Source organism: Drosophila virilis, chromosome 4 (assembly GCF_030788295.1).
Source record: "Drosophila virilis strain 15010-1051.87 chromosome 4, Dvir_AGI_RSII-ME, whole genome shotgun sequence".
Lineage (NCBI taxonomy): Eukaryota > Metazoa > Arthropoda > Insecta > Diptera > Drosophilidae > Drosophila > Drosophila virilis.
In genome coordinates, this window is record NC_091546.1 from 22169737 (window position 1) to 22272485 (window position 102749).

The 102749-nt window shown below is 38.6% G+C and overlaps 31 protein-coding genes across 48 annotated transcripts; 16 read left to right on the forward strand and 15 right to left on the reverse strand.

Annotated features, from left to right (window-relative positions):
- Nucleotides 1-8499: 8499 nt before the first annotated feature.
- LOC6628081 (P protein) lies at nt 8500-10638 on the reverse strand. Its single transcript, XM_002051129.1, has one exon. The coding sequence runs from the start codon at nt 10636-10638 to the stop codon at nt 8500-8502; it is 2139 nt and encodes a 712-aa protein (XP_002051165.1).
- An 894-nt stretch (nt 10639-11532) lies between these two features.
- On the reverse strand, nt 11533-14642 carry LOC26531809 (P protein). The gene is made up of 2 exons (XM_015173502.3): nt 11954-14642; nt 11533-11890 (listed from the first exon to the last, which is right to left on the reverse strand). The coding sequence occupies exon 1, from the start codon at nt 14432-14434 to the stop codon at nt 12269-12271; it is 2166 nt and encodes a 721-aa protein (XP_015028988.1). The 5' UTR covers nt 14435-14642; the 3' UTR covers nt 11533-11890; nt 11954-12268.
- Nucleotides 14643-19652: 5010 nt separating this feature from the next.
- On the reverse strand, nt 19653-22111 carry LOC6628080 (uncharacterized). 2 transcript variants are annotated; one of them, XM_032437952.2, is made up of 7 exons: nt 21732-21890; nt 21400-21436; nt 21109-21344; nt 20919-21055; nt 20583-20860; nt 20007-20512; nt 19653-19931 (listed from the first exon to the last, which is right to left on the reverse strand). In XM_032437952.2, the coding sequence occupies exons 1-7, from the start codon at nt 21759-21761 to the stop codon at nt 19827-19829; spliced, it is 1329 nt and encodes a 442-aa protein (XP_032293843.1). In that variant the 5' UTR covers nt 21762-21890; the 3' UTR covers nt 19653-19826. The 2 variants fall into 2 exon arrangements, with proteins under 2 accessions (XP_032293843.1, XP_015028128.1); XM_015172642.3 differs by lacking the exon at nt 21732-21890 and adding an exon at nt 21928-22111 and having other exon boundaries at nt 19654-19931.
- A 224-nt stretch (nt 22112-22335) lies between these two features.
- ClpP (Caseinolytic protease proteolytic subunit) lies at nt 22336-23522 on the forward strand. The gene is made up of 3 exons (XM_015172590.3): nt 22336-22354; nt 22466-22597; nt 22672-23522. Exons 2-3 carry the CDS (start codon nt 22556-22558, stop codon nt 23392-23394), a joined length of 765 nt encoding a protein of 254 aa, XP_015028076.1. The 5' UTR covers nt 22336-22354; nt 22466-22555; the 3' UTR covers nt 23395-23522.
- On the reverse strand, nt 23500-28166 carry Cand1 (Cullin-associated and neddylation-dissociated 1). Its single transcript, XM_002051126.4, has 8 exons — nt 27941-28166; nt 27486-27869; nt 27129-27418; nt 26902-27064; nt 25459-26817; nt 24179-25397; nt 23973-24119; nt 23500-23893 (listed from the first exon to the last, which is right to left on the reverse strand). Exons 1-8 carry the CDS (start codon nt 27983-27985, stop codon nt 23766-23768), a joined length of 3735 nt encoding a protein of 1244 aa, XP_002051162.1. The 5' UTR covers nt 27986-28166; the 3' UTR covers nt 23500-23765.
- A 151-nt stretch (nt 28167-28317) lies between these two features.
- On the reverse strand, nt 28318-30097 carry Sps2 (Selenophosphate synthetase 2). Its single transcript, XM_002051123.4, has 4 exons — nt 29854-30097; nt 29243-29618; nt 28985-29178; nt 28318-28928 (listed from the first exon to the last, which is right to left on the reverse strand). The coding sequence occupies exons 1-4, from the start codon at nt 30014-30016 to the stop codon at nt 28546-28548; spliced, it is 1116 nt and encodes a 371-aa protein (XP_002051159.3). The 5' UTR covers nt 30017-30097; the 3' UTR covers nt 28318-28545.
- A 262-nt stretch (nt 30098-30359) lies between these two features.
- On the forward strand, nt 30360-33104 carry Frmd5 (FERM domain containing). The gene is made up of 8 exons (XM_002051125.4): nt 30360-30757; nt 31071-31175; nt 31234-31276; nt 31339-31512; nt 31574-31953; nt 32017-32105; nt 32166-32383; nt 32446-33104. Exons 1-8 carry the CDS (start codon nt 30668-30670, stop codon nt 33102-33104), a joined length of 1758 nt encoding a protein of 585 aa, XP_002051161.1. The 5' UTR covers nt 30360-30667.
- On the reverse strand, nt 32885-38874 carry Ir31a (Ionotropic receptor 31a). Its single transcript, XM_015173434.3, has 6 exons — nt 38727-38874; nt 38169-38659; nt 37230-38099; nt 36886-37172; nt 36689-36828; nt 32885-36628 (listed from the first exon to the last, which is right to left on the reverse strand). Exons 1-6 carry the CDS (start codon nt 38872-38874, stop codon nt 36555-36557), a joined length of 2010 nt encoding a protein of 669 aa, XP_015028920.1. The 3' UTR covers nt 32885-36554.
- Nucleotides 33506-36250, forward strand: lft (Limb expression 1 family member lowfat). 2 transcript variants are annotated; one of them, XM_015172592.3, is made up of 5 exons: nt 33506-33675; nt 34410-34622; nt 34693-34856; nt 34917-35107; nt 35170-36250. In XM_015172592.3, the coding sequence occupies exons 2-5, from the start codon at nt 34550-34552 to the stop codon at nt 35546-35548; spliced, it is 807 nt and encodes a 268-aa protein (XP_015028078.1). In that variant the 5' UTR covers nt 33506-33675; nt 34410-34549; the 3' UTR covers nt 35549-36250. The 2 variants fall into 2 exon arrangements, with proteins under 2 accessions (XP_015028078.1, XP_070065573.1); XM_070209472.1 differs by lacking the exon at nt 33506-33675 and adding an exon at nt 33774-33933.
- A 4-nt stretch (nt 38875-38878) lies between the features above and the next one.
- Nucleotides 38879-40842, reverse strand: LOC6628047 (probable trafficking protein particle complex subunit 13 homolog). The gene is made up of 5 exons (XM_002051122.4): nt 40732-40842; nt 40285-40672; nt 39911-40223; nt 39723-39851; nt 38879-39659 (listed from the first exon to the last, which is right to left on the reverse strand). The coding sequence occupies exons 1-5, from the start codon at nt 40772-40774 to the stop codon at nt 39216-39218; spliced, it is 1317 nt and encodes a 438-aa protein (XP_002051158.1). The 5' UTR covers nt 40775-40842; the 3' UTR covers nt 38879-39215.
- A 101-nt stretch (nt 40843-40943) lies between these two features.
- RfC3 (replication factor C subunit RfC3) lies at nt 40944-42360 on the reverse strand. Its single transcript, XM_002051121.4, has 5 exons — nt 42179-42360; nt 41665-42115; nt 41380-41594; nt 41241-41318; nt 40944-41180 (listed from the first exon to the last, which is right to left on the reverse strand). Exons 1-5 carry the CDS (start codon nt 42279-42281, stop codon nt 41029-41031), a joined length of 999 nt encoding a protein of 332 aa, XP_002051157.1. The 5' UTR covers nt 42282-42360; the 3' UTR covers nt 40944-41028.
- A 228-nt stretch (nt 42361-42588) lies between these two features.
- On the reverse strand, nt 42589-44233 carry STUB1 (STIP1 homology and U-box containing protein 1). Its single transcript, XM_002051120.4, has 6 exons — nt 43893-44233; nt 43636-43834; nt 43437-43578; nt 43255-43360; nt 42998-43054; nt 42589-42934 (listed from the first exon to the last, which is right to left on the reverse strand). The coding sequence occupies exons 1-6, from the start codon at nt 44013-44015 to the stop codon at nt 42692-42694; spliced, it is 870 nt and encodes a 289-aa protein (XP_002051156.1). The 5' UTR covers nt 44016-44233; the 3' UTR covers nt 42589-42691.
- Nucleotides 44234-44785: 552 nt separating this feature from the next.
- TfIIB (transcription factor IIB) lies at nt 44786-46242 on the forward strand. Its single transcript, XM_002051119.4, has 4 exons — nt 44786-44939; nt 45002-45413; nt 45469-45703; nt 45768-46242. Exons 1-4 carry the CDS (start codon nt 44923-44925, stop codon nt 46049-46051), a joined length of 948 nt encoding a protein of 315 aa, XP_002051155.1. The 5' UTR covers nt 44786-44922; the 3' UTR covers nt 46052-46242.
- Nucleotides 46243-46329: 87 nt separating this feature from the next.
- On the reverse strand, nt 46330-49255 carry TBC1D16 (TBC1 domain family member 16). Its single transcript, XM_002051118.4, has 2 exons — nt 47291-49255; nt 46330-47212 (listed from the first exon to the last, which is right to left on the reverse strand). The coding sequence occupies exons 1-2, from the start codon at nt 48824-48826 to the stop codon at nt 46589-46591; spliced, it is 2160 nt and encodes a 719-aa protein (XP_002051154.1). The 5' UTR covers nt 48827-49255; the 3' UTR covers nt 46330-46588.
- A 152-nt stretch (nt 49256-49407) lies between these two features.
- Wdfy2 (WD repeat and FYVE domain containing 2) lies at nt 49408-53098 on the forward strand. Its single transcript, XM_002051117.4, has 7 exons — nt 49408-49766; nt 49832-50179; nt 50281-50393; nt 50469-50595; nt 50658-50854; nt 50911-52964; nt 53026-53098. Exons 1-6 carry the CDS (start codon nt 49606-49608, stop codon nt 51189-51191), a joined length of 1227 nt encoding a protein of 408 aa, XP_002051153.1. The 5' UTR covers nt 49408-49605; the 3' UTR covers nt 51192-52964; nt 53026-53098.
- Nucleotides 51731-52677, reverse strand: SmB (small ribonucleoprotein particle protein SmB). Its single transcript, XM_002051116.4, has 2 exons — nt 52534-52677; nt 51731-52377 (listed from the first exon to the last, which is right to left on the reverse strand). The coding sequence occupies exons 1-2, from the start codon at nt 52534-52536 to the stop codon at nt 51784-51786; spliced, it is 597 nt and encodes a 198-aa protein (XP_002051152.1). The 5' UTR covers nt 52537-52677; the 3' UTR covers nt 51731-51783.
- Nucleotides 53099-53119: 21 nt separating the features above from the next.
- KdelR (ER lumen protein-retaining receptor) lies at nt 53120-54618 on the forward strand. The gene has a single exon (XM_070209473.1). It carries the CDS (start codon nt 53120-53122, stop codon nt 53756-53758), a length of 639 nt encoding a protein of 212 aa, XP_070065574.1. The 3' UTR covers nt 53759-54618.
- A 144-nt stretch (nt 54619-54762) lies between these two features.
- Nucleotides 54763-58635, forward strand: LOC6628090 (methionine aminopeptidase 1D, mitochondrial). 4 transcript variants are annotated; one of them, XM_015172595.3, is made up of 4 exons: nt 54763-55152; nt 55224-55367; nt 57570-58243; nt 58315-58635. In XM_015172595.3, the coding sequence occupies exons 1-4, from the start codon at nt 54845-54847 to the stop codon at nt 58509-58511; spliced, it is 1323 nt and encodes a 440-aa protein (XP_015028081.1). In that variant the 5' UTR covers nt 54763-54844; the 3' UTR covers nt 58512-58635. The 4 variants fall into 4 exon arrangements, with proteins under 4 accessions (XP_015028081.1, XP_002051150.1, XP_015028080.1 ...); XM_002051114.4 differs by lacking the exons at nt 57570-58243; nt 58315-58635 and adding an exon at nt 55420-55694 and having other exon boundaries at nt 54765-55152; XM_015172594.3 differs by lacking the exons at nt 54763-55152; nt 55224-55367 and adding an exon at nt 57100-57229.
- Sirt6 (sirtuin 6) lies at nt 55632-57016 on the reverse strand. Its single transcript, XM_002051113.4, has 5 exons — nt 56884-57016; nt 56691-56818; nt 56208-56630; nt 56026-56149; nt 55632-55969 (listed from the first exon to the last, which is right to left on the reverse strand). The coding sequence occupies exons 1-5, from the start codon at nt 56947-56949 to the stop codon at nt 55688-55690; spliced, it is 1023 nt and encodes a 340-aa protein (XP_002051149.1). The 5' UTR covers nt 56950-57016; the 3' UTR covers nt 55632-55687.
- Bug22 (cilia- and flagella-associated protein 20) lies at nt 58522-59592 on the reverse strand. The gene is made up of 2 exons (XM_002051111.4): nt 59121-59592; nt 58522-59052 (listed from the first exon to the last, which is right to left on the reverse strand). The coding sequence occupies exons 1-2, from the start codon at nt 59394-59396 to the stop codon at nt 58729-58731; spliced, it is 600 nt and encodes a 199-aa protein (XP_002051147.1). The 5' UTR covers nt 59397-59592; the 3' UTR covers nt 58522-58728.
- Nucleotides 59593-60079: 487 nt separating this feature from the next.
- Nucleotides 60080-61207, reverse strand: holn1 (CD2 antigen cytoplasmic tail-binding protein 2 homolog holn1). The gene is made up of 3 exons (XM_002051110.4): nt 61071-61207; nt 60814-61006; nt 60080-60750 (listed from the first exon to the last, which is right to left on the reverse strand). Exons 1-3 carry the CDS (start codon nt 61172-61174, stop codon nt 60109-60111), a joined length of 939 nt encoding a protein of 312 aa, XP_002051146.1. The 5' UTR covers nt 61175-61207; the 3' UTR covers nt 60080-60108.
- Nucleotides 61208-61270: 63 nt separating this feature from the next.
- LOC6627820 (U6 snRNA-associated Sm-like protein LSm4) lies at nt 61271-62154 on the forward strand. The gene is made up of 4 exons (XM_002051109.4): nt 61271-61405; nt 61471-61512; nt 61582-61680; nt 61785-62154. Exons 1-4 carry the CDS (start codon nt 61403-61405, stop codon nt 62103-62105), a joined length of 465 nt encoding a protein of 154 aa, XP_002051145.2. The 5' UTR covers nt 61271-61402; the 3' UTR covers nt 62106-62154.
- Nucleotides 62155-62391: 237 nt separating this feature from the next.
- LOC116651415 (uncharacterized) lies at nt 62392-64099 on the forward strand. 2 transcript variants are annotated; one of them, XM_032437719.2, is made up of 5 exons: nt 62392-62566; nt 62623-62840; nt 62968-63135; nt 63197-63529; nt 63601-64099. In XM_032437719.2, exons 1-5 carry the CDS (start codon nt 62461-62463, stop codon nt 63664-63666), a joined length of 891 nt encoding a protein of 296 aa, XP_032293610.1. In that variant the 5' UTR covers nt 62392-62460; the 3' UTR covers nt 63667-64099. The 2 variants fall into 2 exon arrangements, with proteins under 2 accessions (XP_032293610.1, XP_032293611.1); XM_032437720.2 differs by lacking the exon at nt 62392-62566 and having other exon boundaries at nt 62699-62840; nt 62987-63135.
- A 236-nt stretch (nt 64100-64335) lies between these two features.
- Nucleotides 64336-66371, forward strand: LOC6627819 (uncharacterized). 2 transcript variants are annotated; one of them, XM_002051108.4, is made up of 5 exons: nt 64336-64511; nt 64568-64785; nt 64913-65080; nt 65142-65474; nt 65546-66371. In XM_002051108.4, exons 1-5 carry the CDS (start codon nt 64406-64408, stop codon nt 65609-65611), a joined length of 891 nt encoding a protein of 296 aa, XP_002051144.2. In that variant the 5' UTR covers nt 64336-64405; the 3' UTR covers nt 65612-66371. The 2 variants fall into 2 exon arrangements, with proteins under 2 accessions (XP_002051144.2, XP_015028083.1); XM_015172597.3 differs by lacking the exon at nt 64336-64511 and having other exon boundaries at nt 64644-64785; nt 64932-65080.
- A 49-nt stretch (nt 66372-66420) lies between these two features.
- LOC26530482 (A disintegrin and metalloproteinase with thrombospondin motifs 18) lies at nt 66421-70213 on the forward strand. The gene is made up of 5 exons (XM_032437717.2): nt 66421-66704; nt 66788-67157; nt 68461-68659; nt 68720-68862; nt 68925-70213. The coding sequence occupies exons 1-5, from the start codon at nt 66421-66423 to the stop codon at nt 69480-69482; spliced, it is 1554 nt and encodes a 517-aa protein (XP_032293608.1). The 3' UTR covers nt 69483-70213.
- LOC6627818 (thrombospondin type-1 domain-containing protein 4) lies at nt 68934-87704 on the forward strand. Of its 5 annotated transcripts, none has more exons than XM_002051107.4 (11): nt 68934-69042; nt 76852-76924; nt 76993-77062; nt 77188-77675; nt 81152-81333; nt 81439-81602; nt 85110-85311; nt 85710-85891; nt 85956-86963; nt 87025-87175; nt 87237-87704. In XM_002051107.4, the coding sequence occupies exons 2-11, from the start codon at nt 76899-76901 to the stop codon at nt 87380-87382; spliced, it is 2619 nt and encodes an 872-aa protein (XP_002051143.2). In that variant the 5' UTR covers nt 68934-69042; nt 76852-76898; the 3' UTR covers nt 87383-87704. The 5 variants fall into 5 exon arrangements, with proteins under 5 accessions (XP_002051143.2, XP_070065563.1, XP_070065564.1 ...); XM_070209462.1 differs by lacking the exon at nt 68934-69042 and adding an exon at nt 71555-71894; XM_070209463.1 differs by lacking the exon at nt 68934-69042 and adding an exon at nt 71555-71812.
- LOC26531069 (uncharacterized) lies at nt 79938-80948 on the forward strand. The gene is made up of 2 exons (XM_015173401.3): nt 79938-80098; nt 80160-80948. Exons 1-2 carry the CDS (start codon nt 80048-80050, stop codon nt 80838-80840), a joined length of 732 nt encoding a protein of 243 aa, XP_015028887.1. The 5' UTR covers nt 79938-80047; the 3' UTR covers nt 80841-80948.
- A 60-nt stretch (nt 87705-87764) lies between the features above and the next one.
- LOC26530562 (uncharacterized) lies at nt 87765-88672 on the forward strand. Its single transcript, XM_015173342.3, has 2 exons — nt 87765-88491; nt 88552-88672. The coding sequence occupies exons 1-2, from the start codon at nt 87987-87989 to the stop codon at nt 88560-88562; spliced, it is 516 nt and encodes a 171-aa protein (XP_015028828.2). The 5' UTR covers nt 87765-87986; the 3' UTR covers nt 88563-88672.
- Nucleotides 88555-91816, forward strand: ppk10 (pickpocket 10). 3 transcript variants are annotated; one of them, XM_070209470.1, is made up of 10 exons: nt 88555-88683; nt 89266-89415; nt 89470-89517; nt 89579-90032; nt 90096-90214; nt 90271-90425; nt 90496-90558; nt 90627-90733; nt 90806-90920; nt 90990-91816. In XM_070209470.1, exons 2-10 carry the CDS (start codon nt 89399-89401, stop codon nt 91103-91105), a joined length of 1194 nt encoding a protein of 397 aa, XP_070065571.1. In that variant the 5' UTR covers nt 88555-88683; nt 89266-89398; the 3' UTR covers nt 91106-91816. The 3 variants fall into 3 exon arrangements, with proteins under 3 accessions (XP_070065571.1, XP_070065572.1, XP_002051142.3); XM_002051106.4 differs by lacking the exon at nt 88555-88683 and adding an exon at nt 88793-89006; XM_070209471.1 differs by lacking the exons at nt 90806-90920; nt 90990-91816 and having other exon boundaries at nt 90496-90729.
- Nucleotides 91817-91932: 116 nt separating this feature from the next.
- On the forward strand, nt 91933-96905 carry LManII (Lysosomal alpha-mannosidase II). Of its 2 annotated transcripts, none has more exons than XM_002051105.4 (10): nt 91933-92248; nt 92756-93126; nt 93188-93393; nt 93453-93589; nt 93963-94096; nt 94200-94831; nt 94886-95106; nt 95163-95574; nt 95639-96081; nt 96233-96905. In XM_002051105.4, exons 1-10 carry the CDS (start codon nt 92123-92125, stop codon nt 96794-96796), a joined length of 3246 nt encoding a protein of 1081 aa, XP_002051141.2. In that variant the 5' UTR covers nt 91933-92122; the 3' UTR covers nt 96797-96905. The 2 variants fall into 2 exon arrangements, with proteins under 2 accessions (XP_002051141.2, XP_015028086.1); XM_015172600.3 differs by lacking the exon at nt 93963-94096 and adding an exon at nt 93699-93832 and having other exon boundaries at nt 91934-92248.
- Nucleotides 96891-101892, reverse strand: LOC6627815 (pseudouridylate synthase RPUSD2). 4 transcript variants are annotated; one of them, XM_002051104.4, is made up of 10 exons: nt 101781-101892; nt 101330-101665; nt 99136-99310; nt 98860-99082; nt 98716-98803; nt 98434-98654; nt 97660-97850; nt 97334-97596; nt 97121-97276; nt 96891-97056 (listed from the first exon to the last, which is right to left on the reverse strand). In XM_002051104.4, exons 1-10 carry the CDS (start codon nt 101817-101819, stop codon nt 96964-96966), a joined length of 1785 nt encoding a protein of 594 aa, XP_002051140.2. In that variant the 5' UTR covers nt 101820-101892; the 3' UTR covers nt 96891-96963. The 4 variants fall into 4 exon arrangements, with proteins under 4 accessions (XP_002051140.2, XP_015028127.1, XP_032293827.1 ...); XM_015172641.3 differs by having other exon boundaries at nt 101806-101880; XM_032437936.2 differs by having other exon boundaries at nt 101330-101885.
- Nucleotides 101893-102749: the final 857 nt, after the last annotated feature.

Below are 102749 nucleotides of genomic sequence, written 5' to 3' on the forward strand. Positions count from 1 at the left end.
TGTGAGTGCTGGTAGAGTATTTTGTGCAGTGTATGCGCGCTAAAGAACGAGAGTGCGCGAGCATACGAGAGAGAGAGAGATTGAGAGAGCGAAAGTTAAAGGCAGTGAGAGCAAGTGCTGGCTTCTTGTTTTTGCCTCTGTTTTTGCTTTATCAAACTTTTATTTTGACAAACACAAAAAGCACGCGGACCGCCTGACACAGAGCCAAAATAACAGGGGCAGGGGCGAAAATGCGGATGAGTTGGCAGGCGCGTTAAGTGGGTGCGTGGCGATGCATATGTGTGTGTGTGTGTTTGTGTGTTACGTGTTTTACTTTATGTGTGTGTGTGTGTGTGTTGTTGTGTTTGTTTATTTGTTTGTTTTGTTACATTATTTTTGGGCTGTTGAAGAACGCTAAGCGCGAATGCCAGGCAACTGCAAAGACAAAAGCCGAGAAATTCAAAAATCAGACGCTGCAAACTTGTTGAAGAAATATTTGTGCAGGCGCACGTATGTGTGTGTGTGTGTGTGCTTTGAGTGTGTGCATATGTGTGCCTAGGTGTATAAATAACTCTCAGTTGCGCTTTAAACCTCCGGCAGTTGCTTCGACTAGCAAAAGGGGGAAATAAAGCCATTCAGGGGCTGGTTAAGTTAAGGGGGCCACTCAGTATGTATGCACAAGTAGCTCATAGATTTACATATATACACACACACACACATACAGGCACACACACATGGACACATGTATAAGCATATATTGCAAAGCGCAACATGTTGATTTAACACGTGTTCCCGTTGCACGTGTGAGCTTACATGTGTGTGCGTGTGTGTGTGAGTGTGCGTGTGTGTACGTGTGTGCTGTAATTACTGCATGTCGGGGGAAAATGTAATTAATTAACTCTATGCTAATTGCAATTTGATTGCAAAAGGCAGCAAAGGGAAGAATATTTCCAGTTAAATGCTAGACTCATTTCCTAGTGGCAAAAGTACTTTTCCTTGCATCGCAAGTAAGCAGTGCTTTTAAAATGAAAATATATATTTTTATTTAAAAGTGATAAAGGAAAGTTAGTAAAGAAAAAATGCGGACGCCTTTATCCGCAATCGATATATATATATATATATATATATCGAGCAGAGCCCGCCCAATCTATTGAGACTTGACCTAAATTAAATTAGCTAGCTTCATTTAATAAAAAAAGAAGAAAATGATTGATCATTAATTCATATGAGTTTAGTTATTTTAGTTAGTTTAGTTTCGTTTTTTTTTTTTTTAGATAACTCACAAATAAAAAAAATTGTATGCACAATTCTAACCTTTGCAAGAAGTTCCTCTGGCACTTTTATGATAAAGTACACCAATTCCGCCTCTCCTACAAATAAATTCTGCAGCAAAAATGAATATCTGTGTCAAGTTTAAGGATTATATTTGAGTAACATATTGAAACAGGAAATCGGCTGTGGCATATACATATATCAAGCATATACATATATATTAAATATATTTGCATACATATTATTAATTTTATATAATATATATAGATTTCATTTGTGGTGTCGCAGATGTTGCCTTCATCAGGTTCTATGCTAAAATTACAATATCCTTTCCAAGTGCATGAAAAAAAAAACATTTGCAAACACTCTGAAAGTATGTTGTATCTGAGAAGTTGGAGCCAAAGGAGTTCTAGGAGATTTGGCCACATGTTGTGGCGCCTAACACATGCCACCAGCCTCCAGTCTCCTTGGGGGGCATCGTTTCCGCATTGACCGCCGTTGCGTGCCCAAGTGGCCTCAAAGCAAGATTTTCGCAGCACGCCACGTGTAATCTCCCCCGCCCCTAACCAACTCCATGCGTGGCACAGCGTAATGCGGCTTTCTTTTCACACACAATACGTTTGCAGCGCTTTAGCTGTGTTTTTAGTTTTGCATTGTGTGTTTTCTTACGCCTTGCTTTTCTTTATTTTCCTTTGTTTTTCTTAATTTTTTTTTTCTGATTGTGTGCTCGCATTCGTTTTCGTTGAGCTTTAGGGCTTTTGGGGTTTTTCTTCTGTTGGCTTTGATTGCTTTAAGTTTTGCTTTCGGATGATTGCCAGCGCAGAAGGCGTACCCAGATTCAGATTCTGCTGTGATAGCTCTTTGAACTGAATGATATCCATAGGGCTATCAGGCAGCTGGCCGGGCTAACGAGATTCAGGATCAATGCTTTAATGCTTTTTGGGCCGACATTAAGTTAGTTTTACATGCTCTGCAAGCCAACCTCAAATACGCATGCCTTTAATGATTGATTCAATATATTCCAAATTTTAATATAAAATATTCCATTGTAGCGTTTATTTCAAATCAAATTTATCATATTTATTATAGAATGTAACACACAACGCAAAGCTTTTTATGGGCCACCCAACACCGTAAACACAATTCAAAATTTATGATAAAATTGCGGCTGAAAGCACAAAATCAAATCAAATCAATTTGATTGCCACCGCAATTGAATGCCGTTTGCCAATCTATTTAAGCCAAATATTATATTTGCTTAAATTCATTATACAACTTTTAAAGCGAGGCACAAGGCTTTGTGCTTACAATAACTTTGATTATTCTATTAAATAGACCTGTCTAACAATTGGCGAAAAAAAATTAATGTCTCGCGCTGGTTCGAACCTTGCATCACTTTTTAAGATATATCAACTGAATGAGAAGTATTTGTATTACCAGTCTGAACTCAAGTTCAAATTCATTCATTTAGTTATTTCATCCCAAATATCCTTTGAATTTTTACTTTCTTACTATTATATTCGATTGAAACTTTATATAGAGTACTTCACAAATCGCTAGCCATAAATATTGAGCTAATTTTCAAAATTAATGGCGAGTGGACAATCAACATTTTATGCGCATTCCCAAAACTGACAACTGTTCGAATTAAGAGTTCAACAACTTCCATGTGTAAACTCACATGACTTTTGGCCAGTCGCATTTTATGGCCAAACAAGGGAGAATCGTAATAATAATATTCGTTCAGTCAATTAGCCAGCAGCCAAATTGGCAACGCGCAATTTATGCGCATACAATCAGCAGTCACTGTGCTCGACGTGACATTTATGCCACGGTTCTAATTTATGCAGCGCATTTCAAAATATTTCTAACATATCCACAAACACTTTCCATTCGTTCTTAATTTGTACACACTAAGAGAAAAATCCAAGAATTTTACTTACATCGAAGTTAATTAAGTTGAATGGAAAATTCGTTTTTAACAAACATTTCCTAAAAACCAAAAATTCCTAATAACTTCTTATGTGTACCTCAAGTATGAAATCAAGGATAATTCATACATCAATAGAATATTTTCCAATGGGGGAGAAGTACTTGATATCTGAAAAGGAAAACGTTGTGTTATTCGCTTGAAAAAACAGCTAATTTGAATGCTTGGCACAGCCTGGCCTTTTGTTTTCAGTTGCCGCTTTTCTATTTTCACTTTTCCATTTCCAACTTGACTTTCTGATTTCAATTGCAAATGAACTTTTCTGCATATTGTTTTCCAATCTACTTCTTGTCTGGCTAAAGACGCCTCTGGATGCGCTCTACGATTTTTGCTCTGTGTTTGTTTGTTTGCCTATGCACTGCAAGCCAGCGCACACACACACACGCACACACACACACACACACATACTCACACACACATACTCATACACACACTCATACACACACATCAACACCACATGTCAGCTACAAAAATAAACCCAAATGCAGCTATCGAGTGGCAACTGCTAAGCGGCTTCCCTGCCATTTGCCGTCCTCCTCCACGTCCTCACACCCCGCACACCATGACCTCTCCAGTTATTTCTAATTAAAGCGTAATTCTGTAACATAGTGTGGTACGAGCTGCTTACACCACGGTCCACTCAATTAGGTGCAGTACTTAAGCTTCAGCTTGACATTCACCAGATGTTGACAATAAAAAGACAAACTTAAAGAGCTTAGAATATTAAAAAGGTTTCCCTAACGCATGCTCGAAAGTTCTTACAATATATATTCTCTAAGCTATCACTGTGCCGTAAGTATACTCATGCTGAATATGCTTTAATTAAGGTAAGCTAGCGCAAGCCTATAACTGATGCACATCAAGCCTCAACCGGAGGCTCAAAGACTGACAAATTGCTCTAAATTTATGCTCATAATAGAACGCAGCATGCGGTGCTTATTTATGTGCGTATGTGTGTGTGTGTGTGTGTGCAGTTGCCACATCTGCCAGAAGCTGAGTTGCAACAATAGAACAAACAAGCCAGAGACAAACCGATGCGACATGCTCCCATATTTACATAGAGAATTGTCCAAAAGCCAACAAACGTGGCCAAGTCACGTTTATCGTCCACAGACGGCACAGCTCTTGAATCAGCTGCTCGATGTGTGGCCCCAGGCGGAAATTGAAAATCAAAATTAAGTTCTACTGCCTTTAAAGGGAATATGTAAATTAAGCACAAAAGCGCAAAAGTTTTGACAACTTTTCTTTGGAATTATTGATGAAAAGCCTTGCTGGGCTTTTCACTTTTCCAGCGCACCATTTTTGCCTTTTTAATATTTCTTATCAGTTATAGTTTCTTAAAGTGATGCCTAATGATAGCAATTTATTCACACTGCAGCTTGCAAAATAACTAGACTAAAAAAATTATATAAAAAGGAGAGCGAGTAAGAACATCTTCAACAGACCTTGATAGACATTTCCCACTGGCAAATATGTGAAAAGAATAAAGCTCGTAAATGCAGAGTTGAATGCAAATATCTCGCAAAAAAAAGAAGAAGGCCTTAGAAGGACCTACTTTTATAATGCTTATATGTTGGGAGCATAGCAAAACATATAAATGCCGAGATTGATCCAGAAATCAAAGTTTCAAGACGATATTTTTACAACTTCCCATTAAAACAGACAGTCGGACAAATATACTTTATGAGGTCGGAAATATCATTACAAAACTTATAAGACTATCTACAAGGGTATACATTTTGGAAAAGCTTACGCATTTTTCTAAAATTTTAGCTAAAATGGCGTATTAGTATATTTTTCAGATTCTGACATTAGGCCTTCAATATTTTTAAATGTCTCACTAAAACTTAAGATCCTTAGTTTCTATAATAACCTCATCAAATATGTTCCACTTTATTTCACATAAGCAAGACAACAAAATTAATTGTCAATAAAAAACTGTTTTCTAGAAATTTGGCAAAAAGTCATTAAAATTACGTTCGATCTACAAACTCTGGTCTCATGCAAGTAGAAATCGATGCTCACAAACAAAAATTCAAGGCATTGCAATTATGTTAGCAATTTGTGCTTGCAGTCATGACAAATACTAATTAGAAATGTGCATAAATTTGGAATTATAATCGTTATAAATGTGCTTAATTATATATGGATAGATAAATAGCTACTCCCAGCACAGTTGAGTCCTCAGATGTGTGCGGATATTCATTTAATTTTATATGCATCTGTGTGCTCTAAAGTCGGGCATTTCATTTTGCTGTGTCGGACTTTTGGAAACTTAGTAAATCATTTTCTAGCTATTTACCAAAAGTCCATTTGAGTTGCAGCTTGCAATTCGGACCTGTCAAACTTGCGGCTCTGAAACACACATACACACATATGTATTTTATTTATCTTTCTGCAAGTTTTAATTATATTTTCGGTGCATATAACACATACGGCCCGTTGTGCAAGGCACAATTTATGGCAATTTATACAATTTATTGCAATTTATGCATTTTGCTCAGCCATTTCTTTTCGAAAATTCAATTAAATTTATGTTACGGCCATTCATCAACGAGTCAGTTGGGTATCTTAATAAAAAGGTATGCATATTAAACAAATATCAAATGCCAACACTTTTAATTCGTTTGCTTTTGCTTTATTATTTTAGTTTATTTTTACGAGCTGGTGCACAATCGGTTGAATCAAGTTAGTTTAAAAGTCATTTGCAATTACGCAAACTTTTAACTATTTTCAAAAGCCCACAAATAATCCTCGTTTGGCCACAAACGAAGCATTGGGACCGCCTGTTGGTTCGGCCCAACTCCGTTTGCCTTTTTAATACCCTGTACATCGTGAAAGGCATCTCCGACCGTTAGTAAAAATCAAAAAGTACACCAAATGCAGAAAAACTAAATTTTTAACTTTCGATAACCTTAACATTTTTTCCGGAATAATTATCTAATTTTAGCCCAAGCTTCTCAAGCATTTCTTAGAAATTATAGATTCTAGAGATACAAGACTTCAATAACTCCCTCGCTACCCTCATCTATTTTGATGTATAAAGCGTATTAAATACCATATAAATCTGACCATAAACAGTGAAGATATTTAGCTCAAGTCAAGAGTTGAACACATATTGTTTGTGACATATTTTTATATTAACACAACTCGTAGTTGCCCACAGGGTATCTCGTAGTCTGTCACTCTCGGGTAAAGTACATTTACTTGTGTTTTTTTTACAATTTGTTGCTAATTCTTTATTTTTGTTACGGCAGTTACGAAAAAAAAAGTTCTAACAAATATTTTCGGCATCGGTTTTGCCGCATTCCATTGCGAAACTGCGGGGGCTCCGACGCGTCGCCTGTCAGTTGCCGACATAGGAAATTTGTGTGATTTATATCACAATTTACTCGCATTTGTTACTGGCGTTCAGTGGGCCCCATCCCATTGAATGCCTGCGTGCTCTTGTTATTGAATTAGATGCGGTGGAGGACCTACCTTACCTTAGTGCGAGTCCTAGTCCCAGTCTGTCGATGATAAATCAACGGGCTAACAAATTCTTAGCCTGCTTTTGCTTTGTTCTTACAAAACAACAACAACAACAACAACAAAATGGCACACGTGTCTTTGGGGGTAACAAAACTTAAGCCTTTTGTTTTTTTGGAATGGTACGCTGGTTTCAGTTATTTTTCTTTTCTCGAGAACCACTCGGTTTCATAAATTGCCATCTCTTTTGTTTTCAAACGTTTCGCTTGAGTTATTTTTAATTTCATGGGTGCAATTTCTCAGTGTCAGTTGTTTGAGAGCCTGTCACTGGCAGCAAAAGGGAAGAGTACCAAACAGAGAGAAAGAGAGCGAGAGAGAGAGAGAGAGAGAGAGAGTAATGATAGCTGGAGGTCGGAGAATATGGCACTCATTAGCTGCCCATTTTCCTTTGTTTTGTTCATAAATATTTCATTATAAAGCCTGCCCAAAAATCATGCCAAATGCTTGCTGTTTGCGTTAAATTGAATTAGAGCCGCGTCAGTAATTAAGTAAGCCTCTTGTCATACCCTTTCCCAGCTTAAATGGCATTGCACAAGCGCTATAAATTATGACTGACTGAGAGATTGATGACAAATGGCATAAGAGCTAATAGAAGTGATCTTTAACAGAAGTTATCTTTTGCGAGGAAAAGGGAACACATTCCACCCGAAAGCTTGGAAAATCAATTGGTTGTCCAAATGAAATGTGCGAAAATGTGCGAATTTTATCACTTACTCTGTCCGGGCATGTCTGAATTTATATATATCACTGAGCTGTTCAATCCAGACAACAGTATAGATAGAAACACAATAGATTTACCCCTAAGAAGTTATGGCTTAAGAAACATCAATCATCGCAACGACACATACAAATTTAAGTTAACCCCGACCACTTCAATAAGAGAAACAAAAATTTGAAATAAAATTTTCCACTGTTTATGGAAAGTTGCAAATTTTTGGAATCTTGAGTGGGCACAAAAAGATTTATGGCCAAGTAAGCAGGCTCGAAAGACATGTGAGCGCTGCAATTTACGGCTAAAAAACAACAAACGAAAGGCAAACAAATATAGTTTCTCGGTCGCATTTGGCTGACTGATTGTTTAAATGAGACGGCGTGCACTCAAACAAAATACAACAACAACAACAACAACAAATGTTTATTGATTTTATAGATGTGCACTTTGGGAGCTTATGTCCTTTTTGTGCCGCCGCCCATTGACATGCGTTTGATTGATTGGCCCACACTGGCCAAGGAGCAAGGACCAAGCACCAAGATGCTTGGTCTGGGACAGCAGCACTTACATAACTAACAAAACTTTAGGGTATCTGGAGAACAGTTTAGTTCGGTTTATTGCCCGCATATTTTGCACATTTTATGTGGCCCAAATGGATTTTACTTAGATAAATTGCGTGTAATTACCGTTGAAATGGAAAAAGAGGTACGTTCGAATAGTTTGGCAATTTTAAAAGCATGTGGACTTGCGACAAGTTGAAAGGGACCAGTTAAAAAATGCCCTGTGCAAACATAAAGAGAAGTTTAATTTCATAATAGCCAAAATATGGAATACGAACTATCTGTGCGTGCAATATGTGTGCGAAATGCCAAAGATCTTTTTGTTCCTATTAGTTATTGGCATATTTCTATTTCTTGGCAATATGATGTCTAATGAAGTTTAAAAAGGTCATTGAGAACAGTTTAATAAAATTTTATTTGACTATTAGACTGACAGATATACAATTTAGGTTAGTTGACTAATTATAGGATGGTGGATCATGCCAAGTGCAGAGACAGTGGGCAATCAGAAGGTAAATGGTGGCCGTCAACACCGTTGCCATCATTATGGGAAATCCGATGAGAAAGAAACCTTTAAAGGTTATTTGATAGCCATACTGATGGGCAATGCCGGCAGTTACAACGTTCGCGGAAGCGCCAATTAGTGTTCCATTGCCACCAAAACAAGCGCCAAATAAAAGGGACCAAACCAATGGTGGAAATGATAGACCAAGATCGTGATTGTTCGCCAGCTTGATAACCAGCTTAAGCATCATGGTTGTTATGGGTATGTTGTCCACAAAGGCGGATGTGAGGGCGCTCACCCAGATGATTAGCAGAATGCTCACCGCCAGCTGATGACTCTTGCCAACACTCATAATAATGCCGACAGTCAGTTCTCCCACCCAATCGATCACGCCCAGCTCAACTATTGACTCCATTAGCACAAAGAGTGCAGCAAAGAAGATTAGAGTGCCCCACTCGACACCCTCCAGCACAGCATCAATGTCCGGCTTATTGGCCAGGATCAGCAGAAGTATCGCCGCCAACATCGCAATCCAGCACAGTGTGGCACCTGCGAATACTGGCAGAGATTGCATAAAGAACATCAGAATGGCAAAGGTAAACGCAATGGTGCACTTGATTAGCAGAGGCTTATTCTTAATTTTGCAATTTGCCTTCATATCTGATAGTGTTTTCTGAAAGTCAACTTTCTCTGATTGGATATCCTGATTTTTTAAACGTTCCAGCAGCGCTTCAATACGCTTGGCCACATTTTTGGACATTTGGGTATCGGCGTTACCTAACCTATTTGCCTGTTTCTGAAGCTTATCTAAGGATGCACGCATCTCTGATGATAAATTACTGGTAAAGAGCTTTTCTCGTACCAAAAAATACAGAAGAAGGAATCCAAGTATCATGGACAGAATGACACCGGGAAACATGTGCAGTATAAAATTACCAAAATCCATGCCATGTGTCTGCGCATACGGATCGGTGGCAACAACCACATTGGGTGGATCCCCGACTGGGGTCAGTGTGCCACCAATATTGGCGAAGATCGCAATGCTAATTAGCACCACAGTGGTGCTCAATGCCAACGATTCACATAGACGTATCGTAACTGGCACCATTAACAATACCATCGTCACATTGTCCAGAAATGCGGAAAGAAAGCCCGTGAACATGCACAAATAGAATAGGAGCATCCAAACGTTACCCTTTGACATCTGATACGCATAGACGGACAAAAAATCAAAAACGCCCGTCTCGGCGAGCATGGAAACCATTATCATCATGGCAAAGAGTAGCATTAGGGTCTCCATATCGATCCACGAAATTATCGTACTCAGTTCCGGCTTAGCATCCAGCATGCTGAGCACTCCAATGGCAGCTGTTGCCACCAAGAGGGCAGCCAGTGTCCGATCCGTAATATCCCAAATAATAAGCACATAGAGGAAAATCAATAGCAATATTCCACACACGACGCCCACATTCGCATTCATCGGATTCGAGTTAATGGTCAGATATAATGCCATTGGGTCCTTATAAAGATTCAATAATGATACCTGAAGATTGCTGGAGTCGCTTCTCATCTGCGCGCTGCGTCCAAATAAATTGAATTGCCTGATATTGGAGCACCCCTCCAAGGTGAAATACTTCTTAACTTTGCCGACTCTTGGGCTGGGGGGATCGAACAGATAGACTTGCCACTCATCTGATTTCCAAGCGGACTTGTTTGCCGATTGATCAAACCTCTCCACTGTCACAATTATGCGGGGCTGAGTATCGGTTGCGATTTTTGGATTATTTGTGCAAGCCTCATCGACGGGACCTGATAATGTTATTGTGATTTGATCGCCATTCGGTTTTTCTCGTAGCCTTGACAGTTGCGCCTTTTGTGACTGTAGGGGCACAATCATATCATGTGGCTCGTGCGGTGTTGTCGTGATCATGAATATTGTAAAGTATAGCCAGAGGATTACAAATACTGTTATCTTGACAAACGTGCCCACACGCCTTAGAATGTAACGCCGATGAAGCTGCTCATCGTTGAGCTCTGTGTAATCATCTGTGTAGGAACGGCGGCCCGCCGTAACATGGCCCAAAGCAGCCATACGAAGCAAATATTAAGCTAAGAGAATATAAAAAAAAAGACAACTAAATATATCAGGCACCCAACCCAACCCAACTGGACCCCCACAGCCGCCTTTGGTTGGATTTTTACAGATATTTTTTAAGGATTTCCGAAAAAGAGGATAAATTTAACAACGACGAAAAAATAACATTTTATATTTTAATAGGAAGACCTTTTTAACACCCTCGAAGACATCTAGCATACATCTAAATTTTGACAGTTTATGAAAGTATGTTAGAAGCATAGTAATGCTGGGATATTATTAAGAAAAGATGTATGTAATTCTGACTGAAATTTCTATGCCAGATAGTTTATGATAAAGTGATCATCTGCATAGTTTTGTCCAGATGTCTGCAGAAGTGAGAGACAAGTCGTATTGATACAAACAAAAAAGAACATGGCCTAAGGTATTAATTATGTTTAGCGTCGAACTAGCAACCAACAGGTCACTCTATTCAATTTTAACTGGGCAATGCCGAGTAATATTTTTCAATACCGTTGTGTGTATACAAATTTATTTGCTAATATTATTATTTGTCGTATTAATGCTGTTATTTTTTATTATAACAATGAAAATAAAAATAATAATATAATAATAATAAAATTATTAGTGTTAATAACATCATTATTATTATTATTATTATTATTATTATTATTATTATTATTATTATTATTATTATTATTATTATTGTTATTATTATTATTATTATTATTATTATTATTATTATTATTATTATTATTATTATTATTATTATTATTATTATTATTATTATTATTATTATTATTATTATTATTATTATTATTATTATTATTATTATAATTATTATTATTATTATTATTATTATTATTATTATTAATATTAATATTATTATATTATTCCTAGATTGCTAAAACTATTCTATTTGTTCCCCCATTTGCTCTATGCTTCATAACAATTCACTTCATCGGAAAGCAAACTTTTCAGCCGCTGTGTTGCAAATCGAAACTGTGTCAACTTCATGTGTCATGCACAGCGAATTTTGTATGACAGACTTAGACATGACATCAACTAGGGCATAGCATCTCATGACCAGTGCCCATGTCAAAGTTATTCCAGCCACAAGTCAATTGGCCCTTGATGCCACTGCACTGGACAGGAGACAGGCAGTGGAAACCTGGCCCAACCGACACGTGTCGGACGCAAATGTTGTCTGCCACAGGATGGGGGAGGATGGGGCGTTGGATGTTGCAGTCTAAATGATGGAATTGGTGTTCAATTACTGCACAGTTCCGCGTATTTAAGTAATTTAACGCACCGGTGCTCCAGCAACATTTCTTGCCATTGGTAAACATCCAATTATTATTTATCAGCGAGTTTTTCGGGGCAGTTCCGTTTTCATCTTTAGACTTTTTCTCTTTGCTCTGCCACGCTTGCAACTTTCTGCGGCAATTTGATTTTGTCATTAAAAAGTTTTCAGCGATATAATAAAGTTTGTCAGCTAAGAGCCAAACCAAGAATGGGGCATCGAAAGTTTTTGCCAACCAGCCAGACAGCGGAACAGTGCGAGCGGCTGGCTCGTCATCTTTTCATTATATAATTCTTTTGAATGAACGTTTCGCTCAACTTCAGTTCAGTGCCATTTGCAAAGTCCGTGTGCGATGATCAGATAAAGTGAAGATACAATATCAGTTAGAATCATAATAGGAAAACCATATTTAAAGAACTCCAAAAAGGTAATTTTGTAGCCATACTGATTGGCAATGCCAGCTGCCACCACGTTGGAGGAGGCGGCAATCAGTGTGCCATTTCCGCCATAGCATACACCATACGAGAGCGCCCATATCAAGGGTAGCAAGGGCACTTTCAGGTCATCGTTGAGGGACAGCTTTATCACCAGCTTGAGCATCATGGTGACAATGGGTATATTATCGACAAAGGCTGAAAATATGGCGCTGATCCATAGCACAAGTAAAATGGCCGTGATGAGACGATGCTTCTCATCGACGCTCACAATAATCGCAATTGTGCGATCGCCCACCCAGTCGATGAGGCCCAGCTCTGCGCATGCTTCGATAAAGACAAATAGTGAGGCAAAAAACAGCAGAGTCGACCACTCGATGCTCTCCAGAACAGAAAAAATATTTCGCTTATTGGCCAAAATGAGTAGCAGCAGAGCCGACAAGAAAGCGGTCCAGGATAGCGTTGCACCGGCCAAAAATGGCAGCGAGTGCAGCATGAAGAGTAGCACGGCAAAGGTCAGGGCAATGCAGCATTTGATGAGCAGCGGTTTATCTTCCACTTTATATCGGGCCTGCATCTCGGCCAGTGTCTCGATAAAATTCGTTGTTGGCTGTGGACCAAACTGTGGGGCAGTCGCTTTGCGTCTATAACGTTCCTTTAGCTCTTCGATGCGTTCGAGTATCTCGCGACGCAGGTTCGCCTCGCTGGGTGTCTCCCGCAATACGGCCGCAGTTTTTGCCAGATTATTGATGGATTCGCGCATTTGATCGGCGCCGCCTTCTTGTAATCCTTTGCGCAAAACAAAATATATGTAGGCCCAAGCAGTGGCCAGGCTCAAAACAACGCCTGGCAGCATGTGCACAACGAAGGCGCAAAAGTCTGTGCCAGCGTCAAGAACATACCGATTCGATGCAATTATCACATTCGGCGGATCGCCAACGGGCGTGAGAGCACCGCCAATATTCGAGAATATGGCCACAATGACGAGCACAGTTGTGGTACGCAGGTCCATGCTTTCGCACAAACGTATCACAATGGGCACCATCAGCATCAGAATGGTGACATTGTCCAGAATGGCGGACATCACAACGGTCAGCATACAGAGCAGGAACAACAGCAGCCACGGCTGGCCCTTCGATAGACGATAGGCCCAGACAGATATATAGCCAAATATGCCGGTCTCCGCAATAACTGCCACCAAAATCATCATGCCAAACAGCAGCATCAGTGTGTCCATATCTATCCACGAAATGATCACATCCATTGTGGGTCGTTCACCCAGCACGCAAAGTACTCCGATGGCGGTCGTTGCCACAAACAGTGCGGCAAATGTACGATCCATAATATCCCAAATGATGAGCACATAGAGGAAGACAAGAAGCGCAGCGGCTGATAAGATGCCAACATTCTTGTTCAGCGGTTCGGTGTCAACGGTCAAAGCGACTGCAGTTGGCTCAGTGTTCTGATTCAAAAGTATCACCTGTAGTTGGACATCGGAAGCAGCACGCGTATGTACTGTACGCAGCTGTACTCCACGCATCTTGAAGTTCAGCATTTTGCCTTGCTTGTGCTCAAGTTCAAAGTACCTTTTTACCAATTCCATGGGCTTTGTGGCGCTATCGCACAAATAGACTTTCCATTCCTTTGAGCTCCATTCAGTTGTGTTCGACTTCGTATTAAAGGTTCGTACACTAACTAATATATATTTTTGTGATTCTGGTGCCATTTTGGGATTATTTGTGATATCCGCCTCGATGTTGCCTCTCACATAAACGCATATCTCATTACCTTCCGGTTCCTCATTGACCACCATAATATACGGTTTTTGGGACTCAACGTGTATCAGCTTACTGATATGTTCATTCGGTGGCGTGAGTAACATAAATACGGTAAAGAACAACCAAAATCCAATAAATGTCGCTAGCTTAAGAACTAGGTACACATAATGCAGAATTTTACGACGACGCAGTTGCTCTGGAGTTACATTACTTTCATCTTCGTTATGCAAATAGAATGAACGCCGTGCCTTGGCTGCATGAGGATTGTGGGTACTCATTTGAATTGAATGCCTTATTACCGCCAATCTAAATGATCGGGCCAGTAATTTATGATTCTACCTGGCGCCCAGCCTACCCCGCCATTGGATGCCTAACGGTATTCTTTCACGTGTGCAAGAGTTCTTAAAAAGCTGCGTTTCGTGTTCCCATATATATTCAAAAAAAAAAACAATTGTGTATTTTTTCATAATGTGTGTACGTCAAGTTTTTAAACCGAAATGGTTCGATTTAATTTTGAAATATACATATAATTGCATCTGTTGCTCAAATTGAACCTTTAATCAATAAAAAAAAAATTCAGCCCAACCTTAACCTAAAAGGGGCGCATACACCAAACCCTAAGGCAAGACGCTGGTTCGAACCGACAAGATTTTTGGATTACCTGGTTATTCGATTCTATAAATTTAATTTAATAAACTAAAACTGGCCAAATCTAGCCAAATTAATTGCCAGAAAAACCCTTAAGCTTAATCAGCTTTACAAACCGCATTAATTCGCACCTTGACCGAGTATTCGATTTCCTAGATTCTGGTTATCCAAACTAATATTGCCCCGCCGTTAAGTCTTTGGTATAATTGAATGTATGGTTTTTCTATCCGTCTTTCTGTCAACGCACGTAACTTAATTACATGTAGCTGGCGTTGGTTTATAATTGAATCATCGTGCGATAAGGACGAAACACAGTATGAGTTGTATTTCTATATACACGTACACATTCATATGTGTATGTTGCACCGTCAGGCATCCGCTGGCTCCGTTATGAATTACATTTCAATGTGCTTCAACGTGTTCATCATTTATTAAACCGGCTGTGCTCATGTTGAATGCTGAAATGCCAATAAAGTGAGCAGCAGGAGCAGGTCCTTGGCGAATTCCCCGCCTGCTGCTGCTGCTGCTGCTGCACAGGAAGCTCAAATGCTGTTGAGAGCGTTGCGCAGCGTCGATTGAAATTTCCGTTTGTCACATTTGCCTAAATGGAAATTTATGCAGCTGGCTCGCTTTTGATTCCCAGCCAGAACTGTCAGGTTAGCTGCCCGTTGTTCATCTGCCTGACTGTCTGGGTAGTTAATGCTTTATTCACGCTCGAATGCCTAATGAAAGAGTCATTACACTCATTCATTCGTTCATTCATTCGCGTTGTTCGTTGATTCATTCATGAGAACATGTGCATGGTTTTTTTCTCCTTGCCTTTAGACTTGCTTAATTAATTGATTTTCGCTGAGGCAAATGCCAACTCTGGATGCATTAATCATACGCCCTGTTAACCCACACCGCAACACAATTGAATACATGCTGTCCTCTCAAATGTTATCAACCGCATGTTAACTCTATTCGACTCTCTACATTCCGGTTGTAAGAGAGAGAAAGAAAAAGGCACAGGTTAAGAGAAGGCGACAGTAAGAGAGAGAGAGAGAGAGATAGAGAGCGAGATAAGAGAAAGTGGAAGTAAAAGTTCTTAAAAGAAAGAGATGGAACTTATAGAAAGAGCGAGATGGAGAGAGCGAGAGATAGAGAAAGAGAGAGAAAGAGACAGAAGGGGAAAGAGAGAGAGAGGGATAGAAAGAGAGACAGAGAGAGAGAGAGAGAGAGAGAGAGAGAGAGGGATAGAGAGATAGAGATAGAGAGAGGAAAAGAGAGGGAGAGAAAGAGAGTAAGGGAGAAAAATTCAGAAAAAGATGAGAGAGAGGGAGCCTTAAATAGAGAGAACGACTGAGCAACAGAGAGACAGAAGGGAAGGAGAGCGAGAGAGAAAATCAATTTATATGAGAAAGGTAGTAGCAAGTGGGAGCAGAAACTCAAAAGAATGTAAAAAAGTTAGAGATTAAAAGAAACACAAGAAATGAGAGAGCATTAGACACAACGAGAAATTGTAAGAGAGATCAGGTTCAAAAAGACGGATAGACTGGGAAGCGGAAAAGAGAAAGAAAGAGTAGAGATTGTCAAAGGGGTTACGAGAGAAAAGAAAATCGATCTTAAGATATTGAACGACAACTGACGAACATGAACGTTTCATAAATGTTATACTTATAATTCAAAAATAATAGCTACCTTGCTCCTCGATTCTCAAAAATTCATGTAAGGCCTACTCATTTTAATATAATTTCACATTTTTTTTTTTGGTAATGTGTTTAAAAGTGGCTTTCAATAGAAAGTATAATGTGAATTATAAATATGTAATAAACTAAAATTTTTTTATTTATAATCGTCCAATCAACTATTTAAGCTAACCGACCGTCCTCCTCTGTGTTTCTCAAATATTCAAGTGGGGTCTACTCAATTTGTGCGTTTTGTAGCTTCCATTCATAATGTAATTAATGTCGTCAAACTTATGAGATGGCCGCTATACATGTAAGCTATAATTTATTTAGGACCTGGAAACATATTACTTCGGTTCTTGCCAACAAGCAAATTTTGCATATAAAATATGCCTGATTTATGTACATGCCGCCGAGTAACATGCAATATTTGTATATAAGGGCATTTATAATAAGTATATTCTATTAAGTATGCCATACTACGCATATACATAATTTATACAATGTCAAGTTGCGCTTATTGAATATGCTGAATACAATGTAGAGACTGCTGCCAACAGGACTTTGCGTGAATCAATTAACGTAGCTTTTTGGCCATGGCTTTGGCTCCGACACTTGCAGCTTAGTGGTTTGCCATTTCTGGCCAGAAACGGCACTCTTTGACATCTTGACAGTTTTATTGTTGGCCATTTACTGCCACTTATTGTTTTACCAAAGCCCGACCTATGTGTCGGTTATCTGCTCTGTAGATAAAGCTTAATAGCGCATTAAATAAATAAATAATCATTTTCAATGATTAGTGCGCTACACAAATTGCAATAAATTGGCAGCAACAATAAATTAAAATACAAAAATTGTACCATTATGGGAGATATTTAAAATTTATATTTATTTTTTTGTTATTTGACTTATTTTTATTTATACACGAACAAGGAAGTTCTCATTAAAGTACCAACGATTGAATACCCTTGCAAATGTTTAAATTTTGTCCTTATTCCTCTGAAGTTTCTTAAGTTTCCTTAAGATATATCGAAAAACTAAACACATTTCAGACAAATGCTCAGTTTGAGATTGTTTTAAGGGCAGCAGCTTTAAATAGACCAAGAATAATGCTGCCAGACTTAGCTGCCAAATAGATCTAGGTCCAAATCATGAACAAAGACCCAAACATTATGGAAATCTGATATGGAAATCGTGATTTGAGGGTGGGAAATGTTGTGCGTTTACAATAATGTATGTATGTATGTGTGTGTAAATGTGTGTGTATATGTGTGTGGGTGTGTGCTTGTATGTATGTGCGTATATATGCATGTATGTATGCATGTATGAATGCATGTAAATTGTCTTCTATATCAGTAGCAGACCAATTTGTCTTGTTGCGCGGCAAATTGATATAAGAAAACATTTTTATTAAAGCTGCCCTCCTCCTCGATTCTCAAAAATTTAAGTAAGGCTTGCCGGCTTCACCTATGAATTAGGCGCAGGCGGTTTCAACGCTGGAATGTGAGGAGCCGGAGGAGCATGGCGGCGGAGGAGCACCAAGGGGGCGGAGCTGGAGGCGTATGTTTGTAGGTATGAATGTAGGTATGTATGTAGGTATGTATGTAGGTATGTAGGTTTGTAGGTATGTATGAATGTATGTATGAATGTATGTATGTATGTATGTATGTATGTATGTATGTATGTATGTATGTATGTATGTATGTATGTATGTATGTATGTGTGTATGTATGTATGTATGTATGTATGTATGTATGTATGTATGTGTGTATGTATGTATGTATGTATGTGTGTATGTATGTATGTATGTATGTATGTATGTATGTATGTATGTGTGTGTGTGTGTGTGTATGTATGTATGTATGTATGTATGTATGTACATATATTAGTATTAATATCTGTACATATGTATTTGTGTGTATGCTCGCATTTCCACATGAATTTTGACTAAGAATAATGCTGCCAGGCCTTGCCCGTGGCAAGTTTAAAATTTGAAAATGAGTTTAAGGCCGATCGGATGTTAAACAAAAAAGTTTCATCCAAACGTTTTTTGTAATTTTCCCACACATACAAACTCACGAATCAAAGATCTTAGTTTGCACAGTGAATCGAACGACAAGTAAGTTTTATTATGGTTGCAGCCCTGCTAAAAATGTTAACATATAGTAATATCAATAACACGCTTACTTGTTGTTACGCCATTGTACTTTATATCCTTCATAATTTCACTTTTACACTCTCTCTCTCTCTCGCTGTCACCCGTTTTCCGTATGTGAATGCAGCTAAAATGCGCGCCAATTTGTTGTTGGTAAAAAAGCTTTGCAACGAAAATTTAATGCATTTTAAATTTTACCAAATGCACGAAAAACGTTTGAATTACTGATATAAAACACATTACAAACAAAACAAAAAACACATACACAGCTGCTATTTAATTATCATTCACAAAACATATAACACTTTTATACACACTCACGAGAATACGACCACTAACCAAACAACAAAATACTAAGCCAGCCTTTGCACTAATACAATAACAAAGCGTTTCCGCTCTCTAGCTCGCAATCAAAAGCAATGCCAAAAGCTATGCCGCGGCAATAGTAAAGCAAAGAAATCATTTTCCTATCTCTCTCTCTCTCTCCCTCTCTCTCTGTATGTGAATGCAGCTTAAGTGCGCGCCAATTTATTGCTGGTGAAAAAACTCTGCACCAAAAATTACATGCATATGTATTAACTTTTACCAAATGCACGGAAAATGGTTGAATTACTGATTTAAACACATTAACAAACAAAACATAAAAAGCACACACAAACGAACAAGCTAGAGGCGATTAACAGCCGCTAGCTAATTATGATTCGCAAAAAATAAAACAATCTTAGAAACACTCACGAGAATTCGACCGATCAACAAGCCAGATGCGCACAAACTGAATTTGCATACACATACATACACAGAGCGCGCGCCTTCGCTAAGCCAGCGTTTGCACTAATACAATAACAAAGCTGCGCTCACACAATACTCGCTTCTTGAACTCGCAAATAACGGAATAAAAAGCCCTCCCATCCAGCAACAATAGCTCTTACGGCTTGGGCGGGGCGTCAGTCAGTCAGAGATATCGAATATTGTTTGAGGTTTGATTATAGCCAATATATAACAAATTGAATTCTTTTGGTTTAGGATTATTAGAAAAAATCTAATATTTATTTAATTACTTTTGCATTGAGTATAAATATATACGCTCTTAATAATATAATGTTAAATAAATGTAAGGTACATGATAAATGCATATGATATAAATATCTCTATGACTAATTCTAAATGCAGCAGTATTTTCTAAATTGAAGCTTGTGATGTTTATTGAACCATCGCTCGGCCAGAATAACCTGTGTTGAACCCGGAGGTGAACTGATGTCTTCTTTGTTTTTTGTCGGTTTGCAAGCGTAATGCTATCATACAGCTCTGTGGAGAGATGCGAGAGGAGGGGGAATTATTATAAAGTTATCTAACAACTATGCCATTTCTAATTGCACTTACAATCGAGCAGCAGAACGTGATCATTAATACAAAAAACGAGCTAATGAGCAGGGCGCCACGGCACTGTTGCGTCAGATCGATTAGGAAGCCAACCTTTTTATCAACCTGTCCAGGCATTATAACGGTGTACTCGATGTTCTCTTTAAATCGCTTGAACTCAGAGACAGAAGATGTGTTATTCCCAGTGGCTGCTGGTCGTTGCATCATTGGAGTTGTGGTTGTAGATTCTATTTGTCGCCGCCTCCGACCATGACCCGAGGGCTCGTACAAATCCACACAGAAATCAGGTGTACAATCAGACATATCTATGCAGGCCTTGATCTGGGAGTGTATCCACAGTGTGGCCTTCTCCTTCATTGAGCTGAGCAGAAATGCCTCGAAGTCGAGGAAAACCTCATTGGGCCTGTCCCGATACTTGGCCGGCTGATGTGGTATTATGGTAGCCAATTCCCGATTACGACAGCCATTGTGTACCAAAGACACAGCGCCAGTTGCCAGTGGATTTTCTAAGCAGCAAAGTAATATTGTGCATTATAATACTTATGTTACATAAAGCTAATGTACTTCAGCATTTACCTGGATCTGGCGAGACAGTTACCTCCATCAGCTTGACATACTTCCAAACCGACTGGCTGATGCGTGCGCGCAATTGGAGCTTGGTGCCCAGAGGAACCGCCTGGTCCACTGTCTGATCATTGTCGGCCAGAAGTGGAGATGGATCATTCGATGAGCTAACTGGATTATTGGTGCCGCTGACACGTGCTATGGGTGGCGCCTCCTTGTAAAGTGCCACCTCGTATTCCAATCTGTTCGGCATCTCCTCAACTATGCCCGAGACACGAGCTCCATGGGGACTGCAAGGAAATATTATTTTAGTCGTGCTATAACTTTAACCTACATTGTTACACTGACAATGAACCAGCGAATCCCGCAGCCTTATTTTCTATAACTGTTGGCTCCGGCGGCTTGCACATGATGATTAACTCCTGATCCGACTGCATAACCACGCCGGGGAATTGTGGGAACCAAATGCGCACATGAACAAATCCCTAAGAAATCATAAATAAACGTCAATATTATTTTTATGAAGAGAACTACATACATTTCTTTTAAGTACGCCACAACGCGTAAAATCGTTTATTCTCAGATTATATGTCCGTTCATCCATGTCGCTGATGTCCTTCGAGATTAGGCAATGTGGATTTAGATCCTTGAGTCCACTTCGATCATCTGCAAACATGGGCACGCCCTTAAAACCAACTGGTCTTTTGAGTGTTGCAGTGATCAGATCTTCGGCCTCCGACCCGGTCGTAGAAAATGTGCATTGCACATCGGCGACTGATAAATTAGGAATTAAATAGATGCTTTGATTTTATGTGTTATTTGTTCTTACCTTCATAATCTTGCGCAATACAAAAACAGGGAAGAACCTATTAAATAAAAGTGTTGGAATGGTTATTCAAGCAGGTAAATACGTTAATGTCGGCTGTATCTGACTCCTGAATTCTCTGTTGAAAGCGAACGTGAATATATTTATATATATTCATCCGACTTTTAAGGCGGTGTTTCTAATGATTTTGAGGTTTCTTCTCTAAGTTTTTAAACCCAATAAGAGACATGCAACATTGTATATACCCTCTTTTCACTTTGTAAACAGAGTATAAAATTAGATCCGAAATACGTTATTGGGCATTGAATTATTTATGCACATTCGTATGTACTTACGAATAAAATATATATTTTGATGCAATGCATTGTTGATATATAGCTGATTGCCAAATATTATTGCATTTATTAAAGTGTGCAATACACGAAAACTGGACACAAGCGAATATTCAAAGCCCGCTTCAAAGCACTTCCAATCGGTTTGAAAGCAAATTGCAGAATGAAACTGGAGTAGACGATGGGTAGATGCAATTACCTTGATCTTGGCTGCGTGAATTCTAGTTCAATACAATTGCAAACATTTACGTTGATATGCATGTGTGTAACTCCACATGCAGCAGCAATAAAAAACTTCAAGTAAATGTGGCGCGCTTCTGCCAACCTCATATGTGAGTGTGCATATTGCACACAGTGCTGGCAAAAATATTAGCACCGCCTTAAAACATTGTCAGCGCTAAAGGTCTGCTAGAAAACGAATTACACATAAAAGCAATTCTATATAATCATATTATTGTAATACGTAAACGTGCACAAAATCATTTATTTATTTTATCTTTAATTATTTAGCCGATTTCTATAATCGATATTAACAACTGTCAACTGCTATCGCTGTAATATCGATAGTAGCTATCGATAGCGATAGTAGTGAAATTATTTGTATTGTTATAGGTCGCATCACATACGTATGTCATTTTGTTTCGTTTTTTTTTTCCTTCTGCTTACGAAAGACTTTCAACCTAGCAGACCGTATTGTTTGGAAATTGTTTGTTTAAGCTATGATTTTTACTGCCTAGGGAGCGACACATCTCGGCCTCATAAAAACAGCTGTTTTGCGGACATTTTGCGATTCAGTTTGATAAGAACAACCAACACCAGCGGCCATCATGTTGAAGAACGCCGGCAGTCGATTGTTTCGTGGTTTGCACGTAAGTCTAATGGTCTACAGAGCCAATGACAGCTGATATATATGTATATAATTTTTGTGGACTCGGCATTTTAGGCGGCATGCAGCACACAGGCGCCCCATGTGAGGGGCATTAATTTAATACCCATGGTAGTAGAGCAAACGGGACGTGGAGAACGCGCCTATGATATATTCTCTCGCCTTTTGAAAGAGCGAATCATTTGCCTAATGGGCAACATCACGGACGACATCAGTTCCACGGTGGTTGCTCAGCTATTGTTCCTGCAGTCGGAAAACGTAAATAAGCCCATCCATTTGTATATCAATTCGCCCGGTGGCGTGGTAACGGCTGGCCTTGCTATCTATGATACGATGCAATATGTTAAGCCACCAATAGCGACGTGGTGCGTTGGCCAAGCTTGCTCGATGGGCTCGCTACTGTTGGCAGCGGGAGCACCCGGTATGCGTTACTCGTTACCAAATGCTCGTATTATGATACACCAACCATCGGGAGGTGCCCAGGGTCAGGCCACAGATATACTAATACACGCGGAGGAGATCATCAAGATAAAGCGTCAACTTACCAATATATATGTTAAGCATGCAAAAAATAACTATGATGAGATGTGCGCACGTATGGAACGTGACCATTTCATGACCCCGGAAGAGGCCAAGACCCTAGGCATAATTGATCATGTGCTTGAGCATCCACCAGAAACAGTTGCAGACAATGGACCAACATCCGATGGCGGCCCAGCAACAGGCAAGCTCATCTCGTCTGATGCAACAGAAAAGAAGAGATCCAAACAGTCAAGCTAATTCATTGCATTTGTACGATTAGCGAGATATCTGGCTTTAAAATTATAAATTGTAAAATAGGAAGGATACACACAATTACCATAATTCAAATTTTTTAAATACAAATTCAGTTTTCATGAAAAACTTTATTTAAATGCTAATTAATTTCACACTGCGTCCATGCCAAACACATCTGCTGCCCTGTGCCATCGTGCCATATATTCGGATTTGTTTGGATGTTTGGCATGTGAGCAGTATTACAAATCGATTTTATTGCTTAGTTAAAAAAACTAATGGCTGTATCAGATAGACGATACGTTTGTGTTCACACATTCTTATTACATTATTATTAATAAAATTAAAATTCATAGAACAGCGCTATTTAACACAACTTAAGTCTGGTCCATGGCAACATCTGAATTGCCGGTAATGGAATCCTTCTGCACATAATCATAAATTTTACACAGTTCCGGTGTTTCTTTAATTGACTTTAAAAAGTCTAGTAACTGCTGATTTTTATCTACAAGCAACATAATTTAATTTTAGTCATATATATATATATATGAGTAAAACGTAAACACATTTTATTAGAGACTCACTTGCTTTGGGTATTTGCGAGAGAGCAGATACGGCTCGCAGGGCAGAACGTTTAAGTTCGTCTTGTTTCTCGTACTCCTGCTTAACCGAGTTGGCCTTTACCTTGTGGGTGCATGTGTCGCGTAGTTGTTGAACGAATTGATCCAGTCCTATTTATAGAAATCATATTAGAAAAATAATGATGGACAAAATGGTATTTAACACATACGCAGTAAAACCTTATCGGGACACAATACAGCCAGACGTGCTGTCATTAGGTACGTCAGCATTTTAATGTCATAATGATCACATAGGCCAGCCTGAACGTGATCCATAAACTGCATAACGTCTACACGGTCCAGACCCTGCTCAAGTAGTGTATACATGCATTCGAATGCCGCTTTTCGTATATCAAGTCCATCATCGACCGTGTGTTTAAATGGTCCCATTTCAACTTCACGTATAAGCTCACTTTTCACTTTTGTCTCGGAATATAGCCACGGTAAAAGTGTGGGCAGCAAGTCGCGCACCAAACTAGGTTTATTGTGCACAGCCGAATTAAATGCGACCAGAGCAACGCGACGCACCTGCGGCTCCGGATCACGCAGCGCGAATAAAAATTCACCGATGCTTTGCTTCAGCAGCAAATCAATGGGCTGCGGCTGATCGGAGATGGTAAATTTAACGGAGGACACAACAACGGTCCGCATCGTCGCGCTTTCAGAGCGCAGGGCTTGCTGCAATTGCGGCAACAGTTCTTCCGGATTGACGAGCACCAGTTTGCCCAGGCATTCCGCCACCACGTTGCGTGAACCTTCTTCCGAGCACTCGCAGTGCTTAAACAGTTGGGCCCATATCGAAGGCACCGATGGCAACAGCTGTGCCAGACCATTGGGCGTGACCGATAGCGATGAAATAACTTCCTTCAGTGAATGGAGCAGCAAATATTCTCGCTTGGGCTGTGCCTCAATTTCCTTCAAAATGAGCGGCAAATATGTCTGCAAACTCCCCACTGAGACAGCGCCGAGGGCATGCGAGGCCGCTGCCTTCACATCCTCGGACGTGGCACCAAAGCATTCAATGATTGTCTGCGGAAGCACTTGAATAGAGCTTAGATCAAAATGTCTGCCTATTTCGCCAATGGTTAGCAAGCAGAAGATTATCTGCGTATCCTTTTTGCCACGATTCTGCAGCTCGGCCATCAGATGAGCGGCTAATTCGGTCGCCACCTGTGGACACTGCTGGGTCAAAGCCGCAATGCATTTGGCCGACGAATGATATGCTTGCTTGTGCAGCTGCAGCTGTTCGTTTGGATTCCTTGCTGCCGGATCGCTGCCTTTCAAAACTGGCTCCATTAGCTTCGACACCAGAGAGTCATAGGTTAAGCCGGGCAGTTGCGCCTGTACCAGCGCCTGAAATAGGTCCAAAGTGCATTGCAAAGCGGTACCCTGAAAAAAAAATCACTTTTATTTAAATATCAATTAAAATCGAAATTAATTTTGGGCCCACCTGCAACAACGGCGACCGAACCAAAATTAACACAGATGGCAAAAACTTCTCATGTATGCCAACCAATGCCTGGGGCTGACGACGAGCTGTTGTACTTAGTAGGGTCAGCGAGTATTGAGCCACATGAAGATCGGAGTCAGAAATAAGTCCAGGTATTTCGATAATAGCCGACTGCAAGACACTTGGCTCAAAGTTCGAGGAATAGTTGATGACAATCTTATTGATCAGATCCAAAGAATGCAGCTTCAAAGCACGATGATTTTTGCGCAAGAATGTGCCCAGAGTTGGTAGAACGTCATGCAATATGGGCGAGAGGTCAATGCGTAAAGGTGATGCTGCAATCATGGTCAGTGCTTTAACGCTACTTAGGCGCGTGACTTCGTTTTTCAAGCGTTCCATAAAGATGGGCAGACAAACGTCCAGTTCACTCTTGAGCAGATCACCCATATTGGCAATGATTTGGCCCATGCAGGCAATGGCGCGTTCCTTCACCTCCTGATCGACATCGGTGACCTTTAGTTTCTGCAAGGTGCACGCATAAACCTGACCGACAAACGGCGTCACATCGAAGTCTGATTTGACAGCATTAACGCCCAACGGACGCACCACCTTGACGAGTTGCTGCAGCACCAACAATGCCTCGGTGGCAATCTTGTAAAACGGATCAAACACCGATGTCACCACCAGCGGCACCAAAAGCGGTATATGCGGATGGAAAACATGTGGCTGATGACCCTGAAGCAATGAGCAAAGAAAGCCGAGTGACTCAATTTTCATGTTGCTCGTCGAACTCTTGTCGTTCAGCGAATAGCTTATGCCGGGCACAATGCTTTCCAAATGTGGGCCCAGGGCGCCTGGTAGAGAGTTCAGAAGTTCGCGTAACAAAAGGAAACAGTCCTGACGCGTCTTCATCGATTTTTCACGCATCAGCGGCTGTATGGCTTTAATAATCTGCGGCAGCTGTTCAATTAGCAAAAGGGTTGGCCCAGATATTTGATCCATGGAGTCGGGATCGTGTGCAATATCATCTGCCGGACGTGTATTCTTCAGCAGTGCAACATATGCATGGAAAATGTCAGATTTAACATTCTCTTCGCGCTCCTTAAAGCGTGCTATTAATGCTGGACTCAGCGTACGATAGAATTCTTCAATTAATTCCTGACGAGTGGCAATTAACACCTCCAGGCATTTGGCAGCAGCACGTCGAACTTTCCAGCTCATATCGTCGTCATCACTATACTCTTCGCTGTCCACATATTCATCCTCCTCGGTGTCCATGGCAACGCCTGTATCGCCATCATCGGCCTCATAATTGTAGTTCGGATCATAAGTTACGTACTTGAGGCATAGTTCGAGTATCTAATTAGTATAACAATTGTTGGTTAAGGATTAAGATTAAGATTAACAACAAGTTGGTAGCCAACAGTAATAGCATATACATACCATAGGAATGTGTGGATGGATAGCGTCTGGGCAACGCAACACAAATGCCTCGCAGGCCTGCAGGCAGAATTCGCGCAGCTCATCATCATCACGCTGGCTATATTGTTTGAGCAGCAGCATTGAGCGATCAATGTGATTGCAGAGCCGATGTCCAGCTTGACGACTAGTTAAACAGAAAATAGAAATATTGAAGACAATGCGCCAATATCTATGCATAATTCAAGTACCAGATAGAAGCTAAGCATTGAATATAGGTACGCACAGCACCAGGATTCTGCGGATTTTCGAGTCCCTCGAGCAGGTGGTCAACGACGCCATTATAGGCATTGCTATTCGCCTGTATCAGAAGTACAGAGAGCGCTACAATCGTACGCTTGCGTACAGCCTGGCGAGGCGATGCCAACTGCGGCATCAGAGCTTTCAATATAGTGCTATGGAATGGGACCAGAAACTCGCCAAAGCGCGACAGCAGATCCGACAGTATGTCCAGTGATTCCAATTTAACCGAAACGTCCTCCTACAAATATTAATTCAATATCACTTTAAGATCGCTCATTTTAGGTGTTAGTCTCTTTGGCTTGCACCTTTTCAATGGCAATGCTTAGTTTGCCAGTTATACGCTGGCAGACATTGGGCGCCAACGAGTTGGAAGATTGGGGCAGCTCGGCAATTACGGTCTTGAGGCCGATGCTTGAGATGTCACGCAGCTGCTCGACATTGGACATCATGTTGCCACATAGCGAGTCCACAATTGTCTCCACTTGATTCTCCTTCACTTTATTGACTAACGGGCCCAAGCACTTCACAGCCAAATTCTGCACTTCACCGTTTTTGTCCTCAAGCAATTTAAGGACCATGCGAACCACCTTTTTTTCAGACTCATCGTCCAGTATAATGCTGTCCTTTTGCAGTTCAGTCATTAAATCATTTGTGGCCATGAATCGAAAGTCCTTGTCCGTGGATGTCATCTAAATAAAAGTAAATAATTCAATTTATAAATGCACCTTACCTTACACTTTTGTGCATATTCTCTACATACTTTTTCCAGCAAATTTGCGATTTGATGATATTGATGCGACGCCATGATCTATATATTTGGTTCAACGGTATGTATATAAATATATATGAAATTATGTACACGGTAGCCGATTATAAATTTTTGTGACCGCCTCACAAATTCTTTTTGTCTTAGACAAAAAAAAGGTCTACTCAATTTTTTTTTTCCGGCACAAAAATTTGCGTGTTGGAACTGGAAAATGCATAAGTAAAATGATAATATCGATATGAGACAGTTTCGTGTGCGATAGAATTATGTGCTATCGGCAATCTCTATAAACATTCGATAACAATGTTATCGAAACGAAATACTAACAGATCTGTTACCTAACAGCGCTAGTAAATGTAAACAGTCGCGATTTTTTAAGTGGTAGCGCGGCACAGAAAAACTTTATTGCAACATCGCAGTACAGATATATAAATAAACGTTGTTAATTCATAGTTTTAAGGAATCAAACTAAATATCAAACATTTTATATTTACACATAAAACCGTTCATAATATTTCCCAGCCAGAAGCCTTTATGAAATAGTAATCATAAGTTGAATAGTCAATTCGCTTCACAAAAACTAAATTAACATTTTTTTTTTAAAGAGAAACCTCGATATGCTCAACATTTTCTGCCAATTCAACTGCAGATTTATCGGCTTCCACAACTTGACCAACAATAAAAGCCTTCTGTGCTCCATTCGTTACTTTCTCAAACTCCTCGCAAAACTGTTCAGCTGCATTTCTTGGCAGGCAAATGAGAAGTCCGCCAGATGTCTCAACGGCTTTGCCTGCCGTTAACTTTGTGCTTTGTCCGACTAATTCGCCAAATTTAAGAACATTTTTAATAATGGGCAATTTGTTAATTTGAAACAAAAGCGGCTGCTTCTGGAATTCAACAAGGTTCTTGGCATGTCCCAGCAAACCAAAGCCGGTGACATCAGTTGCAGCATGCGCCTCGTATTTGTGCATAAGAAGTGCGGCTAAAAAATGAATTCAATTAACTTATTTTATCATTGATAAATCAACCGAATCATACCATTTCGGTTGAGGTATGTCATCGATTTTATGGCCATTTGAAATGTTTCCAATATGTCGTCGTCCGTAAAAGCAGCTAGCAGCCTTTCATATTTATCATCTTTCTCCTTCTGCCAAATGTGTGCAGCTGTCGCCAGCTGTGTTCCAAGCGGCTTGGTTAGCACCAATACATCTCCGGCCTTGCCATTTGAAGGTCTGAAGTTATTTAAGAATTCGTTAAATGTGCATTACATATTCTCTTGAAGAAACTACAACTTACAGTATGATGTCTTGTTTTCGACAAAGTGTTGTAGCTATGCCTCCCACAATGCACCAGGGATTGAGGATAACATTTTTGACGCTGACATTGCCACAACACCCGCTGCCACTTGTTGCCCTTTGGAAACCTTTCATTATTAATGGAACCACAATATCTCGCTGCTTCTCTGTCATGTTTGAGGGTGCACTAATGAGCATTTCGATTTTGTCAATGTCCGTTATTCCGACAGCGTATATGTCACTTAATACATTGGCCAGGGCAATGCGACCCATTGTTTCGGGGTCGTCAACCAGAGGATAAAAGAAATCAACCGTCTGTACTAGCGAATATTCCTTGTGCCGTGCTAAGGGTATAACCGCGCAATCCATTCCAGATCCTATATATTTCAAAATATTTTTTAATTCATTTTAATATTTACGCTTATTTATGTGCCGAGTTCAAGGTGTATTCGGATTGCAAAGGTCATATTTTTGCTAATCTCTTGTGTGCTTGTTTACATTTCTTAGCCTTCGAACATTTTGATAAGCAACACATAAATATAAAATTGTTATCTAGTAGTTTTCAGTGAGTGTTTAATATATATTTTATTTTTTAACACATATTAAGCTTACCAATAAAGTCGTCATCGTGTTGAGGTGCATTGTTAACTATTTCTGTTCCCCTGAGATATTGTTTAAGCTTCTCTTCGGGGACTTTGCAGCCTCACCCTCGAAGGGTGGAGAACATGGTTAGTCTAAAGTCGGCCTCTAGGCCATGATCTTCAGGTTGAAACATCGTCAAAATCCGCGCTAAAGATATAGCACATAAAATTATAACTATTTTCTCTTACACACAGCTGTTCAGTTGCGTGGGAAAAATAAATCGAACTACTCTGAGCAAGTGAACTAGTTCCTGCAGCTTTTATTTCAAATAGTATCCGATAGGTTTCACGATAATATAATATCGATTACTCGAAATGACCGTTGTTAAAGTTGAAATTAAAAAATGCCGAAAATGTAAAAACATATTTGACATTAAAGCGTAATTTCATATTATTATACCAAATTTATAGGTTTTTTTTATTTACAACCAATTACACAAGCCCCATATACTCCTACGCCAGAACAAAAGTATCACGCATTTGTCCATTTTTTGCGCTTTTATCTTGTTTATTTTCTCAAGCGAACAAAAAAAAACCACCCAAAACACCCTTAACAGGAAAAAGCGAAGGGCGATAAAGGACACTGACATTGTCGGCAAACAAAGTTTAATAAACGTTCCCCAATTAAATACTTTCCATGCACAACTTTTAAAACAATGAAAATAGACACGCCCATAAAACGAATATAAAATATATTTTATATACAATTGTTGGTCTTTAAAGTTTCTTTTTTATTTTTTTTTTTAACATTGACAAAAGTCGATAAAATTTGAACCAAAAATAAAATGTTTAAAAGTAAAAACGAATGTAATATTGTGTATAAGTGCACTGTGCGCCTACTTGATGATTCTGATGTCTTAGAGTGTGAATTTCAGGTGGGTTTTAAATGAACATAAATACGTGCTCAAGTGAATAAACGGCATTTTACATACGAAAAAGAAGTCTTGCCGCACCGATGTTTGTTGTAAATATATGCGTGTGTGTGTGTGTGTGTGTACGTGCGTGTGTGTGCGTGTGCGTGTTTGTAGATATGAGAATAAGGTGGAGTTCGTAAGGGCGTAACTTTCCTATAGCTATAAAAAAAACGCCAAACCCATTTGGAGCCAACACAAAAACTTAATAGCCTTTTTTATAAATTTAATCAAAATATTTGTCAAATATTTGTAAATGTGTCCTTCCAAATTCTAGCCATTCCATAAAGGCATTTACCTAGTCGACCATATATGTAGGCAATTAGATATTAAGGAAAAGGACTATTTTGGCTTACGTTATGTAGACACAGGCAAACAACGGGTAAATATATTAATTTTAAAAGACAGTCCTAGTTAAATATATGGTTTTTGGTTTTTAGCACTGGCTTGATTTGGCCAAATCCATATTGAAACAATGCAAAGGTAAATATTTGGAAATGATATTTGAAAACCAAACTGAAAATACATTTTTTTTTTCTGCACAGATATAGATCCTGTGCTGTTTTCCTTACGCGTCAAATTCTATCCAGCGGATCCATTTCGCCTTACCGGCAATGGACGCATCATGCTCTTCCAACAGCTGAAGAGAGATCTTCGTCACGGCCGGCTATACTGTTCCCTGGGCGAGGCAGCCGCTCTTGGGGCATTGATTGTGCAGGGTAAGGCCTCACTTTATGTATGAAAAAACATCGAAAATTATGAATTTATTTATATTTATAGAGGAACTTGGGGACTATGACGAAATGATGCATATCGGCGACTATGTGTCATCGCTGGATTTGGCTCTGCGCCAAACCGAGAATCTGGAAAAGAAGATCATTGATCTGCATAAAAAGCGAAAGCCCGGTCAGGATCCCTCCGTGGCAATGGATGAGTTTATGGGCATTGCCCGAGGCCTCGAAACGTACGGCATTGATCCCCATCCCGTCAAGGATCATCGCGGCTCCCTGCTGTACGTTGGCATCAATCATGCCGGCATCAGCACCTTCGTGGCCGGCAAGCGTTCCCAGCACTTTCGCTGGAATGAGGTGCACAAGATTAACTTCGAGGGCAAAATGTTTATTGCACATTTGAGCTTCACGGATGCCAGCCGAGAGCCCGTAAGTGCTTGCCCCAATCTGTACACTTCCATCTCAGCACATACACGTAAATGTTAATTGCAGAAAAAGCACACAATTGGCTTCAAGTGCCCCTCGGGACCCGCTTGCCGTTACCTGTGGAGGTGTGCGATCGAGCAAATGCTCTTCTTCACGTAAGTACAGGAGATATTTTTGGGCTCTTTCGTTTATGCGCATACATTCATTTTGCACAGCTTGCCAAATAGCCAGCATGCGGCTGTTGTTTCCGGCGGTGGCTTCTTCTCCTGGGGCACAAAGTTCCGTTATACCGGTAGAACTGAACGCGAGATTCTGACTGAAAGCATAAACGCATTACGCGAGCAAAAAATGACCAATTCAACGTCTAGCAAACGCAAGGCAAGCAGTGTGCCGGCCACGCCCTCCAGTCCACAGGGCGACTTGGCACAAATACGTGAGTAATATTGAAATCCTTAACTATATTTGAATTATGTCAAATTGCATTTGATTTACCAGGCTACAGCAGCTTGCCACGTTCAACAATGTCCGAGCCGTTGGGCTGTTCTATGGCACCGAGCATTCTCATCTATGGCGGCCATGGCCAGGACGTGGGCGTCAACGGCAGCCTGCAAATGCCCATCCTGGAGCCCGTTTGCGAGGAGGCGCGTCTGCGCTCCTCAAACATGGATAGACTTAATCATATGGGAACAGAACTATCCGGCTATGCATTCCGTGACTCCATTGAGCATTCGTCAACGGAAAGCGGACTTACGGCTAGTGGCTATGATGTGGCTGGGAAGCCGCGTGGCAATCACAACGACTCCAAGCAGCATCTTTATTATTCATCCAAACAGTACTATGCGCTGCCCAATCCCGCCTTAAATTCAAGCTCTTCCGTCGGTATCTCCAGCGGCAAACATATTGGCAAATACTCGCGCACACATTCAAATTCCAATGGCGGCAAGAGTTTGCGTAAATTTCATTTGTTGCACGCGTTTATACCATCCGTAATATTTGTTGTCATCGCAATGGCCGGCACTGCGGTCTTCATTATGGAATCGGAGCTGGAAATATTTGAACGTGTACGCAATTCTCCCGAAATGCTTAGTTTGCGTTATCAGTATTATCAGCCGCTAAAAGAATTTGTTATGGAAAAACTAGGCCGGAAAATGTAATTTTATTCAATTCCAAAGACTTCATATACGGATATGTGAGCTATAGTCATTTAAAGTTTTTAAAAAATGTTACAATTGCAATAACTCTGGCAAATAAATGTAAAAAATTTGATTCCAAACGTTTCTATAGATATTCCCAATCATTCATTCGAACGGAGATATGGAAGAGAGAGTTCTCCTTAAGCTCGGTAAGCTCGGTAATCAAGTAATTAGAGTCATCATAATTCACGTTTATAAAAACTGAACATTCTTTTAAAATCTCCTTCAGATATTACTCACTTTTTGAATTACACTATTCGATTTCTCTTTAAAAGTATCGATAAGACAGAAATCGATATTGTGCAGTCGCAATCAAAATACTTATTTACAGCGGTCACACGACAGTGTTGCCAACCATATTAGTGGCCCCCTTTTTTTTTACGGTAGGATGATAAAATCTGACAAGCAAACCATTAAGTTTGTTCCTTATCCAACACTTGCGACAAAGCTTATGTACGATCACACAGTGAAAAATTGCAAGCCGATATAATTGAACAGTGCGCATGCGCGGAGTCGGCAATGAAAATTACAGGTTTGTTTTCTTGTGCTCAACAAGTTAAACACTTGCAAACCCATTTATATATATTGTGCATACGTGTGTAACCGTTTCTTTTTTTAGCGATTGTTAGCTGACGTATAAGTGCAAACGCCATTTTATAATTATTAGATATATAAAGACAAATTGACATAAATGCAACATATAAAATGGCAAAATTAATATGCAACTAAAAGTGTTCGTCATAATACAAGAAACCATTTTTGCAATTGACAAAACTGTGTACATGCATTTGTAAGTATGTATGTATGTATGTAGGTGTGCGTGCGTGTCGTTTGTCCACAGCCATTTAACGGCTTACATATGTATGTATGCATATATACATATATTAATTATGGGTTTCAAGTGTGTATACTCCTTGTACCACTTGTAAAATATGCACATACAACCTGCAGACTCACATATGTGTACATCTGCAGCCATGCGTGCGTGTGTGTGTGTGTGTGTGCATGTGTGTGTGCGTTGTGCCTGTGTGAGGCGATTTCTAAAAGAGCATAAAACAGATGACTTAAGAAGCAAACTGGAATTGCCGATGATGAAATACCATCATGTTAATGTACTTTTACCAATGCGTAAAGTGTTCAATAAAAATGCATGTACACCGAACATAACTCAAGGAGAAAATCAAGAAAGTTCCAATTAAACGCACACAATTTTTTTGAAGCTCAACATTGGCATTTAATTGTTTCACTTTTATTATTTACTTTCAGTAACAGATTTATGAATAGCTCTGCTGATTTAGGATTGTCAATCCAAGTGTTTCGCTTTTACTTGTGATGATTTAAGCTGGAATCAATATAGATTCTCTAGCTCCAATCTTGTACAATATTCAACAAGTGGCAAGCATATAATGGTCTATCCCGAAGAACCTTTTTGGGCTTTGCCAATGGTATCCGGATTATACGAAGATAGAGATTATAGGGGTAAAAAGAAAACGTCATTTTTTAAATCTACCTTTTAATTTGATGTTTTGGAAATTTGCATTTTTTCTAGTTAATGTAGTGGAAGCTTTGCAGGAGTTTTGGCAAATGAAACAGACGCGCGGCGTCGAGTTGAAAAATGGAGCTCTTGTGATTTACGAATCGATTCCATCGAATAGCCAACCCTATGTTTGCTTCGTAACATTACCTGGCGGGAGTTGCTTTGGCAGTTTTCAGGTGGGATTTATTAAATACCATGTTATATATAATACTAATCGTTTGCCATTGACATTGCAGAATTGCCCAACTAAAGCGGAGGCCAGACGAAGTTCAGCTAAAATTGCCCTCATGAATTCGGTATTCAATGAACATCCATCTCGTCGCATAAGCGATGAGTTTATAGAAAAGGCTGTTCAGGATGCACGCGCCTCTTTCAAGGGAACACCACAAAATAATGAACTACCAGAATCAGGAATCGGCGCATTTAGGTAAGTAGCAGACCGTCTTTTTTTTATATATAACATAAGTCTAAACGTAACTCTGTATCTAGATTCATGCTTGAAGCAAATAAGGGGCGAACAATGTTGGAATTTCAAGAATTGATGACCGTCTTTCAACTACTACATTGGAATGGATCCTTAAAGGCAATGCGCGAGCGCCAGTGCTCCAGGCAGGAGGTGGTCGCACATTATTCAAACCGTAGTCTGGATGATGAGATGCGTGCCCAAATGGCACTCGACTGGATAGCACGTGAGCAGGAGAATCCAGGAGTGCTGCGAAGAGAACTGGTCTTGGCTGAACGCGAGCTAGAGACGGCACGCATGGCAGGACGAGAGCTGCGTTTTCCCAAGGAGAAAAAGGACATATTAATGATAGCACATAATCAACTGGGTGGCAGCAATTTGGGTGCAGCATCCATTGAAAACTGAAAACAAGTGAAAGGAGCTAATAATAAAGGGGATACAATAAGGTATATATGGAGAACAATCCGTTCTTAGTCTTGGCATCATTAAAGCATCATATCTCTATATATATACATACATTCAGCAAGTAATCTTCGCAAGAACCCGCATAACACAAACAACAGTTTATTTTATTGGCAAAACCACATGATCTCGAGTTCTGTTAAATCCGTTAAAGCTCATTTAAAACTAATTACCAGAAAAATGTGAGAATAATAATCAGTTACTGACAGCCCGACAAATTAATATTATGAAAAGATACAAATTATCATAAAAGATAAAGGAAACTCGTTTAAAAACTGACAAGTGCAAAATACTTTCGGAATGAAAAATTGTGATTTAAATACTGAATTTACGGAATTATTTTGAGACTTAACTTAAATAGTATAGTTAAATTTATTGTGTGTGTATATGCATGTGTATTTATATATCAAACATTGTCTCAGCGCCAAGCGCAACTCATTTGAGGCATATTACCATTTAGATAAATTTTTAACTAACTTCATCAATCCCTAATAAAATGTACTAATTTGGCAATTCAGTTATTTTATTTGTGAACTTTTGAACAAAATTATGTTAAACTAGTGCAAAAAATGAATTGTATTAATACATATGTCGATTGCCTAATAACGAAATAAAACCAAGAAAATATGTCTGTCTGCCTTTCTATATATGTGCACTTACGATCTTTTCTATAAAAAAATACTAAAAACTTTCAAGAGCAAGCAAAAAAGTCATATACTTTCATTCAGCAAACAATTAACAAAAATGCTGATGCATTTGCTTTTCAATCTCTTGCGATTTGGCGGGCATGCATCAATTTCTAGTTTCAAATGTATTACGAATGGTTTAATACAAAATACTGAATGTTTTGCATGTAAAAATACTGTTATGCTGTTGCGAAAAATACTGTTTTAATACCACACTACGAATGTGCAACAAAAAACAAAACCGAATTCTAGTTAGATTCCAATTAGATCCGGCGTAATCGCCATTTAACCGTTGCTATCTCCAGACACAGCGCCAGTAAAGCGAGTAATGCACCACCTTAAAACGCGGTCATGAATTAAATATTAAAAAAAGAAAAAAACAACAACAATTTCTTACATAGCAAGGTGAGAAATGCTGAGGAAACACCTGACATGGTCACCGGGTAGACGGTGTACAACGACTGACATGCTGGCTTTTTCATTTGACGCTGTCGAAGAATTCTCTCAACTAAACCAACTTCGCGTGCATTGCACATTCTAAATTGCAATGCAAATTAAATGAAATAATATATATCATTATAATTATGTACTTACGCTGTTTTGAAGAGCTCCGTATATTGACTATTTTTATGCACAATCCAATTCATAATCTCCACTTCCATAAGACCGGATACCTCGCGCAAATCGCAGATTTCATTAGCGTCAAACAATTCTGCTATTATCGGATAGGCGTCAACTACCTCGCAGTGAAATGCGAAACCGCCACTCTTGAGATATGGAATCGCTTCCTCTATGTGGCCGTACACACCCATTTCATTGGCACCTCTAGATGTGGACAATTTTTTGCTTATTAACCGGGTCACAACCGGGTTTGAACTTTCCTATTTTTGAAACATATTTTAAGAGGTGAACCTTTTTACTTGATTGTCTCGACTTACTCTAAATAAAACTTTATAGTATCCAATATCTTCAAATGATAGTTTGAGAGGGCTAGATGTTATTTCATCAACCGTAGCCGGACCTTGATCCGAAGAGCTGAGCAATCCACCAACGACAGATGACGTGTAATAGTTGTACATTACCACGGAGAATAGATAAACTGTTACCACAATAGAACGAGACGGTAAGTCCTTGGGAATAGGTTCCATTCCCTGTTGACAGACGGCACCAAAAGTATGTAGAATACGTTCTGTCCAGTTGCTTTGCGATTTGGGATCTGGACGTGTCATTATATTTTCAGCTGTCAAATTTGTGGCCTTCCGCCTCAGTCTAGCTACCCACAATATATTTCTTATATTCAAATTTCTTCGTTTCAACTGTTTCTCTGCTTTGGTATGCCATCTGTTGCTCAGGTACTCGAGGAGCAACCAAATGACGGTAATCCCTATTAAGGTGCCCAACGTGAAGAGCCACACCTGTCTGCTAAAGGGTGCTAAAAAATTACCGCTTTTTCCGTGTGTATCCAAGTCGGGCGTAAAGCGAAACAAAAACGCTGTCTCAAACTTCCAGCTCTGGTGTATAGTGTCGAACTCAGCAAAGCGATTTATACGATTGAATGCGCCGGAAGCTGCAATGTCTGCCTCGTTGCGCATAATTATGCCCAGCAATCCCAGTCGAAAAGTTGTGTTGCCCAATCTACCAGCCCAACCCCGGGAGTTGCGAAACTTGACGGTAAAATTAAAACGATCTCTGAGCAGGCATAACAGCTCGTAATGATACTTGATGAATGCTGCTACACCAGGATCCTTTGTGGGTCGTGAGAGTACTGCTTCAATTTGTTCATTTGTCAGTATATTCTCTTGATCAATCTAAAAAATTTAATAAACGGTTTGTATAAGTTGAAATTAAATTTTATTTTACACAGCATTTTTGCTTACCACACTTGCACCCCTTAAAGTCAATCCATTGAATTGACTGCGATATTTTATGCTTTGCAGCTCGAATACGTCTTTAATTATAAACAATTGTTTTTTATCATTTGATAGTTTTGCTATCAAATGTATTTCCAAGGCTGATTTCAGTTGACGGCCCTTTGAATGTATGTCCCAAAGATAATAGGCATCCGTTGTCTTATTGACATAGGTCATTTGCGCATTCGGTCCAACGTAATCTAGCTCGAGTGGGAGCAACTCGTCAATACTTCTATCTATGCCCAACAGCAGCCACTGATATGTTTTGTTGAAGTATCTATTGGCAGAAGCCTCCTTGAGCAGCCTAGATGAACCTTCGCAATTGGTGTCCACAATCACAGTCGTTCGAGCATAATTTTTTCTTGTTAAAATTGATTTAAGCAAATATGAGCTATTTATGTGGACCGGTTGAACAAATTGATTGGATTCCATGAGTGCTAGAGCATTCGAATAAAGATCTAAAAATGAAAATATTATGCTAAATTAATAATTGAAAATTTGTCAATACAAAAGTAAATTGCATACCTTCTTCAGAACAGGCAAATATAATGCTTTCCCTAGTTTTAACCAATCGCGTCGTGAACTCCGTTAAAACAGAAGTTTCCATTGGGGAACTTTGTCCCAAAAACACACATGCTAAGGTTAACACTAAAGCCAGCACGCTCAAACACATTGCATATAGTTATCTTTGTAATCTGTGATATTTAAGCAAACACGCTTTCTTTTATAGCTTAGTGCACTAGTTGGTTGATTGACAGCTCAAATTGAAGCAAGCACTTACAAATGCAAATTGAAAAATATACGCGTAATTGTGCGTAAGGAGCCAATTAAATTATCAATCAAACAAAATCTGCAGAAATACATTTTTAGTTACAGTTAAAGGATCCGGCTCAATTCTATATGCTATTAAATTAGATTAATAGTTTTTTAAGGTATTCTATACTTATCATTATAGTGACTGCTATTATTTACAATTGGCTTTCTTTTGCATTTAAAATTTTATTCAAGCAATCACTATACCACTTGCAACTGTATTTGCTTTTGCATTAACGAGTCAATGGGATTTTCATAACGAATCAGCTTATTTAGCAAAAATGTACCATCCTGATGGTAATCGGCATCTACAACAAAGACTTCCACAACTTTTGTCATTAGGAACTGCTCGTTTTTCAGTGTGTCTACTATAAGTAATGGGGATACCTTAATAAGCCCCAATTTAGATGGACAAATGGTTAGTGGAAATTCTGCAAACTGGCCCGGCTGCAATACATCCAATACAAAATTAGCCGAGCCAGTATAGGGACAGTCGGCAAACGCTTTAGTTTCGAGAGTTATATGCAGCTTCATGGCGTGCTCGGCTGTATTGGTTACCCTGCATTGGAAGGTAAATATGGTGCCGATTTTGACAATATTCTCGGCATCGATTACTTCTAAGCGTAGGTCCTTGTATTCAAAGGGCTGAAAGTGATTAAAAACCTATATAAATCTAATTTGTATGGATACATTTTTCTGAGTACCTACCAATCTCTGCAATTGGCTTGTCTGCAATCTGCCTTTCTCCCCGAAATTCGATCTCCAAACAATGTCCAGCTTACCCACATTATTTGCTTCGCGAAGTGTTTTGATGTGCTTCGCAACTTCGGGTTTTGGCTGGAATTTTAAAAATAATTAATCTTTTGATTAAGAGTTTATGCGACCATTGGATCCACCTTTATGCAGTACAGAAATTGACAGCTGTTATTTGGCTGCAGCATATTTTTGGACGTGAATACCGACTCTCCGTTGGGTAGAGTATTCAAGGAAGTCACAGTGTATTGCTCGGAACTGTCCAATTCAACTTTTTCCAGACAAAATGGCCCGGTGGTCACGTTTTGAATTTGCGCCTCTAGATATATTTCATCCATTTCGGCATTATAAAACTTAGTTTTCACATCCAGTGGCTTAAGCACTTGGAATTTGAAGAACTTTCTTAGCGATTGTGCGAAGCCAGCGGGACTAGTATAATTCACCTCACACACCAATCTAATAGATTTTTTCAGTTAATTATTGATAATATTGATTGAAATAGGCAAATGTTACGCACATATGAGTTCCAATCTCCTTTACTTCATATCGAATGACATCATCGAGCGTCTCATCGGCTGTTAGGACCACTGAAGATTTCTTGTTTTCATGCATTAGCAAATTTATTCGCGACGTGTTTGACTGCAGATCGACCTTTACAGAAACGCCTTCAACGGGATGAGACGTGCAATTGTGTACACAAATGTAGCTGGAAAATGTTTCGCCTAGATATATATTTCCAAATGATTGGGGTAGCAGCATAGTTTGGCCAGCTCCAAGGGCTTCGGCACAAGTTCTCGCTATGCCATCGAACTCAACCAGTCGGTTAAAACTCTGTGGCAAATCCTTCGGCTCACAGGTAACAATTGGCCCCAGTCCTACTAACGTGGGACGGGTCAGTCGCATAACTGTAATAATACTCTTGAATCAAAGAATTCTGTAGACTGCAGACTGCAGGTTTGCCTACCCTTTAAAGCCAATAAATGAGTTTCCGTGTCAGCAGCATTCATTTTGTTCAAGTATCAGGTGAAACGCATATAAAATAAAACACAAATATCTAAGTTATCGATGGTTGTTTATTAGTGATGACAGCAAGGTGACGATATATATCGTTAATATCATAAAAACCTCGACGATTATTATCTTGAATCCCTTCATTATTATTTAAACGAATTCCAATTATCGGCTTACTACATGCATTTTCATTAAATAAGTAGCTTAAGTTTAATTTACATATATTACGGCAAACAAATTCAACCACCCTCTAGCTCTCCAGCGAAACCATGTCACGACTAATAAAGAACGCAGAGACCAGCGCTGCGGTTTGGGCAGTCTCAGTGCAGCCTTTTGTTAATCTTTCTTCGACCTGTGCCATCTTGACAATTAATTTATTCATTACCGACATGGGCAATTCAACTGTAGGCAAAGGGCAACAATGAATTATACAAAGAAAAGAAGACTGTAACTTATACTCACGTCTCATAATAAACAAATGCAGTTCAGTGACAATGTCCTCCAGGGCAAGTCCGCGCTTACTCTTGGCTTCCTCAATAGCTGATTAAAAATGAATTTGTAAGACTAAGGTGCATTCTTTTCCCATGAGCTGAGTACTTACTATCAAATGCTGAATCAAAGGTCGCTGCCGAGAGCAATGTTTGCAGCATATGTTCAATTTCACTTCTAAGCGGATAACCCACACACATATAAACATTATCCTCGTTGACTATGTCAAAAGCCATGGAGGTACTCTGCAGCACATTTAACACCTTTCGCATATCACCTTTGGCCAGCGTCAGTAATGCGTTCTTGCCATCATCCGTAACGTTGACACTTAAAAGGCAAACAGTACAAATGTTAAGCTTAAGACGACACTAATTTAAAATTTGCATTGACAACTTACTTTTCCTCCTGTATAACCTTATTAAGACGCGGCAGCATCTGCTCGGGTGAGAGCGGTGCGAACCGGAAGCGTGTGCAACGCGATTGTAGAGCCGGTATTATTTTGCTCAGGTAATTGCAAATGACGCAAAAGCGAACATTTTCGGTGTATTTCTCAATGATGCGGCGCAGTGCATTCTGCGCGTCGTTGGTCATGGCATCTGCCTCATCCAGAATGATTAGCTTAAACGTGCCACAGAAAATGGTGCGTGTCGAGGCAAAGTTAAGTATCTGGCCGCGAACGATGCCAATGCCACGATCGTCGGAAGCATTTAACTCCAATACCATAGACTTAAAGTGTGCCGGCGAGTAGAGTTGACGTGCACAGGCAAGGATGGTACTCGTCTTGCCCGTGCCAGGTGGCCCATAAAAGAGCAAGTGAGGCAGCTGCTTCTGATTAATGAAACGATTGACTAAAATGTATAAAAAATGTGAGCTGCACAATTCGGTCTGCCACAATTAAAGCATGCACTTACTAGTCGATATTATTTCCTCATGGGATATCAAGTCATCCAAGCAGTTGGGACGATATTTTTCAACCCATGGCATACGCGCGACCGCACCATTGCTTTCGGACATCTTAATTGTACTTTCCACTAAATTGTATACTGGAAAAATATTTACGCATTCGCGCCGTTTTCTAAGCGACCGAGTCCTATCGAAAAATATATCGATAACTCGCGTGTTAAGTCATCGTTTCCACTTTGACTTTGAAAGCGATGTTCTTACGATGTTTTCGACATCTTCTTTACTGTTCTAGAAACTAATTAAAAACGTTTCAATGATTTGTTTTAATTTATTCCAATTAGCTTTTGTAGCATTATTTTATTTGATGTCATCAATATATGATGTTTTCAACCGAACATATTTAATAAATAGAGAGAAATACTTCTTGACCTTTTATATTTAACTGCTTCTAACAGCTATTTAATTACAATATATATATATTTTTTGTGTTGTTTATGTTTATAATTACAAAAAACAACAAATTAATAATCTAAAGACCATTCATTGTCGGCAATAAATGAGTCAACTACCTCCTTCATTGAAAAGTTTGGTATTAACTGGTCTTGCGTGAGTTTGACTCGTGTAACAGGATCAAAATGGCCAACACGCTGCAAATGCTCCTCAATGTCCTTCCGCTCATAGGTGATACCAGATGGGGTGATCACAGGGTCTGTTAAAATCTCGAAACTTATTTTTCCGCATAGGAAATCCGGCACATCACGTTTCTGTAAATCAAATTTGATGCATATAAATATAGTTTGCACTTATAACTTAACTCCATAACTTACCCTTCGGCGTTCATCCACTTTTGCGAATATGTTGTTAAGCTCTTGGATGTGATCATCCTATAGAAAAAATTTATATAAATAACAAAGAGGCGTCAAATTACACTGTTTACGAATTCTTAACTCAATAGCGTGGTCCAATTTAGAATACACAATATTATAGAATTCATTGATTATTGATTCATTATTATTGAACACGCGTATAGAAATATTGATATTTCAATTGAGCTTAGTTATGCGAGCTCCTCTCGTAAACTTACACATTCTTGTTCAATTTCCTGCTGTTTATCTTTTAGGTGTTCCTCATTCAAGTTTTCATTCAACTTGAGACTGGCAAGACGGTTTTCCATATCATCTTTGATCAAGCTGACAATACATAAAGAAATAAAGATCAAATTTTGAGCAATTTTCAAGTGAGACTTGAGTAGGTGTATGCGATTACCGATTCAAATAACTCTGCAGCTCTATTTCTTGGTGTATTCGTTTTTCCTCTAGAACGTTCCAACGCTTTTTGCGTGCCAGTCTCAACTGCAGTGTTATATCATCTCCGAAGTTCTGTTTTTGCTCCTTTGACAAATCATAGGCTTAAAATAAAGGACCATTAGAGCTCCAAGGGGATTTCCAACAATAAACATGTCTACCTCGTTGAAGATGCTTTATTGCTTCATCATAATTATCTATCTCCATAAGGCCCTGTCCCAAGAAAAAATGTCCTTTTAGCAAATTTCCATCTATATCCAAAGCTCGCCGGCAATCCTGACAGCATAGCTCCCAACGCTTCAGCTTCAGATTGCAAAGGGCACGGTTTGTAAAATAGGTTGCATTTGTGGGATTTTTAATCTATATAAATGTAATACATATGATTCACATATAAGTTTCAAGTTTAAAAATCACTTACAATGGCCTTGGAGTAACATATAATCGCATCCTCATATTTGCGAGCTGCAAATAAACAATTGCCCTGTTCCTTCAATTGCAGGTCAGATAAATTTGTTGTTGAATAAATATGTTTGCTCGTCATGCTGGGAATAGTTTTGCTTTCTTAATCGTATTATATGTCTGAGAAAATTATTTATGTAGGCATAGAAATTGTCAAAAACAGCTGACACGAGTATCCTGAGCAATAGAAGCACTACAGAATTTGCGTATCATTTAATCCGTATTCCGATGCACCAAAAATAAAAGGGCCTCTCTTTTGTTTTTCTTCAACATCAAATACATATATGTATGTGTGTGTGTATGTAAGTAATTTTCGAAATCTGTTTAACACTACTATTTATCGATAGTCGCACATTATTGAGTGTGTAAGAAGTTCGATATTAATTGTGCCGCTTTTGGAATAAGTTAGTTATGCTATGTGATAAGGAAAAATAAAATGTTTCTACAGCAGTCTGACTTTTAGTTTCAAAAATAGTCTTGTAAATGAAAAATTGTGTTCAGTTTGAAAGCTGAGCTCGAAGCATCTTATCTGTTTTTTTGCAACTTCATTTGTTTTGCTCTTTTAAAAATAGTATAAGTGCTCAAAAGCGGTTTTAAAATAATATCGGAAAGCTCATATATCTCTTTTCTGCTGATTACCGATAAGTGTTAATATCAGCTGTTTTCTAATGTAATCTCTGTAATCAGCTTAAAAATTTCGAAATTGTTTTGGGGCAACTCTTCGTTTCTTGTCAAAAGCGGCGATAAGAGTTTTATTATAATTTTCCCATTTTTTAATATATGTTAGGATTTTTTTTTCAACACTATAGTTCACCGTAAGTATTTCGACAACCTGTTAAAAACATGTTACCACCATGTTAACTTAACAGATAAACGAAGAAGAAGAAGCGAATTTTTTGTCAGTCTAAATTAGTTTTTTGCGTTTGCAAATAGAAAAAACGTAAAAGATTAAAAAATAGTTGAGCATAAAAACGATAAACAAATATCAAATGGCTTCAACTTCAAGGTAAATAATATAATTAATATCCATTGTGAGTCATTTTAATAAGCATCATGGCAATTCACTAGACTCGAAAACAATAAGGTGTGCTGCTATGCACACCCCGAGTCTCCATTAATTGAGGATTATCGAGCTGGTGACATGATATGCTCAGAGTGTGGCTTGGTTGTTGGAGACCGCGTTATTGATGTGGGCTCCGAGTGGCGCACATTCAGCAACGAGAAAAGTGGTGTAGATCCCAGTCGTGTTGGCGGTCCAGAGAATCCCCTACTAAGTGGCGGTGATTTATCCACAATTATTGGTCCTGGCACTGGCTCAGCTTCATTTGATGCATTCGGTGCACCAAAATACCAAAACAGACGCACTATGAGCAGTTCAGATCGTTCGCTAATCTCCGCATTCAAAGAAATTTCATCAATGGCCGACCGCATCAATTTACCCAAAACCATTGTCGACCGCGCAAATAACTTGTTCAAGCAGGTGAGCAGAACAAGTATTAAGTTTGATTACTTCTATAGCCCGATTTGATTTCCAGGTGCATGATGGTAAAAATCTAAAAGGACGCTCAAATGATGCCAAAGCATCCGCTTGCTTGTATATAGCCTGCCGCCAAGAAGGCGTTCCACGCACATTCAAGGAAATCTGTGCAGTTAGTAAGATTAGCAAGAAAGAAATTGGCAGATGCTTTAAGCTAACGTTAAAAGCACTTGAGACAAGTGTTGATTTAATTACCACTGCCGATTTTATGTGCCGTTTTTGCGCAAATTTGGGTAAGTTGATCGTTTAAAGGATGTTTTAGATTCGACATCATTTTCTTATATATATTTTTTGCAGATTTGCCGAATATGGTGCAGCGAGCTGCTACACACATTGCAAAAAAAGCTGTGGAAATGGACATTGTACCTGGTCGATCGCCAATCTCTGTGGCAGCCGCCGCAATTTATATGGCATCGCAAGCATCTGAGCATAAGCGCAGCCAAAAGGAAATTGGTGATATTGCTGGAGTAGCTGATGTGACCATAAGACAATCATATAAGCTAATGTATCCGCATGCAGCAAAACTATTTCCAGAGGATTTCAAGTTTACAACACCAATTGATCAGCTGCCGCAAATGTAAAATATCCTGCAACAAAGAATATCGATGCTCAATCATCATTTATACCTTCAGAAACTAAGTTTGCAAAATTAGCAACATGGATATACATAAATATGTGTGTAGGGCATGCCTAGTTTTAAGGCAGAATTGACCATACTTTAATCACAAGAAAAATACGATTTTATTCAAATTAAAACGCCTTAAAATGCAAATGAACTCGCCTTGTTAAAATGCAGCACGAAGCTTGCACCAATGTAATTAAGATCAGAGAATCAATATATATATATATAGGGAATGACATACACGTTTGCTCAGTGCACTGTAAGAAAATAAATGCTCATGTTGCTGCTTTAAATAGTTACATTTACTATCATATTCAAAATTTAGCTTGTAACTTCTTAATTTATCTTTGAGGAAGTAAACATTTATTCAGCATAGGCATATATAATATAGTATATTTAGAAGCACTCGCTTAAAAGCTTTCATTATAACACATAATTGTAATATAGTATAAATAAGTAAGAGTAACTCGATATACAACAGTAGAAGCCACATAAATTAATCAATACCCAAAGAGCACTTCTCGTTATCCGTATGCCCCACACATTCCAAGGCAGGTCGATGCTCCGAATCCCACATGCCGGGACCACAGCGCTTGCACAGACCACTCAATGTGCACGGAATCTTTGGCAACTGTCGATACTGATATAGCAAGCCGCGTGCTTTACGCAAAATCAGTTGGCCATCCATGTACATGGCCAGTGAGCTGAAGTGCAGCAGCATCTCGTCGGCACGCAAGTTCTGAGCAATGACATCATCCGCATAGACAGCTATTATGGCCAGGCAGAGGAACAAATGAAAGTAGTCTGTGAGATAGTTTGACCAGCAAGCCTCCCACATGCGTATGACCACGGCCTCGGTGAATTCCCGTTTAAAGCATAGCAAAAGCCAACGATGGCAGAACAGTAGCTCCATAGCTTCGTTGTGTCGTTCCAAATGCTCGTAAAAACGCGGCAACATGAGTCTTATCAACTCACGCAGGTAGCTCAAATTGTGGTCCACATCGTTATCCGTGGGCGTACAAACAAAAAACGCACGTTGCATTAAGCCCACAAAACACCAGAAGGTTTCCGATTCGTTTTGCACTTCACACAATACGGGTGCCAGTAGATCACTCATTCCCTGAAAATATGACGATAAAAGGGAGCAAGAAAGGTAAATCACGAGATCTAGCATGATCTCATGAGCTTAAGAGCTTACCTGCGAGTAGGATATGCTCGTGTTGTAAATGGCAAAGTTTAGCAAAATGTTTTTCATCATCTCGGTGTTGGGATTGTCTTCACCACAGAAAAAGGGATTTGTACGATCGGTGCGAACAACGTCCTTCTCGACAACGCACTGCACAGTCCTCCAGAATTGCACTTGCTGTTCCGGCGACATGGAGTACAAACGCTTACGTGTTATTTCATCGTACTCCTGCCTCTTGATGTCCATCAGCACGGCCCTGTCCTCGAATGTTGATGAGAACGAATAGCATTTCAAGATGAAAGGCCAAACGGTTTTGCGCAGACTCTTTTCCAGGCCACCGAAGAAGACGCACTTGCGCAGCAATAAATCATCATCGATTTGGCCCTTTTCGTTTAACAACGTGCCATAGAAGAAGTTTGTGGTGATTCTTTTAACATTGCCCTCATCGGGATGCATCTCTGACTGTTTGACTTCGGGGCGACAGACCATAAAGTGTCGATATGGCAAGTTCATCTTCTCCTGGCCAGGAGCTAAGGTAATATTGTGTAGGAAACAGTGCCACTGGTGCAGCACTTGAGCCAAGTGATCCAAGCCGCCGTAATGGAAATGTAGTATCTTGTATTGTGATTCGCGCGAAGCTATCACCAGCTGACCGGACGTGCACTTATCATCGTTGAAGAAGAGACGCAAGGAGCGCATTTGGCTAAGATCGACGGAAAAGCGACGTCCTCGGATTACTGCTTTACGGCGCACAGTCGGCGTGGCGTTGGCGCTCTCCGGGAACACCAGGTTATGCTTGAAGGCCAACAGCTCGGGCGTCATCCAGTTTGGGTTATTATCATCGGACGCCGATCCATCCGAGTTTAGCTGATGCGTAGGCTGATTTGCTCGGCCAACTACAGCCGCGTTGCTGCCCTCGCTGTCGGGCGAGCCAATAATACAATTGTACGATTGAGAGATGTTGCTGTTCTCGATCTGTGGATTGGAAATGGTTATGTTAACGGATGTAATGGGGTTCTTTTTGAGCAGAGCAGCCAAGTCGCCAATGGATGCAGTTTGTCCGCCCAGCAGCGGCTGCAACTCGTTCTTTAATTCCTGCATTTCAGCCGCGTTCTCCTCTTCGGCTCGCGTGCCCATTTCATGTTCCGTCTCATCGATGAGCCGGGGCGCGGGCACCGCCACCTGGGATGTGGGCGAGAAATGTCCATTAGTTGGTAGCATATCATTATTCCGATTGTGTATAGCCTCGCCGTCGGTGGTTGTCGAATTGCACTTGCAGAGTGAGGTGTTCGGTATCCATGTGAGAAGGAGGGTTGGTCTTTTGGCGCTGTTATACTGATCTATGAATGTTTTCGTGGTGCATGTCAAGTAGCCGGGATAGTGTAGGATATCTGATTCCTGGCGAGCCACAGTCGGTGGATGAATACAAACATTGTTCTTGCAAAAAAGTATTTCGTTGTCTTCGTAAGCGATATCGATTTTTTCATCAGACCTCTCCTCGCCGAGTATAAAGTTGGATGCCTTTTTGATAATATTTCCAATTGGCATTTTTGATTGAATTTTGTTCCGTTAAGGCAAACCGTTATCCCAATTGCAGCCTTTTTCTTTCGTTTAATAGAATTCTACGAATGTGTGCAGCAAAGTAGATGAGTCTTTCGGGAAGCTAACGCGCCTTATTATTTTGATTTTCGAACGCTTCTCACATAAAATAATAACAAGGAGTGACCATCCTGTTGATAGGCTCATCAGAATTGATTTTTAGTTCTGCTTACGTTTTCCGTTTTAATTTTCAACTTGGAATGTTTATAAGGTGGCTGTGAAGTAAGGAGTTGGTTACCGACTCACGGTATTAAAAATTTGAATGCAATAGTATCACAAGTAGTTGACATAACTATCGGATGGTCAAATAACCGATAATTTTTTAATTCTGCAGAAAAAAAATTTCACTTAACAGAATAACCGTTTAATGTAGTTGGGCTCAGCATTTCGGATAAAATACGTTTTTTTTTTTTGAGATTCATGCATTAGGTTAAACAAATTTATCGAGTGGGCAGAAAAATCGATAATTTGGCATCTCTTATTGGACAAGTGTGACCTCTTTAATTATTTAATTAAAAGAATTACCATTTTTTTGTAGTAGGGGTCACACTGATCTTAATTTTTGGATAAAATAAGTTTATTTGTGATTCATTCATTCAGTTAAACAAATTAACAATCAGCGGACAACACTGAACGCTTATCTGTGCTATTCAATTGATTCACACGGATACACACAATACCAACATAAGTATTTTCCATAGATCATAACTCTCGCTCTCAGTGAAAGAATGGCAGCCGAGATAAAACCAGCGCAGCGCAGCAACAACGATCGCTTTTTGTCAACCAAAAAGCCGGAGTTACTCAGTAAATTAGAGGGAAGCGGGGACGATGTAAACGCGGCTATTTTAATACCAGGCGAAAACGGAGTAATTAGCGTTTCTGACGACAAGTGCGTAAACAACCCATAATAAACATAAGCTTTACTCAAGCAAAATATGTTACTTTTGTATATAGAACTGTGCGAGTATGGCTTAAACGAGATTCCGGCCAATATTGGCCCAGTATTTGCCAGTATATGCCCTCAGGCTGTACGGCCATCGAATATGTTCCAGAGCTGCGACAATTGTACATTGGCCAAGACAACGGTACCGTCACCCAATACACACTCTCTGAGGACTGCAATCGCTTATCATTCATGCGCGACTATTTGTCGCATCAGGGTCGCGTTGTAGCCGTCGTTTTTTCCAAGAGCCATAACTGGATACTCTCTGCTGGCAAAGATAAACAGTTCGCATACCATTGTACGGAGACCGCCAAGCGAGTGGGCGGATACAATTTTGAAACACCATGCACAGCGCTACAGTGAGTAAATAAGTAATCTCCACGCGACATGAGATTGCAGCAGTAATGGAATATAATTAGAACAATTTTATTTGAAATTAATCAAATTAACTTTAATCTAGGTTTGATGCTTTAGCAAAATATGCATTCATTGGAGATCATGCGGGTCAAATAACAATGCTGCGCTGCGAGGTGCAGGGAGTGCAGCTTATCACCACATTCAAAGGACACACGGGTAAAAACAATTGCAGACAATTTACAAAATCAAGCCTGTGCTGATCAGATTTTGACTAACACAATACCCTTTCAGCTGGCATTAGGTGCTTAAGATGGGTCGAAGGTCCTCAGCTATTGTTCAGTGGCGCGTGCGATCAATCGGTTATTGTCTGGGATGTTGGTGGCAAGCGAGGCACAATTTACGAATTGCAAGGCCATGGGTAACACACATACATCCATAACTGATAACAATATATTAACATGGCAAACACCCTCAATTCAGCAACAAAGTATCGGCTTTGGCGTACGCCAACCACACTCAACAGTTGATTTCGTGCGGTGAGGATTCAGTTGTTGTGTTTTGGGAAATGAACGCGATGCGCAAGGAGGTGCCAGGCTGGGTAGAGTCCAATAATTGCCAGCTGTGCTCAAGACCATTCTTTTGGAACTTTCGCTCGATGATGGACCAAAAGCAATTGGGCAAGTTAATGCATTTACATTGAATGACTTGGTTATTAAATGTTATTTTAATGCAGGCATACGACAACATCATTGCCGGCACTGCGGCAAAGCTGTTTGCGATAATTGCTCAACAAATCGCATCAATATACCCATAATGGGCTTTGAATTCGACGTGCGCTGCTGCGATCCATGCTACAAGCAGCTGCAGACAGTGGAGCGTCCATCTTTAGCAGCCTTTCACGATGCCAAGCATTCTATTGTGCATATGGACCTGGACGAGGAGCGTAAGCGTTTGCTGACCGTCGGCCAGGATCGACTCATCAAGGTGTGGGATTTGTCAACCATTTGGGCATAATGTTTATACAACGGCAACTGCGCAGCCTGCATGACTTGACCGCAAGTTCGGCGTTTCAATTTTAAAAAATTATATTGTATTGTATTAAACTAAATAAAAATACCAAATACATATGTAAGTATTGAAAAAAAAAGAATGAAATTTGCCACGGTTGGAAGCACTTTTACAATATAAGCAATGTTCAACATTAAACGCATATACATATAATTATAAATATTTACAATTGATAAGTTCTCTTTTCATCAAATTGAAATTGATCTAAAACGAAAATCCATTGATATCAATAAAAATCAAACAACGTCTGTAACATTCAAATAATTATATGTGTATTCAAAGCATGCATAATATAAAAAATGTATGTATATAAATTTAAATGCTTCAAAACTCAAATATTATTTTTATTTGCTATATCTTACTCTTGAAAATGTAAAATAACTGATTGCTTTACATATCGAGTATATAGCTAGATATCATTGAGTCTTCGTAACAAATCGAATTACGAAGAACCAATTCTCAGATTTACCCACATAAAAAGCCAATTACTGACTCAAATTTTATTTTATTTACTATAAAGATAAACGGATGCTGTTAATTAATAGCCACCTCGACCTGGCGGTGGTGCGCCGCGCATCATTGGTGGTGGTCCCCTCATTGGTGGTGGTGCGCCGCGTCCGAGACTGCCTGGCATAGCAGGAATGCCGCCGGGAATCATGCCTGGCGGCGGTGCACCCATCATTGGGGCTCTGGGCACACCTCGACCCATCGGCGCCATGTGCTGTTGAGCGGGACCACCCACGCCTCTTACGGGACCTTGCAACCCAGCCGGTACGGACGATATGTTCATCGGTACGCCACGGCCAGCAACACGACCAATGCCTGGACCTGGAGCAGCGCCGGGAATGGGTACTCGTGGCAGGCCCTCCTCGGGTGGTGGTGGCCCTTCGACGGTAAGTGATACAATGTTCTCACCACGCAGCAGCACAAACCCCAGCACACGCTTCTCCTCCCGCTCGGGCACCTTCGAGTTCTTAGAGCGTATTTTACGGAACTCTTCGCAATCGCCCAATATAAGATTCATATGCTTATCAAATGCCTTGAAAGTTCCAATAAACGTCCTCGAATCCTGCAGCACAATTCGCACCCGATAGTTCAGGTGCTGAATCATTTTGTTATTCTTGCCTATGGTCTGAAAAATGGGAGCATAAATTATTTATTATTAAAACAAAGCATATTTTATAAAACAAAAAACAAGCATGGCCGGCAAAGGCGGCATAATGAACACAAACGTTTGCGAATTTTTTTTTTTTAATTTGTCTAAGCAAAAAATTTAAATCAAACTTACCATTTTTGGGCCGTTATACTATGTCTTGATAGGAAAAATTTATAAATGTTAGCAGCTTATAATTATTTCTTTAAGTGAAAATAAAATGGCTAAACAAACTACTGCATCTCTGTCGACAATTAGGTTATCGACGCATTGATGTATATCGCTGTGTTGCGATTAGGAAATATAGGCGTTTTTATCGAATGTGCCGGTTTGCATTACTAATTCGATAATTGAATGCAGCCCTGTTTTTATATTCTGTTGAGAACAAATAAATTGTGCTCAAACGTCTCGAATGCTCATATATGTATGTGGCCACGTCACTTTGGCTCTCTTTGTTGCTCTCTTTTGTGCCGACATTCTACGTACATATAGGCGGCACAACACCAAAAAGTTTTAACTCGTTGGCAAAACAAGTGAAAATTAAACAAATTGTGTGGTTTGGTAAAGTACGGTATTGTAATTGCTAATACATTATAGCATAATTGCAAATACTTTTATCCCATTCAGGGTGACGTCGCGAAAACCGTGCAACTACAAGAAAGAACACTCCGCCAATAAAAACGAAAGAAAAAAAAAAAAAGGAACTGACGAATCACTCAGAATGAATATTTTTCGGTTTGCTGGAGATTTATCGCATGTATTTGCTATAATAATACTATTGCTTAAAATATGGAAGACACGATCATGCGCCGGCATCTCTGGCAAATCTCAAATATTATTCGCTATCGTATATCTGACACGCTACCTGGACCTATTTACCACGTACGTCAGCCTCTACAATTCGGTAATGAAGGTGCTCTTCCTGGCCACATCGGGCGCAACGGTCTATCTGATGTATGTGAAATTTAAGGCCACCTACGATCATAATCACGATTCGTTCCGCATTGAGTTTTTGCTAATACCATGTGCTCTGCTATCTTTGGTAATTAATCACGAGTTTACATTGATGGAGGTGCTCTGGACATTCTCAATCTATTTGGAATCGGTTGCCATATTGCCGCAACTGTTCCTGGTTAGCAAGACCGGAGAGGCCGAATCGATTACAAGCCATTATTTGTTTGCCCTGGGCTCCTACCGTGCCCTATATCTGCTCAATTGGGTCTATCGCTACATGGTGGAGTCGCATTATGATCTTATTGCGATCTTTGCGGGCATCGTCCAGACCATACTTTACTGCGATTTCTTTTATCTATATATTACCAAAGTGCTCAAAGGCAAAAAGCTACAGCTGCCAGCATAAGCAACAGCAGCCGCAGCAGCTAATAATTCCATTCGTGCGTGTGTGTGTGTGGTGCCGTCACAGCAGAGCCAGAGGAGGATGAGGCAAAGGATTTGGAGAGAGGAACAGCAATATTGAAGATGTGGACAGTGTTATTACATAGTAGATCTTTGTCGCATAACAGAAACAAAAAATGATATTGTATATCGAAAGGGAACATATTTTTTTTGTTTTACATTTAGTTTAAAATGAAGAGTATAAGAAATTAAAATGTGGCACCAATTAATTTATGCATATACCAACTCAATGCAAATTATTAAAGTATACAAATAATGTACAAATTCTATTCATTATGATTTCCATCAGCATACAAAACAATTATTCAGCTATCGTAATTTTTGCTTATCAATGTATGAACGAGCATCTTTACATAAGCATGTATGCAAGGCACTTATGTGTATCTTATCTGACCTCGTCTATTCCCACAACCAAAATCAAAATATTTACTAATTATAATTTAATTTACAAATAATAAATCAACCAGTTCTATCAGCGTTTCTGGTCAACTTCGATACTATGACAAGAAGTAATCTGATTATAAAACTTTGTTAAAAATATGCCATTTAATTGTTTTACCTAGCTTGCTTTAATGATCATCCAAAAAAAATAGCAGGTTATATAGCAAAACAACGCTTGCTGCAAATCAAAAATTAATTTAAATTTAAATTTCGACACAATTTTTTTTAAAACTACCCGCCTAGCGTAACAATTGTAGTTTTAAAGGTCTAAATGCTGTCCCTCATCCGAATATCAAATAGTGATGTAAACCAAATCTTGGAAAAATTTTAATATTTAAAATATAAAATTCTAAAACTTTAAAACTTTTTTATTATACTATTTTCAAGAACATGCAAGACCACTTGTGAATTCTAATTCAATCAAGAGGTAGAAGAGCCATTGTTCATTCGAGCGACACAAATGTTTGCGATGAATTGGTTCATTGAACGTTGATCTTGTTCATCTCCAAATTGAACTAGTCCAATTGGAGCGATAACAAGATTGCAATAATAATATTTTGAAAGGAAAAAAAAAATTGAAAAGCACAATATGTCCTTAAATTTTCGATATCATATATTAAAGAGCGTCAAACCATACACCATATACATTCCACAATTAAATAAATCAGCGCTTCGAGTCTTAATACAAGTCTCTGTGCATTACATTGAGACAAAAAAATCATCAGCCGACGTTTTAGCACTTGCAATTAACAAACTGAAAAATGCAGGCCACGAAGTACCTAAGAATTTTTGCGAATTATTTACAATGGTGCTGCTGATTATGCAAATATATTTGCGATACCCAAAAGGTGTGGTCAAGGACCAGGAGCTGCGTCAGTGCTTAACTGAGGATTTGTGGTAAGCCTAAAAAAAACTATATAATATTTAACTTACGAAAGTAACATATATGCATGGTTTTTTTTTATTAGCTTCACAGATGCGTGCGCTGAGGATTTAACCAAGGTGCTGCTCAATCACCGCGCCACGCTTAGCAGAAATTTTGCGGAAACCAAAATGGAAAGAGCAAAAATGCTGGACATGCAATGGCGCATCAACATTTCCCTGGGCTCAACGTAAGTAAATGCGGATTTGTCCTGTTTATGTATTACACACGGATATGTTTAGGATGGCCCAACTGGATAAACCCACTATTGTGCTGCATTTCAAATTGAATAATGGCGAGTATCGCACCTTGGAGCTGCCATTATCAATGTTTCAACGTTTGCGATACAATGTGGCTGTGATGCTGAGCGAGCTGCAGTCATTGCAGAATCGTCCTGTTTTGAAACAGTTTTAGTTACTTAATTGCACTTAATTATAGATAATATAAGCTAGACTTTGTTGCTATTTATAAATTTAGTAACTTTAATTCTTAATACTATGCTAATGCTGATTATTCACTTTTTTTACGCTTTTTGATCATTTTTCCTTTAAGAAGCGGTTTACATGCTGTAGAGCCTGTATTTCGATTCTTCGCTGAAGATTTCTGATGTTCCTTAAATTGTTTATCCATTTCTTTTACATACTCTTGGGGCAGAGTCCATTCCGAAATGTTGGAATGCTTTGTAGGATCATACTCTTCCGAGTACTCTGGAATTTCAATGCCCAAACGCTTGCACACTTTCGCCAGTATATCATCAATATAACTCGAAATACTTAAATATGCTTTCTTATCCTGTAAAGATAAGACGCTTATTAAATAATTGATGGTTATTTTATAAGTGTTCTTACATGCTTTGTGGGCTGCAAGTTGCATATGACAAGTTTGCCACCATGCTTGAGATTTTTTAGAGGTAAATTTCCGCTTGGTACAATTTGCAGAGTGGTACCCAGGGTTATATTAATATCAGCCATTCTAAATTTGCAATATACATATATATATTTAATATGGGATAATCTTTAATATTTCTTACGTTGAATTCATAAATGCCATATCTAGGTCACGTTCGGGTAGGTCGTGTTCCCAATCCAAGACGTTATCGTGCATTACTCCACCGCGACAGCTGCGACTATTGCCAATCTCAATGGACCTACATGGGAGCCCCAATAGCTTTTGGCCCACTGTCTCCACGGCCGTTTTGCGTACGAACTGCCGTCGACATTTCTGGCACTGCTCTATAAAGATATTGCCGTGAAGCTCGGCCAAGTATTTTCGATCTAGGCCAGATTTTAAATGCAGGCCGTCAATGTTTTGTGAGACGATATACTGAACATATCCATGTTCAACTAAAGACTTTAAGGCCATATGAGATTTGGTTGGCCGTGCTGCGTCAAAAGATGTGTTAAAAGTAGGCTTTTCGCCTTTCTGTTCAAGCGTCCAAACGCCCTTGGGTCCTCTGAAAGTATAATTGTCAAAAAAAATCATAGGCACATAAAAACACAGTTTAATCAAATACCTAAAATCGGGAATACCAGCTGATGTGCTAAGGCCTGCACCCGTATGGAATACAACATGCTTAGAGTCTTTAATTAAGTTTGCAAGCTCCTTACATTTTTGGTTGACAATTTCTTCACTGTCGAAATTCTAAAAATCATATTTTTTTCTGGTTATTTATTTATGTATTGGGTATACAAAATTTGACTTCTTACTTCTGGAACACCTAGAATTCCTTTATTTTCGTATGCTGAAAGGCCTTCTGCATAGTTGCAACTCATCACATATATATTTAATATTTATTTAAATTGGCTTCTACTGGCGTTAAAAGGAGTTCTATGTCTGTTTACAAAAAATATTTGTAAGGACTATCGATTCAAATATCGATAAGTCGCACTATCGATAAGTGTGCAACCGTGCAGTGCCCGTGCGTGCCCAGCTGTTCGAATTAAATTTTGGTTTATTTGTTGTTAAAAACAAAATGCGGTTTCAATTATCAAGGAATGCATGGCATGTTTGTGGTCAATATTTGCAGCGGAATTTTTTCCAACTTAGCAAACGGTATGGTCTATTTTCGATGCAAAGGTTGTAATAGTATATTTTCTACTTATACTTACAGCTACAAAATTTAACATATTAAATAATTTAAACATTGCATACAAATTCAATTAAATGCTAGAAGCTGTTTTGTGCAAAAGGGTACACAGCCTGCTACTTGAGATTGTGCCCATAAGCTAAAAAACAAACCGGATATGCAGTTCGAAAAGTACTCGAGGAATTTACAAGGATATATAACATGACCCAAATCTTACTCTTGTCTTATATAATTAATCTGTTCAGCAATGTTAAGTTATTAGCTGAAGTGAAATTTAGTAATTCAAATTGCATCTCTGTATTGCAGAGACAAGGGCAAATGGGAATTAATAAGCGCCGCCGGCAAAGTTTCTAATGAACGCAACGTACCCGAGCACATACAGAAGCCGCCGTACTATTATAAAGATATGCCGGCAGGCAATACATTAGGAACTCCTGAAATCAAAAATGAGGAGCAGTTAAATCATATGCGTTCCAGCGGCAAGCTGGCAGCACAGATTCTCCGGGAGTGCGGCAAAATGGCAAAAATTGGAATAACTACGGATGAGATTGATGACTTTGCGCACCAGCGTATCATTTCAGAAAACGCCTATCCATCTCCACTTCGATATGTTGGATTCCCGAAATCATTGTGCACGTCTATTAACAATGTTGCCTGCCATGGTATACCGGACGACCGACCCTTAGCCGACGGTGATATAATAAACATTGATGTGACCGTCTACCAAAATGGTTGTCATGGCGATTGCTCGGAGACTTTTCTTGTTGGTGACGTCGATGAGCGTGGACGCTTTCTAGTGGATTCAACACGCGATTGCCTAGACAAGTGTATAGCTCTCTGTGGTCCGGGTGTGCCATTTAATGAAATCGGCAAATACATACAGAGATATTGCCAAGAGCGTGACCTGGAATCCGTGGCAGCATTTATTGGCCATGGTATTGGTAGCTACTTTCACGGTCCACCCGAAATTTATCATTACGGTAAGAAATCTTCCAATGATTCCTAAGTTTAAGTATTCACACATTCTTCAATTTGCCAAATCGAAATGTAGCCAATGAGGCGCCGGGCCGTATGCAAGCGGGCATGACTTTTACCATCGAACCAATTTTGTCTCTTGGTTGCGGCGATATTGGCCTGTTGGAGGACGGCTGGACGGCAGTTAGTTTAGACAATTCGCGTAGCGCACAATTTGAGCATACGATATTGATCACAGAAACTGGCGTTGAGGTGCTAACAAATGCTGTCTAAAGGAACAACGTTTACATAAATAGTGAATTTTTATTTGAAGGTGTGTACTAAGGCATAGTTGACATAGAATTCTGAATAAACACGTATGCCGGCGGCTTGCATGAAAATTTTTGTATTAAAGTGATTGTTAAAAGTTGAATATTCGCTGACTCTTGGTTGGCTATGTACTATAGTTGAATATGTGAGCATATATTTCATTAGATCGACGGCTAAATGGTTAACTGCAAATGGCTGTTGACTTTTGAACTGGCTTTTGTATCGGCAAAAATAATTTAAATTCCGGAGGCAGTTCGTCCTCTGAATAAAGTCGATCCGAGAAATATACACGACGTATTCGACAGTTTGCGTGAATCTGCACCCGCAGTGTTTCAACATAGTTGGTGCCGTAGGCACGACGTGTAAAGTCTGACAAATTGAATTGTATCTGATTCCAACCCTCATCCAAGCGCATAGGCATTGTGCATATAAACGGCTTCACCCGAGTGGTAGATTGGTAATTGCTAGCGCGAAACCGGCGTCGCACATTTTTATCGTCAAGAACCTGTTTACATATACAATAGAGATTTGTTTGAATTTCTGGATGTCTGCATTTTAGCATATACCACATACCTGTACTTCGAATGTAAAGTACTTTTTCATGTTCTTGATGATCATTACCAGAAATGGTAACTTAATGCCCAGCGTCTTCTTTGGATCAGCCGGACATGTTATAAACGTGGTGCTCACATTGGTTCCAACTATTTCGAGAACCAGACTCTGTATGTCATTATCAGTAATGCGTTTAATATGCCCGTTTCGTACTTTCTTGTCCCAAAGCTGCAATGGCTTGGAACCAATGCTATAAAGTATTGACAAAAATCCCGATTGAAACGTGTTTTTGAACATTTCGCGCAATTAGTTGACTGTCGTAAGTGGTTACTCGATCTTTTGCAATTTTTTATTTGGCCAGTGGGCGCTGGCCGATAAATTTTGCGAAGCCGGAATTTGTGGGGATTACGAACACAAGTACAAAAGTATACTAATTTTCTTATGTCAATAAATTTGTAAACAAGAGTGTGTTGTTATTAGCAACAGAGATGTTGATAACTGACTATCATATGTCTAACTATCGACCAACCACCACAATTATCGGCCGGCTTTTCTGTAATTAACAATCGTTTTATTTAAAACAAAGCACATATATGATCAATACTGTAAAATCCACACTCTTCTCTTATTCTTTTTTTATATCTTTATTTCACAACTTTTCTCAATGTCCATTTAATTCAACAGCTCAAACATTAGTGCCGTTTTCCCTCCTTCTTAGCGATGTTGTCTTATTCCCAACATCGATACATTCACGTATTCTATCGATACATCGCTTAAATCTAATATCTAAGTATTTGTTACAATCTTCACATTACCAATATCATACGGAACTTCCCGTGCAATTTTCTTTGCAACAAAATAGTTTTGATTTTAATATTTTAAGAACCACAACCTATCTTTTACAAAATTACTTTTATTAATTCTTCATATTCTATACAAGTCAAGAACACAACTGACTTAAATAATTGAAAACACAACTGTTTCTATATGCATTTACAATTATTTTTATTTATAAATACAAATCGAAATCTATTCTATTGCTTGAATAGAAATTTGAAGTTTCACCAACTTTGCGTACATACACTCCATTCTTAAAATAGTCCCCTTGAGACCAATTAAACATTTTCTCTGTACTATATGGGCCCTGGATGTCGTCGTCAGTCTGCTTCCATTTAAATTCCCATTTTATTTCGTTTGTATTTGGCTCCATTGTTTTCTGTGAATCCTTTAATAGCTTGGACTCTTTTTCCTCGAAATCATCCGCATACATATCGAAAGATTCCCCGGCTGGCTTGCTTGTGCTTGGCAAGTCTTCGAGCTTATGCTTTATCTTTTCGTACGTTTCTTGATATATATCCATATTTCCAGTATTTGAAAGAATTTCATTCGCCAGTTCGGTTAGCTTTGAAATTTGTTGCGATTCATTGCTCTCTATGCCGGCTTTCTTTTGCCTCAGCTTCTCAAGAGTCGACAACTTGGGACGCTTACGTCCCAATCTTTGCAAAGCCATCTGTACGCTCTCCCCCGGTTTCATGTACTCAAGCATTTTACCAAATGCCATTGACAGATTAAATGGATTCACAGGTAAACTGTCATCTGCAGAGTTTTCATCACCATTGTTGGGATCAAAATAGTTCTTGTCCTTCTCCACCTATCGCATTAATTAGTAAATGATTAATATAAATTCAATATCATATTATATACAGGTGATTACCTTAACCCAGTCAATGTTATCCAACCAGTTATCCTTAATCTCCGCCTCTTTGTTCCAATGATAGTGACCATCCTTATCGAAATGACCCTCTTCAAGTTCTTCACGCATATTAAACGGAGTTATCTTGACATCGTCTTCTACTTTCCCCACGCCTTCCTCTCCACCTTCAATATCGCTATCATTAAGGTTGTCTCTGAAATATAAACAATAGCTTGTGTTCTTTTGTTTATTTTGGAATATCTTCACGGTTAACTCACCGTTCGTAGTCGTCAGAGTCCTCTTCATCTGAGTCCAGTGTGTGTTTCTTTTTAAACGTTTCACTATCAGGTAGCCCAAAATGTTGTTTCCTTTTCGATGCCATTGTTGTTTTAGTCTGTTTATAAATTTCAGTTGCGTTATTTAGCCACTTATTATAAACACATATTAGTTATTTCTTCAGAGTTGCATCGAAGCGTTGCGAACAAGTTCGATCGAACCAAGTTTCTTATTGTGGTTCATAAAGTTCATTCCAATATGCGATTGATATAGATATCGTGAAAACTTTCATCTCTGAGATACTCATTGGTTATTTTATAAAAATAATATAAAAATGGTAAGTAACGCTATTTTCTCAGCATAAATAAGCGAACAGTTTTAAAACAATATTTCTAATTCCAGCTGCCGTTATCACTCTTAAAAACAGCACAAAGTCATCCCATGGTAAGTACGCCGGTGTATATATTTGATGGCACTTTTTCGATTTGTTTCTTAATAAATTTCTTTTGACAGCTGGTTGAGTTAAAAAATGGAGAAACCTACAATGGACACTTAGTCAGTTGTGACTCCTGGATGAATATTAACTTACGCGATGTAATTTGTACTTCAAAGGTTTGTACACTCTGCACCGGGAGCGTCGGCTTACCGGCAAAGAATCAAAACATTCTGGAGCCCCGGAACTGTATACATATATTAAATGAAATATATCTTTTTAGGATGGAGACCGGTTTTGGCGCATGCCGGAATGCTTCATACGTGGAAGTACAATTAAGTATTTACGTATTCCAGATGAAGTTATTGACATGGTAAAGGAGGATGCACAGGCTAAATCGCGAAATCGCGCCGAAATGAACAAGAACCGTGGCGGCAATTCCTCACAGAACCAAAACCAACGTGCACCTCGAAGCGGGAACCGAAATAGTTTCGGTATTCGCAGTGGGCCCAGTGGTGGAGGGCTGGGGAATGGCGGTATGCGTGCTGGTAATTCGGGGCAAGGAAATCGTCCACCCATGCAGGGCAACAAGCTTAGAAAGTAATATAATGTAATATTAAAAATGATTAAAATTGCGACTCATTCGATTCTAATTTGCACATGGTCCTTCATCTTTCGGATGCCTTTGTCCGTTGAGAACATTAGCCATGATGAGCATATTATTCAATATATGAACACCAATATTATATTCACTTATATCACTTGAAAGGATATCTTAATTGTAAAAACAAATATAATTATCTAATTGGGTCATTTAAATTGTCCTAAATATCGATATAACTAAATTGACTGTTTTCGATTGAAATATCGAACATTTATCATTTGATAAATCATCGATAAGCTATTGCTATTTAGCAGCATTTGGTTCTTCAGATAAAATATTTTTTTTAAAAAACGTAATGGATTCTACGGAAAATATGGAAACGACTCAACGGGATGACGAAGCGGAGGAGAACGAGCGTATTATTCAGTTACAAGATCTAATTGAAAAAAACATTAAGATTGGTAAGTGTACGTTAATTTGTCAATGCTCTTATTAATGGCGCACTTTTTTTTTGCAGAGCAACAGATTGAATCCCGCTCATTTGGCGAGTCCATGTCCGCCATTTATGATATTTTAAGTAAGGCTAACGATATTGTCAAAGGCTATGAGGATCGCAAAACAAACTCTACGGAATTGGTACTGGACACTGAACTGCTAAGACGTAATCACGAAGTGGTTGGAAAGGCCATACAATATAATTCGAACTTCACAGACCGAATGTTTTGCACGGCAATTGTAAGTACAAGTTGGAGCCTTGCATTTTTTCCAAATGCATTGTGCCGGGCTCCGAAAATGATGGGCACATACCATGTTAAGTGTCCATAGTGGACACGAAAAATTGTCCCGCTTACGCCTGATAAAGAACAACATTGTTTTTAAAGATAATGCCGAAGATTGGAATGCATTGTGCAGCCTCGCTTGCCAGCATGGAGTGCCATACTTTACAAACGCCTCGATGCTACCCTTTATCAATGTAGAACCAAAAAAGCACACTCCAAAACAACGTGCATCGCGCAAAACCAACACAGATGTAAGTTACTGCCAATCCTTACATATATATTTATATTAGTACAGACTTATTCGCTTTATAGGCAGTCGAAAAACGTCCCAAGCAAAGCGACAAGCTGGAACGGAAGGGCGAAGGTTCTACGGCTGTCAATCATATTATGAAACAGATTAAAAATATTTACAGAGCGGGCAACAATGAACCAATTCCATATTTTAAACTAATCTGCAATCCCCATAACTTTATGGACAGTGTGCAGAATGCATTGATCATATCGTTTCTGGTCAAAGAAAATCTAATTTCACTGGAAAATGGAGCAGATGGCTTGCCTCAAGTAAAACTCAACAGCCACTCTAAAGAAAGCGCTACGAATGAGTCCTGTCAAGCTATTTGTTGTTTAGATGTTGAACTCTGCGAGGTACCAGCACTGAATAATTAAGTAAGGTTTACATAAACTATTTATATGAATTTTTATTTATTGATTTTCAGAAATATGCTAAACACTACAATATCACGGAACCACTCTTGAAGCGCTCAGAAACCGATGAAAATTGAGCATCTAAAATCATCACAAGTATTTTTAGTATAAGTAAGAGCACGCATAAAATAGTTGAGCTCTACTGTTAAGATAGTACCACGCTCCGATTAGAACGCGTGCTCTTTATGAGAATAACATTCATTACTTATTGAACACGTCTCGCAAGAGCAACACGGAGCGAAGAGAAATACAGTACAGTCCATTTTCGTAGCTGAGATGTACTGTTTATGTAGATTTTAGTTTTTAGGACAAAATATTTTCAAATAATTCGGAATGTTCTTAGTTGTGCTGTAGGCTTTTTTAATGGCACACGCAGTTTACGCGGAACGTCAGACTCAAATGTTTATATATTTATATATACAATTCAAATAATAGAGAACAAAATGCAGTTGATAAAGTAATATAATGTAATATTAAAAATGATTAAAATTGCGACTCATTCGATTCTAATTTGCACATGGTCCTTCATCTTTCGGATGCCTTTGTCCGTTGAGAACATTAGCCATGATGAGCATATTATTCAATATATGAACACCAATATTATATTCACTTATATCACTTGAAAGGATATCTTAATTGTAAAAACAAATATAATTATCTAATTGGGTCATTTAAATTGTCCTAAATATCGATATAACTAAATTGACTGTTTTCGATTGAAATATCGAACATTTATCATTTGATAAATCATCGATAAGCTATTGCTATTTAGCAGCATTTGGTTCTTCAGATAAAATATTTTTTTTAAAAAACGTAATGGATTCTACGGAAAATATGGAAACGACTCAACGGGATGACGAAGCGGAGGAGAACGAGCGTATTATTCAGTTACAAGATCTAATTGAAAAAAACATTAAGATTGGTAAGTGTACGTTAATTTGTCAATGCTCTTATTAATGGCGCACTTTTTTTTTGCAGAGCAACAGATTGAATCCCGCTCATTTGGCGAGTCCATGTCCGCCATTTATGATATTTTAAGTAAGGCTAACGATATTGTCAAAGGCTATGAGGATCGCAAAACAAACTCTACGGAATTGGTACTGGACACTGAACTGCTAAGACGTAATCACGAAGTGGTTGGAAAGGCCATACAATATAATTCGAACTTCACAGACCGAATGTTTTGCACGGCAATTGTAAGTACAAGTTGGAGCCTTGCATTTTTTCCAAATGCATTGTGCCGGGCTCCGAAAATGATGGGCACATACCATGTTAAGTGTCCATAGTGGACACGAAAAATTGTCCCGCTTACGCCTGATAAAGAACAACATTGTTTTTAAAGATAATGCCGAAGATTGGAATGCATTGTGCAGCCTCGCTTGCCAGCATGGAGTGCCATACTTTACAAACGCCTCGATGCTACCCTTTATCAATGTAGAACCAAAAAAGCACACTCCAAAACAACGTGCATCGCGCAAAACCAACACAGATGTAAGTTACTGCCAATCCTTACATATATATTTATATTAGTACAGACTTATTCGCTTTATAGGCAGTCGAAAAACGTCCCAAGCAAAGCGACAAGCTGGAACGGAAGGGCGAAGGTTCTACGGCTGTCAATCATATTATGAAACAGATTAAAAATATTTACAGAGCGGGCAACAATGAACCAATTCCATATTTTAAACTAATCTGCAATCCCCATAACTTTATGGACAGTGTGCAGAATGCATTGATCATATCGTTTCTGGTCAAAGAAAATCTAATTTCACTGGAAAATGGAGCAGATGGCTTGCCTCAAGTAAAACTCAACAGCCACTCTAAAGAAAGCGCTACGAATGAGTCCTGTCAAGCTATTTGTTGTTTAGATGTTGAACTCTGCGAGGTACCAGCACTGAATAATTAAGTAAGGTTTACATAAACTATTTATATGAATTTTTATTTATTGATTTTCAGAAATATGCTAAACACTACAATATCACGGAACCACTCTTGAAGCGCTCAGAAACCGATGAAAATTGAGCATCTAAAATCATCACAAGTATTTTTAGTATAAGTAAGAGCACGCATAAAATAGTTGAGCTCTACTGTTAAGATAGTACCACGCTCCGATTAGAACGCGTGCTCTTTATGAGAATAACATTCATTACTTATTGAACACGTCTCGCAAGAGCAACACGGAGCGAAGAGAAATACAGTACAGTCCATTTTCGTAGCTGAGATGTACTGTTTATGTAGATTTTAGTTTTTAGGACAAAATATTTTCAAATAATTCGGAATGTTCTTAGTTGTGCTGTAGGCTTTTTTAATGGCACACGCAGTTTACGCGGAACGTCAGACTCAAATGTTTATATATTTATATATACAATTCAAATAATAGAGAACAAAATGCAGTTGATAAGGTCAGTAAATGTATTTATTTATGGTCTTGCAAATGAGTTCGCCAGATAACCAGAGTTCAAATTATATTACATGTGGATTGGCTTTTTTAAATTAACACACATACATATATGATTAAAATGGGCATAAATACAGTTCGGCGGAAAATTTATGTTCATATTTGAACTTATGGTTTTAGTAATCTGCAGTCGGTTAAAAAAATGTTGTCACAGCATCAATATTTTAATCTCTGTCAGCAATTAACCTCCACTTGAGCGAATTTCGTGATTAATAAGACAATTAATATAACCCTAAAATGGATTGTTTGATCCGGAGTAATATTCATAATTATATATTGTTAACAAATTATTTCAATAAATTTTTTGTTGACTATTTTAAATTATGGTACCTAATGGAGTTGATTTTGTTTTAGCGTGGCTTTAAGTTTGGTCATGCTATTATATTTGGAAAACCTGAAGTGCAATGCATCCGCAGAGAATACCCAACTGGATCTTGGTAACATAACGAATTTATTTGTCAAATCTGACCTGATTGAGGACATTGAGGATGATTATATTGACTATGTGGATGAGAACGAAGTTAGCAAGCAAACACGCCAACGCAACCAGAGCACACTCGAAAGAGTGGGCACATTTTACGCATGGGATCGCTGGGAGAAGTGGAGCAAATGTTCAACCACTTGTGTGCAAATCAAGCAACGCAAATGCATAGAGCGGTAAGTGCTTTAGAGAAAAATACATTTATTGGGCATATATCACAATAATATCTTATTTAATATGCTGTTATATATTAACACAGTATCAAAAACTCGACACTGGAGAGCACCGTGGAAAGGCGATTCTATCCTGGCAGTGGAAAAACTGGTTGCTTTGGAGTATTGAAGCGGTATCGGCAGTGTAAGGAGGAGCGTTGCAAGCCTGGCAAGCAACGGCTGCGCGACGAACAATGCGAAAGATTTAACAGTGTGCCATATCGTGAGACGTTCTATAATTGGGTCGGATATGAAAAAGAACATGACGAGTGCATGTTATTCTGCCGCGCGGTTAACTCTGATTTAGTCATAAGTATGAATCAATCTGTCACAGATGGTACACCCTGTAATCGACCGGCCGTCTACTACACCCACTTCTACAGACGCCAGGCCGTGTGTGTGGAGGGAATTTGTCGGGTAAGTTAACCTTAAAGGATTTTTCTAGCATTAGGAGTATTTAGTTGTTCAGAATCTTTTTCTTTTTCAATTCCGAGTTGTAATTCTAACAAAAAACTTCCACCAAAATCAGTGATAGATAGTAGGGTATTTAATCTTCGATGAAACGTTTACTTGTTATTTTCTTTTATATAACATCTGCAAATAATAATTTTGCCTCTTCCGGTCTGCGTTGGGATTTTAATTGCGTACATTTATACCAGTTGCAAATTGAATTCTTTTCGCTGTCGAATAGACATCTCAATAAAATTTCATTTCAACTCGTTATGCGTAAAGTTTATGTGTTTGAGAGTGATGTCATCTGGTGAATATTAAACTAAGCAAAATGTTATATACATACATGGTTCCTTGGAAAATGAAACTAGAAACTTCAACTCTAATCAGAGTGGAATTAATAGACTTTGCTATATACCAAGAAGACCCTAATACCTTGTGGAGCGTTTAAATATTTGTGCAGTTACCTATTTGGCTTTTAATGATGGCATTCAGCAAGGGCAACCACAATTCAATGTTGAATGCATTTCAATTCTGTTTATGGCCAGGTTAAATTGTCTAAAGCCAATTTTCACCAAAAGCATGCAAATTGCCCAAGTGCTTAGCACATACTGGCATACATATGTGTGTGCATATGTCGCTATGCAGGTACTCCCCATTGTAATACGAGTCCGTAAAACCGCTTTCTGCGTGGCCACACACAGTCCAATGTAGTTCTTGAATGGCTGCCAGATGCAATAAATCTTAATTAATATCGTTTGCCAATGATTTCCATATTCAGTTGGCTTTCGGGTCTTTCCAATTTATAATTTAATTAGTTTTTGTATACGCATTGAGCAGCAGTGTGGCTTGTGGCTTGGTAAAAGAAACTGTATAGATAATGGTGCGATGCGCCCATGGTGGGATGGGCCTGCTGTTGACATGACCCCATTATCGCCTGATAATTACAAATACTTACATACACATGTAATTAGCCCAGATACAAAGCCTTTGCATTGTTTTAATGGTTCACGCTTACGACTCTCCATGATGCTCCCAGCCCGCTCTCGAAATATAACTGAAAACTGTGTCAAAACATTCGAGTGGCCCTTAGGTGCATTAGATTAGAGTAATTCCGGCAATGAGTGTGAAATATTGAGCCACTCACTGCTGCCGGAGATACGCTACTCACAAGATCAAAGCACTCGCCGATATTTGCAACATTTCTCAGCAATATATCCAAATTTGTAAGCGCCTCGCCCTTGTTCTTGTTTTTTTTTCTTTTTTCCAGGCTGTGCATAGCAGCGGCTTGATACGTCCTGTCACAACTCGTGATAGCCAAGTGAAGTGTGGTTCGGTATTGTGCAAACATGTTAGTGAAATATTCAACAAGACAAATCGTACAAAGGCCTACAACTACATCACCACACTGCCAGTTGGAGCTATGAATCTATCGATTGGGCTAAATGTGCATGGCAAAGATTCGTTAGGTAAGTTCGTCGATTATATCAACTCAAAGTGCTTTGATTAATTTCAACTGTGGCTTGCAGCTTTGAAAAGCCCCGATGAAGTCCTGCTCATAAATCGAGATCGTTCAAAGATATTTGATTTCAATGATAATACTTTCGAATATAACCATCCAAATGGTTTGCTAACATCAAGGGGACCGTTTCCCAAGGCTGTGATTTTGATGGTAAGGTTTCATTTACAAGACTTTGGAAGCTCTTAACTAAATATCAAATTTTATTTACGCAGCATTTCTTAGCCGACAACCAGAGCGCAATAGTTGATATTCAATATAATTATACTATACCCATTTCCTCTCCGCCCGTAAACGAAGAGGAGGAACTGCAAGCTATCTGGGATGAGTCGGGTAAGCTCATTAATGATACAGATAATAGCTATGCACAGAGAATTAAGGAGCGCAAACGCAGGCGCTTTAGTTGGAAATTATTGGGTTTCGGTGAATGTAATCGGTCTTGTGGTCCCGGCACCCAAACACCCATTTTCCGCTGTGTATGTGTGCGTGAATCCTTGATAAGATATTACTCGCCCCGACGGTGTGCCTTCATAGAGAAACCAACGTTTAATGATGACATCTACAATTGCAATCGTGGCCTGTGTCCGGCCTTTTGGCGGCCGAGCAACTTCAGCAATTGCCAATGTCCGGATGGGAGTTCCATTGGCCAGCGTAGACGACACTTTGAATGCATGCAGGAGCAAATCAAGGGAAATGTCATGCTAGTAGCAGACGCACTGTGTCCTGCGAGAAACGATACAGCTGAGGTCTGTCGTTGTCAGGCTAAAAATTAAAAGAGCCACAACGACTGGGAGCAATACGATGCGATACGAATTCACTTTCAATCTCTGTAATAAAACTGGAATTATTTCACAAGCATAGGCCACATTTTGTGGGCAGACTATGCGAGAATTGCCTTTAATATATTACACAGAAGTCAAAGAAGCGGGTCAATAAAGACGATTATCCATTTAAAATCTATGACTTCGTGCCGCAATTAATGACCCACAATGCAGAAGCTCGGCTCGTAGCTGTGTGGTGGAAAGGCTTCATTTTTTATTTTCAATTGGCCGCAATAAAGAATATATCAAATCAATTAAGGAAAACTATAAATTAATGCTGAAATCTAATGAAAATATTCAATTTGTGTAACAGTTTACTTAGACGAATTCAGCTAAATATCAAGTTACTTTGAAGATTTTCTTTGTTTTGCACAAAAATAAGCAGTTAAGAAAAATTTATGGATCGCCAGAAATTAATGATTTTGTGAATAATGGAATGCAGCTCACAATTCAATTGCTCGAACAATTTTAATTGAACTTAATGGTAATTTCTAAGCGCAGCTTTTAATTTAATTACCCACAACGACAAAATATAAAGAAAATGGGAATACTCATTTCGTGAATGACTCGCTTGCATAAATTATTTAAAATTTATGCCCATTCCTAATTTAAATTTTGGATTGTTCATTCAACATTCATTAAAAGGCCTAAACTATTCATATATGGCGCTAGGAATCAGTACAAGTTAAATTTCTTGAACTATTTCGGAATGTATTTAAACATTCTAATTTCCAATGTGGGTATGTATGCGATATATATCCTATTATATTTCTTTAATGTTTTTATAGATAATATATATATATTTCTGTGAGGTGTATTATATTTTTTAACCCGACCCCATAATTTATATATATATAGCCGAGTTCTTTCTAATGTCATCTCCGTCTGTCTGTTTTCTTAAATGAAAATTAGTCTGTCAGAGCTAGGGCTATATTTATGTAATTTAGATAAGTTCTGCTAGGATTAATTTATTGCAAAACTGGCAGAATCTGTTCCAAACTATCAGTATATCATAAAGGAACTATAGGTTGGCAACGGATCACTATATTATGTAGCTCCTATGGGAACAATAGGACGAAATTGGAATGTTTGGTAGAGTGTTTAAGCTTCGGCAGCCGAAGATAGTTGTTTATTATTTCTTGTTTTTGTATACGTTTAAGCAATCTATAAGCGAACCATAAAATATTGTATTCTGAACTTTAACCCCAACATTCTTGCGAAATACAAATGCGCCCGAATTTCGCTCAATTAATGTATATGACATAACTTTAAGCTTAAATTCTGTAGAAGTTGACGATTTGCTTTCAGGAAACGTGCACATTGTATTCATTCTGTCTAAGACAAGGTCTTTGTGGCTTAACTAGTTGCTCTAACTGTTGCCTTAGGCTAATTTACCGTTGTGACAGACCCTACAACACGATTAGCATAACAAATATTTGATCTTGCGTGTAATTCCACTGTAAATATTGTTGAATGTGATTGTGAATATGAATGTGAATGCACCTGTTTGTGGCTGAGCTGGGCACAATTCTGTTTAGCCAACATTTCCGCTTGTGATAAAACAATGTGTATTTGATTAACATGCGTGCATGAATGTATGTAACATATGTATATATATGTGCATATATATATATATATATCGTATTGGGAGTATGTTTAAGTGGTAGCTACAACCAAGTTGCTCTGATTTAAAGTGCGTAACAACAGCCTCTGGATGCCTTGTATTCAAACAAGCACTCGCAATAACACTCGCACTCACACTCGCACATTCATTCATACTCACTCGCGCCCTCGCACTGTGAGTGTGTGAGGCACGCATCATCCAGACTTTTTTGGGCGCGCGCCGCCGCCGCCGTCAACCACAAACCGACCGCCCACCCAACTAACCCCCCTGCTGACCATAGTTCTGTGTCGCAGGCAGTAGCTGGCGTCTGCGTCCGCGTCTGCGTCGGCGGCGACTGAGGCTGAGGCTGTCTTCATCGCGCTTCAATTCCCAAAACGATTTTCCAGCGATTTTAGTTTGGATTTGCGTACCACGCGACGATGACGGCGGCTTTAATTGAAACGAAAATATATCGGGAAAACATTCGAATTTGTTAGTTTTAGTTCAATTTGTTTGGAGGCGGTTTTCACAAAAACACAAACCGAACTTTATCTCGCCCGTATCGTAACTCCGCCTCTTGCGATCTAGTGAAAAACTAGCAATAATATATATTCATAATATTATGCATAATACTTGTGCGTTCCATTTAAATGTTTATTGGCAAATGAAAAAAGCATTAGTGAGTTATGCGATTTATAAAAGTGACACTGCAACAGAATATTAGTTTAATTTAAATGAAAATTCTTTAACTACTTTTAAGGGTAAGCAAAGGGCGCTTAGAGTTAAACTGGGATAAACCTCAATTCAATTCAATTCAAACCTCAATGCAATTTAAATAGATTTTTTAGTTAAGATCTTTTTATACCCTGAACCCATTAAAAGTGGGTATAAGGGTATATTGTATTTGTGCGAAATTCAAATGTATGTAACAGGCAGAAGGAAGCATCTCCGACCCCATAAAGTATATATATTCTTGATCAGCATCAATAGATGAGTCGATCTATGTCCGTCTGTCTGTCTGTCCGTTCGTCCGCTAGGATCTCAGAACCTATAAGAGCTAGAGACTTGAAAGTTTAGATGTAGGTGCTCCTAGCTCCCGCGCAGATCCAGTTTATTTCCGATAATCGATAACTTACTACGTTTCCAAGCAATCGATAAAAATCGATATCGATATCCTGTTTTTTTGGCAATTTTGGTAAATAATAAGAGCTAGAGTCACCAAACTTGACATATAGCTTCTAAAATAAAATATATATATGCAGGGTATCCCCTAGTTGGGAGCTCCCGACTAAATGGGTATATATTTTTGATCATATATAGCTTTGTCCCCCAGTTTTTGAGCTCAATATCATATGAATCATGTGCTAGGGAGAAAGTTGTTGTACTTATAATATATCTTATTTTTCCATATATCAGATATCTTGACTCTACAGTCGTAATCATTAATGTTCAGCACCTCAGAGACAGCTTTTCTTTCGTGGTAGCAACCACAGTTTCTTCAATCAACCTCTCTTAAAGTCCAGTTTACAGCGTGTGAAACAATGCCGCGCGTGCCCTTTGAGGCTATCAAAAAAGTGCATGATCGGTTTGTGGGTTGGGGCAAGGGCCAAATTGAATTGAAAGTGAAAAAAAAAAAAAACTAAATAAAATTGAATCAAATATATTCGTTGGCTATAAGCATTTCAACGCAACGTCACAATTACAAAATGCACTTATGGCCCAATGACATCCCGGGCCTCCAGCTCAAGTGCATCAATCAATCTTACAAGTTTATTGTCTTCGAGGAGACAATAGCAGCCAGATATAATAAAAATCCCAAATGAATCCATTAAGTACTGTAGGTAGCCCTTTTTGTTGGCATTTTTTGTATAAGAAAAAATCTGGCTGGAAAAAATAAAAAAAACAGCAGCTATATTCGAGAATTGCTTTTGAATGCTTACAGCGTATTTACATCAATAAATTATAAAGTTTCATAATAATTGTAAATTTATATTCATATTTTTCTTTTTTTTGTTGTGAGCTATCATTTTGTTGAACAACATTCGCCGGCTGTTTTTGTTTATTTATTATTTAAATGTTTGCGCCGATTTTGTAAAAGTTTTCAATTTCTGGCCGCATTGTGTCTTTCCTCAGTACGCACATGATTAAATTTACATAACTAAAAAAAATGTGCAGACATATTCATAAATAAGCCGAAACACTACGCGTACGACCAAAACTTCACATTTTGTACATTTTTGGTAGCATGCGAATATTGCGGACACTTGACTCGATTTCCGTATGGAATACACTTCATATCCGATCCATATACAATTGTCGCTTCCATTGAAGTATGCGGAAATGCATGTAGGCATGGCATAAATATGCAATTTGTTTGCCACTTTTCACTGGCTTTCCATTTCGTAAGAGCCTGTTCACAGCTTCAAGTGCCACCGCACAATTTGTAAACACAAAGCTATGAATATGAATATATATGTTGAAGCAATATTTTCAAACAAATGTCTGTCCGGAATGGGAATGACTCGAAACGGGCAGGGAATGGAAATGACTCGATTGACACATATTCGAGAAGTGCGCGGGCTCATTAATGTTACTTAATGCTGATGCACTCTCTGCATCTTATTTAGCAGCCAACTGGCTTGTTTATATACCCTTCCAATTTATAAGTTTGTTGCAAATGTATTTGATTTGCTGATTAAACTTTTTTTCAATACATATTTCTATTCATTTCAGAAACTATAAAAGCTATAATACTTATAGTATAAATTATACTTAATACATATTATTTATTTAATCTTTATGAACTTTTCTTTTCTGCAATTAGTGAGTTTTTTTTTCTATATAATTGACACATGCTTGATACTTTTTAATTAGCGTTCAAAATCTGTGACCTAATTCTTTAAAGATTGTCGCAAACAAATTATTTCAAATACATTGAATACTCTAATATCGCGACTAAAATATTTATCAATGCTCTAACTGAATAATCTGAATACTCTAACATTCAAAACTTAAATATCCATCCATACTCTAACTGAATACTCTGAATACTCTTACATTCAAAACAAATATCCATCCATACTCTAACTGAATACTCTAAATACTCTAACATTGAAACGAATATGGGGTCGTTGTCATTTATTTGCCACCAAATTGGGCGATTTTCGAGTGATCTATAGACCGCAAAGGTTATTGGTTATGCTCTATATATATATACATATATACATATCAATTAATCTGTGCATGTGAAATGTTCTTATTCTTTTCAAAATGCAATACCCTTTTTGGCCAATGTGGGTTAGTGTTAGGCAGCGCCCAAATATTGAAACATTCACTCTGAAAACTATTCACCATGAAGGTCAATAGTATGCGACAATTTCAATTCATTTGAATCCATTCAAACTGTTCAGAATATATTCAGAAATGTCTGTCAGACGGGCAGCTGGGTTAAGTTCTGTGGGAGCTTGCCAAGAGAACACACCCTTCTCTCGCTACACACACACACACACACACACACACTCAGATGTATTTATTGTATTACTCGAAAATGTCCAAATTATAAAAAACGATGCCAGCAACTACTTTGGCTCACATTTGCTATCGCATTTGTTCTTTTTTTTTTGTAGCATGGTCACGGGCGATTTGCTGGATTGCCTCAAAGCGTACTATTTTTATATATATATACAGTAATTTATATAGTATATAAATATATTTGTAGTGCAGATAAATGAACACAAATCTTGCATCATGTGCTTAAATAGACATTTATCAAAATGTTTTTGAAAAGGACATTTCATTAATTTAAATTGAATTAAATTACTTTAAAAATGTCACACAAAATACTCAACTTTTATTAATTTTTTAAAAATTTGATATATAATATTTGAGGATAATATTAAATATCTTTTTATTTTTTTTTATATATATTTGGGATATTTGCGAAGTGCTGCCATTAAAAGAAATATAATTTCCAGCAGATTGTTTCTATATATGATATAGTTGCCCGTTTGGTCAGATATATGATGATTTGAACTGTTTGAGATATGGTAAAAGAGAAAATCACAAAACCAAATTTTGACAAATAGTATGCCCAAGTGGATCAAGATTGCTTTCAAAGAGTATAGTAGTATATTTGAATACTTTGCGGAATTAAAAATCTCTTATTGCGTGTGTTACATGTTTTGTGACAATTTTATAGATCCCTCTGCAAGGGCATAAAATGTTTTGCCATTTAGTTCTAACGAGTTTCTAAAGTTCTTCTAATATATGTATGTAAATACATAACATATGTATGTACGTATGCTCGAGCGCATACATATGCCCCTGTCTATTCGATCTAACGACTTCCGATGGGCTGGCGATAATATTCTCTTTTCATCCCGAAAATTTGTGACGCTATCGCAAAAAGCCAATCTACGCAGTTAATTTGGTCGCACCCGCCATGGGTAGCAGTACGTACACAGACAATTTGCCGATGTAATGTTTCGTATTCATTTTCGATCCGATCCGATCCGATTCGAGGCGAGTCGTGTCGAACCGAACCGAGCCGGCCTGAGCTAAGTTGCGTTGAGTTGAGCTGAGCTCATTATAAATGAGGGATGGGCGTGTCAAAGTCTGTCGCAGCCAGCGCAAATTACGAGCAGATTAATGATCACATGTTTCAATGCGTTCTTTCTTCATTTTTGTTTTTAAAGCTCAGCTATGCGTAAAAGCATCCGCAAGAGAAATAAGCTGTGGATGTGTACATAGAAATGTGTTGAAATCCATTCAAACATTTGCATAGAATGTACATTTGGTTAACAGCATGCATACACTCAGAGAAAGCATCGAGTTATTTGTAGACAAAATTCATTTATTAGACCCGAATTAAACGAAACATAATAAATAATAATAGATAAAATAGAATACATATTAATAAATAAAATAAGATCCTTTTTAAGCTAGCAAATTTGTTTGTTTTTAATTCACAAGTTTTCCCTTTCTTATGTCAATTAATTATTTAAAAAATAATTTAATTACAAATAATTCAATTATTTTAGTATTTTCCTAATGGAAGTGCTATATGTAAGCATATAGCCAGACTTTTTCGCGGCGCTTTTCTCTCAGTGTATTTTGCCTATATATATTTATGTATTTGTGTATATTTTCTTTTCGCATTCCAACGTGTATTTACTATTTGACAGCAATGTGTCTATCGCAGAACTAAATAAATCATTAATTTTATTTTTTCATGAACTTGATTTATTTGCTTAGTTCTTTTAAAGTTTTTTAAACAGTTTTTGATTTGAATTGAATTTTAAAGAATTTTAAAAGCCAATAATTTTTGCCTTGCCCTAACTTGCTATTACTTTATTGCGCTGCCCAGTTTGAAATTAATTGATTTTATTTTATCGCAAGCATTTCACAAGGGAAGCCATCGCCTGGGAATCGAACATTAAATGTATACTAAGAAGCATATATACTAGTACAAATCGTAGTCAATTTAATTCCCTGGGCTTTCTTTTATATTATTGCAAGCCGGCAGACGCCAAATGGGCTTTGACATTTATAAGGTCAGGAACTCTATTTAATAAAGTGTTCATGCCTCAATTATCGAGCCCTCAGAAGGACGCTGGTTCAAATCCCAGCACGATTGAAGCATTGTTTTAGGTTTCTCTGATTATAGTTATAATTATTTTGCGATATTTTTAATGCAACTTTTCTGTCTCTTTCGTTTAGATTAGTCGCATACCTATGTAGTCCGAGAGCTCTCCAATTGCAATACAATGGCAAATTATATTTATATATTTACGTAAGTACAAACTGAAAATTTTTAAAATTATTTATTGCTATATTATTATTATTATTCAATACGTTTAGCATTTGCCTGGTTGTTGCAGCTTTAATCCAATTAATTGTTGCGGATACATCAACTTTAGAAAGAATTAAGGTGAGTTCCCCAATTGAATATTGATACGGAACCGAGCTTTAAATGCCTTTCCAAAAGTTTGCCTGCCAGCTTAAATACTCTACACATTTAATAAGTATATATATTTCAAATCACATTTCTTGCAGAAACATCAAGAGTGGCTGAATCGACATAAACTCAAAACGGAAAAAGCGAAGTACACCAAGTGGAGATCGTCTTTCGAGCTTGCGAATCTCTGGCGCATAAATAAGGAGCCAACAACCAAACAAAATTCAAGTATTAATGACGTTTATACGGATAGCGAAACCAGCTCCAACAATGCCAACATAATTGGCCCCATTTCAACCCAAGCGACCCGCTTGCGGAGCCTGGAACTCTATGATACCAACTCATCTGAAACGTTCGAAACGTGGACGACTGAAGAACCAATATTGATGACGAAATCCCTAATTGCTGAAGAGTCCACAGCCTTGGCAACCGAACCCCTGACTACGACGAGTACGACGACGACTACGAGAAAGCCCAAGCTCAAGGGACGACCCTTTCCCAGATGGGCCAACTGGAGTCCCTGGAGTGAATGCTCGCGCAGCTGTGGAGGCGGCATAATGCATCAGACCCGCAAGTGCATTGATCGGTGAGTGAGCCATTGACCTATTAAATACACTCAGCGAAATACATTTTTATTAATTCTTGTATACAGTTCTTAAGTTTATTTTAATATATTAATTCTCTTAAGTACGAACCAGTGCGGGTTTCTAAATCAATCGAACGTTTTTCAAAAATACGACCAAGACCAGATTTTTAAATCAATCGATTATGTTTGTTATATGACTAAAGACAGGCTTAGATTAAGTACAAAATACTTAAAACAAGCATATTGAAGTACAAATTTCAGCATTTCCAAATGCTATTGTACTTGAATCTTGTATTTAGAATTTTTGGAATTGAGAGTTGTTTTTAAATTAAAAAAAAACCAAGCTCAAAATTTTTAATATATTCTTAGTGTTATAATGCTCCTGTAGAGATATTATAATATTATTTATTATAATTTTTACAAAGAGACGTTTCCGAGTCCATAAAGTATATACATATATTTCAGATCGGCATCAGCAGCCGAGTTAATATAGCCTTGTCAGTCTGTTCTGTTTCCATAGGAACTAGCCTCTCGGTTTTCTTGAAATTTTGCATGGATCCATCTTTTTGTTGCAAGCAGTAGATGCTATAAGTAGGAACCGGCTGGATCGGACCACTATATCGTATACGATCGTCTGAAAAGTAGGTTCTTCTATGAACAACTCTTTTGTTTTTTTTTCAAGATACTTTGACCGAACTCGGTCAGTACATTATGCAATATCGTTGCACTATATCATTTACATCTCTGCTAAAAGAACAATCGGAACCATTTTTAACAATCTCCGAATTTACGAGCTATTCTCACTATTCTCACTTATCTGCTAAACCCTCAGGCAAATGTCTATAAGGGTATTTAATCTTCGGCTTGCCGAAAATATATCTACTTTTTGTTATATATATTTATATATATACTCCAGAGTATATTAGCTTCGGTGCAGCGTGAAGTTTCGTTCTTTAAATTAGCAATTCAAATTGAACGAGGTCTTTATTAATGCTCAAACAAAGAGAACTCTAATAGGTCTGAACATCAGGTAAATTGGATACTTGAGAAGCATTTTGGAGGCTGGTCACGTGGCTGGCATTGTGCTATCGAGATCTGCGTGCTGCGGCCCATACGTTCTGTTCATTAAATCCGGACAATGTAACCAATTAAAATATTGCATTTAGCTATATATATTTTTACTATTTGCGTATTAAATGAAAGTTCCCCGAGTTGCGTCTGGGCTGTAAAGTAGTTTTGTGGTCAAAATTGTTGATTCTTAGTCATCTTCAGTAAACCTTAAACTGGTTATTGCCTTGACTTTTGGGTTTTTTCTCTTTATTTTCGTATGCGTCCAGCGTCATTTTGGCAGAAAAGTAATTCATGCTAATTATTTTGTCAACATTTAAGAGATATATGATATGAAAACAGAGCTGAGTCTATCCGGTCGATAGATATACTACTCTATATTTTATTCTATTTAAACTTTAATTTCTTGACATTTAGCAATTTTATATATTTATTTATATTTATGGCTACTGCAACTTCTCCTTCCTTTCGCCCTTCTCTCACTCTCTCTTTGTCGTTTCGGCTTTGGCAAACATTTTATGCAGGGTATTTTGTGGTGGAGCAAGACCTTTATCTGCAAATGTCTTATTTGTATTTTTCCATCTCATGTACATAAATAAACAATTTTGTCTTTTATTTAGCCATGTCTTAACTAGATAATTATTGACTTAACTAATCCACTTTGTGTGCAAACATTAATTCCGTTCGACTTGGCTCGTAAAATCTAGAAAAATATCGTATCACGGAAACCTGTATGCCATATACCATATACTACTTCAACTTAAAGAAATTGTATATATTTGCCGTTAGTTTAGATAGAAAATAAGCGCTGATATAATGATTCCCTTAATGAGGGAATAACTGAATATTTAAACACAAACCCAAATACATATTGTTGAATATGATTTTTGGCAGCCATATTTAGTTCAGAGTAGGAGCGGGTATCTAATGCTTATAAGGCACAGCTGTATATTTGTTAATTGATATGAGATACGAAGAGTAGTTTATAGGGTATCTTTTGGTCAAGTTCACAATCTTGAGCACAGTTCTGTTAGTTGTCTCACTCTACATTTTGGACTTGTTTCGAGTTAAAAAGAAATCTCAACAAGGCGAGAAAAGCAACAAACACACAAGGCTCCATCCGAACAATGCCAGACTTTGTACGCTTGTTTTGATGACCGACTAAAATAAGTATATAAAAAAAAAAAGCCCCCCAATGCGAGAGAACAGATTTTTGCTATAAATACGAGAGCCGAGTTTTTAACAACCTGAGTTTCCGTCAATCAACGCGTCGAAGCTGTTGTGCATTGTAATTAAATATCAGAATGTCCAGATTATTTGCCATTTGCCTGCTGTCGCTGGCGCTTGTCGTGCAGGTAGGTTTGATCAGGATATAGCCAAAACTGTATACAGATTTAAACGCAAATTTGCTTAAAGTGCGTGCTGTCTGAGGAACCCGCGGAGGCATTGAACAATCACATTCGCGGACAACTTCAGCAATACGAAAAGTATCTGACCAACGACGATGGCTCCCACAAGGAGGATCTGCAGAAGCTGATCAAGATCTACGAGTCCGCCCTGAAGACCGAGGACTTTACGGAGAAGCAGGCCCTGGTTAACGGTGTGCCCCAGCAGTTCTCTAAGGAATTCGGCACCTTTGTCCAGTCAAAGCTGCAGGAGGATCAATTAAATGAGGATATACTCGCCGCGATCAGCTTCTACAAGTCCCTGGAGAAGGCCGAATTCAAGGCTGACATTGAGAAAACTTTGGCCGAACTTGAGGGCCTGCAGAAACTGACCGAATTCGAGGCGAAGAAGAACGGCTTCCTCAACCTGGAGAAGGCATTCAGCCCCGAATTTGTGCACTTCCTCAAGAAGGACTCTCTGCCCAAGATCAACAGTGATCTGCAGAGCGGCGTTGAGTTCTTCGAGAAGCTATTGGCCGATCCCGAAGTTAAGTTCGCCACAGAAATTAAAGCCCTGAAGGCACAGGCTGTCGCCGCCATCGCCGACGAGATCTCAATCGATGACAAGCAGAAGGCTCTCTTCGAGATCAGAAATCCTGCCAACGCCGAACTGACCGAGTTCCTAAAGAAGAAATTCACCGAACTGAACTAAAGATTAGATATGTTGGCATCCCTTGAATCATTGAGAGTATCTAAATTATCTTAATCATTTGTCTACGCACATAAATAAAATAAAACTAAAATGAAATAAAGAATACAAGTGTTTTTTTGTGAAGTACTTTCATATATGATGATATATATATATATCATATAAAAATATTTCTACATATTATAAACTTAGTTCCACAGATAATTATCAGATGAGAGCAAGTAATACACAAAGCAATATAACGAGCCTTATTTATATATGTTAATTTATTGTTTTTTGTTTTTGTAATCTTACATTAATCTTTTGATTTACAGAAATTCTACAACAGGTAGAGTATATACGAGCGATACTTGTGTTGGCCTCTCGAAGCGCTACCAGATATGCAATGACCTCTCGTGTCCGACGGATTCATTGGATATTCGTGCATATCAATGTGCTGCCTACAATCAAGTCGATTTCCAGGGTCGCCAATATAGCTGGGAGCCCTACATCAAAGGTAGAGCATTATATACATATATATATGGAAGAATCTGTTGAAGTGACGCTGAGCCTGGTTTTAATTGGGAACAACTTGCGATTGTTATATTTATTTATTTGACAGACGATGCCGAGTGCGAGCTGAATTGCAAGCCATTGGGCATGAAATACTTTGCCACTCTGAATGATACCGTTATTGATGGAACACCTTGCCAACGTCCGGCGGAATATTATCGCTCCAAGTCCACTCGAGTGGGCCGCGCAATGTGTGTCGACGGCATTTGCAAGGTAAATGTTAATACTAACAATAAAAAAAAAAAAAGCAATAACAAAAAAACGCACAATTATGTTATAGCTGATTGCAGATAAAACACGCTATCAGCCCGAACAGTAGCCGCATTTAGTGGCTCCATTAATTAACAGGTAGCCAGGTATTTTACGCTCGTGCCATTAGGTTTCCATTTTTTAGTTTTTATTTATTTTTTTATTAATGTCGTGTAAATGCAAATGAGTACACGTTTTGTGATTAGTTGTTATTCGTAAAGAGGCTCAATTACAATATAAAATACCTGCTCCTCTTTATTACAATATTCGATTAGTTCAGTTTATTCATCTGCTATGATGCTAAAAAGCAACAAAAACAACAACAACAACAAATCCGAGTGCTGTCTTTGCTCATGCCTATCCACAACAAGAGTGCCGATTGTGTGTGTGCAGCACACTCCGAGTTATGAAAAACTCTTTAGAAATAAATGAATCGCTTTGCCGAATATTTTAGTAGGCGACGCGAATCGAAGCACGCAACACATGCGTATCCGTATCTCATAGAATCGCGCACGTCGCCGCAGAATCCATCACAAAATCAAAACCAGTTAAAAGCAAATTTTTAAAAAAAAATATTTTTTAAACCCATCGGCATCAGTTTTGAATACAAGCTTAATAGATTTGGCAAAGTTAAAGCTTCTCAAGTCCGTTCAATTAGTGTAACTAAAGTGATTTTTAAATATGGCATAGAAATTAAATTAAAGTCTGACAGAATTGCAGCAGAATCCATCACAAAATCAAAACCAGTTAAAAGCAAATTTTTTAAAAAATATTTTTCAAACCCATCGGCATCAGTTTTAAATACAAACTTAATAGATTTGGCAAAGTTAAAGCTTCTTATACCCGTTTATTAGTGTAACTAAAGTGATTTTTAAATATGGCATAAAAATTAAATAAAAGTCTGAGAGAATTGCAGCAGAATCCATCACAAAATCAAAACCAGTTAAAAGCAAATTTTTTAAAAAATATTTTTCAAACCCATCGGCATCAGTTTTAAATACAAACTTAATAGATTTGGCAAAGTTAAAGCTTCTTATACCCGTTTATTAGTGTAACTAAAGTGATTTTTAAATATGGCATAAAAATTAAATAAAAGTCTGATATTTAAGTTAAAAGTTTTTTTTTTTTGAATTCTCAAAAATGTTACATTCATTATTTTTACTTTTTTGTTCTATGTAAAAAAATTGAAAATTAAGACCCATTTTTTTTTTTGCATTTTGGCCAAAACACTTGAGAATTTCAATTGAATACATTTTACCTATAAAAGAAATGTACAATTCGCATTTACGTAATGTACTAATATACTTAAATTGTTTTTAAAGTCTTTAATTGGATCCATTTGCCGCTTTCTAGAAAATTCAGCCTATTTTTTTGTTATATCTATTTTACATTTCTTAGTTCAAATCAAAATTTACGTCAGTCTTCGTTTTACTCTATTTGGATGCAGATCAAAATTTGTATACTCTGATTTCTTTTCTACGGCAAAAATATTCGCATATGAATTTCTGATCTTATACGCAGTGTCATGTTTTTATTGTTCTTAGCCAGAGCTATTTTAATAAACTTGTGTATGTGTTATGGTATCCGAGACACTGGCTATTAAAATCTGAATTTGATAGGCGCAGCACATTAAAATTCGCTAATATATATACTTATTTTATATACCATATTAATATAGTTATATATATTTATTAATGTGTGCATAAAAAGTAAGCCGACGTCTAGAAATTGTGAATCGTGCTTAAAACTAAAGAATGCTGTAGTTGACGTGCTATACGATACCACGTAATAAACTTTTCTCGCTTTAAAGTATCTCTACCAAAGCGCTCAAAAAACTCCTTTTCAATTTTGAATCCTCGACAACAAATAAAAAACTGTTTCCTTGTCAAAAGACACCTTTTGCTTGAAATAGGTGTGCACAAAAATAGTTATTAAAAGCATTTTTGCACAAGCTTTGCTACATAAGGATAAGGATACAGGGTGTATTGCATATTGTAAATAATCATAAAATACAGTTATATGCCATCTACACTTTTTATTAAAAATAGTGGCTGCTGCATTCAGTTGAATTGCCTGAAACTTTTTTTTAATGTGCCTGCATATACCCCTTGCATGTGTGGTACAGGGTATCGAAAAGCACTTTAATCTTGTGCGGGTCGCGTCGTAAACAACCAAGTGAGACTGGCCAACTGAAATGTGGCCATCGTAAACTTGCAAAAGTGCGTCAAATGCTGCCAGTTGGCCATTAAAACAGAATTATCTCGCGCTGCGGCCCGGCGATGATAGTCGCCCGCGCGGCACTCAGCGATCGGCCATTTACGAGTTTATCACAACTTCAACATAAATGTCGGCACATATGCAGATACCCACATATTGGCTATAAATATATATATATATAGACACTCAAGATTCGATATTGGCAATTTGCACTTAGCCCGGAAGCGAATATCAATTTAGTTTGCACCTTCGCCCACAACTGATTTCGCATATTTATGTACTTTATGTTGTACCTTTTTTTTTTTGGCAATTTTTTATTTTATTTTTATTGCATTTTAATTGTTATGTTTTTTCGGAATACCCTAACGGAGTGTATGTTCATTTTGTCATGAAATTTGTGGCGCAGTCAGACACTGTTTCCAATTGGGATTGTATTTGCAGACAGCCAGACACTGATTCCAATTGGGTTTGAATGTTGAGACAGTCAGATAACGTTTCCAATTGGCATATACTTAATACCTTTTTTCTCAATTTCAAATTTTTTTTATTGCATTTGAATAGGTATGTTTTCGTATACCCTAGCGCAGTGTACACTCAGTTTGTCGCGAAATATGTTACGCTAGTCTTAAGGCTAGAAAGTGAGCCGGATCGAACTACTATATCAGCATAAGAGTTGCCTGTCTTTTTATATATATTTTTTTTGATACTCTATATTTTTAATAACAGACCACTTTATCAGAAGCTCATCTGTTTTATCTGCGCAAGGGTATTTAGAATACGGCACTTTAAAGATAACTTATTTAATTATTTTCGTGCGCTGTGATAAATTGAACGTAATTTGCATTGAATTTATTTAACGCACATATAAATATGTTTGTTTATGTAGTCCACTGACATCCAGTATAAATCAAACAATTAACTCAACGCATAAACAAAGAACATTTACCAGAGATCACCTTGCGTATATATTAATAAGTATATAGTGCGATATGCCTAGGCTCTGGCACTTGGCGTTAATCTGGCTGGTGAGTCAACTTAGACATCTGTCGAGAGTGTTCGATTCTATTCTACTCTATTCTATTTCCCCTCTAAGCCCCCTTGCCCTTTGGTGATTTTTGTTTTTTTTTTTTGTAAACAAAGCACTGTTTTCTGGCATGCTTTGATTTGTTTCAATTAAAATCAATTATACCATCTACTGCTCTCCATAAATATATATATATATATGTATATCGTATATGCCTTGTATAATTGCAGGCCGTTCTTGGCAATGGCTCCATAAAGGGCCTGTATGCAAATAGCGGCTCCGTCAGCTGTGGAGGCCTACTGTGCCGTCCGGTAACTGGTATCTTTACTCGCGATCCGTTGCCAGAGGATGCATATGTACATGTGGCCACAATACCCGCCGGAGCATCGAATATATCCATAACCGAACTCAAGAACAGTGAAAATTTACTTGGTAAGCTTAAGCTTCATTAAATTGAATTAAGAATTAATTTTAATATACATATATAAATTTATATAATAGCCATATGAATGAAATTTCGGTTCAAACTGAGCTCGAACTGTTCACGACTGTCTATTAGCTTTTTAAATTCTATGGACCTTGAGTCCAAAAGCATATAAGTTTCCGAGATACGAATCAGTTAAAATAGGTTTTTGAACGGTTTCCCCAAAGGTCTCGTATGGAATGAAGTATAGACTATTTTCGTTCCAACTGGAATTCGTTCCTTTGATTAAGTTACAATTTGTTAGATAATTGATGGCCTGCTCTAAGAATCGAGCCAACAATATTTTGGATTTGCGTCTTGTTTACTTATTTCAATTACAAATCAATAATTGTTTATTTGCTTGCAGTCTTGCGCACAAGCGAACAGAAGAGCATTTTCAATGGCGAGAACGAGGTGTCGGAGAGCGGATCGTATGAGGCGGCGGGCACGACCTTCGACTATCACCGCATCGATGGAGTACAGCAGGGCGAGGGCGTTACCGAGTGGATCACCAGCACGGGCCCCATTAAGGATCCGGTGGAACTCTTGGTATGTCGACTAGCCACAAACATAATCCAGCATAACGGCTCACACGCACTTTCTGCCCCACCAGGTGTACAGCAACATTCTGAATCCTGGCATTAAGTACGAGTACTTGCTGCCCATTGTGTCCGACTCGGAGGAAAATGAGCTCTCACTGGAGAGCAGCGACGGCTTCCTAAAATCTGGCGCTGTCAGTGAAGATGGCAGCTCTGTGAGCAGCACGCGCTCGGCACGCAGGCGTAAATTCAACTGGAAGGTGGTCGGATTCAGTGCTTGCACCAAGTCCTGCGGCGGCGGCACCCAGTCACCGATTGTGCGCTGTGCTCGTGAGAATCCGGTTCGCTATTATTCGCAGCGCCGTTGCGGTCACTCGGAAAAGCCGGTGCTCAACGAGAACCTGCTGCACTGCAACACACAGCCGTGCCCCGCCTATTGGAGACAGGACGAGTGGGGCGAATGCCGCTGCCAGCATGGCGAAAACTTCCGCCGGCGTGAGCTGAGCTGTGTCCAGGAACTGGCCTCGGGCATTGTAATACATGTGGATAAGGCCGCCTGCATGGAGGAACAGCCGCCCAGCGAGAAGCAGTGCGAATGCCCGAAGGCTCGACGTCGCAACTCAGCCCGTTACCGCATGCATCTGCATCCGGATGCGGCAAATGGCACGCATCTGGGTCGCCATCGGGCTCCAAAAACTGTTAGCGATGCGGTCTGGCTCATGTCCGAGTGGAATCAGTATTGTTCATCCTCATGTGGTCCGGGCGTGCAGTACCGCACAATCTTTTGCGATAGGCCCAAGACTAAAGCGGAACGTTGCGAGCCGCGCGATATTCCCGAAAACCGACGACCCTGTGTGCAAAATGCCTGCGAGCTGGGCGACTGGTTTGCCGGTCCCTGGTCACCATGCAGTGGCGACTGCTTCAACCTGACCCGCAGCCGTGCTGTGCTGTGTATTCGAAATCAGCTAATCACCGATGACGAGGAGTGTAAGCTGGAGCTGAGGCCGCAGGCCTTGGAGAATTGCTCGCACGAGGAGATCGAGTACTGTGCGCCGCGCTGGCATTATTCCGAGTGGTCCGAGGTAAGCTGGCGAGTGCAATAAATATTAATGTCCAATTACTGACGTTTATTTCGTGTTGCAGTGCACCAAATCCTGCGAAGGCGGCACCCAGCGGCGCACTGTCAAGTGCCTGGAGTACGATGACAAACAGAATGCTCTGCGGGAATCCACCAAATGCAGATACGCACTTAGGGAACCAATCTATCGCAACTGTAACACGCAAAAATGCGAAGGTAGAGGTGCAAAAACATATTTTAAATTCCATCTCTTATGATTTATTTGATGTTCTTGCAGATCTTAATAACGAACTGCTCCAAAACGACGAAGCTCCGGCCTGCCTGGATAATTTTCCAAACTGCAAATGGGCCTTGCAAGCCAAGCTATGCAGCTACGAATATTATCGGATCCATTGCTGTATGTCCTGCACGAAGCTCCATTGAATCGAATCCAACTGAAAAGCCCGTGCAAAAGTAGCTTTAAATGTTGCGAAAGAAGGAAAGGGGCTAAAACGAAAACCGTGATCTTAAAGCAATTTCTTACATTTATTCGTGAATGTTCATTAAATATGTTAGGCATATATCTAGCCGCAAATTCTCGGAATGGATTCCAATTTGACATACGAGTGCATTTACATTTATTAATACATACCACATAAGTACATAAATACGTAAAGGAAACCAACAAACAGTTTACTAAAAATATCTCACAAACGATACAAGTTGAATCAAGTGCCACACTTAAAGATATTATACTATTTTCTTTTAACTCTACGACGTGTGTTAATTAATTAATTCATTTTCTGGCTTGAGAATTCTTTATTTTCAAGTACTCTTCAGATTAGTTTTAATTTAAACAATTTTGCGCTACTTTTAATCTATGAGTTGCTGAGGTATTTGGCCTAATTTAAAGTTTAAACCAAATTTAGTTATAGTGGAAGTATTGTATTATATAAAACATAGTCCAAGCACGCCTTTCCCTGAAACTATTGTCAAATACTAAATGGACTAGAGAGGCTTGCTGACTTTTAGTTCATACTAAATAACTATGCAGCCCTATTGTAAATACAACGATAAGAGTAAACGCTGTGTAACCTGGTTTAATCAGGTTTGTGCCGATTGTCGCTCGCAGTTCCCGAAAAGCGGCGTCAATCAACGCTTTAAGGATGGTGGCCAGAAATCGAAGGCTGGCCTAATAAGCGCCGAGGAGTGTTATAGATCAATCAAAAGAAGCACCGAGCTTCTGGCTACAGACGGCTATGACAAGGATGAAGTCTGGTGGAAAGTGCCGCTCATTTTGCTAGTCTTAGGCTGTATCCTGGTATTATCAATTGTCACCTGCCTGATCTGCCAGAAGGTGGTAAACACTGTGCAGGAGCGTATGTCGCAACATGTTGATTTTAATGTGTGTGAGTCCAAAAAGAAACCCAACGTTTGCCGGAGAAGAAAGCGACCCCCACCGCCGCAGCGTACTTCATCCTGTGACGAGCGAAAGTTCAGCTCCAAGTGTTCCTGCGCGCCAAAATCGATTATCAGTCAACCAGCCTCTCGATGTAATTGAACAATCCTAATTTTTGAAGGTCTCAGTTAACATATTCATTTATATGTCTCAGTATTCAATTAAAACCAAAATGGATTTCTCATGTTTAATTGTTTACTTCAGCAAACGTGAGCTTGTCACGCGACCGAAATCTACGAGCCAACTTGTTTCGACTTTTAGATATCACTTAGCCGGATAATAATAGGTGAGTTCTCTTGCAGGGTATTCGGATTTCGGATCTGAACGTGATGGTCTATTAAAAGCAAGATCAAGATTTTATTTTTACAAATATATTTTTTCTTAATTCTGGTGACTTTAAAAACAATATGCTCTATTCGAAAACCTTTAGAGTGAGGCTTTAAAGTAGAAATTTATTTCGACCATTTCACTTTGATATTGGCGTGCGCGCAAAACACTTCTGTTAGAGAATTAAATAATGGCATTTAGTTTTATACGTCTGTACTTAAATACATGTTGTATTCATGGTTTTCGTTATTTAGTGAAGAGCATGTTACTTTTTCTGGAGAGGTAAATTGGGCCTTAACACTATTATACCTAATTCAACCAAAAGGCGACCCTTGACACCTTAGCTAATAAAGGAAATAGTTTTTTGTAAATTATTCCCTTGCCACAAAATTAATTTAACAATTAGTTAATAAATTATCAAAGAGTTACTAAAAATTGGAAAATAATTTCAATTTAAAAATGGAAAAGGTGTCTTTTGTGCAGCATTGGTGGCAATAGTTTCAAGAGAGTCACAGAATGATAAATAATTATTTCATTTCAGATTATTGTGGTTTATACTTTTGATCGCGTCCATTTATTTCTGCATAATATCCTGCCTATCCTCCGTGCATCGCTTTCACACAAAAAGTACGCATATCGGTCTGGAGCGGAACTCGTATTATTGGAATACCTCAATGCCGAGCATAACAATGTGATTGAGCTTATATTTTATCTCAAAATTAAATGATAATCATATATATTTTAGATGTCCCATGCGGCGCATAAATGAAACCCTCTTCGACAAATATTGTCGGTAAGATTGCATTCAATTGATTTTTCAGCTTTTTACAACAATTTTGTTAATTGTATTCTAGGGTAAATAAGTTGAGAGGACGTGAGAAGACGGAGTTTTGGGATTTTCTAGAAAATTTAGCCAATTCTACGTACACCAACTTTCAGAATATACCAGAATATGATAGTATTGATGGTACACTAGATTCGCTGGGCATTCGACCCAAACACTATATGGAATTAATTTACAATCTCACATATGATGGCACCTACGAGCCAATCGAGGCGATCCGTATTCGCTGCGTTGATGGCCAGATACACATGAGGGCCAGGCAGATCCTCACTGAGTTCGGGCTGTGCTACCTGTGCAGCTCTTACCTGGGCGAGGAGTACAGCTCACGGTTTCTAATCTTTGGCGAATATCCGGAATTTAATAAGTATCTAAACTTGCACCGATTTATTGATGTTAAGCAGGCAACCTTTTTTGATAGTGATATGGGATTTACCCTGTTAGGCTTCGAGTGTGAGGCCATAGATGTACGTAATGAAGGTAATCTGTATCTGTTGCGATCGAATGTCAATTGTATAATTTTCATTTAGAGCTATATACACTCTGCCTTTGAAGTTATGAAGGTGGATAATAATTTTGGCTATACACATGACGGAGCTACCTATGAACCGGAAGTCGAGGAAATAGTTGCTGAATCAAATTTCAGGACGTTAGTAAATTGATTTTCGCATATATTCATATATAATAGATATTTCTATATCCCAGTGAAACGTCTATAAGCCAAAGGAACTGCCGTTTCTATCATGAATCAAATCTTACGCATTATCCATTTTATACCAAAAATATTTGCCAGCAAGAGTGCCGCATCAACTTGGCCTATAAAATATGTAAATGTATTCCCCATTTTTACCCAAATCAAAGTAAGTTAATTATAATCTCATATTTATGTATATCCATTTGCCAGTTAATTTACTTTCAAAACCATTTTAGTTGCAAATCCGAAGCCTGTATGCAATTACAAAACTTTAAAGTCCTGCTTTCCCAGGCATGCCAGTCAGTTTAGTATATTTATTACATATCGATAAACATAATTATGTATATATAATTCATATTTCTTAAAGGTTATTTTCTTAAATTTTACAAGAAGGACGGAAATCGTGCGGAATCAGCAGAATGTTATTGCGAACAAAATTGTATAGACGCTATACTCAAACTGAAAAGGGCGCTTGTGAATATATATATTTAATTTTATTTAAAAAAATAAATATATTTTTTCTAATTTACTTTCATTTTATTTCAGCCCATGCGGGGAGCCAAACAGTTGCTGGGCAGCATGGGCAGTTCCATTTCGATGAACACCTGGCCAAGGAATCAATTCAAGAGGCAAGTCATATTCTCCTTTACGGATCTCTTGGGTATGTTGCACACTGGGCATGATATTAAATATAAATACATATATTATTTATTTTCAATAATCTTTTCAGTTTCAATAGGCGGAACTGCCGGCCTCTACCTGGGCTTTAGCGTGCTGGGCTTAGTTGAATTTGTATATTTTTTTACATTGCGCTTACTTTGGCATTTATTTGGCTATGAAATTTAAAATAATGTTTGGCTAAATGCAAATTTTTAATAATAATAGTAATAATAATAATAATACATATCATCTGCAAAACAAAACAAATAACGTATGTATGTATAAATTATAGACGAACTATGTAGATATGTATGTATGTACCTAATAGAAATGTGTACATGTTTGTATGTATTACTGTTGTAAATATCAAGTACCGTTGCTGTTGCTATCAGCTAAAGTACAATACAATTTAAATAACCCCACATCGTATAAATTAGTACATATACAAACTTAAGTGTTCCACTTAAGAACTATTGTTTGACCGCGCTTTTGAGTACTAATTTTAAGTTCATCCGAATTTAACAACCATACAACCATAGTGAAAATTGTACGTGCAAAATATTAAGCATTTTCTCAATTTCTTCGCCAATTTATGGGCATTTTTACGGTAAGGAGAAGAGAAGAGAGGAGATGAAATGAATTGATAACTTGATAAATTGCACATATACACTTGTGCATACGAGAGCACAACGCAAAACATGCACATACACATATACACATGTGCTCGTACTGCTGTTCTACGAAGGTGCTTGATTTGAAATAAACAAATGATTCCCGTGACATCACAAATGACAAGCCTTCAAATATATCTCTATATTTAACATCTTCAAGCCGGCAGCAATTATAGGAATTGCAGAATTTTGCACTGCGAGAGTTATGTGACGTCATTAAATATAATGATGCTCGCTCTTCAGCGGGAGTAAGCCACCTGCGCAAGGCATTAAAAATTTCTCTCTTAGGTTCTGAGCTCAAGCTGCCAACCAGAGCCGCTCAGTTTGCTTTATATCGTTCACGCGTCCGGTTGGTGCCGCTTGCTTGCTGGCAAAAATACTGAAGTGCCACTTCAACTAAGTACATTATAATTGTATATGTTCCTTATCGCGGTACATACATACATACATACGCACATCGTACTGGACTATAAAAGCAAGAGCTTCGATTGAAACGCACTTAGTTGGCGATAGCTACTTCAATTAATTTGCAATGTTTGACAAAATCGGTGTCGGGCTTGCAATATTATATATATTCAGCAGTGTTGTGCATTATGTGGAGCCCAGGAATATTAGAACTGTGCCGAAATCTGATGATGGTGCCAAGTGTGGTTACTCGGTAAGTTTTTCTTCATTCAAAGGCTTGGAAAGTACATACATACATACATACGTATGCAATTGCATAGGCATCACAAATACAAATATATTACAAATGTGCAAATGTATGTGCTTGTAAGTGTGACTGCATCTAAAGCAGATGATTTATTAACTTTTTCTTATCAGCTGTTCATGGTTGAGAAAGTATTTCAAATATATATGTATGTACATACATGTGTATATACGTAGGTTCTGCAAAATACGCAAATCAGAACCCTTTTTTAGCTTTTTCGTGCATATATGTTGTTCTTTATTTTCATGATATTTCGTTTAACATATGATCTGGCAATGTCCAATGAAACGGGAAAAGAACCGTTGTAGAAACCGTTAGATTTGCTCTGTTACGAAACGGCATAAAACAGACAGCGAAATATTGTTTCAATTCAGCATCCTCAAATAAATTCAACGAATCGGGCTAAAATATAAGTTATATTTGCTTTTTAATTTTCCGGTCTGCGCATACTTCCAGAGCTGTCATCCGACGAAACCAAATATGCTAAATGTGCATCTAATAGCACACACCCACGACGACGTTGGATGGCTGAAGACTGTGGACCAATACTACTATGGGAGTGAGACAAGAATTCAGAAGGCTGGTGTGCAGTATATAATTGATTCCGTTGTGGAATCACTGCTGAGGGATCCAGAGAAACGCTTTATATACGTGGAGTCAGCATTCTTCTTCAAATGGTGGAAGGAACAGACGAGTGAGATGCAGGACCAGGTTAGAATGCTCGTTAATGAAGGCAGACTGGAGTTTATTGGCGGAGCTTGGAGCATGAATGATGAGGCGACAACACACTATCAGAGCGTAATTGACCAATTCGCTTGGGGATTAAAGTATGTATTTGTGGGCTTAAAGCTGTAAAACTTCAATATTGTAAATACAAATTATTTGTAGGCAATTAAATGATACGTTTGGCGAATGCGGTCGTCCACGTGTCGGCTGGCAAATTGATCCATTTGGACATTCCCGAGAGATGGCTTCGATGTTTGCGCAAATGGGATTTGATGGTATGTTCTTTGGTCGCCTGGACTATCAGGATAAGGATGAGCGTCTAATGACACAAAAAGCCGAAATGATATGGCATGGTTCCGCGAATTTGGGTAGGCTAATATATTAAATCGAATTGGACATCTTTATGATTGTTTTATAAAATCATTAGGCGATAAGTCGGATCTCTTCTCCGGCGCTTTGTACAACAATTATCAAGCACCAGATGGCTTTTGTTTTGACATCCTCTGCTCAGATCAGCCAATTATTGATGGCAAACATAGCCCAGATAATAATGTGAAGGAACGCGTAAGTTTGAGCACTTTTATTTCGCTTATTGTACTTATTGTCTCTCTATATCCTTTCATATGAATTGTCCTTGTGGCGTCTTATCATTTCCTCATCCAATATTCATCAGGTTAATACGTTTTTGGATTACGTCAAAATCCAAAGTATTTATTATCGCACCAACAATATAATTATAACCATGGGTGGCGATTTCACTTATCAAGCTGCCCAAGTTTATTACAAGAATCTCGACAAATTAATACGGTAAAGTTATATATAAATGTATATGTGTTTGTTTTGGCATACTTGTGTTAACGAAAGCCCCTCATTTTGTTTGGTCCATTGGTTGATCCTTAAACCATAAGTAATTAGAGTACATGTTTTTTGTGTATAGATCGATGCGTTCTTTGAGTTTGTTAATAAGATGGCTACAGGTTATCGAACTCCCAACTTACTTATAACAATGGGTGAGGATTTCCATTACCAGAATGCTGATATGTGGTATAAAAATCTGGATAAACTAATTAAGTGAGTAGTGAGGGGCTTTCTTTAACTCTGCAAGTTAATGTATCCAACAGGATTTTTATTTGGAGATCAAAATACCATCTGTTTCCATATTTCCCAACTATAGGTACGCTAACGAGCGTCAGGCAAATGGTTCGAATATAAATCTCCTCTACTCCACACCCTCGTGCTACTTGAAGTCGCTACACGATGCTGGCATCTCATGGCCTACTAAGAGTGACGATTTCTTCCCTTATGCATCCGATCCACATGCATACTGGACCGGCTACTTCACCTCGCGGCCCACCTTGAAGCGTTACGAGCGTGACGGCAATCATTTCCTGCAGGTTTGCAAGCAACTGAGCGCGTTGGCACCAAAGCGATCGGAGGAATTTGATCCTCACTTGACGTTCTTGCGTGAGACCATGGGCATAATGCAACACCACGATGCTGTGACAGGCACGGAGAAGGAAAAGGTCGCTCTCGACTATGCAAAACGTATGAGTGTTGCCCTGCGCGCCTGCTCGACAAACATACGAAATGTGTTAAATCAATTTTCGACCGGACCCGTATCCGAACCCACTTCCCAACGGCCATTTGAATTTAAAACATGTACCTTACTAAATATAAGCAGTTGTGCCACATCCGAGTCGAACAGTCCATTTGCATTGACACTTTACAATCCCCTGGCTCATACAACCAAGGAGTATGTAAGAGTTCCAGTTGCAGATTACAAATATATTGTCCTTGATCCGACAGGTAAGTAATAAGGCTCTTCTTAAAATATATGTATTTAAATTTACTCGTTTTTAGGCAAAAGCCTGACCACCCAAGTGGTGCCTGTGCCCAAACCTGTGGCCGCAATCAAGCACAGAAATTCGATTGCCGAGTACGAGCTAGTTTTCCTGGCCTCCAACCTGCCAGCAATGGGCTATAAGACGTATTATATACAAAGAGACGACAGCAGTCCAGTTAATATAAAGCCCACCGCTTTGCCAAAACGAGAATCTAGCTACACTGTTATTGAAAACGAGGTAATTTAAATTTGCACTAAAGTTTGTGCTTCAATAATACCTTAATTTCATTATAGAATATTAAACTTACATTCGATACGAATGGCTTCCTCTCCGAAGTAACAGCTGATGGGATGACGCGTATGATTTCCCAGGAATTTTTATATTATGAAGGAGCTACTGGAAACAATGCGGAATTCCTAAATCGTTCCTCAGGCGCCTACATATTCCGACCCAAAGACAACAATATACGTTTTGCCACAGATCATGTCACAATAGAGGTATACAAGGGCTCACTTGTGGAAGAGGTGCATCAGAAATTTAACGATTGGATAAGCCAAGTGGTGCGAGTCTATAAGCAGAGCACATACGCGGAATTTGAGTGGTTAGTGGGTCCCATTCCAATTGATGATGAAATTGGCAAGGAAGTGATAACGCGCTTCAAGTCAGACATTAAGTCTGAAGGCGTATTCTTTACCGACTCTAATGGTGAGCTATAGACTATATATGTCAACCTCTTATTTACAACTTCATGCTTAACGTTTTTGGTCAGGTCGCGAAATGATAAAACGTCAGCGCAATCATCGTGATACGTGGAATGTTAAACTACAGGAAACTGTGGCAGGAAACTATTATCCGATCACCACGAAAATCGCTTTGGAGGATACGATAGCTCGAATGGCTATACTTACAGACAGAGCTCAGGGTGGTAGCTCATTAGAGGATGGTGCCTTAGAATTAATGGTACATCGACGTTTATTAAAGGACGATGCATTTGGTGTGGGTGAAGCCCTTAACGAAACCGAATTCGGCGAGGGACTGATTGCACGGGGCAAAACTCATTTGTTTGTGGGTCAATCCTATCTACGCGCCGATGTCTCTCTAAAGGCAATCGAACGTCTTGTGCAGCTGGAGACATTGCTGCCGTCATGGAAGTTTTTCAGCAATATGGAATCATATACATCCGACCAATGGCTAAGCTCATTTACAAATACAGTGAGTACACCTATTCGCCTGATTATCTATCATTATTATTATAATCGTATCAGTATCATTATCATTATCATTATCATTATGATAATTTGCATTATTATTATCGTTATTACTATTACTATTATTATTAGTATTATAATTATAAAATTCCCAGTACACTGGCATTTCTCTGGTCCTACCCAAATCTGTGCATCTGCTTACCTTGGAACCTTGGCATGACAACGAGTTGCTCGTACGTTTTGAACATATATTAGAGAAAGACGAGGATTCGCGCTATTCGAAATACGTTCAATTCAATATTAAGGATGTACTTAGTGCGTTCAATATTGAAAATATTCGGGAGACCACTCTGGATGGAAATGCATGGTTAGACGAACATAGACGTATGGAGTTTGTACCTGAGCCGGAGGATGAGGCATACGAAGCCTATGCCACAATTTCGGAATCTGCAAACGGTGGTCACTTACTCTCTGGTGCAAAACCTATGCTAGGTGTTGAATATTCAAAGGAAAGACTAGGCCCTGGAGAGCTAGGCGCCCAAAGTAACCGACTTAAGCGCAGTGCCAACGCGGGACATTTCAAATTACATAAACGACGACAGCAACATGTTGACGAAGATAGCATTAATGTATCTCTAAAAACAGATGATCGCGCAAAGTATCTCATAGAGCTAAGCCCAATGGAGATACGCACCTTTGTCGTGTATTTGGCAAAATAGCACACAGAATACCATCTAAAAACGAAAACGCCTATATTTGTAGCCGTCGATTTAGCTGGATAAACATTTTTAAGAAATAAACGAACAACATAAATGAGTCTATAACTAACTAGGACCATCTAGTTGCTTGTTTATTACAATTGTACTATATACAAGAATTAGTGAATTTAACAGCGTCTGTTTCTTAAGCTGAGCAAGCAATTATCCTGGTCAATAGAAGCCCAGCTTGGCAGCTCTGTTGTGTACTCCCAGCCGACTCCCTGAAATTACAAATAGTTACGTTATTTTTTTTAAGGACACACCATAATGTCAGCTTGAACCTACTTTATATTTCCACGCATGCAGATACATAATAAGATCTTCTGGCTTCGGATCGCGATAGTTCATCTTACATTCAGAGCAGAGTGGATCTGCAGTTACCTTACTGGCATCAAATCTAAGGTCGGCAGATTCATGGCCAGTTTGCGTCGAAATTGTGATCTAATAAAAACTGAATTATTAGCTGCAGCCAATAATACAAATATTAAATAGTTCCACCTTAGCTTCAGGCGTTGACTTTATTACGGCTTGCGATCCAGATTGGTTGGTTGGGCTTGGACTGGCAACAGCAATAGCTGGATTCTTGATCGTGCCAGTTATCGCGACTTCTTCATCAATACCTAACCAATTTTCGGCATTGTGTATAGCAATTAAATCGTTTATTAATTGATCATCGGACTTTCCTCCAGTATCACCGCCGCGTCCCTTTAAAGGACCAAACACTTCGTGATTATACAAGGGATCGTTAACAATCGGATAACCTGAAAATTAAACGATGCAGTTTACACAACTTGCAAATAATAATGTCAAATATTCCTGCTCACCTAGATATTGTAGGTGTACTCTGATCTGATGCATCCGACCAGTCAGCGGCTTGCACTGCACAATGCTATAGTCGCCAGCTTGGGCGATTCTCTTAAATGTTGTTTTGCAATCTTTGCCCTTCGGTGAGACCTTGCAAACTCCAATTTTATAGCTAACGACTTCAATCGGCTCATTGCACTCAATAATGCCACTGAAATGCAAAAAATAAACTTATATAGATAAATAATATTCATTATTTCGTACGAAAATTATATTTTCTGAACTTTACTAAGGAAAAGAGGAGGTTGCAGCAAAAATAGAGAAAGAGCTACAAACAAAAAGATGGGAAAAGTGATAATAAGAGAGAAATATTGAAATGAAAAAGGTAAAGAGAACCACTGAATGGAAATATTAGAGCAAACATAGATAAATATATATCTGACGGATACGTCTTATTTCAATAGTTTGTAAATTATGCATTAATTATTTAAACGGAATAGCCCTTCTATTCAAAAAACGTATAGACCCTTCGGCCTAATGGACGTATAAATATCATTATTATTTTTAAAGCTTACATCAATTTGATGAGTATTGCTTTAATACATTAGTTATTGATATAATTAAGCCTTAATTATTGTTTACAAATATTGGTATTTAAACTTTAACAAATCGGTTAAGGTATTTCTTTAATAGGGTACATATGTATATGTTTAGGTCTTTTCGCATTTGTATATTATTTGTTTTAATTTTTTGTGTCGAATGTTTTGGGAATTATTTTATGGAGTGCTACTTACTCTGGAAATTGGCCCTCTACGCAGCATATATATTCCTTTTGTACTTGTCTATTTCGTATCTGTTGCTCCATTTGACGTGCTTTCTCTGAATTTCGTCCGAATAACAGTAAGCCGGAAGTTAGACGATCTATTCGATGTATAGTACGCAGATTCTTCAAATTAAACTCTTTGGCCAGGATAAAAATGACCGTGTTATGTCTGTATCGGCCACAAGGATGTACCTAAGTGTGCATATGATTTTTAATTAAGTTTCCCTTGAAAGATTCTCAATAACAAGCTTACTGGTATTGAAGCTGGTTTGTTCACGACTAAAATGTCTTCGTCCATGTGGACTATTGTAATGGGCTGTGAAGTAACTGGAACTTCATGTCTGCAAAACAGAATTTGATTAATTTATGATAATTAATTTGCTGTCAATTGTTTTACCTGTGCACTGTATTAGCCAGCAGATCATTATGCTTTAGCTTGTAGTCAATGGGCACTTTCTCATAGTTGACTGTCAGGGTGCCAGCCTCAATGCTGCGCTTATATTCCTCAGCGGGATGTGCACGAAATTCACGTGAGAATACATCTAAGATTCCCTCGCCCACCCAGCGTCCCTTTGTAAACGTGGTGAATGTAAAAGAATAAGGGTAAACCTTTCGCAAACCTTTAATTGCGTATGACTAGTCAAATCCATTAAAGAGTATATTTAACGCTCACCATTTTCTATATAATAGGACGTCTCGTCATATCTTTCTTCGCTGAAGCCGGGCCGTATCAATTTAGGATCTTTCGTTTCCAATTTTGGCTTCTTGCACTCAATAGTCTCGGCCCCAATGGGTGCCTTTCGCTTCTCTGGCAATTGTACAGGTGAAGCCTCAGCTATCGTGGCCAGCTTAAACGGAAATGAGAAATCAGTTAACATTTGGCTTAATGCACATTTTAAAGTATTCCTGTTTAAAAAAAAAAACCAGGTTCAAGGAGCTTGCATGACACACTAAGACGCAGTCTGTAAAACAGACCAACAAAAAAAAAAAGTCTTTTAACTGCAGGAAAAGTAATAGAGGATTGTAACAAACCCAAATTGTCATCATAAAACAGTGGTCTGCATTCGTATCTTAGAGAGGAAGGCGACGAGCACAATCACGTTTGCCATACCCACGGGAACTGCCGGGGGGTGGGGGTAAGAAAAGAACTGCATTCAAAACAAAGAAGAAGCTAGAATAATAAAACTCTGCTGTTGAGAGAACACCAATACATTCGCACATTTGACATTCTCTATTTTAATGTCGAGACACATTTCTTATTTCAATAGCACCACTACAGAGGCAAACGCATATATACATCGCACACATACATACATATACAGTTACATACCTCACATACGTGCATAGGTATTGTAGCAACTTTAAATGCAAGTGACACAATAGGCGCGCATAATGGAAGACAAAAACATTTAGAGCAATTTACATTTAAGGAGCATAGCGATACCTACTTAAAAACAAGTCCGTCTGTTCCAATCGAGAGTGTGCGACTAGTTAATACCCTGTGCCCATCCCCTTTGCATTAAATGAATATGTAGCTGTGTACGTATTTAAAAACAAACTTGAATTTGAGTGAGGCTGCAACGCAACAAATGAAACAACGAAAAAAAATGGCGATAGCTACGCTTACGGTTCGAATTAGCTCCTGGCTCCGCATTCAGTTCGTGAACCTATAAAGCTCACAGTGGTTCGGCTTGAAATCGTTCTGCAGTAGAAATTGTCGATAGTTCGGCTTACGTTTCGAACTAACTCACTCCACATTCGGTTCGTGAACCTAAAAGGATCACAGTGGTTCGGCTCGAAACCGTTTTGCAGGCCCAATTATGTGTTACACTAAACCAATACGCCCTTTTATTAAAACAGGTAAACAGGGCATTAACAGGAGGCGGGCATGCTGTTGCCAACATTGATAATTGCGGAAGCGTCAGGTTGGCCAACTTGACAAGGAGCTGCTCGTCAGCGCAAACAACAAGGAACAACGACACGAAGCGTCGAAAGCACCCTTCAAAATGGCAGAAAGGAAAGGCAAAATGAGAAATAATTATACCAAATCCGCGGTTAAAATATGAAGGTAAAGCGGGAGACAGCTCAGCCCCCAAAAAAAAAAAAAAAAAATAAAACGACTATAAGCTCTCTAGTCAGAGCACGGACAGCACACAGGTAAGCTAACTAAAATGTTTGTTGCGGTAGACAAAGAGTAGCAAGTACATGGGCTTATTTAGTAGAGGTTAGCATAAGCTACCTAATTAGTGGTCGCACGGAAAACGGGAACAAAGAGAGACGGTATTCTTTCGTCCATGTGATTTGTGATTGATAAAAAAAAAGAGAAAAAACTGAAATGTTGCACCGATTTCGTCAGCCGAAATAGTTGCAAATTATTCATAACGGATTGATCGGATTTTGTTTGCACAAACAGCGCAATTGCAGGCCATTTTACAAATTCAAATCTCAATGCATGTGCATAAATATGTAAAACGGAAATGGTTTGCTTTGTGCTGTACGTAAATAAAAGAATATGCAGTCTATGGAAGACATCATATTTCTATAACAGAGCAACAATGCCACAGAGGCTGTCGTAATTAGTTTTTCTTTCTCTACATTGACAATGACCCTCAGCCCAGCTTGGATGTGGCTTTGATTGTCTCGTGTGTGTTGCTTATTCATAACTATTATTAAACAAACACAATGGCAGTGTGTGGACTATGGCAATGTGATATCGTGATCCGATTAGAGCACCTCGAGCTTATAAACTGGACAGAGTACCATCTAGAGTGTTTGCAGCTCAGCCTTTTACTATACAAAATTAACTCTTACAAATATATAAAATATGTAGAAGCATTTAAAATATGTTTCTACTTATATTTGCTTACTTGGCTACCGCCATCTTCACTGGCTTCATAGGTCCACACACCGTTTATTGAATTGTTCTCTTCTGATTTAACATCAGATTCGGCGCCAATTTCAGCCACATTTGTGGAGGAGCCGCCGGCAACTTCTGCGGCGGGAGCCTCGGCGCGTGTGCAGTTCACGTTGGCCCGGAAGAGAAATATGTTTTCCACGTCCACGGAGTCGTCGCCGTGCTGGGTTTGCACATGGCGTACGATCTTGGGCAATGTCATTGTTGGCCAACACCAAAATGTGTTATTTACTTTATTAACTTTGATTTGTGCGTTCAGTAAGCGCCTTGTTATAAACAAATTATAGCACTGCAAACAAAAACAAAACCATCAACACGTGTGCGGCAGCAAAACGAACGAATTGAACAACGGTTAAGGTATCTAGAATGAACTGTCTGATACTTGTTGTCCGTTAAGCACTTGCCAGGCGAATTGTGTTATCAGCGTACCGCAAATACTTCATAGAGTTATTAAATAAATATTCAACTTTTACAAAACGCAACAACAGCGAGCTCCACGAAACTGGTTCGATTATTTTGATGAACGCGCCATTTTGCTAATCGAACTACTGAAATTGGTTCATTGGTTCATTCGGTTCAATTTGAACACCTTGTAAACAAACGGAGTGCATTGGGTATGCCAAGTGTATAGTTGATTCCCTTTTGAAATTGGTTTTATTCAATAAAATTTAATAATAGACTTCAAATATGTTAAGAACCTTTAAAAATGCATGTTTATAGCCGAATATAATATATTTTGGCACCTTTATTAAATTATAGACAGTATGAAAATAATCAGTCGCCATAAATGTATAATTTTGCATTTTGCGAAACACACCTTGACGTATATAGGCTTTGTATGTCCATTTAAACATATGTAAACATATATAATTTTTATGTAAACATACATACGTACATGGATATTTATATATACATTTGTATATATGTCAGATTCCGCACACAATATTGTTTGTAAACACGCAGTAGTAGCTGCTGGGTAGGTTTTACAGTTTGTATAGTTTTTGATGAGGAAGCGTGATGTCGTCATTTCTAACTTTTTGTCCAGGCAAAAAGTCAATTTACAACACATACATACATAAATCTACACACACTATGAATGAAAAAAAAAAAAAAATGTAATCGGTGAGTGCGCACACCTACAAAATATCGTGCTGATTTAATCACTTTCTTCGTCGGCAGTAGCAAATGCCAACTTTTACTCTCATATACACGCACACGCCCGCCCACCCACATGCTCACACACACACACACACACACGGCCGCTGGTTAGCCAAGACCAAGAGCCTTATGGCCAGTGGCCATTAAATGTTGCCCTAAATAAGGGGCAAGCCTTTTTTGGTCGCCTTAACCAGAGTTGTGGGTTTACAGAAGGA

Bases quoted from the DNA above. Each gene is read 5' to 3' on its own strand.
- LOC6628081 (XM_002051129.1), bottom strand. From the start codon at position 10,638: ATGGCTGCTTTGGGCCATGTTACGGCGGGCCGCCGTTCCTACACAGAT.
- LOC26531809 (XM_015173502.3), bottom strand. From the start codon at position 14,434: ATGAGTACCCACAATCCTCATGCAGCCAAGGCACGGCGTTCATTCTAT.
- LOC6628080 (XM_032437952.2), bottom strand. From the start codon at position 21,761: ATGCATTGCATCAAAATATATATTTTATTC. The intron at 21,056-21,108 runs GTATGTAGTTCT...ATGATTTCTTAG, and splicing joins GTGGCGTACTTAAAAGAAAT to GGATTTGTTCATGTGCGCAT. The intron at 20,513-20,582 runs GTAAATGCTGAA...TTTGCTGCTTAG, and splicing joins AACTGTCTCGCCAGATCCAG to AAAATCCACTGGCAACTGGC.
- ClpP (XM_015172590.3), top strand. From the start codon at position 22,556: ATGTTGAAGAACGCCGGCAGTCGATTGTTTCGTGGTTTGCAC. The intron at 22,598-22,671 runs GTAAGTCTAATG...TCGGCATTTTAG, and splicing joins GATTGTTTCGTGGTTTGCAC to GCGGCATGCAGCACACAGGC.
- Cand1 (XM_002051126.4), bottom strand. From the start codon at position 27,985: ATGGCGTCGCATCAATATCATCAAATCGCAAATTTGCTGGAAAAA. The intron at 27,419-27,485 runs GTGCAAGCCAAA...TAATATTTGTAG, and splicing joins TAAGCATTGCCATTGAAAAG to GAGGACGTTTCGGTTAAATT. The intron at 27,065-27,128 runs GTACTTGAATTA...CTGTTTAACTAG, and splicing joins CAATGCTTAGCTTCTATCTG to TCGTCAAGCTGGACATCGGC.
- Frmd5 (XM_002051125.4), top strand. From the start codon at position 30,668: ATGTTTAAAAGTAAAAACGAATGTAATATTGTGTATAAGTGCACTGTG. The intron at 31,176-31,233 runs GTAAATATATTA...TTTGGTTTTTAG, and splicing joins TAGACACAGGCAAACAACGG to CACTGGCTTGATTTGGCCAA. The intron at 32,384-32,445 runs GTGAGTAATATT...TTGATTTACCAG, and splicing joins GGGCGACTTGGCACAAATAC to GCTACAGCAGCTTGCCACGT.
- lft (XM_015172592.3), top strand. From the start codon at position 34,550: ATGGTCTATCCCGAAGAACCTTTTTGGGCTTTGCCAATGGTATCCGGA. The intron at 34,623-34,692 runs GTAAAAAGAAAA...CATTTTTTCTAG, and splicing joins CGAAGATAGAGATTATAGGG to TTAATGTAGTGGAAGCTTTG. The intron at 34,857-34,916 runs GTGGGATTTATT...TTGACATTGCAG, and splicing joins GTTGCTTTGGCAGTTTTCAG to AATTGCCCAACTAAAGCGGA.
- Ir31a (XM_015173434.3), bottom strand. From the start codon at position 38,874: ATGTGTTTGAGCGTGCTGGCTTTAGTGTTAACCTTAGCATGTGTGTTT. The intron at 36,829-36,885 runs GTAAGTACATAA...ATTGCAATTTAG, and splicing joins ACGGAGCTCTTCAAAACAGC to AATGTGCAATGCACGCGAAG. The intron at 36,629-36,688 runs GTAAGAAATTGT...CCGCGTTTTAAG, and splicing joins AGCATTTCTCACCTTGCTAT to GTGGTGCATTACTCGCTTTA.
- LOC6628047 (XM_002051122.4), bottom strand. From the start codon at position 40,774: ATGAATGCTGCTGACACGGAAACTCATTTATTGGCTTTAAAGG. The intron at 40,673-40,731 runs GTAGGCAAACCT...GTATTATTACAG, and splicing joins TCATTTATTGGCTTTAAAGG to TTATGCGACTGACCCGTCCC. The intron at 39,852-39,910 runs GTGGATCCAATG...TTAAAATTCCAG, and splicing joins AATTTCTGTACTGCATAAAG to CCAAAACCCGAAGTTGCGAA.
- RfC3 (XM_002051121.4), bottom strand. From the start codon at position 42,281: ATGTCCGAAAGCAATGGTGCGGTCGCGCGTATGCCATGGGTTGAAAAA. The intron at 41,319-41,379 runs GTAAGTACTCAG...ATTTTTAATCAG, and splicing joins CTTTGATTCAGCATTTGATA to CTATTGAGGAAGCCAAGAGT. The intron at 41,181-41,240 runs GTGAGTATAAGT...CTTTGCCTACAG, and splicing joins GCATTTGTTTATTATGAGAC to TTGAATTGCCCATGTCGGTA.
- STUB1 (XM_002051120.4), bottom strand. From the start codon at position 44,015: ATGACGAGCAAACATATTTATTCAACAACAAATTTATCTGACCTGCAA. The intron at 43,361-43,436 runs GTAATCGCATAC...ATGTATTGTCAG, and splicing joins CTGCAGAGTTATTTGAATCG to CTTGATCAAAGATGATATGG. The intron at 42,935-42,997 runs GTAAGTTATGGA...TTTGATTTACAG, and splicing joins AAGTGGATGAACGCCGAAGG to AAACGTGATGTGCCGGATTT.
- TfIIB (XM_002051119.4), top strand. The intron at 45,414-45,468 runs GTGAGCAGAACA...TTTGATTTCCAG, and splicing joins CAAATAACTTGTTCAAGCAG to GTGCATGATGGTAAAAATCT. The intron at 45,704-45,767 runs GTAAGTTGATCG...TATTTTTTGCAG, and splicing joins CCGTTTTTGCGCAAATTTGG to ATTTGCCGAATATGGTGCAG.
- TBC1D16 (XM_002051118.4), bottom strand. From the start codon at position 48,826: ATGCCAATTGGAAATATTATCAAAAAGGCATCCAACTTTATACTCGGC. The intron at 47,213-47,290 runs GTAAGCTCTTAA...TCATATTTTCAG, and splicing joins CGAGCATATCCTACTCGCAG to GGAATGAGTGATCTACTGGC.
- Wdfy2 (XM_002051117.4), top strand. From the start codon at position 49,606: ATGGCAGCCGAGATAAAACCAGCGCAGCGCAGCAACAACGATCGCTTT. The intron at 50,180-50,280 runs GTGAGTAAATAA...ACTTTAATCTAG, and splicing joins ACACCATGCACAGCGCTACA to GTTTGATGCTTTAGCAAAAT. The intron at 50,394-50,468 runs GTAAAAACAATT...ATACCCTTTCAG, and splicing joins CACATTCAAAGGACACACGG to CTGGCATTAGGTGCTTAAGA.
- KdelR (XM_070209473.1), top strand. From the start codon at position 53,120: ATGAATATTTTTCGGTTTGCTGGAGATTTATCGCATGTATTTGCTATA.
- LOC6628090 (XM_015172595.3), top strand. From the start codon at position 54,845: ATGTCCTTAAATTTTCGATATCATATATTAAAGAGCGTCAAACCATAC. The intron at 55,153-55,223 runs GTAAGCCTAAAA...TTTTTTTATTAG, and splicing joins TGCTTAACTGAGGATTTGTG to CTTCACAGATGCGTGCGCTG. The intron at 55,368-57,569 runs GTAAGTAAATGC...TCTGTATTGCAG, and splicing joins AACATTTCCCTGGGCTCAAC to AGACAAGGGCAAATGGGAAT.
- Sirt6 (XM_002051113.4), bottom strand. From the start codon at position 56,949: ATGAGTTGCAACTATGCAGAAGGCCTTTCAGCATACGAAAATAAAGGA. The intron at 56,631-56,690 runs GTATTTGATTAA...TTATACTTTCAG, and splicing joins GCTGGTATTCCCGATTTTAG to AGGACCCAAGGGCGTTTGGA. The intron at 56,150-56,207 runs GTAAGAAATATT...TTGCAAATTTAG, and splicing joins ATGGCATTTATGAATTCAAC to AATGGCTGATATTAATATAA.
- Bug22 (XM_002051111.4), bottom strand. From the start codon at position 59,396: ATGTTCAAAAACACGTTTCAATCGGGATTTTTGTCAATACTTTATAGC. The intron at 59,053-59,120 runs GTATGTGGTATA...ATATGTAAACAG, and splicing joins ACTTTACATTCGAAGTACAG to GTTCTTGACGATAAAAATGT.
- holn1 (XM_002051110.4), bottom strand. From the start codon at position 61,174: ATGGCATCGAAAAGGAAACAACATTTTGGGCTACCTGATAGTGAAACG. The intron at 61,007-61,070 runs GTGAGTTAACCG...TTTATATTTCAG, and splicing joins GACTCTGACGACTACGAACG to AGACAACCTTAATGATAGCG. The intron at 60,751-60,813 runs GTAATCACCTGT...TTAATGCGATAG, and splicing joins ATAACATTGACTGGGTTAAG to GTGGAGAAGGACAAGAACTA.
- LOC6627820 (XM_002051109.4), top strand. The intron at 61,513-61,581 runs GTAAGTACGCCG...TTCTTTTGACAG, and splicing joins CAGCACAAAGTCATCCCATG to CTGGTTGAGTTAAAAAATGG. The intron at 61,681-61,784 runs GTTTGTACACTC...ATATCTTTTTAG, and splicing joins ATGTAATTTGTACTTCAAAG to GATGGAGACCGGTTTTGGCG.
- LOC116651415 (XM_032437719.2), top strand. From the start codon at position 62,461: ATGGATTCTACGGAAAATATGGAAACGACTCAACGGGATGACGAAGCG. The intron at 62,841-62,967 runs GTAAGTACAAGT...CGCCTGATAAAG, and splicing joins GAATGTTTTGCACGGCAATT to AACAACATTGTTTTTAAAGA. The intron at 63,530-63,600 runs GTACCAGCACTG...ATTGATTTTCAG, and splicing joins TAGATGTTGAACTCTGCGAG to AAATATGCTAAACACTACAA.
- LOC6627819 (XM_002051108.4), top strand. From the start codon at position 64,406: ATGGATTCTACGGAAAATATGGAAACGACTCAACGGGATGACGAAGCG. The intron at 65,081-65,141 runs GTAAGTTACTGC...TTCGCTTTATAG, and splicing joins CGCGCAAAACCAACACAGAT to GCAGTCGAAAAACGTCCCAA. The intron at 65,475-65,545 runs GTACCAGCACTG...ATTGATTTTCAG, and splicing joins TAGATGTTGAACTCTGCGAG to AAATATGCTAAACACTACAA.
- LOC26530482 (XM_032437717.2), top strand. From the start codon at position 66,421: ATGCTATTATATTTGGAAAACCTGAAGTGCAATGCATCCGCAGAGAAT. The intron at 66,705-66,787 runs GTAAGTGCTTTA...ATATTAACACAG, and splicing joins CAACGCAAATGCATAGAGCG to TATCAAAAACTCGACACTGG. The intron at 68,863-68,924 runs GTAAGGTTTCAT...TTATTTACGCAG, and splicing joins CCAAGGCTGTGATTTTGATG to CATTTCTTAGCCGACAACCA.
- LOC6627818 (XM_002051107.4), top strand. From the start codon at position 76,899: ATGGCAAATTATATTTATATATTTAC. The intron at 77,676-81,151 runs GTGAGTGAGCCA...TTTGATTTACAG, and splicing joins ACCCGCAAGTGCATTGATCG to AAATTCTACAACAGGTAGAG. The intron at 85,312-85,709 runs GTAAGCTTAAGC...ATTTGCTTGCAG, and splicing joins GAACAGTGAAAATTTACTTG to TCTTGCGCACAAGCGAACAG.
- LOC26531069 (XM_015173401.3), top strand. From the start codon at position 80,048: ATGTCCAGATTATTTGCCATTTGCCTGCTGTCGCTGGCGCTTGTCGTG. The intron at 80,099-80,159 runs GTAGGTTTGATC...ATTTGCTTAAAG, and splicing joins CGCTGGCGCTTGTCGTGCAG to TGCGTGCTGTCTGAGGAACC.
- LOC26530562 (XM_015173342.3), top strand. From the start codon at position 87,987: ATGCAGCCCTATTGTAAATACAACGATAAGAGTAAACGCTGTGTAACC.
- ppk10 (XM_002051106.4), top strand. From the start codon at position 88,915: ATGGCATTTAGTTTTATACGTCTGTACTTAAATACATGTTGTATTCAT. The intron at 89,007-89,265 runs GTAAATTGGGCC...ATTTCATTTCAG, and splicing joins ATGTTACTTTTTCTGGAGAG to ATTATTGTGGTTTATACTTT. The intron at 90,559-90,626 runs GTCAGTTTAGTA...TATTTCTTAAAG, and splicing joins CTGCTTTCCCAGGCATGCCA to GTTATTTTCTTAAATTTTAC.
- LManII (XM_002051105.4), top strand. From the start codon at position 92,123: ATGTTTGACAAAATCGGTGTCGGGCTTGCAATATTATATATATTCAGC. The intron at 92,249-92,755 runs GTAAGTTTTTCT...GCATACTTCCAG, and splicing joins GTGCCAAGTGTGGTTACTCG to AGCTGTCATCCGACGAAACC. The intron at 93,590-93,962 runs GTAAGTTTGAGC...TTTTGTGTATAG, and splicing joins ATAATAATGTGAAGGAACGC to ATCGATGCGTTCTTTGAGTT.
- LOC6627815 (XM_002051104.4), bottom strand. From the start codon at position 101,819: ATGAAGTATTTGCGGTACGCTGATAACACAATTCGCCTG. The intron at 101,666-101,780 runs GCAAGTGCTTAA...TTTTGTTTGCAG, and splicing joins CTGATAACACAATTCGCCTG to TGCTATAATTTGTTTATAAC. The intron at 97,057-97,120 runs GTAGGTTCAAGC...TTGTAATTTCAG, and splicing joins TGCATGCGTGGAAATATAAA to GGAGTCGGCTGGGAGTACAC.